Source organism: Sphaeramia orbicularis, chromosome 11, assembly GCF_902148855.1.
Source record: "Sphaeramia orbicularis chromosome 11, fSphaOr1.1, whole genome shotgun sequence".
NCBI lineage: Eukaryota > Metazoa > Chordata > Actinopteri > Kurtiformes > Apogonidae > Sphaeramia > Sphaeramia orbicularis.
Window position 1 is genome coordinate 16,545,809 of NC_043967.1, and position 144,179 is coordinate 16,689,987.

The window sequence follows — 144,179 nt, forward strand, 5'->3', positions numbered from 1 at the left end:
TTAAAGGGAAGTTTTTCCTCGCCACTGTCACCAATCACAAGTGTTTGCCCCTGAAGGATTCTGTTGGGTCTCTGTAAACTTAATTTGATTCTGATTTGAATTGATAAAGCACTTTGTGACTCTGTCTGTGAAAAGTGCTCTATAAATAAAATTTACTTTACTTACTTTACTTATAAGTGCTAAAGAGCAGAACCCCCTCCCTGAATAAAGAAGGAATGAAAGCGTCTGTCCAGACTTCTAACTGGAAATGTCATTGACTAAATTGAGCTGAAAGTACAACCCCGGAGCCTTGGTGCTTTATTTGACCCATGAAGCTTCTGTGGTCTTTTGTCGTTGCCACTGGTCATCAACAGGCTTGTTAGAGCTGTGGTGTTTGGACGCTCTGGTTGCCTTTGTTCTCCCCCCAACAAGTAATTGAGCAGAAATGGAAGGAGGTAATTAAACTGCACATGCTGAGCTGGAGGTTACAGAGCACAGATGTCAACAGGGCCGGAGGAGCACAAGCTTCTTGAACCCACTGCTTTGTTCAGAAGTGATTTACGTCACACTCGGGTGTGAAATCCCACCTGCAGCATACAGCCGAGGACGGCCAATCATGAGCAAGATCAGCCTGTCAGGTTTTATAAATGAACCTGCAGTGAAATGATATTTAATTGTAGGTTCTTGGTTCCAAACATAGGCTGAACAGGAACTGAAGACTAGTGTCACAGCAGGTTTAACAGGACCCACATCTGTTCTCTCTGCAGACCTGTTCAGTCCAGCTCCTGATTTTGGAGAAGATGTTTACTTTGTAATCACGCAGAGTGTTTTTTGTAATCACCAGGTATTAAATCTGCACAGAGGACAGACAATAGAAGCATTTACCAGTCAGATTTTACTGTCTTTTCATTTTTAGTCATTTATCTAAATGAACAGCCTGAGTGTATGATGCAGCAGTGAGTTTTAACACCTTCTTATTTCAGTTCATATTTCATATACAGTTATGCAGAGGCGTCGCTGTAATCGAGGTCACTAATGTAATGCCCTCAGTATTATGGTTATTATTTAATGGTTTAGCAGACCACAACAACTGAGTTAACAACTAAACACTATATTTAACACGGATTCATTTAAGTCAAAAGAAGGAGAAACTAAAAAATAAAAATGGACTATCTTTGTAGAATTACAACTTGTTTTTTGTAGATGAATAGTAAAAGTAATGAGTAACATGGATTAAAAAAACAACTTTTAAATGATATGTTTAATAAGTGGTGGCTGACATTGGTTCAGGTTAGTTTCATGGGGATAATGAAGCCCTCATTTATTTATTTAATTAATTTATTTAATTAAATAGCCATGCAGTGACTAATTGCTGCTATTGTAGTTGATATAAAGTAGAATAGAATAGAATAGAATAGAATAGATCTTTATTGTCACTGTTACAGGATCAATGAATTTCCATTTCCTGTCCCTGTTTAGCAGCAAACACTTAAAGGAGTGATATTTTGCTTTTTTCAACGGAATTATGCATTTTAAAGCATTTCCCTGTGGTTTACATAAACTGTAAATGCTATGCTTGGGTTTGAATTCTTCATTAATTCAACTCCATAGCTCCATCTTCAACCCTATTTCTGAGTAATGACACCAGAAAGGTTGTTTTGAGCGCTGGCCCTTTAAATGCAAATGAGTCACTTCACATCCCACTCCCACCAGGGTGTTGACTGTGCTGCTCTGTCCTGCTCAACCAACAACTGAACATTTTAGGTAATCGTCTCAAAGTTTGGACACATTTTCAGTTTTTACTACAACCGCTGCTGCTGACAAACAATTATGTCATACTCGGAGAAATGTTTGTCGGAAGTCTTGACCTTATATGTGCAAGTGTCATGACGTAACTGGTTATAAAATGTAACAAATTAAGCAGGAATTAAAACAGGTTGTAGAAATCCACTTGATTTTTGCCAAAATTAAGATAAAGATAGCTCTGCAGCACCTGGAGGGTTCAAATTCAAACTTTTGGAACTATTCGGGTCCAAATACACAAATAAATGAATCAAGGACTAATAAAAGTGGGTTTAGCAGAATATGACCCCTTTAAAGTGCAAAAAGAAATATATGCATCATGTAAGGTTATATACAGGCAGGATAGGATATGTAGAAGAGAGGAGCAACACCACAAAAACAATGCATCAACCATACGGTGTCAGGCTTAGGTTTAGGTTTTGGTGGAGGGCCTGTTGTCTAAATACAAACCATCTCATATAGTTGATCATTTTTGTCCTTTGACCTGCAGTGACCTCATGCCCTCCCTTAATCCACCCGCTGGTTATTGAACTTCATGGGGGATGTGTAGTATACAGGGTGTCTCAAAAAATGTATACACACTTTAAATAATTGTAAAGTAGGTGTTCATTGAAATTCATTTAATTTTCAAAAAGTAATAGAATTTACAAACATCATTTTATTGTTTTGTCACTGCCTGTTCTCAAACTGACGTCCGTTCTGGTCCAGACACTGCTGACAACATGACACGTGTGCATTTATCGTTCCAAGTACCACTCGCAATACTGTACTCTTGGGTCTGGATCGTTTAGAGCATGGACTAATCTTGGAACATAACTTTTCCATTGACAACATTTCATAATGTGATGGATAGATGATTTTGAAATGCCTACCTCACGACTAGCTTGCTGCACAGACTTTCTTTGACTTCGGTGAAACGTTTCCAGTATTCTTTCTTTCATTGTATGGCCTGTCGATGTCCGTGGTCCTCCAGAACGCTTCTCGTGGACGTTCTGAACAGTTCCATCACCTTCAAATTTATCTCTAATTCGAGTGATGGTGACTCACGTTGGTGGTTCTTTTTGAAACTCCATCTTAAATTGTCTTTGCACTTCAACTGCGTTTTCATACTTCCAGTAGCATTTTAGAATGAATTTCCTTTCTTCAGTGTTTAGTCTGACTGCCATCATTAATTCAAATGGGTTTAATCTGCAAAGGAAAAACAAACAATTGAGTTATCAGCTGCTAAGGTGTGTGTACATTTTTTGGGACACCCTGTAGTTAAGGAGGAATTTTCGGAACCCTCTGTGTGCTTGTGTTGAACTACATGTGTCCAGTGTTGTAATCTTTGCCTCTCTCCACTCACCACCAGGCTACATTCATATTTAAGATGTTTTGTCTACAAACTGGTTGTACACTGCAGGGATTTGAGGGAGGGGTGTGTGTATATGTGTGTGTTTGGAGGCGGTTGATGCTGGATTGTGATGTTCTGCCTGCTCCTCTCTGGGGAGCTGTGCTGTCACTTCACCTCAGCAGACGGTCTGGCTCAGCACCTGCTCCTCACACCGGGGGGAGGGATAAGGGCGGGGAGGGAGGAGGCCGCTAGTGATAGTGAAGGAAACATGGGGGGAGGGGGGGCTGCGAGAGGAGAGCGAGGGTGGCCTTTTGTGTGGTGATGGGGGGAAGGAGTGTCTCTGAATGTGTGAGGACAGACCTGACTGTACCAGACTGCTGATCCATGGAGTGTTGTGCTGAACACACCAGAGCCCAGACAAAAGCACACAAACTGGCTTAGACATGGCAATTACAACGATGCTGCTGTAACCGTGGAGACGCGTTTCATATCTCTGTGCACCGATGTGCTACTTGGCTTTTACTTTGCTATTCTTTTGTGCTGACTGAGCGTCCATGCAGCAAGTACTCTGAATTTTAGCATTTGTGTCATGGGTTGATTCAAGTGCATTTTCTCAAGTATTCTCAGCATCTGAAGTCCAAGTTTTTGCTTCACTTTGGATCGAAGCTAAAAGTTTAAGAGTAAATATAGAGTATGCAAATTATGTTGTCCTTCTTTTAATGATTTCACCAGCTTCATCATACTCTATTGGTGGTAAATAACTATCAAGAATCAAAAAATAGTATCGTCAACTGATTAGATTCTTAGTTTGATAGGAAAAGCCGTTAGCCAGTTCATTATCATCATTGCAGGAAAAAAATAATACATTTTTGACTATTAGACAACATGTAAGAGTGGAATTGAACATCTAATCCAAGGTAATGAAAACTGTAATGAATAAATCAGTAAATCTGAAACTCAAACTAATCATTAAAAATGTAGCCCATCCTGGTGTGATTTTTAGCATTTTTATAACCCTGTAAAGCATCCTATCAAGGCAGATTTATCACTCAAATTTGATCACATCTTTAGATCTATCGCCTACTGTAATTTTCCAGCTTTGCATCAGACTAAATTAGGTTTTTCTAGTTTTAATGCTCAGATAAGGTAATTAAACCTTTGCATCAGATTTGTACTTTTTTTCCAGAACAAAAGCCCAAAGCATCATAGTTTTTGTTTCTGTGCGTTGCTGTTTTATATAATATTGAACTATTTTCGGCATATTTCTCTTTTTCCCTCTTGCATCTGGTTTATTTTGTTGTAAGGTATAAAAACCCCTCTTGGCTGTTTTCTCTCAGTTCTGTTTACTTCATGACTTGATTTTAATTCATTGTTGGTGATGCTACAGCTGATCATACAGTTGAACCTTGTTTCATATGGGTCTATACTAGGTTGTATTATATAACAATAGTGTCCTAACGTGTGGAAGGAATCATCTCTGTGCTCCACACCAGCCATTATAAAATAATAATTTGTCACGAAATCAGCCAAACGCTATCTGAATGTGATGAATTCATTCATTAATCTTCATGAATTCATTCAAATGACTTGCCCATGGACGCTCTCCCTCCTCACTCACACACTGTGCCCAGTAGTTGAGTGAAAATGGATGCGTTGATTTTTATGGTACAGGGACTTTTGTATCCTTGGTTACTGATGGTGGAGCTCTGCCATGAACAGCAGCTTTCAGAGCTGTGATTGGTGCACACTGCTCCTGTCACTGCTCCCATTGGCTGCTTCCACAAATACACTTGCCTCATTACATACAAAGCCCCCCCCCTCTCCTGCACAAAGGAGGGGGAGCAGAGGGCTGTGCAACAGGGAAAGTAAACCCACTGCGCTGCCTTACAGGCTTAATGTTCTAACCGCCAGGAATATTGTTTTCATGCAGATATGTGGGACTTTTTCTTGTGTTACTTAAAATACTCCATGGTTGACCAGAATAGTAGGGTGTTTCAGATTTAATGGTCATTTATTGGTGCAGTTAGGTGAACTACTGCTGGATACCACAACAGAAAGCAGGACAGAATTTCTTCAAGATGAGTTGGCTGTTGAATTCAGCTTTCATGCAGTCTGGTACATGTTCATATTGGCTCCCACATATAATTATTGTAGGTAATTCATTTATCAAGACAGGGGTAGTTGTTTTTTGTTTACCTGCTTTACTAGTTTCAGCTACTTCCTGCAAAATGTGAACCATTGTATCGTACATCTTGTAGAGATGAGTAAACCTGTAAACCAACTGGTGTCCGTCATCGATGAAGACTACAGGAAGTAGCTGAAACTAGTAAAGCAGGTAAACAAAACACAACTACCCCTGTCTTGATAAATGAATTACCTACAATAGCTTTCATTCAGTTTTCATTCTCCAGTAGATTCATGCAAAGGGCAGTTCACAGTTAAATTTACCATAACACATTCTGTGGACAGTGATATTAGCAACATTAACCCATAAAGACCCAGCACTACTTTTGTGGCAGTCCCCAAATTAATTTTTCTCTATTTTTAACCTTTCTTTACTGATTTATCACCAATGTTTTAAATAATATTATGCTCTGTGTTTTGCTTTTTTGGGTGTAAATAATGTATTTTCCTATATTTAATTCACAGATCCTGTAAATGTTGATGAAAACTCAGAGTAAAGTCAACATTAATTATATCAAATCAGAAAAAAATTATGAAAAAGTGACTTTTTCAGCAAAGATATTCCTAACTGAATGTAAAAACAAGCAACTCCATCCAATGTGATCTAACTCCATGGGTTTTACTGGTGAATCAATGTTGCAGAAGATGACAGTGTTTCCACGGTAACTACAGCGCCTCTGAATGTGCGAAAATGGGTCATATCTGATGACCATGAAAAGATGACAACCTGCATTTGACACCAATTATTTACATGGATTGATAGAATTAGTGGATCGACAGGTATTAAACAGTTTGTATCTGTAGATGGTTTGTGTTGCCGGGGCCGGTTTGGGTCTTTATGGATTAAATTTATTAAGGGAAATTGAAAATTGTTGGAAAGAATTAAAGAAAATGAAAGCAGGAGTTTGGGGGAAAATGAAAGAGTAGATTCTCAAAGCTTAAAATAATCAGCAACCAAATCACTGTTAATGCTGTCTTCTGTGAAAAACATGCAACCATGGAGGCTATTTTAGTAATATTTTACATGAAGTATTAACAGCTCCTTAAATGTTGACATCAAAGTTATGATAAATCCATCTGAGGATATTAAAAAAATGCAATGCCATTAGAACTGAGTTATCCACATATCACCTACAGGAGGTCTGATGGACCAGGTGAACATGTTAAAGGTCATAATGTATGGATGTGGATAAGTTCTGCTGCTGCTTCATGCATTGGACTGAAATTTAAAGGGACAGACTGTCAGTATATTCAAACAGTTTATGATAAACTGAATGCTTTTTTATTGTGGTCAGAACTGCTGTTGCTTCTACTTTATTTTTGTCTTTTGTTGGCACACCACTTTCCCAGTCCAACCTCTGTCACATCCTTATCCTTCCATCAGGTCTGAAGTCTTATTAATAGAGTCATAATTTCAAGATGAGCCACCAGTGCACATATTAGAGGGCCCACATAAAACAAATGAGACCAGAATGCTGGTAGTATTTACAGAGAAGTTGGAAACTAGGCCTAAATGACTCTGATTTCATGGCATTAGTCGTTTTACTTCAGTGCAGGAACTTCATGGCCAAAAAAAAAAAAAAAAATGCACCACTGATTTACATTTTTAATCTCACAAAAAGTGCTAATGCAATGAAATCAATGTTGTTGCTAAGATCTGACATGTCCAAGAATTTTATACAAAACAATGTCACATCCCTCCACTATGTATTATAAGGAAAATATTGCATATTTTGTGTGTGTGTGTGTGTGTGTGTGTGTGGTTTTTTTGTATTCAAACTAGCATTTAAAAGTGTTAAAATCCTGAAAATTATTGAATATTGGGCAGTTTTGAGCAGAGCTGAAGTGGTTTAAGAGATTCATACAGAAAAAAGCAGAAACAATGTTGATCTATGAGAATTTTATAGCAGTTTTTTTAGATATACATTTTGTGGCATGATCAATCAATCAAATTTTTATATGGTGCCAAATCACAATAAAAGGTATCTCATGACACTTCACATATAGAGCTGGTCTAAACCAGACTCTGAAGCCAATTTATAGAAACCCAATAGAATCCTCCAGGAGCAAACACTTGGTGACAGTGGAAGGAAAAGCTTTCCTTTTAACAGGCAGAAACCTGGAGCAGACTCTGACTCCTGCAGGATGGATGTCTGCCTTGACCAGCTGAGGTTAGAGAGAGAGGAGAAAGGAAGAGAAAGAGAGAGAGAGACATTGGGGAAAGTAGGGGGGAAGTAGGGGGAGACACATGGATGCACAGCAGACTGAACTAGGACTGTTAAAAAGTAGAACAGCTGGTGTTAGTAGAATTACCAATGGAAGAAATGTCCATAACTGTTAATACTACTACTACAAATACAAGTACTAACAGTGGATATACTACTACTACAAATACAAGTATTAACAGTGGATGTACTACTACTACAAATACAAGTACTAACAGTGGATATACTACTACTACAAATACAAGTATTAACAGTGGATATACTACTACTACAAATACAAGTATTAACAGTGGATATACTACTACTACAAATACAAGTATTAACAGTGGATATACTACTACTACAAATACAAGTATTATCAGTGGATGTACTACTACTACAAATACAAATATTAACAGTGGATATACTACTACTACAAATACAAGTATTAACAGTGGATGCACTACTACTACAAATACAAGTATTAACAGTGGATGCACTACTACTACAAATACAAGTATTAACAGTGGGTATACTACTACTACAAATACAAGTATTAACAGTGGATGTACTACTACTACAAATACAAGTATTATCAGTGGATGTACTACTACTACAAATACAAGTATTAACAGTGGATGTAATACTACTACAAATACAAGTACTAACAGTGGATATACTACTACTACAAATACAAGTACTAACAGAGGATATACTACTACTGTAACTGTTAGTACAAATAGCAGTAACATCTAATGATGGTTCCCTGAGGATGCAAAATTTTCAGTCAAGCTACATCTTTTTTTTTTTTTTCCCAAACGCTACATCTTAATTTGTTGGTAAGTTAGTAAGTTGCAAAAAAATTTCTTGGAAACTGCCGTGCACCTATTGTTTGTTATTGTTTATCTATAGATAGATATTTTTAAATATCCTTTGCCTTTTTATACTATTGTTCAGAGGTGGGTAATCTCAGGTTCATCAAGTCAAAGTCCTGTCATGTATTTGTTCCAACCTGTTCACTGAACCAGCCCATTTTAATGAGCGCTACTCCTCATCCAGGCAGATGGATAATTAGTGGACTCACCTGTGTTTAGTGAACAGGTAGAACCAATACATGGTTATACATACACTTATAATATTATTATATTATTATAATATATATTATATAATACATACACTTTGACTTGATGAACCTGGGATTACCCACCTCTGCTATTGTTATTGTTTCATCTTGTTCTGGAAGAAAAGACAAGTTTTTGTCATTTTCAGACATGTCTTTTTTTGCCTATTCATATAATCATTGAATCGAATTGAAGAAAACTGATACATGAATTAATTACAAAAATAATCGATAGCTGCAGCCCTTGCCATGATGATCAGCAAAACAACAAAAAAAGAAAAAATATACAAAAGTTGCTCAAGGGTTAAATTAACCCATAAAGACCCAAATATACTCCAGTGACCAAAAGTGTCTACTCATCTAAAATGTTTAAGAACTTTAGAGCCATTAATCCTATCAATCCATGTAAATAATTGGTGTAAAATGTAGTTTGTCATCTTTTCATGGTCATCAGATATGACCCAATTGGACGTTCAGAGGCTCCGTAGTGAACGTGGAAACACTGTCATCTTCTACAACATTGATTCAACAGTAACACCCATGGAGTTGGATCAATGATAGTGGATGGAGACACTTGGTTTATGTTCAGTTAATGATATATTTTACTGAAAAAGTCCCTTTTTTCCAAGTTTTCTCTGCTTTTGGTATGATAATCCTCAAATGTATTCTCAGCATGATGATTAAAATACAAGATCAGTAAAATAAATATAGAAAAATATCTGATTTTCACTGAAGAAAATGCAAAACGGAGAGTATAATATTATGATAAATGGTGAGAAATCTACAGTGGCCCAGAGGTGCAACAGCCCAAAAAATTATCCACTATAAGGAAAAAAGAGAACAGCCCAAAAAATTATCCACTATAACAAGTGGATTTTTTTTTTTTTTTTTTTTTTTTTGCCGTTTTTGGGGGCTGTTCTCTTTTTTTTTTTTATAGTGGGTATTTTTTGGGCTGTTCCCTCTCTTTTTTTTTTTCTTATAGTGGATAATTTTTTGGGTTGTTCTCTTTTTTTCTTATAGTGGATAATTTTTTGGGCTGTTCTCTTTTTTTTTTTTTAATAATGGATACACTTTCAAAAATAGAGGTACGAGATCACAACGTTTATGTACCTATAAGTAAATTTTTTTAGAATGTTCTCTCAAAAGTACAATATTGGTCTTTAGGAGGCCAGAATTGCGCCTTTAGAATAAAAAAGGGTCCAAAGTTACGTAAAGTACAAATTTGTACTATAAGGTACCCTGCAGCATTAAAAAATGTGTGTAGACCATGAGAATAGGCTATAGGCTAGGAGAACTGAACAGTAGGCCTAATTATAATTAAAATATTAGGCTTAGCACATTATTTATTATGTATCATACTGTAATTACTCTATATTATATTTAAGAATAATTTGTGTTTTGATTTAATAGCCCAATTAGCTCAATGGTAATAGCCTAATAATTTATTTAGCTTATTAGAACCTCTGATTATTGCCATAATCTCTGTTTTATCCAGTTTTCATTCACACCTCCACGTCTTGATGTCGTAGCTTGCCTATGCTTTTTTTTTTTGTTTTTTTTTCTCAATTAGGCCACTAGTTCAAACTTTAAACATCATGGCATTATAAACTACTGTAGGCTATATGAGAGTTTTCTTTCTATGTAAAGTACTTAGGGTACAAAAATGGACCATTTTGAAAGGGTACAGAAATGTCTCTCAAAAAAGTACACCCCCAGAGACAAGCATTTGTACCCTTTTAAGTACAAGCTGGTACCTCTATTTTTGAGAGTGTACTTCTTTGGGGTGTTATCTTATTTTTCCTATATGGATAATTTTTCAGGTTGTTCTCTTTTTTTCTTATAGTGGATAATTTTTGGGGCTGTTCTCGCTCTCTTTTTTTTTTTGTAATAGTGGATAATTTTTCGGGTTGTTCTTTTTTTTTTATTTATTTATTTTTTTAGGTTTTTTAGGTTTAAGTTAGTTTATTTCAGACACAGACATAATACAAAACATATGAAACAAAAATAAAAAATAATAATAATAATAATAAACAATACACAAATAAAAAAATCAAACAATAGAAAAATAATAATAGTAATGATAAACAATTCGCAAAAAATCAAATAATAGAAAAAAAAAAAAAAAAGAACAACTGTTGTGCCTGAAAGGGAGTAGGAAGAAGCCACTGCTTATCCAGTCCTACCCCCTAATTCTAGTCCTCAGACTGTTAGTGCTAAATCACTTGATATACAACATAAGACTGTGATTATCTACATACACTTTTTCTCATAGAGGATAATTTTTGGGGCTGTTCTCTCTCTCTCTCTCTCTCTCTCTCTCTCTCTCTCTTTTTTTTTTTATAGTGGATAATTTTTGGGGCTGTTCTCTCTCTCTCTTCTTTTTTTTTTTTAATAGTGGATAATTTTTCCTGTTGTTCTCTTTTTTTCTCATAGTGGGTAATTTTTGGGGCTGTTCTCTCTCTCTTCTTTTTTTTTTTTAAATAGTGGATAATTTTTCCGGTTGTTCTCTTTTTTTTCTCATAGTGAATAATTTTTGGGGCTGTTCTCTCTCTTTTTTCTTTATTTTTTAAGAGTGGATAATTTTTTTGGGCTGTTGCACCTCTGGGCCACCCCATAAATCACTTAAGAAAGGTTAAATAGAGAGAAATATTGATTCAGAAACTAACACAAAAGTAACACTGGGCCTTTATGGGTTAATCTTCAGATGACATTCATGTATTTCAGTGTTCACTCTAAAAACGTGAATTAACCCAGTATTTAAGAGGAATTGGAGACTTCATTCTTTTCCCCATTGATTCCCCCAGTGTAAGGCAGGAAGGCGCTGCCTGTCAGACAACACCCAGGGCTGATCAGCGCCTTTCAGCGGCTGCTCCTGGTTCCTAAACACATTGTTAAAAGCCGCTTGATAACGCACATGAATTACCACTTTGTTTATCTGATGCTTGAAAGGAATAGTTACCGGCGGGCATCTGCGTTCACACGGATTTTTTTCTTCTGCTGGATTATCTAAAGAGAAGCGGGTGAGTGTGTTTTTTTCTTAATCATCCCACGGTGCCGCTGACAGGAATTTGTTGACATTTTTTCACATTCAGCGCCATTTGCAGATGGTTCACAGGTACACCTACCGCCCCTTTTATTGTTTCCACTCTTTAACGCATCCTGTTTTTGCTCAGAAATCCAGAGAAACCCATAAATCCTCATATTTAAATCCATAAATGAAATAGAGGCAGGACCCGTTATAATAATAATAATAATAATAATAATAATAAAGTGATGGAGGATTCTAATGTGTGATGCTCATTGTAAACAACGGCACTTGTGTTTTTGTTATTGCATTTCCATTTTTACACCAACGATCCGCAGTGTTTTTTTTTTTTTTTTTTTTGTGAAGTGACTGGTGTGTTAGTCATGATCATTACCTTTGCGCTCCCATCATGCGTAGGTTCGAGCAGATTCTGTCTTTATTTACTCGGTATCATCTGTTATTTAATCTGAGAATCAGCATGGAGACTTGTGCTGTGGTTCAAAAACAACCACCAAGCCTGTTCTTTACGGTGGAGTTTCTACTGAAATAACCCACAAACTTGAAGGCAGGTACAACAGAAGAAGAGGCTGTAAATGCTCTAACATTTACACACATCTCAAAGATCAGAAACCTCACTGATAACACCTAAATTTCTCATTTTTTATTCATATTTTTATATTCATGTTTAATTTTCATTGACCCCTTCCTGTATTTATAAGACTGCACTGTACAATCATGTCCTCTAATTTGATTTCTAGTCTTTTTTCTTGTACCTTATGGCCATAAAGCTCATAGATAATACCTGTTTGTACTCCCAGGCTACTGTTTGCTGAGAAATGATGATAAATACAATGATAACGGATCATTTCTTGTATTATTTTTGCTTCATAATTGCTTGGAAAATGTAACTTTTTGGAATACATGATGACCAAGCTCAGATATTCAGGAAAAAAAAAACAATAACTACTAAGAAATACTAAAAAGATAGGACAAACAGAATAAAATAAATGCATGTTTCATCATATTGTACTGTTCAGAGTGCTATGGAAGTCATGTGTGCGTCACTATAAACATTATATGAACAGTGTATGCACAGACAAGACAGTTTACATGCTGAGTACTAACTCTTACCTTCACGGTGGAGGCTCAAAGTTCACTAATGTCGGCTCAGTCACTTTACAAACTCTTCTGTTCTGGCCTTTATTAGAATCTCAAACAGCAAAAACTCATGATCAGGGTCTTGTTTCTGTAAGCCAGTGGTTCTCCCCTTTGGAGGATGAAAAATCTCCAGGTCCCCCTCAACCCCAACAACATTGTAACAGTGGTGCAATTATAACTGTTATTGAAAGAAACATCAATATCATAACAATACTTTTTGCTTTTCCTTCAATAATGTGTTGTGTAAATTAAAAAATAACTTAGATTTTTGCTTGAACAATGCAAATAAACTCAACAAGACTACTCCCTGAGACAATATTTTTCTAAATAAAAATAGGAAATGTTCAATTGTCTTTCAACTATGACAATAAATTTACTTTTTTAGAACAACAAACACATTTTGGTAACAAAGATGAACATTTTAACATTATCAGTGGCTGCAATGACCCCATTTACATTGCTCATTACAAGCATCTTTGAGTGTCCAAAAAGCGCTATAAAAGTGTGATGTATCATTATTATTATTATTATTATTATTATTATTATTATTATTATTATTATTATTATTATTGCACATCTCCGAGCATTAAATTGCAAACTGTACAAACTGTGTAAAAACAGAAACATTGCACATTTTTCTTTTCCAATCCTTGTCCATTCTCCAAAGCTAAACTCTTTGTCTAGTCTAGTGACAGATCACCATGGCAGTAGATTTGTTTGTTGTACGTCCCTAAAATGAGTCCAGGGTGCTTCAATGTTAAAACATTAGTTCCACTTGCTACATGCTGTAACCTGAAGAAGAAAAAAAAAAAACAGGAATGATCCCATGCCCCCCCCACCCCCTCCCCAGGGGGCCCGCCCCACAGTTTGAGAAACACTGCTGTAAACAGTGGTTACTCTAATAGTTTTTATTGCGTTTGCATTATTTATTGATTTTAATTGCAGGCTTTATGGTTGTATGTTTTTATGGATTATTAGTGCAATAATGTTGTGTAACAGATGTATAATATGGAACCTGTGCAATATCTGTCCATGTACACGTTCTCCACCTATGAGGCACTGGTTATGTTATGTATTTATTAGCTTGTGTTTTAATATGTGTATTATTGGATGCAGCGTACACTATTCTCAAGGAAAATTACCCCAAGGGGAAAAGTATAGTACAGTATATCACATCAAATCGTATTTGTATTGTATTGTATGTATTCCGTTACATTTTGAGCATAGTCAGTGGTAGACTTTAGAGCAGTCGACATGTAAGAAATTAACTTTTATAACATCTATGGAGTTTTTCATGAGACATGAAATATAGATTGTGTGACAACATAAACATGTCTATCATTTCATATAGTGATCTATTATTTATAGTGTAGTTTCATCTATCACACTCTTTATGGCAGTATTTTTTGTTATTTCAATGGTGCTTTGCATGAACCAACCCTTTGTGTCGATGTGTATTGTATTGTATCGTATCATATTGTATCATAATGTATAGTATCATGTTGTATATGTATCCCAGTAAATTTGGACCATAGTGAGCAGTAGATTTTTGAGCGGTCAACCTGCAAGTAATGAACTTTTAAAACAATGTCAAATATATTTTTTAATATCATGATAAAATATCCTAACTAGAAAAGCACTTGGAGAGCGCAGACCTTCGCCAAGGCAGATCCCCCCCCACCCCCACCACCAAAATTTTATCATTTGTTCCTTGTGCCAGTATCAACACTTCCTGAAAATTTCATCCAAATCTGTCCATAACTTTTTGAGTTATCTTGCTAACAGACAAACAAACAGACAGACAGACAGACAGACAAACCCAGATGAAAACATAACCTCACTTGGCGGAGGTAACAAGTGGAACTGTAAGCAGTGTGACAGATTATGACAGTTGGAACTTACCTCTGAAAATGAATACCTGCAGAAAATACATTGTCACTCCCTGCCAGTGGCCTCAATAGAATTATAGTCTTAACAGGATGAAAATGGCACATTCAAGGACACACGGTCAGCACGCACAATGGTAAAAAAAAAAGAAAAGGTTTCCCCTGATTTAAATAGACTATATAATGTGTAGTTAATACACTGAGAACATGATCAAATCTAACGGAAGCATCACTAAAAAGTTGTATCATCTTTGTTTGAATGATAAAGATCTAAATATATAATTTCAGCCATTTGTTATAAATATGTGGCTCTATTTTTGTGTGTGTGTGTGTGTGTGTGTGTGTGGGGGGGGGGGGGGGGGGGGGGGGGGGGGGGTCAGTAAATCTTAAGTATAGAAGTGTCACTGTGTAACAGGACTGATCTGGGACTGACTGTGAGATGAGTAGTCTATATAAAAACTGAGATGTGTTTTATTTTTACTATTTGTGCTGTTTGTTTGCCATACAGGTCTTCGACACCTGGCAGCTTGTATCAAAGTGAAAGCTGATGATGAAATGTGGTGTTTACAATTTATAAACTGTGCCAAATTACACATGAATGAATATAAACAGTGAATATAGGCTGGCCAGTTTCAGACACTGTACTGTGTTACATGAAATCAGTCTTTAATACTAATTTGTTGTGTTCATTTGGGTTGGACAGTGTCTGTGAACTGTGTTCATAGCTTGTGGGTGCAATACTCATAGTAATAACTTTCATAATAATTACCTACAGCTATAAATGCAGTAAAATAATGTGTCTTTCTAATGTATAATTTTAACCAGTATTGAAGTAAATTACTGAAGTCCACTGGAAAACACAGGGTCATGGTTGCATTACTCAGCGTTAAATAGTGATGTCCCGATCTGGATTTTTTTGCTTCCGATCTGATTTTTTTAGGATTAGTTTTCCCAAAACCGATCTGATACCGATCCGATATCAACTTAATTTAAATTTGGAGTCATTATTTTTAGGTTATGCTACTATTTTACTTGAGATCACAACTGGGCTGAATGTGGAACCTGAACTTAAACATGTATGACACTTTTGACTCAATAACTTTAGTATAATTTTTGCACTTTCCAAATTTGTACTCTGGGACAAATTAGAACCTTTGGCAGTCCGGTTTTGGCCCGCATGTTTACCATTGCTGTAGCCGGTCTATGGATAGGTCCATCCAGGTATTTTATGGGGGTGTGTTCTGCGCTGTACATTAGTGATGTGCACATCAGCAGGTTACTCGGGGGTCGGGTTGGGTCAAAAGAATGTCAGTTTATTTGCAGGGTGGGTTGGGTTGGGTAGGGTCAAATAATTCCACACAAGCCCTGCGCGTTGAAAAAAATCAGACTAAAGTGAAAGTGAAACCTATAGACATTTTACTAGTTCTTCTAAACCTTCCAGTGTTGTGCAGGTAATTTTCCTTTCCCCTACCTTTGGAAATAATTTTTTAATAATTTTTTAATAATTTAAGGGAGCAGGACGTGTGCTTACCCCCCACCAGATCGGCCAGAAAATGCCAGATTGGCAGCCGATACCGATCTGTACATCAGATCGGGACATCCCTAGTGTTAAATACACTATTACTCTAATCAGTCCTTCTGATCCTCCTGTTTTCCTACATCTGGTGCTTGTCAGTGACTCAGTGTTACTTTCCATTTGGTAAAATCTTGCTTGACATGTATCTGTGTTCCTGAAGTTAGAGTGAAAGTAATCTGATGTGACACAGTGCCGACTGCAGGTGCTGCTGGACTACACTGGAGTGGACTAAAAAGCAGCACAGACTGTAGAGCAGTGTTTTTCAACCTTGGGGTCACCTGGAATTCGTATGGGGTTGCCTGAAATTTCTAGTAATTGATTTAAAAAAAAAAAACAACTAAGAAAAAATATTTTTTCATGATTCAGTATATACTTCATTACAATCAAAACACCACACATTTTTCCTAATAAGAATCCAGTTCAAATAAAATGCAGGATATAATATCTGAGAGGGCATATCTTGATTGACCCAATCATGTGACTGCGATCATGTGACTACATTTCAAACTGCCTGGACAGAGTTGGAGTCAGAAAACCGGACCGAACAGAGAATGGAAAGATTTCTTCACCTGCCTAGCCTCGCTAAGACATCTCCAAGAAAAAAATGTTTCAGTTTTGAATGTCTGGGGTTGGCAGAAATTCATGATGTTAAAATGGGGTCGCAGGCGAAAAAAGTTTGGGAACCACTGCTTTAGAGCTCCATAGTTGTCAGGGGCAGTTGTTCATTGTACATATCTGCTGATGATGAAAACACTGCTGTGTATTTTAAATACTGGTCTGTTTTCCTGCTGTGTGTGGATATAAAAAGCTGAGGTTTAACCATATTCAGCATCTGTAGTTGTCTGGTTGTCTATGCAATGAAGCTTCAGGTTGTGTCATTTTGCTCAGGAACAAGGAAGTCATGATTTTATTACTGCACATTATTTTTTCTGTAAGCAGGATGGTGAGGAAGCTTTAGTTCATGAAACGTGGCAGAATGATAGGCCATGTGTCGAGGAGCAGATCTAGAAAACAGGAGCAGGATCTTTTTTATATGAAGTTTGGCTATATAAGACTTAGACTACGTTCAGACAGCAGGTCTTAATGCAGATTTTTTGCTGAAATCAGATTTTTTTGTGTGCTCGTTCATATTACACATTAAATGCGACTTCTATCAGTTTTGAGTATGAACTGAATTTGACCCTGAAGTGACCCGCATGTGCAAAAGAGGTCCTGAAGTAATACGTGACCACGCAGGCACGCACTGTGTTTACAGAAGTAAATATGGAGGCATTTCGTCTCAGTGCAGAATAGTGAAGTTTGCATAAAGGTTGGATAAATGCAACCTGGCTGTTCATTGCAAAATATCAGATACGTGTCAGATTTAGGACCACATATGAAAGTGGCCTGGGTCAGATTTGAAAAAATTGGATTTGTGGTGTTCAAACTGTCTTTAACAAATTGGATGCAGGTCACATATGGGCAAAAAAATCAGATTTGGGCCACATTTGTCTGCAGTCTGAACATAGCCTTAGAAACTAAACACCTCATCACTGCCACATACTGAAACTAGAGATGGATGAAAATATTATGCATTTTAATTCATTTGAATGGGAATTGTCAAGTCACACAGTGTAGATGCTGGTGTAGAAAAAATGAGGGGTTGCCCAGCAAATTGGTGGAGTCTTGTAACATTAATGCTGTACTGGTTTCATGATTTGATTTGATTAAGGTTTACCTTTTAAAGATTCTTGACTCATTCAGCACATAATGCATCTTTAGTACAAAAACAAAACATTTTTCTGCTGTACATTATTACAATTGGAGGTACAAATAATCTCTAACCCAATGTGATATCATGACATGCGTAAATATACATGCCACTTTTAATTGTCCCAATTGGTGTGTTATCTGCACACATTACAAGCTTTCCGTGTGTGTGTTCACGCCATGTCAAATACCACTCACTGAAGGTTAGGGTTAGGGTTATGTGAACCGGAGATCTTTGCGTAAATTGACACACGATCAAATGGTGTTGAATAACACGTGAAAGGATGAAAATGCATACATTTTGAAGTGGCGTGACATACAATGCAATCTCATGATTTCATCAGTGTCCCCTAACCTTCCTATTATGGCCTTACAATTCTAGTAAAGGAATATATAAAATACATAAGGATAAGGAACAGCAGTTTAACTCTATGGTAATGGACGTGTTGAAGAAGGAAATAGGCAACAGCTGTATTGTTTTATGCTGTTCTGTTCTCTATGGTATGTTATAACTTTAAGCTCTTTTTCAGCACCTTAGTTGCTGACCTGTTCTTTTTATGGACTGTGTATATTAGTCATGCAAAATTGGGGTAGGACATTATAAGCTCAGCTCCTTCCTACTCCATTTTCCTACTCGATACTCCATAATGTGTTGTTGAGGAGCCGCAAAGAGGTACAGTCGTGGAAAGAATTATTAGACCACCCTTGTTTTCTTCAATTTCTTGTTCATTTTAATGCCTGATACAACTAAAGGTACATTTGTTTGGACAAATATAAAGATAACAACAAAAATAGTTCATAAGAGTTTAATTTCGGAGCTGATATCTAGCCATTTTCCATGTTTTCTTGATAATAACCAAAATCACTTGAGTTCTTACATCAATAGCTATGGCAATGTACTGACAAAAACAGTGCCATGTTTTCTTTCCTGTCTGTTTTAGTCACATGACACACAGAGGAGTTAGTACTGGACTGCATAACCATTGTTTTGGATGACTTTTGATGGTCTAATATTTTTTTCTGCGACTGTAGTTGTAGATTGTGTGACCTTTTTTTGCTAGCTTGTTGCCTTTGATATTCTGGAGTATTCTGTTTGAATTTGTGGTTTCTCTTTGCCTTTTTTTCACCTTTATGTTTTGTTCCTACTTATGTTCAAAATAAAGTTTATCAGTATTATCATATTACGTCGATGCAGCTTTGATTCTAGAAATTCCCTCACCTCTAATTTTCACCCCATATGCTAAAACAAATAAGGATGTGGAAATGTTCGTAAGTCACAGAAGCTGTTATAAACATCTTTGCCGTGTTTTGGCACCTTAAAATTCACACGTCTGTCTCTGTAACTGTACTTCCTGGGTTATGTTACATCTCGCTGCTACCCAAAGCCAGAGCTGAGATGTTGTATTTCATGCGGTCTTGATTTCTGATATATACAGCAACATAACACAAATAGTGTACACTCCTAAATTCACTTTGCTGTAAGTAGTGCTTTTCTCTTATTGTACCATTTTGAGTTGATAAATCCATTATACTCAAGTCTGAACTGGGAAAGGTGTTATGTCATCTGCTGGTTTGCATTTTCATGAATAGCGGCTTGTTGGAAAAAATGACTTTGAAAACTTTGGCCACAGTTTATTGTCTCCAACACCAGAACAGTTGTTAAATTGGCACATTTTACCTGAAGCTTGGAGAGTGAGGTGAAAGAGTGTTAAGAGTGAGGTGAAAATCACTGTATGTCTGGTCGTGTTGAAGCTGCAGAGACATCTTCAGCAGCTCTGAATAGATCATTGAACGAGTACGTTACAATGATGTCAGCTGTGTGAAATTCAGGTGTGTATCCTGTCTATTTATGTATATTCACAGACTGATAGTCCAGCGGTTTTACAAAAGCTTTGAGTTTCTGGGCTTGCAAAATTATGTTTGAAATCGGCAAACGTCATACATCTGTCAGCCATAACATCATGTCCACTGACAGAAATGGTAATAATATTGATTATTTCATTAGAATGGGACCTTTCATTGGGTTGGATATATTAGGCAGCAAGTGAATATTTAGTCCTTGAAGCTGATGTAGGGAAGCAGCAAAAGGAACTGACTTTGACCAGGTCCATATTGTAACGGTGATGACTGAGTCAGAGTGTCTCCACAACTGCAGGTCTTGTTGGGTGTTTCTGGTCTGCAATAGTTAGTACTGACCAAAAATGGACTAAGGAAGGACATCCCAATCTCAAGACTATTGATCATCTGTGGGAGGTGTTGGACAAATAAATCAGATCCATGGAGGTCTACCTCTCTGCTTCCAGGACTTCAGGGATCTGCTGCTAACGTCTTGGTCCAGATACCACAGCACACCTTCAGAGGTCTGCTGGAATCTAGGCCTGGAGTCAGAACTTTTTTTGTGGAAAAAGGGGAACCTTCACAATTTTAGACAGGTGTAATAATGTTCTGCTCCATAGATGCTCAATTGGTTGAGATCTCATTGTTCCTTAGATACTATTGGTAGGTACTAACCACTTTACACTGGGAATGAATAACATGATCTGGAGATGCTCTGACCCAGTGATCTGGCCATCATTGTTTCTCCCTGCTCAGATCCATACTCTTGCCAATTTTGCTGTTTCTAATATTTCAAACAGAATAAAAAAAAACTTATCTGTTGCCACTGACTGTAATACAATATATTTCCCTTCAAATAGCTATGCAGGCTAACTTAGGCAACTGAAAATACACCTCTGCTAAGTAACTAGTTTTATTATGAACACTGCCAAGTACTTTAACCTAAATGCTAAATGTTATTAAATACAATAACGGTATTCAAACAACTATTCATAACTTATAATACATTAATTAGCATGCTAGCTAGCCTAATTTAGGAGGATAGCTGTATTAATGTGAACAGTAGCTAATGGAGGTAAGTAAACTTCATTATGCCATTTACAAAATAACCACCAGTATATTTATTAGATGGTAAATAATAGTGACTGAGATTATCATGGGCCCTGGTAAGTATTTCTACAGAGAAGTGCAAGGTTTTTGTGGGGGCATTTTTTTTGTTTTGAGACTTTTTTTGTATAGATATAAAAAAAGCTAAATCTAGCTTCTAGTGGCTTCAGCGTCTAGTCTTGGTGACTGGCCAGGTGGATGAAGAGAGATAAAAACATGTCTGAGGTCATTTAGAGCAGTGGAACCAATAGACAGTTGCAAGCACTGACAAATACATTATTACACTGTAAAATGTACCAATTAGTGTCTATTCTAAATTGAAATATGATCCATCCAAATGCCACTTGATGGGTGATGTTCATAAAAAATATGATTTTGTCCTTGTGCCACTTCTCCTTCGTGTCTTTGACTCTCTTGGCTCATTTGCCTCTTCATCGGTCTCTATATTTATCTCTCGCCTCCTAATTTATTTCGCACTTCTATGCTGTTAGTTCCCACTTGATGTCTTTTCATGTCTCCAGACTGCTGGCAAAACATGGGCTGAAATGTCTGTGTTTTTAATATTATGTTTAAAGAAAAGACATTAAAAGGTAACTGTCATTTCAGCTGACATTTTTTTTTTAGAAAATGTGAGTCAAAGAGAAGAATAGTGGACTATTTTCAGAATCCGATTTTTCTCCTGCATATTTGTGGCAGCAGGATGGTGTATGTGGGGTTGAGTCTGAAACTGTGTGTGTGTTCAGTGAAGAACGTGTCACCCGCTGTAACAGTGTGCCACAGTCATGTGCTTTTAATAGTTTTTGGACAACAATGGAGCTCTGCGTCATAGGGAACACAAATATGTCCACAGCACTACTACTGTTCAGTGTTCGATTGAGTCTCTGCATGAGACCATATTAAAATTTTACATATGTGTGTGGGGTTTTTCATGAGTTATGAGATATACATCGTGTGACAACACAAACGTCTATCATTTCATATAGTGATCTATTTTTTTTTTTTTTTTTTTACAGCATAGTGTCACAAATCAGGCTCTTTAAGGCAGTGTTTTTGTTATTTTGATGTTGCTTTACATGAACCAACCCTTTGCGTGGATAATGGTCTTGACACTGAATTTTAGAGTCATAGAAAGGCAAAGCTCTGCTCTTTCCAGTGTAGATCAAGAGACCTAACTTGGAAAAAGCATGAACATTGGCCAGTGGCAAGTGACAGTTTTTATTATTACATTTAAGTTGTGCTATCATTTAGTACATGATGTTCGTCTCTCTGTGAAATTTTTTTTTTACAGCTTAAGAAAGTTAAAGTTTGTGTTGTAGTTGGTAAAGTAACATCTAGTTTTGTGAAATGGCTCAGTGGACTTCATCTCTCATCTCATATAATACACATCACCACAGGGCTGGGCGATATGGAAAAAAATCAAATCACAGTAATTTTTTTCATATCAGATGATTTCGATATGTATCACGATATAAATCAAATCACTATTTTTGCCAAGCTTGGATTTTCCGTTACTCATAAGTTAGTTGTGAAGACATCAGAACATTATTTTTGATTTAAATATGATTTATTTTCTGTCAGAGGTTGAACATGACAGATGTACTGAAGAACGTTCTACAACTGTTTCAGATAAATAAAACAGGTCCATATATTTAAAACTAAACTAAACGTCTGACCAGCAGGCAAAAGCTTTCAAGTTTTAAAAGAGAACCCAAACAAAACAGACTATCTTCACGAGACAGTGCTGGGGTATATATGTGGGGTTGTGTTCCATAACTGCCATTACTGGTGTAAACCAAAAATGAAACTTAACATGCTCTGAATGTCTGACTTCCAGCTTCTATGCTACACCCTACTTTTCAGTAACCTGGTCGCCCAAGTTCTCTGTCACATTTTCTCCCAAGGGAGAACACTCATTACCTCCCACTGCAGCCCAAACATTAGCATGTGTGCTGCAGCTGCAGCTGCAGCTGCTCTTACGCCTGTGCTGTGTGTGTCAACCTAACTTGCCGTGGCTCTAGCGTGATTGGTTTGGTGCGACACTACTTAATTATGATTGGCTGTTCTTACATCTGTCAAAACATGGACAAATGAATTCTATCGAGATTGTATCGAGCATTTCTCATATTTCTATCAAGGAAAAGTTATATCACGATATATATCATTATCGTTTTATCGCCCAGCCCTATGTCACCAATACCAAAATGGCTGTTACCGACGTATATTTGACCTTGTTCTTTGATAAGGATGTGAATAAGTATTAAAAGTCACCCTAAAAATCACTACAAGTCTGTCTGATCTGATCATGGAATGAGTCTCTAGTTTCGGGTGTGTAATTTTTTGTATTTATGTATTTTCACAGTCTCATTCTTTAACAGTTTTAGAACAAACCACTACTTTCTTGACTTGCAAAATTATCTTTTAAATTGATAAACATCATATGTGTAAATGGTGGCATAATTTAAAGGGGATCACAAAGTTACTTGTGTCTTGTCTTTGACTGTAATGTAACTTTTGCATGCATGGGACACAACCAGAAGGGGCAGGACTTCACCTCCAAACAGGAATAGTTTGTATGCATGTTCTCAACAAAAAACAAAATAATGATTTTATTCTATTCTAAACAATTTGTTTGACTTTCAGTATGGAGGAATAAAACATGCCCCTGTAGTTATGTGAAGTTTATCGTGAAATCTGTGTTGCGCTGGGAGATGGTTGTTTTATTTGTTTATTGTCAGAATCATTTTAACATAAAACCAAACAATGGATTAGCCGATAGAAGCTTCCTTCATAAAAAAACAAATCAGGATCAAGACAAAATCCATAATCATCACTTTATAATGTGACCTTTATCTCTGCTCTTCTCTGGTTCTTTCAGTGAGTTTTAGAAGTAGATAAATAATACTTGCACTGTTGGATTTGCTTAGCTTTAGCTTAGCGGTGCAAAGTTTATCATATTGGTATTTTGTTTTATGAAATTATTAATGACATGTCCCGGTCTTGACTCTTAGCTTGTTCTTGATATTTTACCATTTAAGTGCTTGTTGTTTGAGTTGTGTTCTACAAATTGATTTTGTTGAGCTTTTTGCTGATGTTCCTCTGGTTATGTGGATTTACAGAACATGTATATTGTTACAAGCATCATGTAGCATTACTATGACATTACAGCCAGAATTGTGCATACGAGTTTACATGTGTGTATATATATATATATATATATATATATATATATATATATGTATAGATATATAGATATATATATATATACACTAGCGACATTGTACCTGTGGTGCCATTGTACGGTAGCATGATAAGTAGAACTTGTCTGCCACCACTATCCATTTATAAACTACCATTTAATCATGTATTGTGCAGGTAATAATTTGAGGCGACATGTGAGGCATTAAGGGAAGAGCATGTATTTGTTTGGCCTGTCAAGCATGATTAAATTCATACAGCGGTAGTGAACTGTAGCCTTCACATTATAGCATCGTCTGCTAGCAGTAGAAATTTCATGAACGGCAGCATAACCACTTCCAAAAATGGAGTATGGCGGCAGGGATGAAGAATTCAAAGTAGAGAAAGGCTAAAATCCCCCATCATACCTCACAACATTTGAATACGGACATAAAATTGTGCCTAGTAGATGGTCAGGTAATGTTTCTATTCATTTGGTGAGTTTGGTGGCGATTGGGCCTGTGAAGGCTGAGGAAAATCCGTACAAACGCCCTCCTGTGCTGCAACATCGATCGATCGGACACAGAACGTACATTATATAGTAGGATACCTGTTATTAAGGACAGGGAATACCTGGTCAGAGAGAACAGGTAAACTCAACACAGAAAGACGTTGCTCTGACTGAGAATGGAACCACAGACCTTCTTACTGGAAGGTATAAGCGCTAACCACTATGCTACCATGTCCCCCTGCTAATGCTAGTTGCTAGTGTTAAATACTTGTGCTGCTGTAGAGGAACAAAAGAGAGGAACTGACGATCTCGAGAGGGTGTGTTTCAACTTTGACTTTCATCATAGAAATCGGTTTATTGTGGCTGTCATCATGGATGTGGACTATGGAGACAGTCAGTACCTCAGTAATGGTGTTACCTGGCTCACCAGTTTTCCTCAGTCTGCACAGTATATAGTCGCTTTTCCATTGACCCTCAAATTGCGCAAATATAACTTGAGCATAAAAATTTACCTCATGGAAAAATGACAATTTCGCCAAAAGTCTCATTTTTCGATTAAAAGTTTTTGCACTGGCAAGAGGTGGTTTTTCGGGTGTAGTGCAAATGGTATATCATGCAAAACTGCAATGGAAAGACCTTTGTTTGCAACTAGTGAGGTGAATTAAAAAAACTGATGTTGACGTACATTACAACAAGCGAAGAAGAGGAAGAAACATGTCGCAGTATGTGTGGACACACCAGGAAACCCCATCATTTTTTAATTTAGTACGAGATAGAGGGGTGATATATAATAATAATGAATATATCTGTAAATCAATACCATATTTACGTTGGTCACCATGTTTATGGAATGACTTCTTGTGTCAGCTCATGATAATAAATAAACAAATCATTGCGTTTGTGATTTAGTGGAAAAACTGACATTACGCACTTCTGTTTTTTCAAAATTTAGTAAATATCGGTAAAGTTTTGCGTAGATGTCCAATGGAAAAGTGACTTATGACTGCATGTGTCCTTCAACTCTAAGTTCAGATGAACAAAAAAAAAAAACTTTCCCCAAGAAAACTGTTTAATTACTAGATATAAAATGGAAGAAACATCAAGAAGTTTTCTTACAGACAGTTCTATTGTAGCTGTGAATGAGAACAGACATGGAGTTAGCCAAGGCATCTCACACTGGAAGACCATTTTCATCAGAAAAAGAAAAAAGATTTAACACCCAGCCACTTTTAAGGCTCACTTATGCAGGCTTTACATACGTAAATAGGTACATCTGTTTCTATAGCTGTCATGTGTCCCTGCCTTAATACTTCCCAAGTGTCCATTGCGTTGGAATGAGCGTTTCTCAATCAATCCACCAGAGGGCGCCGCTCTTAATTAACATACTGGCCGAATACCACGAAGAAGAGTAAAGTTTTTTGAGCAGAAGAAGAAAGTCAATAGTAAACATGGCAATGACAGAGGAGGTTTTACTAATGTGGATACTAATGTTAATATTGAGAAGGGTAGTTGTCATAAATGTGTCGGTAGTTTTTCACTAACTCACACAGTCGCTCTTTGAAAATTTCCACTATTTCTTGAAATTATTCTCTTCAAATCTCAACACTGTCTCCACAGTTCCTGGTGGTACTGCTCCATATTCTCTGTCTGGGTACGCATCTGCAAGCTCCCGGAAAACGGACAGAATTACAAATCTAATGTACGCAGAGGATGGACAGAATGCTCCGTCCATGTCCGTTTACGTCTTTAACGTAGAGCATACATGAGCCCTTAAACATTATCTATTGTGAGATTATGTCCATTCAGGGTGTATTTTAAGATCTAGGTGCTATTTATGCTTGTATTCTGAGGATGAATCATGTTAAAAATTATTCTCTGCTTATTGCACTCTTCTAATTTCTATTTTAAAGGGTCAGAAGGACACTGCTTTTATGAGTTTGAAGGTTTCTTGACATTTTGATTTTCTTTTTAGCCTTTCCCCTGAGTATTTAAATATATACTTAGCTTATTTAAGTAGCCTACATTTTTCAGTATGCGTGCACCATCTCAGAGCTGTGTGTTCTCTTGGTATTGATCGCTTCCATTATTGTCAGCGATGAGAGTGACATCTTCATCCCTAAGGCTCAATTAGCAGCGTGACCCCTTGGTGCCCTTTACCAACACAGATGTCTATGTCTGTGTTAGTCTATATTAGTGCTATGTGTACATTTTTACTGTAATTGTATTTTGTATCAAAGATTCCCCCGCCTTTATTTCATCTGGGTCAGACCGGCTCCCAGTTTCTGGGTCGTCCCTAGAGTTTGTGCCAGCGATAGCAGCGCCGCATGGATCAGAGGCGAGGGTGTGGGAGAAAGGGAGGGAGGGGCGTCCAGCGGTGACTGATAAACATCCAGCTTCCTCTCTGGCCTTCACATCAGCACACAGCAGATTTAATCCCACACGGGGACCGATTAATTTTAAAGCCGCTTTCAGTCCTTAAGCTCACTTTCAGCACACTGACACAACCTACCGCGCGGTCATAAATGCACATGTGCTTAAGTGTGTTTTTAATTTTCACAAATGCATTTCAGTATTACCCTTTGAACCAAACCTCCAAACTTTCTAAATCCATGCAGAATTTTTTTTAGAAATGTAAAATATTGTTGACCTAAATCACATCTGATAGCTCGTCGATCAGATTACTACGTTACTTGAGTGTAGGAGCCTTTACAGATGTACAGATGGATAAGATAAATAAAACGTAATGCGAAGCTCAACAACATAATAAAGTAGACTTGGAGTTTTGTGGTATTTGATCATGTCACATGCTTTTATAGCAGCTGGTGGTGTACATCTGTGTTTCTGACCTCGGCGTAAAGACCACAAAACATATTTGACCTTTATGGCATCTGGCGTGGCCACTGAAGCAGAGGTGCAACAGTACCTGAGGAGAATAATCCAAGAAGATAGAAATGTGTGCTTGCTTGCTGGATATTTTTTTGCTGTTATTTATTTATTTTTCAGAGGCTGAAGCCTGAATAAAACACCCTTCTCTGACAACTGACTGAAACCAGTAAATCCCAGGAAACCGTGAAAAACAAATAACAAGAAAAGAAATCACAAACACAATTATATTAATTGTTTGTTTATTTATTTATTTTGAATATTGCATTAAAATCAAACAACAAAGAGTTATATGAAAGAAAATCAAACATTTGAAAAGGAGCGGGATGAAGTCTAATGTATAATCTCCCACCCCTTACCCCATCCTTCACCTACCTTGAATTCCTAAGTCAGATTCCTTAAGTAACTCAAAATCCTCTAAATTCTGACTATACACAAGACACAGAATTGTTGTACATATCAAGGATAGACTGTCCATTTTTGCATTTCGCATTAAAATAAACTCCTTTTTTTTTCATTCTTTGTTTATTTGGAAAAGCAAATTCTACAAAACTTCCCTTAGGGGTACAATTCAATATCCACACGTCAAATTTGAAAGAAGATGCTAATCCAAAATTTTTAGTCAAATATAGAACAAATAAAATAAAGAAAGAAAAGTGGGCTGGAGGAGAGGGCTTACACCACTACTTCATCAACAAGATAAAACACATTAAGGTGTGTATGTTTACATTAACCTAAACAGAAATGTATATCATATAAATGTTTTCCCATCACCGATGTATTCAATTCACATCCATTACACATTTAACATAGTTTGTCTATTTTGACCAAATAGTGAAAAAAGATTCCCTTTGACCCTTAAAATAAAATGTCACCTCCTCCAGGATGAAGATGTAAACTCTGTCCTTTTCATAGCAGTAATAGTGCACATATCCAAAACAAAACTAAACTCTGTACATTTCATGACAATAATACACATATCAAAAACAAAATTGTTAATTTAACTCTTAATCACCTAATAAGAAAAATGATGGGTATAACAAGAATATTTCCTCATTAAAATATCTTAAATCCACCAGGTTCCTGTTACATATTTTGTTGTCCAAGAAATTACGTGATATCATAGTTTATTCAATATCAGTGTCATTTGTCGATGTCATGATTATCCCTATTGGAGGAAATATGGTAAACATTCCATTTAACATCATCGCTCACATTATATGTGATTATTTCATGATGCTGAATATTACTCCATTACCCTTGCCTCAGTCAGGTCAGATTTTTATCAGCCATAGTAGTGAAATTAATTTTTTTAACCCATAAAGACCCAGCAATACTTTTGTGTCAGTTCCCAAACTAAACTTTCTCTATATCTAACCTTTCTTAATTGATTTATCACTATTTATTATAATATTATCCTCTGTATTTAGCATTTTATCAGTATGAATAATTTATTTTCCTATATTTAATTCACTGATCATGTAGATGTTCATAAAAGCTCAGATTAAAATTGAGGGTTATGATATCAAAAACAGAGAAAACTGCAGAAAAAGTGTCTTTTTCAGTAAACTATATCATCAACTGAACATAAACCAAGCATTTTGATTCACTGTCATTGATCCAACTCCATGTGTTTTACTGGTGAATTAATGTTGTAGAAGATGACGGTGTTTCCACGGCAACTACGGAGCCTCTGAATGTCCAAATGGGTCATATCTGATGACCATGAAAAGATGACACACTGCATTTTACACCAGTTATTTACATGTATTTATAGGATTAGTGGATCAACAGATATGTAACATTTAGATCAGTAGATGCTTTTGGTCGGTGATGGATGTTTGGGTCTTTATGGGTTAAGGTCCTGCCCTATGTAGGACTGAACCTGCCAAATTGAAAAATATATACAGAAATATAAGAATGGCTTGATAAATTCATTTCCATACCATTTATTTTTCTATTTTGTTCTTATTTATATTTTTCCTTATTTAATTTTTATCCCTGCATTTATTTCCATGTTGCTTTCTATTTACATTTTCTTCAGTATTCCCCCTTTAGCATTTTCTTCCTCTATTTATTTCTGTGTCGCCTATTTATTTCTCCATACTGCTCTGCTTCACATAAACTAGTCTTTCCTTATTGTTTTCATTCAGAGGCCCATATTGGTAAAATGACATGCTGTAAACCATTCTTCACCTCTGGCATTGTTATATCTGAGCAAGATTGTTGTCTCTCCAGGCAAGGAGAAAGGTTTTTTATGGCCGCTGTATGAGTACATGAAGTTTGTGTTGAAGTCTGATTTATATTCAGAGCCTATCATTTATAGAAGTTCATTACTAATCTAATGGAAATGTCTCTTATCTACACTAAGATACTACTTTTTATGAAGAGGACACATTCTTTATTGCTTCTTTTCAGCTCCTCTACAGTGGTAACATTGTACAACATGAGCTACTGTGGGCTTGGAAGTAGGATCACCTCGGAAGGCAAAAATAACTCGCTGCTAGCACAGACAAATGTTCCATATTGAACTTTTAATAGGTGTTAATGAAATGTCTTTATACCTGGGCGCCTTTCGCTGGTGTTTAGAGAACGTGTCTACTTTGTAATGGATGGCTAATGGCTAAAAACTGCAAATATATCCTAAGTTATTTTGTTGTAGAAACTGGAGATGTTATCTGATATTTATTAAATATCAGCCAAGATTTCACATCATTTTATTATATAATTATTTAATGAGGCACGAAAACAGGGAAAAGTCATGAATTAAAGACACTAATGATCATCATATTTAAAAAAAATAACACAAATCTGTGTGAGAATTAATATTTATTTTTATTTATGAACTCATTTTTAATTATTTTTCCAATGTAAGTTTTGACTCCCTGATCCTGCTGTTTGTGTTATGTATGTTTAACCATGTTTATTGTAAAATAAGAAAAATACAGTTTAAAAAAATAATACAAATCATATTGGTGCTAGGCATTGAGTTTTTGTTTTTTTTTAATAATATATTTAGATGCTGTAAACGGATTCCCCTGCCAGTTTGACTCACCAGACATCTTAGAATAACAGCAATGATGTCGACATGGAAGTTACAAGTTCTGAACTTAGATTCTGTTTGTCCTTTGTCTCATCTTACTTATCAAATCCTACGAAACTGAAACTAAAACCGACACATTTTGATGAATGAATGCATAATTTTGCCTTTCTCAGGTGATCTTTTTCTTCTTCGGTTACACAGACATGATCATGTATCAGAGAATTGTCTTGTAATGTATCAAGTATCGCAGAATTGCTTGTGATAACATTTTTAACATGGTCAGTGTATTATGATCGTAAAGAAAAGGCATGTTCACAAGCTAATTAGTTAAATGGTAAGCATGGTCAACATTTTTGGCATGTGCTTTCTTTGTGGAGTTTGCATGTTCTCGCTGAGTCTGAGTGGTTTCCCTCCAAGTACTTCTGCTTCCCCCCACCCTCCATTAAATAGGTTTACTGGTCAATCTAGATCAGCCATACGTGTGAATGTTTGTTTGTCTATACGCCACCTGCCGGGATAGGCTCCCCTCACAAACCTCATGAGGAAAATGAAAGAATGGATTAATTTTTTTGTGACTAATTATCTGCAGGGATGGGAGGAGATTTAAGTTCTACTTCATAGAGATTTGGAACTAATGTTTATGTCACTGTTTCTGCATCATCACTATAGTTTCTGTGTGGAAGAATGAAAAGACTGAAGCAGATGTCAGCAGTAAATTGAAGTATGACATTATTGTACTCAACTGGACATTGGTGTTTTTATTTTAAATTGTTATTAAAGTTTGTACAAGAAATAAGTTGAGTAATGTGTGTAAAAAGTGAAATTGTGTATTTGTGGTTCATGCCGTCCTTGTATGGTCAGTTTTTGTTTCTGTTATATTTTAGGTTTGGTTGGAGGGTACATGTTAATGGTGATGTCGCAACTAACGGATTAATTGACTTAAATTGACTTGATAAATGGACTTATACTACTATCACTATACTCTACCACTACTACTACTACTACTACTACTACTACTACTACTAATAATAATAACAATAATAATGCATTTGTTTCACCAGCGACCAAAAGCATCTGTTGATATAAACTGTTTAGTAACTGTTGATCCACTAATCCTATCAATCCATGTAAATTGGTGTAAAATGTAGCTTGTCATTTTTTTCATGGTCATCAAATATGACCCATTTGGACGTTCACAGGCTCCATAGTGAACATGGAAACACCGTCATCTTCTACAGCATTGATTCACCAGTAAAACCCACGGAGTTGGATCAGTGACAGTGGATGGAGACACTTGGTTTATGTTCATTTAATGATATATTTTTACCAAAAAAGTAATTTTTTTCTGTTTTGATATAATAACCTTTTATGAACATCATCAGTGAATTAAACATAGGAAAGCAGATGATTTTCACTGAAAAAAGTACAAAATGCAGAGGATAATATAATAAATGGTGATAAATCACTTAAGAAAAGTTAAATAGACAGAAAAATTCATTTGGGAACTGGCCAAATATCACACTGGGTCTTTATGGGTTAATATACTCAACAGACAAAAAGTGATTGATTCCTCGTATCATATCATGAGTTTCTTTGCAATTCCCACCCCTTAAGAAATGTTAGAAATGAGAATAAACATTATACATTTTGTCCAGCTCAATGTGAAATCACAAAGTCACTATAGAGGATGTTACTAAACCTAATAAACTAAACAATGTCTCATCTGTTCTGTCTAATTATAACTAATTGCTGTAACCCATCAGAGATAAAAGTAACACTGCTGGTGGAATAATGACCATTTTTTAAAATTTTCCTGTAAACAGCTCTTTTGACTGATGAACACAGCGTCAGCCACCGAGGAGCAGATGTAGTTCCATCTGCACTGAAAACCTGCAGACTCCAGTGTTTTTGGTGACACCTGGTACAAAGTGCTGCCTTACACCACATGCTGACTGAACACGAACCTGGTTGTTTGTATGAAAAGTCAGTGTCTGGTGGTGACTCCGGTGTGTACACCTGGATCTGCCGAGCCCACGCTCTTTCGCGCTCGCTCTGCCCCGTCAGCACTTGTGCGGCTGTGCCAGCATCCACTCAGCACTGCAGGCTGCCAGCAGCTCCTCAAACTTCATGGGGTGGCAAGCTGTGATTTCTGTCCACCCTCAATCTGCCAGTAGACCCGGAGGTGTGGCGCAAGACGGCGCAGACATTTCAGGTTACACTTAGACGCACTGTAGGCTGCTGATGATCTGAACATGAAGAAAATACAGTTTTAGTTAGCTGCTCTTCCTCTTTTAAAGCAGGGTTTTTTTTTATGTCTGAAGTAAACAAAAAAAGATCCGTATACCTCAAAGACCAGTTGAGTAGAGGTTGGTTGCCAGTTTTAAAAGGCTGAAGAAGTGTCATCATTGTGACTCAGTAGACTTACAACAGTGTTTTTCAACCTTGGGGTCGCCTGGAATTCAAATGGGGACGCCTGAAATTTCTAGTAACTGATAAAAAAAACCCAACAACTTACTAATAAAAAATATATGGTGAGTTGAGAGAGACAATCCCAATACATAAAGGACAAACCGTGAAGCTGAAACTGAAGCACTGTGGTTCTGTTTATCTTTCAAATGTTCATTGTGGTTGGTTTCAGATGCTGCACCTCTTTCATAATTCATAGTTTGAGTTATTGTTTATTCAGTATTAATCGTCAGCCTTATAAATCCAAGCTGGACTGACTGTACATATCATGACCAAGGAAAATCAAATTCTCACTTTGTGCAGTAATCTACACCTGACTTTTCTGCCTCCGTCCATAATAATATACATTATATAGACTAAATGTCATCTAAAATTAACATTTATTTGCAACGTTGTATAGCAAACTATGACATGATCAAAAACAAATTAATTTTAGCAAAAAAATGTCTGTTTTGAATGCCAGAAATTTGTGATATTAAAATGGGGTCACGAGGCAGAAAAGGATGGGAACCACAGACTTACAATCTGTGATATTTCTCACATCTGCGACTGAATGTCTTCTGCATCGTATTACACATTTCACTGTTGCCATATCTGCTGCTGTTTTGTTCTATTTTGAACTTCCTCACCTCATAACCGGTACTATATTGTACTACCACTACTGTTTTAAATAGGTTTGATTTATATCTTTTATATTCTATTATAGTCTATAGTTTATCTTTCTTTTTTTACCACTTACTTATTCTTATTCTATTTTTACCTGTTGTTTTTTTTAATTGCATGACATTTAATAACAAGTTGAGACAGACACAGTATCTCAATTCTCTGTAGGTCCTGTCCATCTACTGAACTGACAGTGAAAAAAAAAAATAAATCTTTGACTCTTTTTGAATCTTTGAACCAAGGACCTGACCTCTAAAGTGAAGACATTTCTGCTGGTCCTCACCTTCTGATGGCCCATCAAAGGCAGGCTGAGTTGAGGTCAGAATTAGGTTAAGGTTTGAAGGTTAGATAAGGTTAGGTCTTATGTGGGGATGATTTGAGTATTACTTCACCTCACCCTGACTGAGGTGAAGTAATACTATCCTAGATACATAGTGCATGACTGAACAGGAGCAGGAAGGAGCTGAGATGCAGGAATATAGAAAGAATATAGAACAAGGGTTGGATTGGGTTATTTGTTCTTGCTTTACCACCTAAAAGAATATGTTTCAACCAACCAAACTCTCCTGACAAAACAAAAATTCTGCAGCCTGTGTTGTTTTAATGCATTTAATACATTATATCAGATTCAACAACTCAACCATTCACAGTTGAAGCCCTGTGAGTCCAATGTTTCTAAGTAGAGAACTAAAATGGCTTCAGGTCTTTGTTGGAAAATGAGGCTGATTGTCTCTGTATAAAGAGAAACTGAAGATTGGCTTTTATTTTAGAAATAAATCCTGTTTCACATTCTCTGCAAAGAAAAAACTTGTCAAAGATATTTAAGTGGAGATGGGACTATTCTTCAACTGTAGGCACCAAATTCGCCAGTTAAAAACTTCTCAATTTCTCAGAACTGTGCAGATACACACACACACACCCACACACACACACACACACACACACACACACACACACACACACACACACACACACACACACACACAGATGCTCTGAGACCTTTCAGTATTATGACATAGATACTGTACAGACATACACCTACCTCCACTTTAAGGAGAGTCGATTCAGTGGATTATGCGTCTTCTCCACTGTGTTCTCTATGATTTAGTGGGTTGGAGTCGGACATCATTTACTATTCTTAGACAAAAACATTGGTATATGTTCATCTATAAAATTCTTCTGGGTAAACTCCCAGAATACCTCAGCACCTTCTTTCTGTTAGCTCGCAAAGTTACCTTCTATGTACAGTCGCGGAAAAAAATTATTAGACGATCAAAAGTCATCAAAAACAATGGTTATGCAATCAAGTACCAACTCCTGTGTGTACCATGTGACTAAAACAGGCATTAAAGAAAATACGGAATGCCTAAAAGCACTGTGTTTGTCAGTACAATGCCATAGATATTGATGTAAGAACTGAAGGGGATTTGGGTTATTATCAAGAAAATGAAATGAAAATGAAACTCTTATGAGCTATTTTTGTTGTTATCATTATATTTGTCCAAACAAATGTACCTTTAGTTGTACCTGGCATTAAAATGAACAAGTAACTGAAGAAAACAAGGGTGAGCTATAATTTTTTCTGCCACTGTATCTCCAAGTGGTTGCTCTTGATCAGAGGTGTCAAACTCTGGTCCTGGAGGGCCAGCATCCTGCATGTTTTAGATATTTCCCTCTTCCATCACACCTGGAAGCCATTACATCATTGTCAGGCTTCTGTAGAGCATGATGATGAGCTGATCATTAATTAACCCAGGTGTGCTGGAAGAGGGAAATATCTAAAACATGCAGGATACTGGCCCTTGAGGACCGGAGTTTAACACCCCTGCTCTTGATTGTTCCTCGAGTTCTGACAGACGTCTCCTACCATGCACCACGGTCATGAAATAAGCTTAAAAAAACTCTTGAACTACAAACATTCGTCTCTGTTAATGATTTTAAAAGTATCATGGAGGTATGCAATGAGGGAGGAATGATACTGTTTTTCTTGAGAGTCCATTATGGTTGAATAATTGTTCTGTTTTATTGTTCACTGTGTATCATGTATGTGTTTTATATAGTTTTGACTTTGTATGGCTGCTACCTTGGCCAGGTCTCCCTTGCAAAAGAGATTTCTAATCGCAATGGGACTTCCTGGTCAAATAAAGGTAAATAAAATAAAATAAAAAGATCCGTATTTGACACTTGACCTTTGGATTATACGTCTGTGGTTCCTCCATATGTTATCATGGTAGTCCTTGTTCAGCGTAGTTTCACATCTCTCTTACTTCAGTGTTAACATTCTGTAACCTGTAGGGGTGTTAGAAAATATCGTTTCTGCAATATATCACGATATTTCATTTCACAATACTGTATCAATATTAAAAAGTACTGTATCGATATTTTTAGGTATTTATTCAAATGCAGATATGGCGGAGATTCATTTTTGTTTTTTGTTTTTCTTTATTGTTTATATCTTATTTATATTTAACACTGTCTTATTAAATAATGGTTATTTGAAGCATCCTAAAAGCACTTTTTACTGTCTGAGAGGCAGATGTTAGTTCCTTTGGTGGGATTACACAAAAATAATGTTATGATGTTAGTTATGAACTAATAGAATATGAACATTTGACCAGGATCTTAATATGTAATGTCTGTAAAACATAATTTAAGTTTTAACATAGGAAAATTTTGTGATATAGCTTTAGACGTTGTTGTTTATCAAATAAAAAATGTGTTTAGTGTTTTTGCATATTTCTGGTGTAATTCAGTTCTTCCAGGAAATAATCATTAAAAAAAAAAAGAAACAAACAAAAAATTGCCTTATTAACAGTATCATGATATATCGTGATATATTGTATCATGATCCTAGTATTCTAATTTGTATCATATCGCCAGATTCTTGCCAATGCACACCCCTTGTAACCTGCATCTACAGGCTGTATTCGAGGGTCTTCTCTACCGTTAGGAGTGGTACTTATAGGCTGAACTCCTTGTATTCTTTGTCAGTCTACTGCAGAGCTGTTTGTAACTCTGTTTTGGTTCTGACCCTTTTGTAAAAGCTTTAATCAAACTGAGCTCAGGGTTTCACATGCTTTATTCAGATTCCCACCACGTTCTGAAGGCCAGGTCGGCCACTCACTTCAGATTTGACTCTACCACAGCGTGAGAAGGCTGCTTCTAAAACAGGAAGCAGCACGAACAGTTTTTATGTTTTTGTCAATTTTTATGTTTATTATGACTAGAATTTATGTGCATCCTGGCATATAATTCAGTTTACAGCTCAAAAATTTGTTCAGTGTTCATTTTTAAGGTGAGGTTCAGGGGTAAAGGAATGCATTAAAGGCCATTTGGCAGAATCGAATATGTATTTTAACAGGATGAAATGGCAGTTCAGTAGGCAGTTTAATTACAGGACCAGTAAAAGGCAGATTGATAAAGCGGTGTCACAGGTCATGGGCCTGATGTCCGTGACATCATCCCATATGTTATGGATAGAGGTTGTTAACCTTGGATTTGACTTGTTCTTACGATGCAGGGTTTTAATTTGTTCTGCCTAAAATAAAGCTCCACAAGGATTTAGGGAGATGTAAGTGCAGAGATGCAATATTTTATAATTATGTTTTCATTAGTGTATAACTGCCTGAAAATAGGTGTTGTTTTTTGTAACATACAGCCCGAGGGCCAAAACTAGCCCACCGAACAGTCCAATCCAGCTCGTGGGATGAATATGTGAAATGCAAAAATTACACTGAATATTAACAATCATTTTAGTTCAGGAGCCACATTAAGCCCAATTTGATCTCCTGTGGGTCAGACCAGTAAAATAATATCACAATAACCTATAAATAATGTCAACTCCAATTCTTCTTTTTGTTTTAGTGTAAAAAATAAAGGCAAATTAAATGAAAATCTATCCTTTCACAAAAATGTGAAAAACCTGAACAGATATGAACAACATGAAATGTCTTAAGAGAAGTAGGCTAAGTGTAATTTTACCAATATTCTGCTTGTCACTAAATGTTTTTTGTCTTTGTAGATCCACTGTGATCTGTGAGTTGTAATGCACATGTGATATTGTTAAAATTGCACTTATTTTTCTTAAACAAATTTCATTTTTTGTGGTTGTTTGTAGATGTAAACATTTTTATCATGTAATTTTACTGTTTTCAATGTAACACATAGAGAAAAGTATGTAGTTGACATAATTTATAGGTTATTGTGTGATTATTTCACTGGTCCGGCCCACTTCAGATCTTATTGGGAGGATGTGGCCCTTGAACTAAAATGAGCTGGACACCCCTGTCTTAGAATGATCAATGTATTTCTACAGAGGGATCAAGTCATTTCCATCGAGCTATGTTTCTACAGTATCTCCAAATGGGTGTCCTCTTTTTTTTCTGCTTTTCAGTGGGTGTCATCCAGTTTTCAGGTGCATGACTGTCACTATGTTTGAATGCAGACCAGCAAAATTAATATTCCCTTAAATATAAAACAAGGGCCTTTTGTGCTTTTTGTGGCCGCTGTACAGGATGATGCAACATTATTATCATGAAATCTGAAATGAACTATGATGTGTCTCTGAATGCAGTGTTTCTATATCAGGTAAAATAAATAATTGTTAAAACTTGTAATGAAACATCAGGGTCATCTGTTGAATGGGTTGGTTTAGTATTGTTTTGACAACAGCATTATCCCCTACACTGTGGTGCAAGACTAAAACTGTTTAACATGTTCCAAAATCCTCCAAAAATGATCCCAAGCTGTAGCAGTAAGGTGGTACTAACTGTTTTTGTAGATGAGGTATTTTTTTGAAAAAGAAAATCTTTTGTTGCAGAATTTGTTGATGAGGTTTTGGAGTTTGAGAAGGCAAAATATTATGTCTGGGACCAAAGAGTAAGAGTTTTGACGTCTGCAAATGTCTTATAACCCATGAAGAAGAATCACTGAATCAATTAGTAAAAAACTCAAGCATTGTTATTAATTTAAGAAAATGAATCTTCAGCCGCTTTGTGAATAAAGTGATCATTTCTCTTTGCTGGAAGTCGTATAACGAGCTTATTATTGTACCTATTTTCATCCTGTGACATAGTTGTTGTTACCGCAGCAACAACACGTCTGACTGTTGTGTTGTTTCAGCTGCCAGCTGATGAGGCTCGTGCAGCCGCCCACTTTTGCGGCTGTAAAGAAGTGGCAGTGTGCAGGCGGAATGTAAATGTGAGCAGACAGCTCTCATATGGCCACAATAGCCACGAGCCAAGTCCTGTTACTAGACTGAGGAAAGACGGCGAGCAGAGTTAGTGATCTGACAGGCAGACAAGATAGCAGGCATGTGAGAATCAGCCATCCCCAGAGTTTAGCACCATTAGCACCAACTGACAGTGAGACAGTACTATCTAACCCCCGTGGAACTATATATAGACAGAGATACTGTAAAACAGTCAAAACAAACCTGCTGTGTAAGTAGTGACCTACAGCTCAGGACGACTGGAGGATTTTTCATTCGCAGGATTTTTAAATTCATGGTCGTGGCTTTTCTTTGTGCATTAGATCATTGCATAACAGGGTTAACATTAGTTATGTGTCGCATCATCTTTTCTTAACCTCGCAGCATTGAGCACCAACCAGGGGTTACTCCATGGTAATGAATCATCTCTGTGACGGGTGGGGTTGTAGAAATTCTGCCGCCGCTTCTGCTGCGCTATTATTAGGAGCTTTTTACAAAGATGAAAATCTATTTTTGCATGCCTTTTAAGTCAGGGAAAAAAGTTCCACATACACTGTACTGTGATATTATTAGGGTTAGAGACAGCTGTTGTGTCTCTGAACAGGATTTTTGTCTGTATTGTTACTGAAGTTACTGTATTTTTCATCTTTTAGTGACCCAGAATACTGAGACATAGACTGCAGAAATTGATAATGATGTGTTATTAGGAAGGATAAATGGTTTACTGAGTTTTCTTATGAACACGTGTACACAAGAGTAACCATGATAACAGCAAGGTAACAGGTATTTTCTCTCATAAGTAATCATAATTTCCAATATATTTCTAACTGGGTAAATTATAAAAGATGATATCTCGTACGTACATTTTCATTTCATTACAATTACATGATTTTTCTTTAGAAATCATGCTTCCTTTCTTGGTGAATAAATTGTGTTTACTGTATAATAATGTATACAGCCTTGCAAGTGTTTTTTTTTGTTTTTGATGATATTGTACATGCACAGTGTATAGTTTAATTTAATAAAATAGTTTTTGATATTGTGTCTCGAAGTCATGTAGAAAGGAGAAAAAAACATTCAAACTGAATTGTTAGTTTCTCTGAAAAGAATCCAGATTTAATTTAGCTATATCACGCGGCCCTAGCTCAATCTGTCCATGTGTTAAAGTTGACATTAGGAAATTAAATGTGTTAGTGTCCCTTATAATCAGGATCACTGTTCTAATCTGTGCTGTTGCTCTGTGGTCTTTTATTTAATTTCCAAGTGAAATAAATAAAATTATACAGACGTTTTTCACTTTGTCTATCTGGCGTCGACATACATGGATATATAATGATATCTTACTTGATTCAGGATATTTATAGGGTTGATTTTTGACTACACGTTTTGCTCGATTTCCCCAGCTGTTGCCATGACAACAGACGAGGCCGAGAGTCACCAGAAAAAGCCAAAGCAGCAGGAAGAGGCGGGCCAGGATGCCAGGCCGCCGTCACCGGAGGAGGAGCAGCTAAGGCCTCGTAACCGCAACTCTGCCGGCCGCGGCCTCTCTCGCCTCTTTTCCTCCTTCCTGAAGAGGCGTTCGCAGTGTGAGAGCGACGCGGGAGGGAAGGAGGGGAAGGAGGAGGAGGAAGAAGCTAAAGCCCCCATCGCTGACCCTGAGCCAGAGCTGAGGACAGAAGGAGAGGTCGCCCTGGATCAGCACTCGGTCAGCAGTGCTGAGGGTCAGGTCAGGCTGGGAAAAGATGTGTACAGAACTGTCTACAGTACACAGTCAGGGAAAAAATTATTAGACCATCCAAAGTCATCAAAAACAATGGTTATGCAATCAAGTACTAACTCTTGTGTGTATCATGTGACTAAAACAGACAGAAAAGAAAACATGGAATGCCTAAAAGCACTGTTTTTGTCAGTACAATGCCATAGATATGCAAGAACTGAAGTGATATGGTTATTATCAAAAAAACATGGAAAATGTCTAGATATCAGCTCTGAAATTAAACTCTTATGAGCTATTTTTGTTGTTATCATTCTATTTGTCCAAAAAAATGTACCTTTAGTTTTACCAGGCATTAAAATGACCAAGAAATTGAAGAAAACAAGGGATGGTCTAATAATTTATTCCCTGACTGTATGTCCTCTTTTAAAAATGTGTGGACGGATTAAGATCAACCCTTCTCGTACAGGAACTGTACAGGAGGCCTGGATCAGGTCTTCATTTTAATGTTGCGCAATCATTTAGTCACTGGCAGAAGGCTGTTAGAAATCAAAAAGCTCTTGCTGTGTGGCATTTGGATTGATAAGATACAGGTTTTACATTTAGTCTAATACTGAAAAAGTGTGGAATGACCCTGTGATATTTACTGCTATGATATAAAGAAAAGTCATGAAATATCCTGACGTTACTCAGGAAACTCACTGACATGCATTGTTTTTAGTCATCACAAAAAGATTTTAGTATGATTATAACAAAATTTTTATAATGAGTTTCTGACATTCACAACTGTAACTTTACACATATAAAACATACTAAACCAAATTTAAGATATATTAATCCGTATGGGTGAGTGAACAAAAGAATAAAACAGTTCTCATGATTCTTTGGCAGGTGGGCTTTGCTGCAAAACCATGTTGCTTTATTCACATTTGTAGACCGTGTGGAATATTGGGTCTAAAAATAACTCCAGAGAGGCAATCACATGTGTAGTCTGGGATGCATATTGATGCTTTTGCGTGCAGTCTGAGTATTATCTGCACCTTCAATAAAAAATGATTGGAGTCTGTACAGGCAGTGAGGCTGGTGCACTGTGTAGTCACATGACTGTACAGTGTGTAGACGATGTGGATGGATGCCAACAAGCCAAAAATGTAATATTTTTATAAGAGTTATCTGGCTGTTTTATTCAGATGAATAAATTAAATAAAATATAAATATACTGAACAACAAAAGAAACGCAAGTTTTGGTCGTTAATTTAGGCAAGAGTTCAGCTGTCCTGTTGAGTTGTCAACTGAGATACACATTACAATAAGTGAGTTGTAACCATTGGAGCGTGTGTTTGCAGGCAAACACGACCACGAGTGGTGTTGAGCACGTGTACAAAGTATCGGAGGTGCGGTACGTTTTGAGTGATATGGTAGTGGGAGCAACAAACGGGAGTGGCAATTCCCTTTGTTTATCCGGGGGCTATAAAAAGAAATGGTAAGATTCAAAAGTTACTGCATTACCACGATGCCTCGCCTTAACGATAATCTGAGAGAACGCACCATTGGTATGCTTGATGCTGGTTTAACGGCTCGCAACATTGCCAGACGTCTGCAAGTGCACGAGTCCACCATCAGTAGGCTGAGGACTCGATTCTGTGACACAGGGACCACTCGGGACAGACCAAGATCCGGAAGACCACGTGTGACCACCCGTAATCAGGATCGCCATATTCGCTTGGCCCATCTCCGTGACCATCAACTCAGTGCTACAAGGACAGCAAGAGAGACCCACTGTAAATTTCACAGCTGGATATAAATATCTCATATGAAACCAATATTCATAATAAAACTCCCATATAAACCAATACCGAAACATACTTGCGTTTCTTTTGTTGTTCAGTATATATTCCCGTTTGTATTGTGCAAAACTATCATGGTGGGCTGATTGTATTGCAGTAGAGACAAGCCTACTTCAAGGGGGATAAATGATTGTACACATATCTATATATAAATACTCTGAAGTTCAGTGTGTTATTGGAGGACCTAACAAGACTTTATTAGTTTTGTGAAATGTTTCCAAATGTTTATTGTTATGTGGAAAGTCAAGGTCAATGAAGTTACCATATTTGGTTCCTTACCCATAAGTGGGAAAAAAATAAATAAATAAAATTCAAGAAGTAAATATAAAAAGGTGTAAGGTGAAAGGAACATGTATTTTAGAACTGTTGCTGTCATTTGTAATGTATATGGAAATTACCAAAAATAGTCACTTGCCCGATCAAGGGTTAAAGGTATTGTAAATGCACATAGATGCCTCCAGAGGTAACATTGACTGTTTTTAGACTAAATATGGGCCACAGGCAGATGTTTCAGGATGGTTATCATAAACCTGCATTGTAATGGAGGTGTCTTTTCCAGGTGGTCCAGGTAGAGAAGAAGGACGCTGAGGAGGAGGAGGGTGGAAACAACAAAGACAACGATCAGGAAAAAGGACAGGAGGCTGAGCTGGAGAAGGAGGAGGATAAAGAGAAGGAGAGGGAGGAGGAGAAGGAGAAGGAGCCCGGACCCGAAGGAGGCACCACAGGAGACAAGGACGAGAAGGCGGCAGAGGAGGAGGTTAAAACTCCCAGAGCTCCACGCCGACCCAAGACCATGGAGATCAAAGTGACCCTGCTGGACGACACTCTGTACGAGTGTGAGCTGGAGGTAAGACACACAGCAGCCACTCACACTGACTCAGAAACAGTCTGACCACATCAAAATAAATGTTCATTTATGCATATATGACCAAAAAAATACAGCTCTGAAAAATGAATGAATAATGGATTTAACAGCGTAGATGTAAAAATAGAATTAAGACCAAAAAAGTGAAATCATACCATTTTGGTTCATTTAAATAACAGATTTAAAAATAAAAATATCAGACTCTTCTATACGTATGTTACACTTTAACACACGCATAGACTGAAACCAGGAAAGAAAAAATGACAAGTGCTATATTTAGGAATACAGTAATCATTTCACATTCATTTCGTTTTAATTTTCATTTTGTATGTTGAGCTGCAATGAAAAATTATTCTAATCTTCCTGTCTATGATGCTCATGAAAGTGAAAAATGAAAGTCTAAAGATATGCAAATGTTTTAAGATTATAAATAGGAGTTGTCAGTGAAAAGCCTACATTTTATTGTGGGAAGAATGATATTTAATACCTATGCAGTATTATTTGCCCACTTAATTATCTCAACAGTACTTAAGATTGCACACTCTTTTTGCATCATCTGTACTAAATATTAAACATTCCAAGTAAAACATCTCAGCAGTACCTCGATGAGTTTAGTCAATATTCTCAAATTACGCTCCATGTATTCAGACTTTTCTGTTGTGCCTAATACATGGTCCTGTGACCCATGGGGTTGAATCAGTCATGTGTTTAATGTGTTATGTTATTGGGAGGTGAATCTTTTGGTTTTCTTATGGCAACAGAAATTAGGGCCCCATAATGTAAACTATTAACCATGTAAAGCCTGAACCTTTAAAGCAAAGACATTAACCCTGTTTTTTTTTTTTTTTTTTTTCAAATATCAATTTCCATAAATGAGTTTCAATTTTGTATCATATTTGATACATCGGGTCTCAGTGCTCAAATATTATTATTTTTGAACAAACAAAAACATAATAAAACACAAACATGTCTAACAAATTGGTAATTCCTTTTCAAAATTGGCAAAGTTCTGCCTCCTTCCTCATTAATGATAATCTTGTAGTGTCACTGGGAAGGCCTCTGGTGAACTAATTCCTCCCCCCTGGTGGATTATCTGTGTATTGCATGTATCTAATTGTATGCATCAGGTTTTTCAAGAAAAAACAATATCACACGGATCTTGTAGAGGGCTTCAAAACTCATGCATGAAATATGATCTGTTTGGCGTCATAGGGTTAAACATGAAAATGAAGACCTGTTTTAGTATTAGGAGGAGGTTAAAGCTTATATATGGAAGATTTGCTCGTATACTAGAGTGAAGTTTGTGTTGAGTATGTTTTTGCCATTTTTGAATATTAGCTAACTCCATTTCTAACTTAACTACTGTTCAAGCACAAATATCCAACAGACACAAGACACTGATTTCTATGTAAAGAACTCTTTACATACACAGAAAAATTCTTATCTTCACTAACAAGCTGTTCATTGTTTTCTGCTCCTCTACAGCAGCAGCAGTGTGCAAAACTAAATATTATTGACTTAGGAGTGCAGTCAGCTTGCATCAAAAGTTGAGCAGCTCCCAACACAACATAGACTCCCAAAACAAACCTCATGTATTTAGATAAGCACATGCAAATCTTCCATGTCGATCGTTTAAAGGAGTGATATTTTGCTTTTTTAAATTGTATTATGCATTTTAAAACATTTCCCTGTGGTCTACATAAACTGTAAATGCTATGCTTGGGTCTGAATTCTTCATTAATTCAACTCCACAGGTCCATCTTTAACCCTATTTCTGAGTAATGATACCAGAAAGGTCATTTTGAGCGCTGGCCCTTTAAATGCACATGAGTCACTTCACTTCACCAATAGATGATGGCGGCGTGCAATAGTGCAACGGCTTCTCAGCTACTGACTGTCATGCTTAAAAACGTTGCTAACAGACTAAATAGCAGAGTATTTTACTATAGGATTCATTTTTATAGGATTTTTACAATGTACATTGCTGGTCCTGAGTGCTGATTTCATTTCGTGTATATACTGCATGTAATGACAGTAAAGTGAACCTTGAACCTTGAACCTTGAACGCCTCACCCCCTCCAGGTTGTTGGCTGTGCTGCTCTGTCCCTTTCAACCAGCAACTGAACATTTGAGGTAATCGGCTTGAAATTTGGACATATTTGCAGTATGGACTACAACTCCTGCTGCTGACAAACAATTATGGCGTACTCTGAGAAATGTTCGTCGGGAGTCTTGACCTTATATGTGCACATGTTGTGATGTAACTAGGTATAAAATGTAACAAATTAATCAGGAATTAAAAAAGGTTGTAGAAATCCACTCAATTTTTCCCAAAATGAATATAAAGATACAGTAGCTTTGCAGCACCTGGAGGGTTCAAATTCAAACTTTTGGAACTATTAGGGTCCAAATATACAAATAAATGAACCAAAGACTAATAAAAGTGGGCTTACCAAAATGTGACCCCTTTAAGGTTAGAGCAGAGGTTATAGGTGATGGACGTCCTCAGGGAATTAATATGAGTCTATGTAGTTCCCCCTAAACAAATCTAAACCTGATGTGTGTGTGTGTTTGCATGTGCATCTCAGAAACACGCTAAAGGTCAGGACCTGTTTGACAAAGTGTGTGATCACCTCAACCTGCTGGAGAAGGATTATTATGGTCTGGCCATCTGGGAGACTCCCACCATGAAGGTGAGCAGGATTTCATCTGTCATTTTACATTTAACGGCCCCATTATGTTTAGGAAGACCAGAATTGATGTTGTGGGTGCATTACCCTAAAGGTGATGAAGACATGATTTCTGTATATTGAATTCCATGTAAAAAAGGCTTCTTTTTTGATCAGGTCTGGATGGACCTGACGAAGGAGATCCGCCGACAGGTTCAAGGGGCCAACTATAATTTCACCTTTAATGTGAAGTTCTATCCACCAGACCCAGCCCAGCTTTCTGAAGACATAACAAGGTACTGCATAAGAAATAATACACGGTATGACTGGAAGAGGTGGAGCGTCAAAGGGAGTTCAGTTTATTTCACTTTATTTTTATTATCTTGCTATACTTTGAGCTATATTCAGTTATTGAAGAGTAGGTTCCTCACTGTAATTATATTCTGTTTTTATCAAAGGTAAAGAGAACCAAGAAAGATCACGTTATATTATACACATCATCATATAATTAAGTATTCATTCTTAAACTTGATAATACAATGAAAAGAAAATGGTAACTCAAAGTCTACTTAATGATTCTTTAACCAATAAAGACCCAGTGCTACTTTTGTGGCAGTTCCCAAATTAATATTTCTCTTTATTTAAACTTTCTTAAGTGATTTATCACCATTTATTATAAAAGTATCCTCTGTATTTTGCATTTTTTTTCAACAAAAATCAGGTTTTTCCCCACATTTAATGTACTGATCATGTAGATATTCATAAAAGTTCAGATTAAAATTGATTGTTGTATCAGAAATAGACAAAACTGAAGAAAAAGTGAAATTCTTAACAAAATATATCATTAACTGAACGTAAAACAAGTGTATCCATCCACTGTCATTGATCAAACTTCATGGGTTTTACTGATGAATCAATGTTATAGAAGATGACGGTGTTTCCACGGTAACTACAGAACCTCTGAACATCCAAATGGGTCATATCTGATGACCATGAAAAGATGACAAACTGCATTTTACACCAATTATTTACATATATTGATATAATTAGTGGATCAACAAGTATTAAACATTTTAGATCAGTAGCTGTTTGGGTCTTAATGGGTTAAATTGATTTTTACCACATTAAATTCTTTAAGAGCATATTCAGTAAATATAGTCCATACTTACTGTAGGCTAGATGATGACAGTGAGTACAGTTTCTGACATCTGGACAGCAACACATACTCGAACGCTTGGAAACACTAAGTACAGTGTTTTTCAACCTTGAGGTCGGGATCCCACGTGGGGTCGCCTGAAATTCAAATGGGGTTGCCTGAAATTTTTAGTAATTAATTAAAAAAAAACAACAACTTACTAATAAAAAATATATGGTGAGTTGACAGAGACAATCCCAATACATAAAAGACAAACTGTGAAGCTGAAACTGAAGCACTGTGGTACTGTTTATCTTTCAAATGTTCATTGTGGTCAGTTTCAGATGCTGCAGCTCTTTCATAATTCATAGTTTGAGTTCTTGTTTGTTCAGTATTAATTGTCAGCCTTGTAAATCACAGCTGGACTGACTGTACATATTCAGACCAAGGAAAATAAAATTCTCGCTTTGTGCAGTAATCTACACCTGGCTTTACAGTCTCTGTCCATAATAATATACATTATATAGACTAAATGTCATCTAAAATTAACATTTATTTGCAACATACTATAGCAAACTATTACATGATCAAAAACAAATTCATTTTAGCAAAACAAAAAGTCTCCGTTTTGAATGTCTGGGGTCACCAGAAATTTGTGATGTTAAAATGGGGTCACGAGGCCAAAAAGGTTGGGAACCACTGAGTTAGTGTCTGCATCCCAAATGTCCTTTAACTGAGAGCCGTACAGCTCATATAACCTCAGCTTGTGTGTTGCAGGTACTACCTTTGTCTCCAGCTGCGTAAAGACATCCTGCACGGTCGTCTTCCGTGCTCCTTCGTCACCCTGGCCCTGCTGGGCTCTTACGCCCTGCAGTCCGAGTTGGGCGAGTATGACCCAGAGGTGCACCCCAGCGACTACGCCAAGAACATGAAGCTGGCCCAGGGTCAGACCAAGGAGCTGGAGGACAAGATGATGGAGCTGCACCGCACGTACAGGTTAGAACACAGAAAGGAGGTCGGCAGGACAGTGAAAGGAGTCGCAGCTTCATTTACACATTTGTTTTTGAGCATTTTTAGACCTAGATTCAGTTTATGAATTTGTAAAGCTGGTGCATGTTGCTTCTTGGTTCTGTTTGTTTTCACTAAATATAATACAATAAATAAAACAGCAACTATAGAAAACACAGTGGGAAGTTTAAAGTATAATAAAATTTTAAAAGTACACAAAAAATAGTACACATCCACTCGTATTGCACTCCTGTTTGTGCTTTTCTACAAATACAAGACTTTGTTTACCATTACAAAATAAAAGCCTTCTAGTATCCCCATGGCTAGAGATCAGTCATTCTTTCAGAGCTTTTATTGTGAAAATACTGTCTTGTGTGGAAAAAGTACACACACGTGCAGTGACTGAAAATCCAAGGTGAAAAATCCAAGCAAATCCAAAATGTAGTTCAGCTCAAACTACAGATTTCATCCAGTAATTGGATCAGACCAAGTTCAGATCACATTCCCATCACACATGAACTCCCCCCCCCCAAAAAAAAAAAAAAAAAAAGATGAGTGAAAACAACATTTCGGGTGCTGTACTTTCAATTATTGATCTCTCATTGCTGTAAAATTGTATATCTTCTGCCGTTTGGATCCTACACATTTATTGCACTGCTTTAATGTAAAGATATAATGATTTGATTAGTTTATTCACAAAAGTGTAACAAGAAGCACTAGTTAATGAATGGAAACAGTAATGGTTTATGGTGTTACCAAAGGCAGGGCGACAGTGTGGAATAGAGATGGGACTATTTTTGTTCTGGTGGAATTATTGACTTTCTGGTTTGTTTTCGTATTGTCAACAGCCTAAAATCAGATGCAGACTCCATTATATCACAGCATCTGAACGGTTACAGTAACAATGTCTCTGATGTTGTGGCAGGGCGATGAGTCCGGCTCAGGCAGACCTGATGTTCCTGGAGAATGCCAAGAAACTGTCCATGTATGGAGTGGACCTCCACCAGGCCAAGGTGTGTTAGTTCTTTTATAGTTAATTAAGTAAGCTTCAAAAAAGGACTTACATTAGCCCATAAAGACCCAGTGCTACTTTTGTGGCAGTTCCCAAATGAATTTTTCTCCCTATTTAACCTTTCTTAAATGATTTATTGCAATATTATTGTCGGTATTTTTCATTTTTCAGTGTATTTTTCGTGTATTTTCCTATATTCAATTCACTGATCATGTATATGTTCATGATAGCTCAGAGTAAATTCAAAGATTATTATATCGAAAGCAGAGAAACCTGAAGAAAATGTGACTTTTTCAACAAAATATATCATTAACTGAACACAAAAACATGTGTCCGTCCACTGTCATTGATCAAACTTCATGGGTTTTACTGGTGAATTAATGTTGTAGAAGATGCTGGTGTTTTCCACGTTCATTACAGAGCATCTGAACGTCCAAAAGGGTCATATCTGATGACCATGAAAAAATGACAAGCTGCATTTTACACCAATTACAGTTGCGGAAAAAATGATTAAACCACCCTTGTTTTCTTCAATCTCTTGTTCATTTTAATGCCTTGTACAACTAAAGGTGCATTTGTTTGGACAAATATAATGATAACAACAAAAATAGCTCATAATAGTTTAATTTCAGAGCTGATATCTAGACATTTTCCATGTTTTCCTGATAATAACCAACTGACAAAAACAGTGCTTTTAGGCATTGCATGTTTTCTTTTCTGTCTGTTTTAGTCACATGATACACACAGGATTTAGTACTTGATTGCATAACCATTGTTTTTGTGATGACTTTTGATTGTCTCATAATTTTTTTCCGCCACTGTATTTACATGTATTGATAATATTAGTGGATCAGCAGGTATTGAACTGTTTAGATCAGTAGATAATTTGGTTGCCAGTGGCTGTTTGGGTCTTTATGGGTTAAGATATCGTTATAATGCAAGTGCAGTTTTTTAATCTTAGTATTGTTCATAGATTGAATAAAATATCAAGTCAGTGATAAACATGATTGAGCCTTGTAATACAGATGAACTGCACAGATAGAAGACACAATATGTTCTGCTGCTTTGTTGTTTGTTATGTTTCATGTCAAGCATCATATAAGCGTGCCTGCTTGGCTTAAACGGCATGGAAGCATGTGACTCGTTTGGTTTTACAGCAGAAATCAGGTCAATCTGTTTGCATCAGAAAAAGGATTTAAACCAAATACAGAAGATGGGACATTTAGAGGAGGATGCTGCCCCTCTGTGGAGGATGGAGGGCAGTACAAAGGAGATGCAGTTAGACTACAACAGTAGCCAAGACACATACCAGCACTAGTACATGTACTGTACTACTGAACATTAAAATACAAAGTCTGTTGATTATTTTCCCCCTCAAAAGTCAAATACATCCTTACATAAAAGCCAGTGTCTCCTCTCTTTCAGTCAATATAAGTATATGAAATCACCACCTTTATTCTTCAAAAGTACATTTATACAGGATAGGATGAATTTCAGGTGAGTGGCTTCAATAACACTTAAATTCTGATGTTAGTTACACTTATCAGCTCCATATCTTAAAACCAGTCTATCTTTAGTTTTCCCAGTAAGAGCACCAAATACCAAATATATGTTTCATAGATAGATAGATAAATAGATAGATATAGTTGAGGAAAAAATTATTAGACCATCAAAAGTCATCAAAAACAATGGTTATGCAATCAAATACTATCTCCTGTGTGTATCATGTGACTAAAACAGACAGAAAAGAAAACATGGAATGCCTAAAAGCACTGTTTTTGTCAGTACAATGCCATAGCTATTGATGTAAGAACTTAAGTGATTTTGCTTATTATCAGGAAAACACAGAAAATGGATAGATATCAGATTTAAAATTAAACTCTTATGAGCTATTTTTATTGTTAGCATTATATTTGTTTCATAAAATGTACCTTTAATTGTACCAGGCATTAAAATGAAGAAGAAATTGAAGAAAACAAGGGTGGTCTAATAATTTTCCCCCGTAGATAGATAGATAGATAGATAGATAGATAGATAGATAGATAGATAGATAGATAGATAGATAGATAGATAGATAGACTTTATTGACCCCAATCTGGGAAATTTAAGGCATATTGTGTAAACAAACCAAAACTAATTTTTGTATGTAAATAACAGTTTAGTTCAGTGGATTAAGAATAAAGAAAAGAGAAATATATAGTTTTGATGTTCACACTGATTAACTCTTTTTTTTTTTTTTTTTTTTTTTTACAATATTCTATTTTCAGTTTTTTATATGCAATGTGTACGAGCAAAATATACCAACAATATAAAGACATAACAATAATAAGCATGGCAAGAAGGATAACCTTCTTGCCAAAAAAAAAAAAGAATACAAGGGAAAAATAGTCAGTGCACAAGGTCAATACAGATAACTATATTAAGTATTTGGTGTAAGAGGTGTATCAATGTGGTCTAAGTATGGCTGCCAAATTTTCAGAAAGGTGTTATATTGTTTTCTGAGACAGTAAGTGAATTTTTTTCCCACACATTTTTTCACACTGATTAATTCTACCTAATCTAATGGAAGTACAATTTAAATTATGACTGGACATGACTGCACTTACATTCTTCTAAATTTAGGATAAAATCATTTACTTCAGCACAAAAAGGCAGCCAGACCAAACATTCTGCTGTCATGATGCAGGACAAGACAAATTTTAAAAAAAGAATACAATCATATAATCAGGATAATTTCATGCTCTCTCTTTCAAAAGTCTGACTAACATTAAAAAAAATAATTAAAAGTAAATGAAATGAACTGAATATGTGTGTGTTTCCATCAGGACTTGGATGGCGTGGACATTATGTTGGGAGTTTGCTCCAGTGGTCTGATGGTTTACAAAGATAAACTGAGGATCAACCGTTTTCCGTGGCCCAAAGTCCTGAAGGTCTCATACAAACGCAGCAGCTTCTTCATCAAAATAAGACCATCTGAGGTACAGAGCGCTTCGACCCCCTGTTGCTCTTCATTTTGCAGCTGAATTTACGCTGGCGTTAAATTAGTTTTACACTTTGTGCCTTGTTTCCCCACAGGTTGAACAATATGAAAGTGCAATCGGCTTCAAACTACCCAATTACAAGGCAGCCAAGAAGCTGTGGAAAGTGTGTGTGGAGCATCATACCTTCTTCAGGTAACGAACGGCATCCTTTGGTCTGAAGGAACTGTGGATATCATCTAAAAGTGCTGGTTTTGTCTGATCCATAGTCAGAGTAGATGGTCACTGTGTGTTCTTTGTGTGTAGGCTGACCTCCACTGAGATGGCCACCACTCCCAGGAAGTTCCTGGCGCTCGGCTCTAAGTTTCGCTACAGTGGTCGGACTCAGGCTCAGACCAGGCAGGCCAGTTCTCTGATCGACAGACCTGCCCCTCTGTTCCAGCGCTCGTCCAGCAAGAGGAACTCACGAAGCCTGGATGGAGGTAAGCTGTGACCCCTCACACGGTACATAGTCTGTTTATTGAGCTTGGTTCAGACCCCTGTTGACACACTGAGTACTCCTTTAGCGTCATGTTTTGATGAGCAGTGTAGGCCAATTGAAGTCACTAGTTGCTTTTCCATTGGACATCTGTGCAAAACTTTATAAATATTTACTAAATGCTGAAAAAACAGAAGTGCGTAATGTCGGTTTTTCCATTAAATCACAAATGCGATGATTTGTTGATTTATTATCACGAGATGACAAGAGAAGTCATTCCATAAACATGGTGAGGAATGTAAATATGGTGTTGATTTACAAATATATTTATTATTATTATATATTACCCCTCTATCTCATACTAAATTAAAAAAAGTTTTTCGGTCTGTCCACACATACTGCGACATGTATCTTCTTCTTCGCTTATTGTAACGTCAATCAATCAATCAAACAAATTTATTTATATAGCGCCAAATCATAACAAAAGTTATCTCATGACACTTTACATATTGAGTTGGTCGAAACCAGACTCTAACGTCCGTCAACCTCTGTTTTTTTAATTCACCTAACTCTAGTTGCGAAAAAAGGTCTTTCCGTTGCAGTTTTGCGTGATTTACCATTTGCGCTATGCTCGAAAAACCACCTCTTGCCAGCACAAACACTTTTAATCGAAAAATGAGACTTTTGGTGAAATTGTCATTTTTCCATTCTGTAAATTTTTATGTGCAAGTTATATTTGCGCAATTTGAGGGTCAATGGAAAAGTGACTATAGTAACTCCTAGATGTGAAGATTTAACATAGCCCAGATCTAAGACAGTTGTTGGGTCTGACCCATCTATATTATATCTACAGGGTGTCCCATAAGTCTCCATACATAGGAAAAATAAACGTTTCTTGACATAAACCATTTTTATTTATATAATATGCTCTATATGACTGCCATTTTGTCGGGAACACATTTCAATGCGTGTCCTCCACTGCTGAAGAACTATAAAGAAGAAATATAAAGAAATACATGTTAGAACCATATGTATTATGTCTCCTATGTATGGAGACTTATGGGACACCCTGTATATTATAAAAGGAAACTGGACTGTTTGTGTGTGTGTGCGCACGCGTGCGTGTGTGCGTGTGTGCGTGCGTGCGTGTGTGTGTCATGGGCATATCACAAAATCCAGAAAGAGCTGACTGCTGCAGTTTGGTTAAGGAAGAGCCTAGCAGAAACGACAAGTTGAAAGGACCAATATTTTGGGAGATATTAGTCATTTTGGAATACAACAACCTTACAATCACATTGCTATGGCCGTGACGGTTGATGACAAGCACAGTACCACGCTGCATGACGGGAAATGAAGTTAAAAACAGGAACAACGCAGCACACAGCTTCAGTTCCTAGATATCAGTGTTAATATATTAATTGTCATTTAAATTTTAAAAAGTGATTTACCAAACAATTTTTATGTCAGTACTTATAAAATATAGACTAACATCTTTCCCCAAAGGTCAGCTCTCCCCAGCATAAAAACTAGGTAGTTTTATGCTGGTATTTTTTATTTTGTTTTATTTTGTTTTATTTTATTTTATTTTATTTTATTTTTCTATTCTATAGCATCAGTCAACATCAGGTGTCAAACATCATCAGGTTCAGGACAACATCAAGATACATCATTTCATTTGGTTCATTTAATGTTACAGTTTTACACTTGTTTAGTTTGAGAAGAGACACATTTACCAGAGAGGGTTTAAAAACTGCACTAAAAATACCATGTTTTACCAAACCTTTAGTGAGTTTATTTATTTGTTTTTTAATTTTCCTTTTTAGAAAGCTCTATGTAGATGCTTATACTACCAACTGCATTTTTTTGTTTACATCTAAACGTTCCAATGCACCGTAGAACAATTTATTGGCTAAAATGAAGAACTTAGGATGAATTAGTTCTGCAGAGTATTAAGGCTTGAACACATTCACTATGAAACCTCTGAATGTGCAAACAGGACACACCTTTTACCACTGGTAAGGTGAGAAACTCCATTTTACCTGATTTAAAAAAAAAAAGATTATAGAAAGGATAAATGGTTGAAAAGTTATTGATCATTTTTGAGAAAAAGCCATTTTCGCCACTGATGATGTTCTTGGTCTTGAAGGGTTAAATAGGCAAAAACCTTAGGAGGATTTGGTCTAGACTGAAATTTGAGGAAACCAGGGCCCATGTCCAACAAAAGGTAAAACTAGTCTTTTTTTATATTTTAGCCTTTCCTCCAACCTTTGTTTTAGAACTCCAACTTTACCCTTTTTTCTATCCTGACCAAGTTATTTTTGTGCCTGAGTCTATTGGATTATCCCGCTCATCAAAAATATCTCTATGATGTGAAAATATAAGGACTCTGGAGTGAGAATATGTTGTCAGTCAAATAATCAGAGCTAAAATCCAAAAGAATTTGTAGCTCAGCTGAATTAGTGAAAGCAAATGTTATGTTTTCCACACATACTCCAAACACAGAACCCATAAGCACATTAAATAAAATTAAATAAGAAAGTTTTGAAGCTAAATAATGCAAACATAAGAGCATTTCTAGTCTCGCTTTAACAATGCACATTACTGCATATGTTGGATTCTTTAGAGAAACGATTGTCTTGACAAATGAATGCTGAACATATGCAAATGGAATTAAACTTTAAAACAGCATGGTAGGAGATCACGCTGCTAAATTATGTTGCAGAAGAAGCCAGAAGACAAGCATGACAGAATGTTTTGGCCAAACAGCACATCCGCAGTGATTTAGCTGCTGTTCACCATTAACAATGTACTCACCTCCTCAAATGAGAACACAGCTGAGTTCTGCCCAGAATCTGAAGTTCATCTAAAGTTCAGGTGAACTGAGACACTGGAGCAGGAGGATGGTGAAGGCTGGAACACTCACAGGAGGAATAGGAATAAAGCCAGGTAGCTCAAAACTGGGCTGGAGGAAGTGGGAGGCTTGTCAGTTCTCGTATCCATAGCGTGAAGCTGGAGGGCTCGCCAGCTGGGGTGTGGGCCCACTTGGACCATGGCTTAGGGCCAGGTACCAGACTGGATGTTGTGAGCTGGAGAGCAGATTAATGGCGAGCAGGCCTGAGGCTACGCAGCTGAGGAGAATAATGTCAGGTAGTGAGTGAGCTGGGTGTTAGCAGCCAAAGAAGGAAACCACACAGAAGACTTCTGAAAACCACTGATATAAGGTTCAAACAGGTGCTTGAAATCCTTGAAAATGCTTGAATTTCAATGTGATTTCAAGGTCTGGAAAGTGCTTGAATTTTAGTTTAAGTGCTTGAAAGTGCTTGCAATTATAACTCTGTGATTGATTGATTGATGGATTGATGGATTGATTGATTGATTATATTAACTGAAGCCAAAGCTACTTACAGAGAGATGATATGTTTTGAAAACTAAAATTTTATGTTAAAATAGAAAATTAGCAGGTGCTCTCAGGTTGACTCTAATCTTAATCTTCAGCTCGGTGCAAGTGTGTCTGAAGAGTGCTAAGTATCTTCCCTTTTTTTGGATAAAACTTGATGGTCTTTAATTTATAGACTTTTTGCTATTATGAAACATAATTTTAGATGTTTATAGCATGATATAATGAACATTATTGTGATAAAATGTGAAAAAAATAATCATCATGAGTAGATGTATTCCTGTAGATATGTATTTTACCCCAGTGATAAGGTGCTATGCTGGAAAAAATTTGAAAATGACCCTTTAAAGTGCTTGACATTGAAAAATGGGTATGAACCCTGTGATATAAGGGATGGGTGTATTTCGTTCATTTTAACCCTTTAAGCGCCAAAGTTGCAATATTGCAACAAGCAGCATAACTGAAAGAAACAGAAAGCTTTTTGAAATCTTGATATCAAAATTGAGTATAAAACAAAACTCCAGTGCCTAAGGAGTTTATATCATACCGTAAAAGTCCACAATCATTTAACCCAGTGATTCTCAACTGGTGGGTTGTGATCCAAAAGTACACCCATTTTCAGTGGGTCCCTGGCCTTTATCTGGGAAAAAAATTATGTTAAGAAACCAACCCTGTGCTTTATTTTTTATGGAGCTGAACGCCGTCCATTCACACTCCCCAACAGTAGGTGGCGGTAATGTGCTGTAATGCTAATTAACACCAGACATTTCACATAAAAGAAGACCCAAAAGTTTCTATTCTCACCATAGTGAAACTCAGGTATGACACTGACTACACCAGATTTGGTTTTATCTACATTGAGGACAAAAAAAGCAGTGTGTTTAATGCATGAATAAGTGACTGAATGCACTTTTATTGTTTAACGGAGTAAGCATTTTTGGTTTTAGTTAAATGTACCTAATTTATTGTTAAAGGTAATATTTCCATATCTATCATCACCACCTGCTGGTCAGTTTGGTTTATCATTAAACTTGTCTTCTGTGTTTTCATACTGTGATATTCTGTATTATCTCACATTCAGCAACTTTTTATTACATAAATGAAAGATGTTTAACTGTTATCGATTTGCGTCAAATCATTGAGGGGTGATAGTGGGTCCTGAAACCAGACCAGTTGAGAACCACTAATTTAGGCTGGATCCCATTTCACCCCTTGGTCCTCCCGCTTACCCCTACCCCTCCGTTTTGCATGTAAACATGAAGGGGTAGTGTTGTCCTGATTCTCAATTAGTCGGAGGGGAAGGGCTAAGGCGGAGGGCCGTATAGCCCTCGAAACGGAGATTTTCCAAGACCATACTACGAACAAAGGGGTAGGAGAAATTTCCCATAATTCTGTTCGACTCATTGGCAAGATGAAGGTAAACAGTCAAAAAGTGCAGCAGTGTGATGAAAGGAACACACAAATTTACGTATTTTCTTCGTAAACAACTTAATCATTTGATCGACCGTTAATGCCATTTCAGTGGATTATAGATCACATTTCTGCAGTTTATAGTTGATAGCTGTAAAAAGATGACCAAAGCCCACGGAACAGAAACAGTTATAGCCGCTGACGGTATGAGGAATACTTTCAGAAACAGAGTTGTCTCATCTGTTAATAGCGGCATCGATGACCGCTGATGATGTAACAGGTCTCGAAGGGTTGTCCCATTTCATAGGGGAATGTTTCAACCCCTACCCCTTGCAACTCCGTTCAAGGGGTAGTGCCAAGTGCAAGGGCCAAGGGGGAGGGGTAAGCGGGAGGGCTAAAGGGTGAATTGGGATTGGGCCTTAACCTATAGTACATGCATTTGACTGCTTTTCTGTTTTTACTTTTGTTCTCCATTGTTTCATGCTGTTACTTTGTATTTCTGCTGTTTTGTCTCACGTTGCCGTTTGAGGGAGCACGTTATATAACTTTATATGCTTTTACCATACAACATCTGTTTTTGTAAGTTGTGCTGACAACACAGAGCAGCCAGTAGCGGATTAATCTAAAGCACACAGAATGCCTTCAGCAGCCTCCCTCTGTGTTAATGACCCATCTGTCTCCCTCTTGGCTTGTGACATTCTTGCTTTCTGCCTGTTTCTCTTTGTTCCTACATTTATTTTCGCAGATTTTCCACATCCAGGTCCATACAGTGGACATGATATCTTTACCACAAGGTTTCTGTAGAAAAACATTAATCATTGGTCTATCTCATACCAGTATAATGCGTTAAGCTAACACAAAGAAGATGTGTATTGCTATAAGTAAATTGTTGCATATTTACATATTTAGGCTTAGATGTATTTGCAATAACGGTACAGCTAAAACAGAATATTTCTGCATTTGTTTGGACACAAACCAAAGTAATTCTGTGAATGTGTTACTCTTAATATGTGTATTTTTCATTCTCGTTCCCTGCATAGTCTCAACATTTGTAAATCTTTTAAAAACCTGGAAATGATGTCAGTATTTTATCATCATAGAATAGCTTTTAAAGTCAGTTTATTGAGAGTTGTTGACACTGACAATTTGACAGTGCTTTTTCATCTTGGAAGATAAATGAAACACTGCAGCTTCTTATATACACTGAGATCACTCAAGTGTGTCACAAAGTGATAAATCTTCTTCCCCCGAGGCTCTCTATCACCGTCTGCTCTCTTATGACATCGTTGCCACTGAACGCAGCTGCTGGCTCTCCCACAGACTCCCGGTCTGTCACCATGAGGAACACTTGAACCAGGACAGGGGTTCAGTCCTGGAGGTGTAGCAGGAGGGCAATGAGGCCTGAAGTTACAGGAAGTGTGTGTAATGAGCCTCGGCCTATTTCAGACAAAGTGCCGGTCGGTTTGTGTAACAATGTCTGGAACTGAGTGGGTTGTTTCTGACATTTTGTGCAGTTTTATAGACTCAATTCAGCTGTTCCTAAATGATATAGGAAAAAAAGTATGTGAAAACTGGCTCTGAAAGGTTAGTTTTTGTTGCTGCAGTGTAGGTGGTGTCAGTGCTGCTTGCTAAATGTCCAAACCTCAGTTATGTTTTTTTAGTCTAGTACAAGGAATGTTTGATGGGTACTGTTAATGTTCAGTATTTTGTACAGTACTGTGCAAAAGTCTTAGACCACCTTTAGTTTTGTTGTTTTTGCAGGGCTGAAATGGGCATACATGCACACACACATATATATATATATATATATATATATATATATATATATATATATATATATGTGTGTGTTTGCATGCATATATCTATGTTATAAAAGCCAAGTGGCCTTTGCGTGTGTGCATGTATGTGTGTCTCAGGATTCACACAAAATCCGTACAGAGCTGACTGCGGCAGTTTGTCATACTTATGTATTTTTGGTCAAGGAACAGACAAGTGAAAATGGCAAGTTGATAGGACCAATATTTTGGGAGATATTAGTAATTTTAGAATACAATAGCCTTACAATCATGTTGCTATGACCAGGGTGTGATTTGTCAAAAAAACAGAGGGGAAGATGTTTTTTTTTGTGTTGTTGGAGGGGGCAGCAGTTGTATACATGGGGTTGTGGTCCAGAATGTCACTAACGCTGGCGAGAAATGAAAGTGAAACGTTACATACTTTCAACATCCGACTCCCGGGTTCTGTTCCTCTATGATATAGCGAATCTTACAAAAAATTTTCATAACTTCTAACCTGTATCCACTGGACACAAATGCTGGGCCCCATGAATTTGTCACATTTACACCCCCCCTTTGCTGCGCCCCAGGGTATGGGAATGTTTGCGAATTCTGAGACTGCCGACAGTTCTGTTCAGGTGAACGTTAGTGCCAGTAATGTAGGATAAAGGTGGAAGAAAACTCAGTCACAACCTGCCTGTAATTTCAAATGCTTGGTTGTCCCCCCCCCCCCCCCCGAGGATGAAATTCATTGAGCAGAAGTAGGGATGTAAATACCAGAGGGGAGGTTGACCCCGCCCCCCCCCATCCCCTCCAACAAATTGTGCCCTGGCTATCCCCAGAACGCTTTGGCATTGACTGCTGGACAATGGGCTCTATGCACAGCCCCACTACTTCCTGAACTTCAGGTGGCTCCTTTATTTCCTGTCTTTCATTATTGGATACACTGATTAATCCAGGTGTGTCTGCTACTTCTTGTTGTGACTACTGATTAATTAGACACACCTGGATTCATCAGTGTTACCAGTAATGAAAACCAGGACACAAAGGACCCACCTGAAGTTCAGGAAGTAGTGGGGCTGTGCATAGAGTCCATGGCGGTACATGAATACACAACAGTATGGGTCAATGCGCTTGTACAACAATAAGAGTATATAGGAAATATGTGCCTTAAAGTGAATTAAATGGGTTCTAAAGTTTAAAGTCGATATTCATTGTGACCTCTGACCCCATGACAAGAAGCAGCACAAACAGTTCCATCTAACATGTGTTGAATGAAACCTGGTATAAAACATCAGAAAATCAACGCAAGGGTTAACCCATTGTAGGACACTCATAGAAATACTCTGCAATTCAAAATTTCAACTTTACTGTGTTATTAGATGACGTAACAAGACTTTATTACTGTTGTGAAATCTTTCTTTTTTTTTTATTACGTAGAAAATCAAGGTTAATAAAGTTAGTATATTTGGTTTGTTACCAATAAATGGCAAAAAAAAATCCAAGAGGAAAACGTGTAAACTGAAAGGACCATGTATTTTAGAACATCACTTTTAGAACATTAGACCAACATAAGTGCTGAACCAGATCCCTGTCCACATCCACATTCTCCCTTTGAACATCATTCCTTACATTAGTACCATTACTTCATGGTACCTAACAAAGCAGGTACACTCACTGTTCATACGGAGGTGGACCTTACAGACCCTGTAGACCACATTGGACCTGAGATTGTTGGCCCACTGTCCTCACTGGAACTGTTGCTGTCACTGTCTTGTAATGCATGTGGAAATGACCAAAAATAGTCACTTGCCCAATAAAGGATTAAAGACATGTTAAATGCAAAGGGAGGTCACACTAAATGCTACCACTTTGGTTTCTAGAAGCTGTACATACTTCCATATATCCAGATTCGATATTAATACAGAGACTGAGAAATGTATATGTGTGATCAATAGAACTTCACTAAACCAACACACCTAATGTTGGACCACGACTCTTGTACAGGACTATATATGGTGGACTGTGACTTTAACCCACTCCAGTGAGTCCTTTGTGTAACTCTACTGTCATCATTTAGATGCAATGATTCTATTTTGTCTGTGCTTTTTTTTTTTTTTTTTTTTTTTACCTTATTGAATACTCGGTGTTCTGCTTTCAGACATGCATACTGTATGTCTACAGAAGACAAGAAGACTTTGAAAAGACATTAGAAAGACAAAAGGATATGTTTTTCTGACATGGGACATTTGGCAAAGACTGGTGATCTTACAGAGTCACTACTGCAGTCTGATTTCTTTCCATTAATTATTGTTTTTTATGTTGTTTTTTAGTGGTTTGTTTATTTGTTCTTTTTTTCTTTGGTTTCTGTGTGAGTTTAAGCTGTTAGATGGAGTTCAGTTCATACAACACTGGAGCGTTGCAGGTTTCAGCTCCTCTCATGACTCCTGTTACTTTTCAGAAGCGTTTTTTTATTTTGTCATTTTTAAAGTGGACAACTTAATATAAAACTATGAATCTTTAAGACAACAGTGAGTGACTTTATGCCTCTTTTTTCATTCATACAGTTTATCACATCTTGCTCTTATTGTGATCATAACAGAGAATCCATAGATCCTTAAATCCTCCTGCACTCAAAAGTCACAGACATAATAAATTATATTGCTAGATTTGCTTTGGATATCTTTGTAAAGTATTTGTTAAATTTTTAATTAGTGTTGATCATTTTATTATAGCAGAGATGGGAATGAGTGGAGTCACCAACAGTTATTCATGGGTGGAGGGGTTCAGATATGAGCTTTAGCAGCTGGAGCATCAGTAGCAGAAATATTAGTACTGTGAACTGCTATTTTTGTGAATTTAAGGTCTTTAATTTGATCAAAGATGCCTTGAAAAATGTCTTTAAAAGTCATAAATTTGACTTCCTTGTGGCTCCAAAATGACAACATAGCACAGACTTCTTAAAGATGGGCACTTTAATTTGGCTCATCAAGCACCGTGAAAACTACAAGAAATAAAATACAATAGATTTAGGCACTTAACTGACTCATAGGCGACATACAAAGTGAAGAGCAAAATTCTATCCTACCTTGTGACCACCTGTCACTTCAGAGATCTTAGGTGAACAGTCTTTCAGTTTTGTACTTTCTAAATAAACATATCTTGATTCGAACAATGTCCATTACAAATGTACACAGTGTTACAAGAACAATTTTACAAAATACTTAGTGCGGTGACCTACTTATCCCAGTTACTGTAGATGTGGCTCGTTTAAAGGCTTTTAGCATGTCTGGACTAAACAGGGCTCAGCCACTTGTACTCTCACCAAGCCTTGCGATACTTGTGATATAATCGAAATAAAATGTTTTATATCAAGTCCAATATAACAAACAATGCATCTTATGCATGACATGAAACATATTTTCCACAACGTAAATTGTAATAACATTTCAACAAAATATCTTGATACAAAAATTCTGTGATATACTCTGAGACAAAAGACAGAGTCACTGGATTCTGAAATCAGAAGATTTTACTTGCAAGGAGTCAAGTACATACAGTGAGAAGCAGCAGTTGACTGACTAACAACAGGAAGTTTATGATCTTATAAAAGAACATGAATTTTACAATCATTGGACCAAGTGTACAAATATTAGACGATGATCAAGTTCACCATTGGCTTAGGGATTCAAAACACGGTGATGCATGGGTTCAGGGACCGCGTTTGTACTTTTCCTCCACCTGCCCCATGGCCTGATCTCCTCAAGGGCAGCAGCCCGCTCTGGACCCAAACTGGATGGACAACAAGTACGCTTTGGTCCCAAACTAGAACAAAACAAGCAGATAGCAAAGAAATGGTAGACATATCCTGGGTGGATATGTTCGGGCATTCTTGCAAAATGTCATCATAATCCATCCATGACTCGTGCTCTGGACACCTGGTATTTACAGGATACAGTCTTATAGCCTAATTTTTCTAACATCTCAACTCTTAAAACAAAATATTAATTTGCTTTCTGCTTAAACCATTTCAGTGACACTTACATTCCTCAATAATGCAGATGCCCTCTATGAGATGTTCACCCTGTTATACTTGGACTAGATGTTTTCTAAAATAAATAAATAAACTGCCTCAACATTGGCATTTTTGTAAATAGAGGAAGTCAATTGTTCATAAATAGACTGTGATCTGTTGTATTTGAACCCATGCTAGTGCACTTCCCAGATGACTGCTGCATTAAACAGTTTCCTCCTGTGGGAGTTCAATCCCACACAGTCCTGCTCTCACATTTACAGTAGGCTAACACACTGTCAGCTTGAAATAACTTTGTGCTGTAGTGGAGGATGCTCTTGGCCTTTTAAGTCCCATGTAGAACATTTGCTACTGATTCAAGTAGTACGGCTGTTCCATTAACCGCTCAGGTTCCTTTTACTGTTCATGTGGTTTGACTGCTCGCTCATATGTTTCATGTTTAATTCAGGGTGCAGAAGCGAGCTGATACGGAAAAGGAGGCTGCGCATATGTATGTATATATGTCTATAGTGTACATCAGCAGCAGACCAGGCTGATGCTATTTAAAGCGGACCACATAGTAGGGTGCAGCTCCTGGTCAGATGCTCAGTGTGGGGTTCTGCTCATCACTGTGGCATGTTGCAGATGCTGCAGTAACAACGACTTATAGCAGGTTAAGAGGAGCTGGCCACTTGACAACAGAGGTAACAGGAGAGAACATTATTCAGCCCCATTTCTCAGCCCTAAACAACAGTGGCTGATGAAGCTTTTACTGTTCGGAGGAAAAATCTGTTGGAAAAACATCTCAGGGCGGACAGTTCAATAAATGTAGCAAGAAAGACATTTAAGCTGTACACATATTTATGTTTATATTGTATGTATATCTATAGGCGCTTTTCCATTGACCCTCAAATTGCACAAATATAACTTGTGCATAAAATTTACCTAATGGAAAAACAACAATTTCGATTTCGATTACAAGTTTTTGCACTGGCAAGAGGTGGTTTTTCTGGCGTAGTGCAAAAGGTATATCATGCAAAACCACAATGGAAAGACCTTTTTTCGCAACTAGAGTCAAGTGAATAAGAAAAACTGATGTTGACATACGTTACAACAAGCGAAGAAGAAACATGTTGTATGTGTGGACACACCAGGAAACCCAATCATTTTTTAATTTAGTATGAGGTAGAGGGGTAATGTATAATAGTAATGAATATATCTGTAAATCAACATCATATTTACATTCGTCGTCATGTTTATGGAATGACTTCTCATGTCATCTCGCGATAATAAATGAACAAATCATAGCATTTGTGATTTAATGGAAAAACCGACATTACGCACTTCTGTTTTTTCGACATTTAGCAAATATCGGTAAAGTTTTGTGCATATGTCCAAAGGAAAAGTGACTTATATCTGTATCTATATATATTTATTTTACTTATCATATTGATAATATTTGTCTAGTACATATTATACAAATTGCTGTTGTTATTGTTTTAGTTTTAATATGTAAATTTAGGAGTATGTGTATATAGTCTTGTGTGTGTGTGTCTATACATATATATATATATATATATATATATATATATATAAAATGTCTTTCCTGCTACTTTTTCTTATGCTTACATGGAACAACTGTAACACACAACAGTTTCTTCTGGGATTGATAAACTGTTCTGATTCTGGTAAAATGATTTCGAACAGTCTCGATTAATAAATATTTTAAATCTATTTTCCACTCTCTGTCCACCACAGCCATGGCATCCACTCCTGACAACAGGTCAACTCGTCCTGTCAGCGCCCCTGTCATGTCCCCTGTGTCTCCTGGGGAGGTGACCCCTTCGCCCCTTCTACGCAGCCTGCATCGCGCTGACCACCACGATGGCCCTACACCCAAGGGTCGGCGCTCTGACAGGAAGGCGGAGTTAAAGGCAGAGAGTCGGCCGGCTGATTCCACCAAAGGCCACAGCCCCAGACCAGAGTCCACTCCAGAAATCAAGGTGGGTTTGAACAGAATCTGCACATTTCATCATAGAAGGGATATTGACACAACTTCCTCTTTGGAGTGTGTCTTATTGTACTGTGTGTTAATAAACAGGAAGAGATGTGTTGTATTTACCGTAAATGATATATCACGTTTACCATAAAAGTTCTTATTATGTGGCTTTGCTCAGTTGATTCTCTTTAATGACAGTATTCTACGCTGTGTTATGTCTGTATAACACACCATTAATATGGGTTAAGCTCTGATCGTAGGCTTGGGACATTATTATTAAATCAATAAAATGGTTATTTGTTGTCAGATGATTGAATTATTTAGTAAGTGGGTACATAGTTGGATAAAGTACAGCAAGCTGATCATTATAGGAGAGTCCTCCATCACTGTCATTATATTCACTATAATGGCCGCCTTGTTGTACATTGTCCCGTATTCATTTCTCTTTACAGTAGAAGTCGTAAGAAACAGCCCACAAGTCATAAATGTAATGAGAAGGAAATAATGAGATTAAATAATAAAGTTAGTACCTTAAGGGTAGGGTTGGATAATGTGGGCAAAACCATTATCCTTAGAAGTATAATTATCACAGTTAATGTTAAGAATGTCATCGTTTTATGTTTGAGTTTAAAGGCTGATTCTAAGTTCTAAATGAAAGAAACCATGAGATGGTTCTTGATGGTCAGAACATGAAGAGAACAAAACAAAATTAAAACCCTTTAGAAATCTAAAGGTAGAACATTCAAAACAATTATAATGGTCAAATCTTTTTCGGTATTTTAGTCATGTTGTCTTTTACACAATGTTAAATAAACCTTTAAGCCAAAAATGTTATATCATGATTTAAAATTACACAACAATCACAGTTGCTGATCTCTGATATTTATCATTATTCTTTTATCACCCAGTCCAACTTGAAAGGCAAGGTTATAGTTTCCTAATTGTCAGGTTTCTATCTTTAATGATCTTTTTTTATTTTTTAGCTTGAACTTTCTACCTCTTAAGATGGTAAAGACATACAAAGTAAAAACAAACCATCCTATATATACAATTTTAAGTGTAGCCACTGTTAAGAGTTTATACATAGACATTGCAGGGTGCTTGCGCAGGTCTTGAAAGTGCTAAAAAGTATGGAACGTTGTTTTCCAGACCTTGAAAAGTCTGAAATTTTGTGTGAAAGTCTTAATAAAGTATGGAAAAAGTTTATCTCACTTCTAAGTCGAATTTTAGAGTATGCTCAAAGGCACATAATCTTGCAAGATAAGAAATACACGAGGAAAGCATATAAAAAACTAGATATAATTTGGCTAACACGTCACTACTGGAAAGATTGTACTGAAACTTGTTTGTGTGATTTCTATGCACTTTTGTGATTTTCATATGTTTTAAAATGTTTCTGTCAGTAAAACATAATTTACTGCAATTATGCATTCACTCATTCATACATTTATTAAAGGGGTCATATTTTGCTAAACCCACTTTTATTAGTCTTTGATGCATTTATTTGTGTATTTGGGGACAATGCACTGGAAAAATTAAAATCTTACCAAGTGTATTTTTTCGTATTTTTAGTCAAAATATCTCATCACACTTAAAATAAGACATAATCGCCTAAAGAGTAACTTTTCAGTGATATATAAGAACTTATTTTTAGACAATAGGTCTTGAAAGTCTTATTTAAGGAAACCTTACCAAGATAATTTTCACTTGTTCCATTTCCAGATTTTTTTTTTTTTTTGCTTAATTCAAGCGAAAAAAACTGCCGATGGAACAAGTGAAAATTACCTTGGTAAGATTTCTTGAAATAAGATTTTCAAGATCTATTGTCTAAAAATAAGTTCTTATATATCACTGAAAATTACTCTTTAGGTGATTATGTCTTATTTGAAGTGTGATGAGATATTTTGACTAGAAATGAGAAAAATCCACTTGGTAAGATTTTGATTTTTGCGGTGTAGTATTTACAGTTTATATAGACCACAGGGAAATGTTTTAAAATACATAATTCCATTTAAAAAAAAGCAAAATATCACTCCTTTAAAATGAACTTTTTTACTACACATAACAGGTACAATCTCAACCAAAAAAGTAGGCACGCAAGTATAAACATACATAAGGTCAAGGTCTTGGGGAAACAATTGCAGGTTTGAAAAAGTCTGGAATTTTTATGTGGATAAAGAGCAAGCACCCTGTATTGGACATGTTAGTGGAGGATGTTGTTGGCGGTTGTTCTGTGAGTGGATCCTGATGTGTGAGCTGTGTCTGTGCCATCAGACAGTGGCCAGGAGAGAGCGGAGGCATTCCCCCTCCGTCACTGCCGCCAACGGAGAAAGAGAGAGAAAGAGCCAGGTTTGTTTGCTTGACATGAGTCTTGCTGCATGATCACACTGAAGCAGTGTTGATGTGTGGAAAGATGTGGAGGATGAAATACTTCAACCATGTGTACTTGAATACACATGATGCAATATGAAAAAACCTACAGGTAGCAGTACAGGAATAAGTACATATGGCAGAATGGAGGCAGAAAACAGCATGCACCGATTCTCTGAATACACACTGTTGTCCTTAATGTTTGAACCAAATATTTTTACCTCTGCTCATGACATGATTTTGACAATGTGTTTATTCTTGATAGATAAAGTGTAACTGGGACTCAAAGGTCAAAGGTGATTACTGATGTGTGTAAAGAATGAGCAACAGTGTGTATGGAGACGTGTACTATGTTTTAACTGTGTACAAACTGTGATAAATGCATGAAGAAAACAACAAAAGTGGATGTCTGACACATACTGCAAATTTTGATAAATGTTAAAAGTACTGGCTTTGCTCACGTTACAACCAAAGGAAAAAAAAACAATACTCTTCTTAGTTTCAATCAGACTTACAGTCGTGGAAAAAAATTATTACACCACCCTTGTTTTCTTCAGTTTCTTGTTCATTTTAATGCCTGGTACAACTAAAGGTACATTTGTTTGGACAAATATAATGATAACAACAAAAATAGCTCATAGTAGTTTAATTTCAGAGCTGATATCTAGCCATTTTTCATGTTTTTTTGATAATAACCAAAATCACTTCAGTTCTTACATCAATATCTATGGCACTGTACTGACAAAAACAGTGCTTTTAGACATTCCATGATTTTTTTTCTGTCTGTTTTAGTCACATGATACACACAGGAGTTAGTACTTGATTGCATAACCATTGTTTTTGATGACTTTTGATGGTCTAATAATTTTTTCCGTGACTGCATTTTATCAAGTAAAAAGATGCAAGATAAACTTTTGCCTTTTTTTCTTAATTTGTGGTCAACTCCACACTTCTGTCATGTTTTCCTTAAATAATGTCCATTTTACGCATCTACTTTTGGCAATTTTATAAACAGTCATGTTGAATTCACTGCTACTGTTGTTGATATTTTACTGTTACACATGTTTTGAATATGACCTCATGATAAATAATATATACATTTATTGTAGGGATTATCCTGAAGTCAGAGGTGGGAAGTAACAAAGTATAAGTACTTCGTTATTGTACTTATGTAGAATTTTTAGGTATTTGTACTTTACTTGAGTATTTATTTTTCTGACAACTTTTTATTTTTACTCCCTACATTTTTGCATAAATATCTGTACTTTATACTCCTTACATTCTCAGAATAGGCTTGTTACGTTTTCAAACTAAACGGATGTGACAGTACGTAAAATATGTCACTTTAGAAGGAAAATCAGTGTGGAGGAGAGAAGGACCACAGGCTGTGACCAGGGTCAGTACCAGAGTCCTGCACGAGCTCACTTCTTATTATTTAATTCTAATAATTTTTTTTTTACCCGTCCTCGCATGTTTTTGCAAATTACCCATCAGGGACCCGACCCGGTGCAGGACTCTGATCCGTACCATTCACTGTAGGATTAGAAAATGGAAACTTTTATGATTTTGTCTGGTTAAATGAGTATTGTTTCATTCATGGCAAAAAAAAAAATGCAGTTTTACTTTTTACTTTTGTACTTTATTACAATTGAGAAGTTGTACTTTTTTTTTACTTTTACTTTAGTAAAGGAGTTGAATCAGTATTTCGACTTTTATGTGAGTATTTTTTCACACAAGTAGCTGTACTTCTACTTAAGTACAGAATGTAAGTACTTTTCCCACCTCTGCCTGAAGTTGATCTATGTAGAAATAAATGTTTGTGAAGGAAATCAAAGACGCTAGATACAGTCAGTGTGGCTTTCACATTGATTAGATTAGATTAGATTAGATTAGATTAGATTAGATTAGATTAGATTAGAGTTGATCAAATTTGACCCATTCAGTATAGTACAATCTTATGCACAAAAAAACTCCCATTTTCTGAAATGATTTTGATTATTTATATAGAATTCAACTTTGCAAAATTTCCAGTTACAGTTTTATCACCTACAGATTTCTCACTTTTCAAATCTTCTGGCCCTTTTTCTTGGTGATAAAAGGAAGATTGGAAAAACTGGAATCAACTGTTAACAAAAAACACAGTGTAGAGCTAATCATCATTTTCTAATCAAATGAAGTATTATGTAAGACAGTGAAACGAATCAACAGTGTGGTGAGAATCACACTTATGGAGTTAGTGATATGAAAAATGTGCCATCCTTCCCACCTCTTATGAGCCGTGATCACTATTTAAGTACTGGACTTTATTCGAGAATGTACATTATGGTTTAAAGTTGAGGCCGTGTAACTGCTTATGAAGGTGTGATGTTGCTGATAAAATCCTACAATAACTGTGTGTTTCCTCTGGTTTGGGGAGCAGCACTCCCCTCAGGACAAAACAAAGACGGAGATGGTGCGAGTGAGGAAGGTTAGCATGGTCTTCATCAGTGTTCTGCTGACTCACCATCCTCATCCCTGCATCACTTTTACATCAGTTCCTCAATTTCCTTTTCTATCTTTTTATTCCCCAGTCGCTTGCTGGATGCTTTTGATGGGATTGTTTTATCATCTTTGGCTCCGTGTGTTTCTTGTACATTCAGTACAAACTGCTGCAGTCGGATTAAGTTTCTGTTGTGCAAGTTATTATTTGGACTCGTTCATTCACTGCAGCTGCTTGATGAGTGTGTATAACATTTGGTTTCTCTTTCTCCAGATGTAAACAGGCTGGTATTTTAATTTCCAAAATAATATACAGACAGCTTTCTTACAGAAGCTATTGTCCTAGGAATGTACTTTATATATTGTATTATTGGCAATCTGTTGAATTGAACAAAAATACTATTGTATGTTTCTCTAAATTTGATCAAGTCACAGTGATTTACGTTCTGATCATATACTATATTTTTTATATATCAGTAGTTTATCCCTATTTATCTTAATATTATTAGTATCTTAATTTATTTGTGGCTTAGTTGTAACAATTAATTAACAAAGCAACATTTTCATCAGTCATACTAACAGAAGATTTTGTGAATTTGCTGATAATTTTCCTGCAGGAGTTGATGCTGTCTAGATTATAGTATTTTCTTTAAGTTTCCTTGAGTTTTACATCCTGTATGATGATTAAATATATATAATTTCAAATAGTAGTGGACTGCAGGTCAACTGACAGTGTAATGTTAGAGACCCAATTTTAGAAAGATAGTTTGTAGCTGGAAAAAAAGGATAATTAATTCAAAAAAATGAATAATCTTTGGCTTTACTTCAAATTTGATAATTGTAGAAATAAGCATCTAAGTCAAAATAGCACATACATACATAAATAAATTAATATAATACAAATGAAATAATAAAAGAAACACAAGGACTGTTACAGATAATGGTAACTATAGAACCATATTTTAGGTATTGACCCATCTCACATCACACATTCCTTATGTAAATGAATAAATCTGGATTACTGAATGTCAAACTCAAAATCAAATCAATAACGCAATGGATGAGTGTCAAAAGAATGGTAAAAATCTTGCTCATTTTTTTAAGCTGTTTGTTTATTTATTTGTTTGTTTGTTTGTTTCGAATATTACATTAAAACCAAACAACAAAATTTATATAAAAAGAAATTCAAGCATTTGAAAAGGATCAGGATGAAGTTTAATTTTTAATCTCCCGCCCCCGTACCCCATCCTTCTAACTACCCTAATTTCCTGTGTGAAATCCCAAAAGTAACTGAAAAATCCTACACATAACAGACTAAATTCTGTCTATGCACAAAACACAAAATTGCTATACGTATCAGGGATAGAAGATAGCTGTGACTTCAAAATGAGTATTTCCACTACGTAGCCTCGTATCTGTTACAGTATTCATCACCGATAATAATAATGGTGCTTTATAAACTGAACTAATACCTGTAAATGTATGCAAAAATGGAAAAATGTGGAACAGTTTAGAAAAACAAAACAAAACAAAAGACACCCAAAATATTTCAATAACAGCCAAAGACAACTAGCTGGAGCGTTTCCCCATTAGGTCTGGGTGGATGTTTAGTTAGTTTGGATGCTAACTTTGACGGTTTTTGGTTGGAAAACTGTGACCCACTGTACTTTCTGGTTTTATTATTTTTTTATTTTATTGGTTATTATTGATGCTTAGCTGGTGATATAAACAACCATATGCTAAATGTCTGTAAAGTGGTTATTTATGTCACCTGTTTGTATTAATCAGGCTCTACAAGACCATGCAAACACACAGCTTACAGTCAGTTGACCACAGGCCTGGGTTGACTGCTTCTAACAGGGTTCCTACACAAGTACAGTAAGCATGGGATTTGATTTTATAAATTTACAGGGCTGGAAAAGTATGGAAAATGGAAACAAATGTATGGAAAAATATTCATGTTTCCAAGACTGTTAATACTGTTCTATTTTCTAAAACATAAAATTATGAATATCTAAAAAAAAAGAAATGGATCAATCTGTTTGGTTTTTTTTTGTTGGTTTTTTTTGTTTTGTTTGTTTAAGGTGCAGCTAAAATGCTAGTGTGAAGGCACATACAGTAGGCTACACATCCCAGAAAACATTTGGGCAGATTGACAAGTTGAATTCTCATTTCTAGTCAAAATGTCTCATCACACTTAAAATAAGACATAATCACCTAAAGAGTAAATTTTTAGTGAGATACAAGAACTTAATTTTAGACAATAGATCTTGAAAATCTTATTTCAAGAAATTTTACCAAGATAACTTACACTTTTTCCATTGGCAGATTTTTTTGCTGAATTGAATATTTCTTTTGCTTAATTCAAGCAAGGATTTCTTGAAATAAGATTTTCAAGATCTGTTGCCCAGCCTTCTGCTCTTATCCTCTTCTAACCTATTTTAAGCCCCGCCCAGGTGTTGTCAAGTTTCACTGCTGCTTTGACGGACAGGTGATGTCCACACACTGTTCATGAGCGAGCTATTCAACATGCCTTGTATGATCGTTGGCAGAACTCATAATGGGCAGGTGGAAATTCTCTGACAACTGGCTCATAAATCCCAAATATCCTCCTGAGACCCAGCAGTGCATTTTTGTACTCTATAGTGGACAAGAGTTTCACAGCTTTACTTAAAATAAATAAATAAATTTAAATCGAAATGGGAATCTGAATTGAATATTACTCTGTCTGAAAGTGAGTGGCATTCTATGTGCAAAACACAGCTAACATCCACCAGCTCTAAAGGTTGGCGAGAATTTGGTTGGAAAAATCTCATTCGCTTCTTTATTACACCAAATATTAAAAGCAAACAACTGGGAAAACAGCAGCAATGCTGGAGAGGATGTGGACACATAAATGCCAACCACTCGCATATCTTTTGGACATGTGTAAAAACGCAAATGTTTTGGAACCATGTTGTTCAGACAATGGAGAATATTTTAAATTATAAAATTCCAATGGACCCCCAGACTATCTACCTTGGTCTAATACCTGATGACATAATTAAAAGAGAAGACACTTATTTAAAATTTTAATTCTTGCCTGCAAAAAGGTAGTCACAAGGAACTGGTTAAAAATTGACCCTCTTCAACCACAACAATGGCTGGACATTATAGAGGAAATATATTCCATGGAAAAATTAACATTTCAACTGAGGATTAAGATAGGAACTTTTAAGCAAAGATGGGAGAAATGGATCATATTCAAGGACAGAAATTCTTGATATCAGATTGAGTATGGAAAAGCAGTCAAATGTATAAGGAACAACATCCCCCTTGTTGTATTGTGTGTTTCCCCCTTTGTTTTTGTTTTTTTTAATTAATTAATTAATTTTTTATTTAGTGTTGTTACTGCACTGTAAAAGTGATTTAAAACATTAAAATAAAGAGTATAAATAAATAAATAAATAAATAAAAATGTCCACTGAAAAGTACATTATATTAAAAAATGTATTTGAAAAAACGGTTGAATCATGCTGTTTTCAATTAAGGCAATTATTTAATGTAAAATGGTGAAAATGTTTACTTACTGGCTCTCAGGGGGATATAAATACTGGTTGGCTGGTTGGAATTTTTTTTTTACCAATGCATCTGGAAATTAGGGTCTGGAAAAAGTATGGAATTTTGAAATTTCAAATGTGTAGGAACCCTGTTGTAAGTGATTGCATCTTTGAGCAGAGCAATGTAGATGTTGCTCAATGGTTTCAGCGCCACGTCAGTCCTCCATGCTTACTGCAGAATCCGGCGGATAAGCAGACCCACTCTGCTCTTCCTCCTGTTCAGTCCACTGCACTGCAGCACCAGCACCAGGCTTAGCTCGGCATGTGCCTTTCCTGCACTTCCATTCACACACTGACTGCGTATCTGCTTTTCATGCACATGGCTGGTGTGTATATGTGTGTGTATGTGTGAGTGAGGGTAACTGCAGATGCATCTGTTGCCTGTTACTCACTGAACTGGGCACATTGGATATTGCAACCACGTTCTGTGTTCCTGCAACCCCCCACAAGCTCTTTAATTTACTGTGATTTATTCCATCGCCATGGTCAGTGACACTCATTGGATTCCACTGCAAATCAGATATTAAGATGTTGGGATGAAATAATGCATTAATTCCAATCCGCTGTTCCCCTTTTTCCTCATTTCCCACAGAAAAGAGCTAAGAAACTTGAGGGTGAAACTATTTATATCAGACATAGCAATTTAATGTTGGAGGTTTGTATCTTCAGTCTTCAGATATCTGTTTGCTGTCATGTTTCTCTGCCTGCATGGACGTTCATTTTCTCTTCACTTTGACATGTTTTTCTTCATTTCTTGCTTGTTTGTAGCTTAACCCTAAAGGCTTGGCATGCACTATTTTCCTGTCTGACTCACATGCAAGTAGCTTCATTTTTCTTTTGATATAGTTTTTGTCTGTTTTTCTTTTCATTTCATTAAACGTTATATGACTAGGAGTAGATTTTTGTTCATAATGGTAAAAGTTTAAACTGACTCTGCAGCTTCTGGACCGGAAACAAACACAGACACAAGCTCTGACATAATTGGCTCAGCTCCTAAATGTGTCTAAGCCAGAGTTTCAGTAAAAAAAAAAACACCGAAAGAAATGCATTTGCTGGCTGACTGACAGAGAACCATTAGATAGCTAATTGGCTACTGGATTTTAACACACCGAGCATCTGTCAGGTTAAATGCTGAATGGTGATGTTCATCTTCTTTAACACAGCATTTTTTCTCAGTAGTTTTAATTCATACGGCAATATGTACAAAACATCCAGACATACTGTAGCTATTGTCACACAGACTGCAGTGTTAATGCTGGTCTGACAAACTCCAAACAATATGAGGGCTGTTCAATAAGTTCATGGCCTCACCCAGAAATACTGGTTGTTATAATACAGGATGTTACATTCTTTCGTGATGGGATAGTGATGCTTGAACATCGATGGACTAAGTGCATTGCTGTAAATGGAGATTATGTTGAAAAATAAAATATAAATTATCAGTCTGTGTTATTCTGTTGTGGGTGAGGCCATGAACTTATTGAATGGCCCTCGTAAACCATCTCTACAGAGCAGGTTGAAGCCACCTGAGACTTTATCAGCTGTGTTGTCGTCATCTAAAACATCTTTAGATGACGCCTCAGAGCAAAAAACGTCTCATTTCCCCTCAGATCAGATATTTTCCTTCTACCTTTACATCTTTATTGGAAGGAGCTGAGATGTCTGGAAAAGATGCAAGTGAGGAATACAATAAAGCGAACCCCCATGTACTACAGTCCTGTTTGGTTGTCAGTTTTGGCATTTCTAAAAAAAAAAACAACTAAAAACTGCCAGAGAATGTATTTTTGAATTAAATTAAACCCTGACCCTATGACGACAATCACATCTCTGAATAGAATGTCTTGAATCATGATTGTGACTCAGTTTTATGTTCCTGGAGAGCAGCTACAAAGTTGTTTCAGTATCCAGACGGCTATTTTGTCATAATGTCTGCAGAGCAAATTAGAGAGAATAATGCACCAGTCTGTCAGTGAGTGACGTCACCGACAGACTGCTGCTCCGGTTTCATTGTCTCACCACCTTCTGCTCATCTCGTACCTACTGATGAACCACATTCTCTTTTCCTGATTCATGATCAATAACGTCACATAACACATGGACTTCACTCCCTCACTGTGCTGTGTTTACTGTCTGTGTGTGAATCTGAACTTCTACTGACCTGGTTAAATCCCATTGCTGTATGACACTCTCTTGTCATGTTTATATGATCTCAGTAAAGAGGGATGACATGAGGTTACATCAGCTTGGAAACACTCATATTGGCGAGTTATTTTTCAAAGCTGCAACGTCAATATTGGTAATATTCCTGCCAAATCACCATGCGGCTATAAGAGCAGTGACAGACCCATAGAGAATTGTTGTTACTCCTTTTAGCTCATAGTTTTTCTTTTATAGCACATCTTCACCTCATGTCATTCCCTCTCAGTGTGTGTCCTCTGTGTTTTTTAAAGCCTCTGGAAATTTGGCATGAAATAGGAAATATAATGTAGAAGTCCATTGTCTCACTAAACTACAAAAATACACACCTGTTACTGTTGTTTCCCAAACTGTGCCGTACTCCACAATGCACTGACTGACATATCATTAGCTTGTAATTTTTTAGCTACACCAACACTAGGGCTGAATGTGTTGGCAAAATCCCAAAGTTAGAAAAACGTTAATATACCATAAAAATATGCAAATAAGTCTATGATGTCAGTGCAGAAGTATTTTTAAGTGTAGCCTAATACAACCAATGGCCACAAGGCGCTGGTTTCAGAAAGGCTCCTCTTGACTTAAAGTGAGTGAGTTTCTGAAAATACTTGTTTTTGCGAGTCATTTTGGTTTCATTTGTTATATTTTGACACTCAAAAAAGTTTACTTGTGTTCCATCAATGCCCTATTGATAAGATTTTCCTGTTGTTATGGCCCACCATGATGCTTTGTTTAATTTGCTTCGTCTTTTATTCCTGATACAGTATTTTATTTTTTATTCGACTGTCTTCTCTATGTAGCACTTCGAGATTCTACTGAATGAAAAATTCTTTATAGATGCAATTTTTAAATTATTATTATTATTATTATTATTATTATTATTATTATTATTATTATTATTATTATTATTATTATTATTATTATTTTATAGCTTTGTTCTCTGCCATATTGAGTTTTTTTTTTTTTTTGACAGGTGGGTTAGATTTGCTCACCCGTCGAGTCTCATTTCTTCTGTTTATTGAAAAGCTTGAATATAACTGTGGACAGTAAATTACTTTTACTAGACCATCAAATGAATAGGTTACACAAATGTTACATTAAAGTAACTTCTATTGTAACAGTAGTTAGCTTTAGCATTAGCTCACCTATCACCCATCACACTGAATGTTGTCATTTCTTTGTCTAAAAAGCTAAGATGACAAAACAAAAATGCAACCCCGGACTTTAAAACAGTAATTTAAAGACCAAAGGGAGATTTATGGTTACGTGTAATGTATCACTTAAGTCTTTAAAACCTGACGTGTCATTGCTGACACACCCTGCACTGTATGCAGTTTGGATGGCTGTAACTCTTTCACTGTTTGTGCAATTATGAAAAATTCCAACGGCTTCTGAAACTTGAAATGTTGCACTTTATAGGATTTATTGGGTCATTACTGTAATTTCACTTATGCCTGTACTAGAAGCTGGAGAAGAAGCCAATTTAGCAGAATTACAACATGCAGTAAATTTTAAATGATTGCTAGATTTTGAAAGATCTGGGGAAAAAAATGGGCAAATGAACGTACTCATAGCATATTTTCTAACCTTTTAGTTTGTCAAAATAAAAAAAAAGTCCAGGTTGACCATTTTAGGCTTGGGGTTTAAAGGGTTAACTGTATATAATGTTGGCACCTTCCTCTATAAATCTCTGTTTTTGTAGACAGAAGATGAATATCTAGTCAGTTAGCACCTAGTATCTAAGCTTAAATTAAATTAAATTGTAAAATGTAAAATTTAATTTTATGATTACTTCACAAAATTAATTATGCAACGTCTCAAACCTTATATCTTAGAGTTCACGAAACATTCCAGATTGGAATCAATTTCCACGTCAGAGGGACATTGTGTATTAAGGTTTCCAGAGGCTTTAAAAGGTCGAGGATTCAACCTACTCCTACTTTGGAACATGTAGCAGAAGCAAATACAGGAGTGTGCTTTTGGAAAAGCATCACATTTTTCCATATGCAGATGGAAATATCATGTTACCTCCCAAGTAAGAAATCGTTTGCGTATGGAAAAATGTTATGTTGTTCTGAAAACCTGTCTTTCCAAATGTAATTATTCACTGTCTTTCCTTATATTTTCACTTTCCTGTCCATAATCTAACTAAGGTGTTTCTTTTAAAGGACCTGGACAAGACCCAGACTGAGATCATGCGTCATCATACTAGCATCAGTGAGCTGAAGAGGAGTTTCATGGAGTCGGTACCGGAGCCTCGGCCTAGCGAGTGGGACAAGCGTCTTTCCACAAACTCGCCTTTCCGCACAGCGAGTATCAACGGGCAGTTACAACCAGCGGTGAGTTCAGCAGCATGGGTACAAAACACGCTGCAGCGGTATATGGTTGTTTTTGAGATGACATAAGATCTTTCACACTGTCACTTCATACATGGTATTCAGTCTAAAAATAGCAAGATGTGAAAAGGTATATTTTTCACATAATGCAGCTGTGCTGGCAGCTTTTCCTGTCCCATTGTTTGTGCTAAGCTAGACTAAACACACCTTGGCTGCACAGATATATAACTCACCCTCCTCATGTGTCAGATGTCAAACAAAACCCCGCATTCACTTTTTCAATAGTGTAAAATGACACTGAACCACAGTCTCTTGTCTGAGTAATCAATAAAGAGCTGTCCACACCAAGAACAATAACTGTAAATATAAAGATTAAAATCATCCACAGTACAACTGACAACCAATCTAAACAGACCGTCTTCACAGCAGACACAGTTTGGCTTGTTAAATAAGCAAAGCACAGGTGTGAAAAACATTAACAATGGTTCTGTTCCATTCAGTGAGACCGTTCCAGTGAACCAGTGCTGGGGCATCAATAAGGGGGGGTAAACATGACAAATTCATGGGGCCCAGTATTTTTGGGGGCCCATAGAGCAGTGGAGGGGGCCCAATGGACATAGATATTTATTTATTTAGTTATTTAGTTAGTCAGTCAGAACATGCAAAGAAACAAAATAAAACAAAATGAAACAAATTAAGACAAAAACAAAATAACATTTAAATGAACACAATCTGTTTTAGAGTACATGCAACTCTGAATTTTGCATGTTCGAAAAGGAGTAGGAAGAAGTATAAATTTATTTAATCCTACCCCTCAAGTGCTTTTACACCTTTATCACTAACTTAATACAACAATCAAACAATGCATTTTTCCTAATTTTAGCATTCAACCACAACAAATACATAATGCAGTAACTGAATTACACACAACAATATGATCATGGCAGTACAGTCATATAATCAGACTCAACAATTCAAAAATTTTCTTCAATAATTACAACATATTTATCAATACAACATTATCCCTAAACAAAGAGCCCTTATTGTCATATTTAAATACTGTACTTCTCAAGAATCAATTCTTTATATCTTTTTTTTTTTTAAACTGAATTATATTTGATATTTGTTGTAATATTTACAGATATAAGTTGTGAAAATTTCGTGTAAGATCCACTGTATAAGAGAGGTGTAGAAGTCGGGAGGCGAACATTGAAAGTTAAGTTACAGTTAAGTTTCGTTTCATGGTATCATAAGTGACGTTAAATTATGGACCACACCCCCAGGTACCCCCCCCCCCCAACCCCCCCCCCCCCAGTCTGATAGATTGAGAAGACAGTCAATTTCTGTGGGGTCCACTATGATTATGCTTTCATGGGGCCCATAATTGGTAGCAGTGCCCCCGAATCAATGCATTTTCTGCTTTAACACTCCAAAATATCTGTTGTGAAAAAAGTCTATACATCCAAATTTACACAGCTTCACAATACATCCCATTATCTCTGCATGCCAGCTGGTTTAGCTTTTATTTAGCTAATAAGCTTATAAGAATTAGAATAAAAACAATAGCATAAATGTGTTGAAAAGTAGCTGTAGCAGTGTGTCTTTCAGCAACACATAAGAGAGGTGCTGTTTATTTTAATATTTATACTGTTGTTGTTCATTTTGCACGTTCTTGTATGGAACAAATCTGCCTCCATAGATTCTAAGATCACCCACATCCACACAGGTGGACCACATGGCATGTACACAGTGTTTCTGTTGATTCCTGTGGATACTTACATTGTCATCAGAATGCTTCTTGCTTTTGGTGTGGACTGCCCTTAAGGAGCTGGAGTCAGGATGTGGTTAAAACTGGAAGGTTGAGGAAGAACAGCTATCCTGGCTCTATGTAAAGTTCGAAAAATAACCTACCACTACCTGCAAAGCCTGAAGAATTTATGCAGACAAACACATGAAACAAACACAGATGAGACGATGACAATTTTAGCTTTTTTTATACAAAATCTTTGGTTCATGTTTAGACTGTTAAAACCTTAAAAGCCAAAGTTAATCACTAAGCTACTGAGGTGTTGGCAGGAGTATTTTCCTACTATGACAGAGCCAGACTCGCTGTTTGTTGAAGAATATCTTGTATATATACATCACACACAGCCCCTTTCAAGTCTGGGCCACAACACTTCAGATCATTTACGTGATGATGGACATTTGTGCAGATATGACCACACACTTGGACCCATACACTCTACAAACACATGTTCCCACCATGGTTTCCAACCTGAGGTCCTGGCCCCCCTCATAGGCCTATTTATTTCTACACATTTCTATCCGATACATAAAATTAAAATGTACTAATTGAACAAACTATAATTTTCTTCACTCTGTAGTTAGTCTCTGATGTGTTCATAATAATAACCAAGGATGAGCAGGTTGAGTAAATGAAATGAACTCTAAATTAAGTCAATTTTAAGTGAAATATGGATGATAAATGTCTGAAATATGTATGGGAGTTGCACGGATGAAAAGGTTGGGAACCGTTGCTTTAAATGCAGTCTAGCATGCATCCAGGAGACAATACGTACACATTTCCGTACATATACACATCGTTCCTTGACTGTTGTTTATGACGGATATGGCAGACGTCCACATTTTACTGCATCATTTGAACTGCACACTGATTTTCCACTTGGTGGTGCTGTTGGCTTTTTCCATGTCATTTCATTGCTTCAGCATGACTGTATCTGCAGTCACAGAGGGACGTGACACATTAGGTATTTCTGTTATATTTGCTAAAGTGAAGGTGGTGTGTATGTGTGTGTGTGTGTGTGTGTGTGTGTGTATGTGCAGGGGAGGATGTCCACAGCTGCTGCATACAGAGTAGTTGGTGGCTTGTCTGAGGTAAAGGTACTCTAATCTGGTACTTTGTGGCACAGGCTGCAGCAGGTCAACACTGTCCAGCATTTCTTTATGAGCAGTATAAAGAATGGCACCTGGAGGCTCTGGCCATGGCCCACTGGCAGGAATCGGTTCTCCGACTTACATGAACTGCGCTCGGCTGCAATGTTAAAGGTTTCGTGTGCTTCATACTAACTGGTTTGTAAACACCCCGAGTTCTGACGTCTGTGGAAAGATGTGAAGGAGGGGGTTTCAGGAAATGGATTCGACTATCCAACAAGCATTTCGTTTGAAGCATACCGACGCCTTTATAGGTGCCCTGTCCTAGAGTCCATCCACTTTAACCCTAACCTCACCCCTTACCACTGGCTTCGCTCTATGAATGGCCTCTGCAAGCTTCGTCATCCTGCTTTAATCTGCCAATGAGTCGCATGGCCGAGTTTATCCTGATACACGCATGACTCTTCTGCCTGATATTAGCAGTGAAAGAGAGAAAAAAAAAAACAGGATAACAAACTAAACCAATGATAAATAGCCAGAAAACTGACCCCCTCCTCTTCATCTGTTTTACCCTCCAATCCTCATAATCCTCATCCCTGTATTTATCCCTCATTGGACGTCTTTATGTGTTTTTCTGTGTCTCTGTCTTGTGCTGTGCTTCTGTCCTCATCATTTCCTCTTCACCTTTAAAGTCCAGCCCTGTTTTCCCCCTCAAATCTCCACCAACTCCCTCTTCTTCTCCACGTCCTCCACCATCCTTTCCTTCGCTACCAGACAATGACACTGAAGGTCAGAGAGGATCTCGTTCCTCCTGGCCACCGGAGTGTCCTTCTTCCTCTCAGCCCTCCTCCATCCATGACTTGAAGACACAATTTCTCTCCCAGACATAGTCCTGCACAATAATCACATCTACTTTTTATACTCAAGATTCCAGCCATAACAGCACTTTTCTGCTGAAAGCCTGAGGCACAATTCTGGTAATTTCACATTATTGCTGAATGCTAGGAATTATGATAACACATAAGATGAAAAAATAGAAAAAAAAAATCTTCATTGCATCACCATCCACAGGTTAAAAAAATACCCAGATTCTTCCTGAGCTGTGAGATTTTTGCAGACTAAAACACAGATCTTGCCTCGTGTGCAGTATAACATCCTGAAAAATTAGTTCATAAATTTTGCTCGGAAAGTCAAGATAATTGGCAAAGTAAACCAGTGCAAATGTCATTATGCTTTATCTACCCTTCGATAGGCATTTTTTCCCCCAGTGTTTCTTCCTTCCTCTTGGCACTGCCGAAATGGTTTGCACTAGTTAGTATTTTAGCTGCCAAAGGATGCCTTTGCCAGTTCTCACCGTGAAACAGACTATTAATCAGTTCACTCCTCCTCATCCTCCTCTGCTCGGTCAGAGATGCAGCCCGACCACCCCACTGTCCTTCCCCACGAAGAACTACAGCATCCATCAGCAGCTGTGTGTCAGCATCTCCTCTTGGTTTAATGATTAAACAACAGTTAATAAGCTGTAATTTAGGTCAGCATCAAGTAGTAATGGGCTAAACAGCAGGTACTTAGCTTGCAGTCAAAGCCATTTAATGGTCAAAAGACAAGATAAAGATGTGAGTAGAGGTGTCAGAAAAGGCTCATGTTGTTACAAGACTGTACTACTTGCAAAACAGATTATATGTCTTTAAAACAAGTCTATTACACTGTTTCATAACCAAAACCAACAGATTAAAAAAAATGAGGCTTTAGGCTACGTTCAGACAGCAGGTCTTAATGCACAATTCACATTTTTTTGATGAAATCCGATTTTTTTTGTGTGCTCGTTCATATTACACATTAAATGCGACTTCTATCAGTTTTGAGTATGAACTGAATGCGACCCTGAAGTGACCCGCATGTGCAAAAGAGGTCCTGATGTAATATGTGACCACACAGGTACGCACTGTGTTTACGGAAGTATGTATGTTTTTCCCACCGCTTCTCTGCCTGGGACGCAAAATTGTGATGTTTGTCGCATTTCAATGACGTAAAGTTCGGATAAATGCGACCTGGCCATTCAGACTGAAGTCGCATTGCAAAATATTGGATACATATCAGCTTTAGGACCACATATGAAAGTGGCCTGGGACAGATTTGAAAAAATTGGATTTGTGCTGTTCAGACTGTCTTTAATAGATCGGATAAAGGTCAAATATGAGCAAAAAAGTCAGATTTGGGCCACATTGACCTGCAGTCTGAACGTAGCCTTAACAGGCAGGATGTCCCACTACTTTTGACCAGTAGTTTTAACATATTTCTTCCAATATTAACCCGCACACACTAACAGTCAGCGCCCAAAAGCATCTACTGATCTAAAATATTTAATAACTTTTTAACCTCTAATCCTATCAATACTTTTAAACAATTCAGGTAAAATGCAGTTTCGCAGTTTTTGTGCAGCATCAAATGTGACTCATTTGGATGTTTACAGGCTCCATTGTGAGCATGGAAACACTGTGATTTTCTGCTATGTCGATTGACCAATGAAACAACTCTTGAGTTCAGTTAATGATATATTTTTCTGAAAAACTAATTTTTGTTTCAGTTTTCTCTGTTTTGATATAAAGAAACCTTTGAATTTGTTCTAAACTTTTATACTCGTCTACTCAATGAGTAAAGTGAATGCAAGAAATTACCTGATTTTCACTGAAAAAAAGGAAAACAATAAGGATGATATTATAATAAATGCTGAAAAATCACTTAGGAAACATTAAATATAGAGGGAAAATTCATTTGGTAGTTGCCAAAAAGATAGTTGTGTTTCTTTGAGGGTTAAATGTCATACAACAATCCTCTCAATGTTCATATAACCCCTAGACCCAAATATCCCCAATATCACCAAAATCATTTACTGATATAAAAAGGTGAATCCCTGTTGATCCATTAATCCTCTCAATCCATGTAAATAATTGGTGTAAAAAAAACAGTTTGTCATCTTTTCATGGTCATCAGATATGACCCATTTGGACGTTCAGAGGCTTCGTAGTGAATGTAGAAACAGCGTCATCTTCTACAACATTGATTCACCAGTAAAACCCATGGAGTTGGATCAATGACAGTGGATGGACACACTTTGTTTATGTTCAGTTAATGATAGATTTGACTGAAAAAGTCAGTTTTTCTGAAGTTTTCTCTGTTTTTAGGATAAATAACCCTCAAATGTATTCTTAGCAGGATGATTAAAATACTTGATCAGTAAATTGAATATAGGAAAATACCTGATTTTCACTGAAAAAATGCAAAATGGAGAGGATAATATTATTATAAATGGAGATAAATCACTTAAGAAAAGTTAAAGAAAAAATTATTTCGGAACAGTCACAAAAGTAGCACTGGGTCTTTATGGATTACCCTTATCCAGATAATAAGTAGCGGTCTGTTTTGTTAGGTAACATGGATTCATCTACTGTAAAAAGTGGAATTCATATTCACTGAAGGAAATATCTTTTTTTCTTTTGTTTCACTCTCATCCTGTCTTTTCTATTGTGATTAATAATCATGCATAAAAAGGGTTGTGTTGTGTCCTGTGCCACCGTAAAATCTAAGACTTTTAGATTTTCAGATGAAATGAATAGGCCAGAAGACCCATGAAAAGACAAGTGTATGTAGATTTAATCCCTCAGTAAGCCTGTGATCACTGTGATTGGTCTCCTACAACTGCAGTTCATTGCAGATGAAGCCATCTGTAGCCATTGCGCGTATCCTGCAGTGCCTTGCAGCTGTTGCATACATTATGATTTTTCATTTTGTGCAGAAATAATGTATTATTTTACACCTGATTCTGTCATTGAAATTATATCAAAGTACACTATCCTACCTGTTAGCTGCAAAGAACAGCTCAAAGCTAAAAAAAAACAAAAAAACAAAAAACAAAACAACCCAAAACGCTATTAACAAAAAGCAGAGAAAATCACTGCTGACATGCTGCAGGATCATCTCTTCAGTGGTAAAATGCAACAGGAACACATTGTACACGAATACAACAAATGCTTGGTTTATACGCGGCAGTACAAATCAAAAGCATGACACATTAGCTTTGAATACATGTTTATAGTGGCAGTGGGACGTGCTGTACAAAAATACAGATCAATTCAACTGGAAAAAACAAGTTACAGTTAAACACATTTTATAAATCAGGATTTTTACAGATTATTACAATTTGAGCCTTGTATATTAAAAATGATTGCTTCTTATACTCACATTACTGGTGATAAAATGTAATCAAACAGCCAAGTTTGAATTGAAAATAAAATAAAATTAGCATTAATGAAATTATTACCTAAACTATATAAAGGTCCAAAGTACAGACTGACACTGTAGTTTTAATTCTGATTAACTACATTTAGACCATATTTACCATAACTGTGCAATAGATACAGTCGGCAACGATGTCACAGCCGGGGGCGGGGAAATCTGAGGGGGAAAACAGTCCTTCCCCCTAGTCCGCTATAATGTAAAAATGCAGAATTTCAACTTGTTTTGCTAACGCTAACAAGTTATCATGACATACTTTGAGTCACTATGGCCTTCTGACAAGGTTTGATATATTAAAAAATGAAATACACTAGGGTTGGAGTGTTGTCCATACGTTTCAAAAGATTTGGAAATGATCAGACTCAGTGGTCTGAAGTATCATTTCCAGACATCTTCTACCGCTTAATGGAGTCACCTGGTAAGGGACAATATCACTTTTGCTAAAAATATGATGAATTAACCAACATAATTTCAGTACCTGACATTAAATAGACAAATTAATGTTAATTAATGTTATTGTTGGTCCAATATGATGTGAGGTTCTTTTAGCTTTGCACACAATACAAAATGTACTTCAGAGGGCTATATTTGATTTTTTGCTTGGAATACATTTCAAAGCCAGCACTTATTTTTTACATATACCGTACTCAGTAAAGAACTTTATTCAGTACATTTACTTTTACCAGACTTTTGTACACAAGTATCTGTACTTCTACTTCAGAACTGAATGTGTACTTTTGTACGAAATCTACACAAATCACAAATGTAGTACAAAGTTCACTAACATTTGAACAGTTAATCTAATATTCCTGATACTCCTGCCATAGTCTACGATTGTTTGGAAATGGTTAACATTACATTAAACTGACCTGAAGCACACAGCAACTCTTAGGTTTTATGGGTAATGGCAGAGACCGGTTTGTTTTCCCCCTCAAAACACAGTAATGTCTCATCAGAGAGCGAACTTTAATTGATTGCCATTCCAACATTTATTTCAATATAAAGTAGCTCCTTGTTTTGGATAATCCCTTATGGTCTAAATGAATTTAAAAGTAAAAATGTGGGTCATTTAGTAACACTAACCTGTCAAGTCATCTCTAAAATGTCCCGTCAGAGAGATTTCGAATACTGTGTTTGACCCATAACCAGATGTGACGTTTGTGGGTGTTCCCGTTGTTGCCGACTGTATCTGTAATAAATGTATTTATTTATTAGCAGCAGAGGTTAGAGCAGTATTTAAACCTTAGGTAACCCACACACACACACACACACACACACACACACACACACACACACACACACACACACACACACACACACACACACAACTTAACCTAAGCCCATTTAAAGGTTAATTAAAAGTAGACCTACCTAACCCTTAATGAGGGTCAAAAAGGTAGGGTGAGATACTAGTGTAATTTACTATATTAAGATATCCCATATACACCTTAGACATTTACTTTACAAGCTGTAGGGACCCTTCCCATGCTGGAATCCCCCCACCCTTTACTTTCCCTGCAACCTCACCTTCGTTCATCCCCTCTTCTCTTTATCTTCCAACGTCCTTCTCCTGTCAGTTGACCATATCCCACTTGTCTGTTCATTGTTATCTGTCTCTCTTGGTCTGCTGCTGCTGCTGAGCACAGCGAGGGAGGCGGGCTCTGTTCGGACATAAGGTAAGATCATATAGTTTGTCCCCAGCGCCAGGGGGGCCGCCCCTGCCCAGACACGACGACCTGCTGGAGGAAGATGAAGATGAAGAGGACAGTGATGTTGAATGGGTTGATGATAATGAGGAGGAGGAGGAGGAGGAGGGAGAGGCTCATGGCCACAGCCTAAAGGTGTCCATCAATGTGCCAGAGGATGGGAGGGGCTTGGCCCACCCATGTGAGCTAACCCCAGTCAGGCTCCAGCACACCCGGATGTCCTTCTTTCTGTCGGGGCTCCTGGTGATGGCTCTGACTGTGCTGTGGCTGGCCTTCATTTAAATGAACAAAGAAACACAAAGATTCCTGAACCTTTATTCCTGCAAAGTGTCCTCCGCCTCTATAGACTGATCATTCAAGCGCTGTGTTGCCCCTCTACCTCGAATCTGCTGTGCAAGCGCATTCATTTCTTTTTCTTTCTGCCAAGCACTCGGTTCAGCCTCAAAGATTTGCAAGATTCACAAACGCTTCTTCAGGTAACAAGATTTGCAGGGGTTGCTGGAGATTAAAGCCAACGAAGAGCAGGACAGATCCTAAAACTCTGCTGCTTTGACACCTGAGACCAGCTCCACTGTGTGGATGTTAGTTCTGAAGGGAGCGTTAATGCTTGGATACTCCTTAACCCATAAAGACCCAAACAGCCACCGGCAACCAAAAGCATCTACTGATCTAAAGTGTTTAATACCTGTTGATCCATTAATCCTATCAATACATGTAAATAATCGGTGAAAAATACAGTTTGTCGTTTTTTCATGGTCATCAGATATGACCCATTTGGATGTTCAGAGGCTCCATAGTAAACATGGAAACACTTTCATCTTCTAAAACATTAATTCACCAGTAAAACCCATGGAGTTGGATCAATGACAGTGGATGGAGGCACTTTACATTTTAAAGACATATTTTGATGAAAAAGTCTGTTTTTCTTCAGTTTTCTCTGTTTTTGATATAATAACCCGCAGCTTTTATGAACATCTACATGATCAGTGAATTGAATATAGGCAAAAATATGATTTACACTGAAAACATGCAAAATACAGAAGATAATATTATAATAAATGGTGGTAAATCACTTAAAAAAGGTTAAATAGAGAGAAAAATTCATTAGGAAACTGCCATAAAAGTAGCACTGGGTCTTTATGGGTTAAGGTAGTAGACTAGTTAGCAAGGCCTGCTAACATTAGTGGCTTACGTGGGAGTAAACATGTCCTTGTACAAAGACATTAATGGAGTGAGAAAATTGATTATGTGCATAATGAATTATACCCCAGTGTAAATGAAGCAAGCTTGTTTTTTTATTGCTTGGGGAACAAACTATTGCATTTTTGCATTTTAAGAGAATGAATGTGCTATTTCCTATGCCTATTGCTAGCTCACCAGCTCGCAAAACGCTTTAAACAACCAGATACCAGTTAATTTCAGATGCATTTACACAGTTTTTAGATGAAATATCTATTAAATTGGATCAGAAGTGTTAAGAGTGTATGCGTAGCTTAGCAGAGTACTTTTTGTGATAACTTTGGACCAAGTATCAGCAGACAATCAGGCCAAGTGCAAGTAAAGAATCTGCCCATGAAGATAACAAAATACTCAGGAACGCATAATTTTATACATTTTTCAGTACATCTAGTAGAACAAATATCAATTCTGCCTTCATTAATAATTGAAACCCTACTCCATGAATATTTTAAACAAAACAAGAATATGAAGCTGGCATGATGACACACAAATGGTACGGCAAGATAGATATAGATGAAGAAAACATGAAAGGAAAATGTACTCCTCTATTTCAATCGTTAAAGGAAGCACATCCAGTATTGAGGTGAAGAACAATGGACAGAAAAGACCTTTTACACCTCAGAGGGTTTGGAAAGGGATTTATGAGACAAACAGAAGGATATTTTAAATCCACTAAGAAACAATTGGATACAGGATAGAGAAAATTGATAGGTAGTAAAGTACTCATTTTATGACAAGTAATATTTGATATGAATGCAAAGTACAGTACATCATTTTGGAGTTTTAACCCAGTACTGTCCTGCTCATATCTTTCAAGGCCTTAAACTGAAGCGGTTGCACTTCTTCAAACATGCTATACCTGTTTACATGACATAACCAGTGGTCATCAGAAAATGCTGTCTTTTGTTGTACTGCTATTTAAGGTGTTTTGTTTGGTTTTTGAGCTATAATATGCAACTTTTCCTTCCAACCAAGGACGAGTTTCATTAAATTGGCTGGTGAACTTCGACATGCAAAAGGTCTTTACAACATGATACGTGGTCGAGTCGTTAATCATTCTCTTTGGTATGTTTTTTGTTACACAATACGGATGCTGTAGCTTGTCTTATGGCAATTAGCCACTGCCCAGCTCATGGCTGTGCAGGTCCATATGGTACTCCCACAGTGACGGAGCATGTAAGGTCTGTTATATTTAGACAAGCACTGGACCAGACACACATGGAGCCCTCTTGTTTTTGTTATTGATAGGTGATTATATATCAATCCATCCTCTGTGTGTTGAGATGTTTCATCAGATAGCAGATAGATACTTGATTTACTGTCAGCTCTAGAGGTCACCAACGCCATTATGACTCATACCCTGCGGACTGTGATTATCTGTATCAGTTCCATCAATGTCAATCCGAATAGTCCAATAAAAATGAATTCTGTCAATCTTTGGGTGAAGATAAATAAATGGGACTGATCCCTTGGGGGGGTGGGGGTGGGGTTCTGGATATCTGTACACTGTGGACCAACCAAACTATCAGTTTGAATTGGATTTGTCAAAGTGAGAGCCAGAAAACAAATCTGTATTATCTCAACACTAGTTTAAAATATTACCCGTAAAGCTCCAACTAACTCTCATTACAATAACACCTGTCTTTGCTCTGTTTTCTCTAAACTACCTGCTGTCGGAGCTCTGGTTATTTTGATCTTAAATGACAGAGATTTTGTAGCATTGTTGTTTCGTTGCTGCCAATAGCTACACGTCTTAGCCTAAACATATGTTGCTATATCCTAAATCGAATTCAAAGTGAAAAGTTGCATATTTAGCTATGTGCTGTGTTCAGGCACACCGCCTTCTAAAAACCAGAAAATGGAATATTGATTAGAGAGCATTTGTTGGAGATTTATTGTGGTCCATTGGTTAATGCTGGAAGTATGTTAATGCTGTGAGCATGGTCCACTTAGATCCAACTGAGACTTTCCTTTTCTTCCCCCATTAGATCTGCATATTATGCTGCTGTTTGACTTAAAATAACTAAATTCTATCTATTAAATGGCTTTGTTTTTGCTTGAAATACCACCTTCTCAGTGCTGTATGTGTTGAATTATGCATATTTCACTATATATATATATATATCCAACGTGTGCTTAATTTTCTGTCACTGTAATCATTTAGATGCTTGTATATGTATAGGTGGTAATCAGTCCCTTCATTTTAACATCTACAGTAACAACATATTCTAACTCTGGGAAAGTGTAATGTTTGCCCTTTGAAATATGTGTGGGACTTACATTATAAGAAGCTCAAATGTGTCTTTACTACTTTTACAACAATGCTGATTAACGAAATATATCCATAAAATACTGTGCATGCTTAGTACATGTATTTGATGTATTGATGAGCGTGTGCATGTATGTATGACCTGCTACTGGATCAATTTCCTTGGGTTTTTGGATGACTTACATATGATGATTTTCACTGTGATATTAGAATGACTACAATGGAGGGTTTTTTTCTTTATTAATGGACTTATTCAGACACATACTGTCCATTAGTGTCAAGATTCAACTTTATTGGCATATTGTGAGTTTCTTAGTATTCATTATAACACTCCAGTAGGTGTAAGTTGTGTTATAGGTAATATAATGATAATAAATGCATCAAACTGGGCATGTGTACAGTTGAATATTTTAATACCGTCATTGCAATCTTCTGGCTGTGAAAGTTATTTCTTTTCTTGCATGGCTTTGATGAAGATTGCTTCCTAAATTCCATATACAGGTTGTTCATTATGCTCTTGTTTATTTAAGTGAGGTGAAAGTGAAAGGCAAAAATGCGATCTGCGTTGCTTTTTAATTGGCATTCACACATTTGCCGGCTTTTGCAAAGCACCTGGCCACCTGTCAGCTGCATCAGATATGCTCATCAGCCGTAATGTTAGACCTGGCTTTTGCATGCATAGCGCTCACAGAATTGCATTGAATTGTTGTTGAGTTGACTGTTTCTGTGCAGCAGTGCTGTGGGTTGCACCCTGAATGTGTGTTGCTACTGAGCATGCCCACACTGAGCTGATAGTTCTGTTTAGTTATCCATATCCGGGTTATATTATTGTTCTTTCAATTACCCTTGCTGCTCACTGAGGACTCTGGTCATGGTTCTGTACTGATGCAACACTTTATATTTACTCTTCATGGCTTTGCTTTTTTCTACAGGCTGATGTATCTGTTGTTAACATCACTGGTTTTGTATTTAATCACCACAGAAACATGAGATAACCACGCTACACTTTGCTCATCCCAAACAAAATTGCAGTTTACTAACCACAGCATCTTGCATGTTTGTTTAAGCCAAGTATCTTACTTCATATTCCCTAAGGAGTATGGAGTATGCAGTTTCTGAGGATGACTGCTGATATTTGGACTCAAGTCAATGTCAACACACCCCTCCCTTCTGTGTATCCCTAATTTTAGTCCATCCTATCCTGTGCATGAGTAGCTCCCTGGTGCTAAATGACTGGATGTCAGTCTTAAATAGTGTAGTTTGGATCATTCTGTGGAGTATGAACGTATTTAACCTATATTTAGCTCAAAATATACAACAAAAACAGCACCTGTGGTAAGAATAGCAAATATGCAAACATGACCTGATGGTGCTATTAAACATCTATGAAACTATCACTACACCTATGAATCATCATATTATATTTTGCAGGATTTTACTGATTTAATTAATTTTTTAAAAAATTTTATTTTACTTGTGTTTACTCCCAAGGCTCCTAGATGGCAGTGTTGTTATCTATCTTTGTGCACAGAACATTTAGTCAGACGATTGTAAAGAGAAATTTGTCAAATTTGTGTCTTACTTCACCTTTAAATCAAGACACATAGACATCATAAACATATGATGGTCACCTCAGCATAGCTCAGAAATAGAAGCTTACATAGATGCAGATGTATATGGGTGCTTCTATGAAACTGGGTACATTTTGGTACCAGGCACTGGTATCTGGCAGCTTTTTAAACCCAATTATAAAAGAGAAATTTAGATATATTTCCCCCTAGGATGTACCTAATGATGACCACAGGTAAACGCAAAAAAAATTATACTCTTGCTCTGAGCCACCCCAGAATTAATGAATTTTTAATAAAATATTGGTGCCAAAAATAGGACCAAAATTGGGACAGGAAAATCTACCTAGGTGTCAGTACATTTTAGCTGTAACACATGGCTTGAAATGGTCTTAAATGCCACTATAAATAAAGAGACTGTGTTAAATTTGACGATCCTAGTGGTTTTTCTAATCCAGACATGTGGGTTTTTCATGAATTGGCAGTCTCATTCCAGGTTTTGTATGTAACCCATCGTGTCCACTTATATGCAGAACTTGTCCATTTAAATGCATGTAAATTGCGATTGATTTTGCTAACAGCGGCCATTTTTGTGAAACACTCTGCCTCACATAAGTAGTTCAATTCCCAAAATGCACCTGTGAGAGAATAAAGAAATATTAAAAAAAAAATAAAATAGTAGCGTGTAATTTTCATGTCCTTTTGACCGTGTTACATGCAGATTTTTGTATTAAATATAATGTAAAATAATATAAAAATGTGTTTTATCTGAAAAAAAGTTACTCTTTTATCTCAGTATGTATTTTTAAAATAGACCCAAAGTGCTTCCAAACTTGCTTCATAACATTAATCTACATCTGGTTTGAATTTTTAGCCCCCATGTCCTGTTTTTAGGGACCAGTTTCATAGAAGCACCCATATGCTTAGTTTAATATATTATTCTTTGTAGTTTGGGCCAGTAACAACATTTTAGTCCTTAGAAAATTACACTGGATAGATCTTGAGGGTTAGATTCCTAATTTTGATGTTTTTCTCTGTCTAATGAAACGTGAACCGTTGAGATCATAAACATCACAGGAGATTTGCACTAATGAAAAGAGCTTAGCTTGGTCATGATCCCTGTGCAGTTAACAGTCCAGTCCAGTGCCGTTTGGGATAACAGCTAATGTGGGTCACAGTAATGTCTCCTGATGGAGGCTTCAAAGGTTTTGCTGACTTTGTGTTTGCTTCCTTCAGTCTCCAGTGCTGAAGACCCAGACAATCACCATCGCAGATGTCACAAACTCCCTGAGAGGAACCGTGGCCTACAAAGACATCCCCATGGTTCACACCGAGACTAAGACTATCACCTATGAGTCAGCCCAGGTAACAGGCATTCTGGGATCAGAGGAATGACATTTTCAATATCAGGTGTCAGAAGGTTACTGTAGAAGGGAGATGTGTTATGAGTTTCGTTGTTTTCTGACATGAAAGTAATGTTAAAATGGAAGTATTTGTAGTATATACCTGTCTTCTGCTGTTATTTTACTTATTATTATTTATCATCCGTTACTATCTCTACAGTAGCATGTAAACATATAACCCCTGCAATTCCTGTTTACATTACACTGTCTGCACTGGATATACAGTCATGGAAAAAATATTAGACCATCAAAAGTCATTAAAAACAATGGTTATGCAATCAAGTACTAACTCCTGTGTGTATCATGTGACTAAAACAGAAAAGAAAACATGGAATGCCTAAAAGCACTGTTTTTGTCAGTACAATGCCATATATATTGATGTAAGAACTGAAATGATTTTGGTTATTATCAAAAAAAAACATGGAAAATGGATAGATATCAGCTCTGAAATTAAACTCTTTTGAGATATTTTTGTTGTTATCATTATATTTGTCCAAACAAATGTACCTTCAGTTGTACAAGGCATTAAAATGAACAAGAAATTGAAGAAAACAAGGGCTGGTCTAATAATTTTGTCTGTGAATGTACTGTGTATATATTGTTTATTTTTCTACTTAGATCTTTTTTAATAAGTGCCCTGTTTTTATACGTACTGTTTTTTAAGTCATGCTACTCACATGTGCCTTAAATTGCCCCCTGGGTACTAACAAAGTTGTCTGAATCTGAATCTGAATAAATGTGGTCAGAGCTGATCAATGATTGGTCTCGGAAAGCTCAGGCTCCAGCAAAGATAGTTAATCATGATTTCCTAAATAAGTGAGCGCAGCTCCAGTTTATAATAATTTGGGGCAATGTAATGAAGCTATTCATTTCACTTCCTTTTTATCCATGGATGTAGATCGTTTCGTAAGAGGCAGTTTAGACTGGGGTTGCTTTGTTTTTTGATATGTCATATAACTCTTTATAGCCATTTACAGACAGTGACACCTAATATGTAGTGATATTTAGTTTCAGAGTTCTTTTAGCTTGTCATTCTAGACAAACTACATTAGAGCTGCAGAGATTTTTTATAGGATTTTACAACCATTACTGATTTTCAAGTGTTTTTAACAAAACTAAGAAATGCTTTTGATTAGTACTACCATTATCATTTTTTTATGTATGCGCACAGACATCTGTAACCCACCTCAACCCTCAACTCATCCACATGTTCTAGTTATTCTACTCTAAAACAAATTAATACACTGCAAAAATCCAAATCTTACCAAGTGTGTTTTTTTAATTTCTAGTCAAAATATCTCATCACATTTTAAATAAGACATAATCACCTAAAGAGTAACTTGTGAGATATAAGAACTTGAAAATCTTATTTAAGGAAATCTTACCAAGATAATTTTCACTTGTTCCATTCGCAGATTTTTTTGCTTGAATGAAGCAAAAAAAAAAAAAAAATCTTGAATTAAGCAAAAAAATCTGCCGATGGAACAAGTGAAAATTATCTTGGTAAGATTTCCTTACATAAGATTGTCAAGATCTATTGTCTAAAAATAAGTTCTTATATCTCACTTACAAGTTACTCTTTAGGTGATTATGTCTTATTTTAAGTGTGATGAGATATTTTGACTAGAAATGACAAAAATACACTTGGTAAGATTTTGATTTTTGCAGTGTAACTGTCCTTTTCAGTTCTAACACAGTAAAACACGTATGATAATTTATGTTATAAATTTTACTGCATTGCCCTTGTTCCATTTGTTGTTAGATTCAGACTTTTATACTTTATTTACTGCACTGTCCAGTTTAATCGTGTATGTTTTAATGGATTTCTTTGATGCTCTTGTTTAACACTGAAAAGGTGTCTCTCCCACAGCCGGTGGACAGCCTGGCAGAGAGGGACTCAGGAGTGCTACTGAGTGCCCAGACCATCACCTCCGAGACCATCAGCACCACCACCACCACCCAGATCACCAAGGTCTGTTTTCTGCCCTAACAGCCACACAGTCAATACAGATCAATACAGTAATTTACTGCTGTGCTGTGATGGATCAGTGCTTTGAGGATTGACCCTTCAGCATGCAGTATTTAACCTGGTACAGACTGATTAAGATGGAGACTGTAAACAGCCTGCCAATTAATCAAATCACTGTTTCTTCCATGTTCCTCTTTATTTGGGCTAAGGTAGTTCAATTAATTTCTTTGTGGAGGAGGCTTTCCGAACCAGTTCAGTGGTTAGTTTATACTTAACTCTATAAAAGACCAAACAAAGTCCTGCAGAGGTTTTCTTTTATTGTTGTTTTTGTGAAGAAAGTGGAACGTAGATCTTTTTGTGAGCTGTGTTATTGGTTAATCAAATATTTTTATAGAAATGTATCTGATAATGTAAAATAATCCTTAATTACAGGAAAAACTCTCCAAACTCTTTTTTTATTATTGGTTTATCATTTCATTTTCGGTTCAGTTTATTTAATGTCAGAAGGATGGTCTACTGAATGTCACGACTACATACCTAGTGTCAAAGTGGCTACAGACGCCAGAAGCCAGAATTTTGGGCAGTCTTTAAAAACATTAGCTCATTTTGAACTGGTTTTTGTTTTCTGTAACTGTGGGCAACAATGCTTTGCCTTCCTATTTATAGTACAGTCAGAATGAAAAAGTAGACACCCGTCATCCCTGTTGCTAATTTTTAATGTAGGTATGATCAGTTTATCCAGCCTTCTCAAAACTCAAGTAATACTGATTACTTAACTCTTAAAATCCTAATGTGTCACCGCTGACACACCCTGCACATATGCATTTTGGATGGTTGTAACTCTTTCACTGTTTGAGCAATTGGAAAAATTCCACCGGTTTCTGAACCCTGAGACATTGCGCTTTATAGGTTTCATTGGGTCATTATGATAATTTCACTTATGCCTGTACTCCTGTACTAGAAGCTGGAGAAGAAGCCATTTTACAAGTTTTATAACATACAGTAAATTGTAAATGACTGCTAGATTTTGAAAGTTCTATGTGCTCTGGATAAATAGGCAAAAGGACTCACTCTCAACATATTTTCTAACATTTTTATAATCAAAACAAATGGTGCCAGGCACAACAAACCCCACCCCTTGCATGTATTTTACCCATTATAAGTAAATGGGAAGATTTTTAAAAATCCTAAAAAAAAATTTAATTTTGACCTACTTTTCCCAAAATGTAATGACATCTATTCTGTGTCACTGGCAATCTATAAACCCAACTTGGTATGAATTGAACCAATAGTTTTGTTTCTAAAGTGTTAACAAAGAAACCGAACCAAAAACAATACCCCATGCCTCTCCTGGGGGGGGTAATAAGAAAAAAGTCCAGATGGACCATTTTAGGCTTCATAATAATAATAATAATAATAATGGATCACATTTCTATAGCGCTTTTCAAGGCACCCAAAGCGTCTTCCATTATTGATCCACTATTCATTCACTCTCACATTCACACTCTGGTGGTGGTAAACTACATTTGTATCCACAGCTGCCCTGGGGCAGACTGACGGAAGTGTGGCTGCCAATTTGCGCCAAACAGTCCCTCTGACCACCACCAAACATTCATACACAGTCATACACCAGTGTGAGTGACACTGGAGGCAAGGTGGGTGAAGTGTCTTGCCCAAGGGTACAATGGACTGACTAGGACAGAGCAGGATTCGAACCACCATCCCTTTGGTTATTGGATGACTTGCTCTACCTCCTGAGCCATGGCCACAATGGCTTAGGGTTTAAAGGGTTAACATTTAGTAACTCTTACAACAACTCTTTCACCAATGTACATCAGCTCAGCAATAAAGACCTGCATCGTCTGCATATATAGAGATTCTGCTCCTCAGTGGGTTTAGTTGGTGGCTGCTGGGCCCTAAAAGTTTTTGTTTTTTCTGTCCAGATTGTCACACAACCCCAGAGTTTACAAACTAAAAAAATAAGATCATCAGTGTTTTAGAAGTCTTCATTTTGTGGTGTTAAAAATGGAACAGCAATGTGGATGATAGATTTAAACATAGCAAAAGTTATGCATTAAAAAAAATATGACATATTAGTGTGGACATAGCATAGTCTTATATAGCCAGACCACAGACCTCCACACTTCATCAGTACTGTGCCAGTGCTATAGATAGATCTGGTACAGTCCACTGTCATTCTGGAAGAGAAGTCAAAGTTATCCAAGTAGTTTGGCTGGTTCTGTGACAGCGCATATGCAAAAAGGATATGACATATGGTGGAACGTGTGTATTAAAACCACTAAATCATTACAAAAAAACCCCACACATAAGACGTAAACCTTTGGTAAATCTTGCTCTTTTCAGGGTGTAGTTGTGGCTCGGAGGTTTTGAGGGGGTACATTCAAAGCCATAAGACACAGATAACGGAGAGAAGGAGAATGATAATTCTGCCATTATGTGACAGAAATATTTCCGCGTATTCCTGCAGAGTACCTCCAACGACCATGACTAGACACCGCCTAAAGGTTAAAACATGATTTACATCAGCGACATTCTCAAAGCAGACACTGAGTGGAAGCATCTCACACAGAGCATAAGTATTCTTGAACAAATGACACGTATATACACAAAGAATATGACTGTGCTAATACAGGAGGAGGCTGGGGAGGTTGAACAGGGAGGGGGAGGGGGATGAGTAGAGCATGAACAGAAAAAAGGACGGGTGATTAGATGTGATTCTGTGCCTGGCTAAGTTACTGCAAAGCTATACTTTTGTTCTTTGTCTTAGCTCAGATCAATAGATTGAAAATGAACACAAGGTTATCCCAAAATCAGACTAATACTACAAAGCTTTTATCGCTGATGTTACATTTACTTTCACAACCAGCAGAGGCCTAATGAATATCTCCACAGTTCATACTCTCAGCCGTTTAAGTATATTTTCTCATATAATTTAAAATACCATATTGTTGACAATCAACAGCAGGTATATATATATATTATCATTAAAGTCAAATATAGATATAGATAAAAGGAAAAATAGGTCATGCATGCGTTTTCCAATCTCGACGTTCAATAAGAGTCAGACACAGCTTGTTTCTTCGCTTTGCTTCAGACGGTGAAAGGAGGAATCTCTGAGACTCGCATTGAGAAGAGGATTGTCATCACTGGAGACACTGAAATTGATCATGACAAGGTGAGGAATGAAAGTGATGGATGAAGAGATGTCTTTTTTCCATGCCTCGCCGTGCACATTAAATGAATAAAGCTTGCAGTAATCGCAGGTGGTTTCATTGTGTGTTGGCTCACACAGCACATTGCAACACATTTCTGTTTTCGACGCATGTCTGCCAGAAGATAGAATTATCTGTAGTGTTAATTTGCCTCACAGAGCAGTTGTGTTCATATATCAGGCAAATCAGTTCTGGATGCAAGTCATTTTAATTAAACTCATCAATCGTGTCCTACTTAACAACCTGGGTTGTTGTCCTTCCCGCACTCCTCAGGCTTTGGCTCAGGCCATTAAAGAAGCAAAAGAGCAGCACCCAGATATGTCTGTCACCAAAGTGGTTGTGCACCAGGAAACGGAGATCTCACCAGAGTAAAACAGGCCGATTCATCGGAAGGTGAGTTTCCGTTGTGAATGCCATGTTTACTGTCCGTTGTTTACTTTTTTAGTCATATGTGACCCTGATCTGCTCAGATAAAACAGCACACTGGATGATGTTACTAGTGAATGTAGTTTATTTTTTCTTTTTTAAATAAATTATTCAAGAAAAAAATCTGTACAGTAGGGATTTGCGTCTCCATCAGTGAGGATGATATGGTACAACATTGGTTTTTAATGTCACATTAAAAATAAATACAGAGCAACTACCAATGCAACGTGGTGCGATTCACCCCTATTATATGATCCAACACAATATGATTCAGAAAAAATAGGATCCTGTGAGATTCAAAAGATGCTTTAATTTGATTTTCCCAGTTCTGAATAAGGTATCAAATGAGAAATTAATTTAAAAAGATTAAGGCTGAATCCCAATTCACCCCTTACCCCTACCCCTCTGTTTTTGTGCGTTCACATGAAGGGGTAGGGTTGTCCCAATTCTCGATGAGTCGGAGTGTAAGGGCTAAGGGGGAGGGCTGTTTGACCCTCGAAACTGAGATATTTCAGGACCACACTACAAATGGAGGGGTAGGAGAAATTTCCCATAATTCTGTTCGCATCATTGGCAAGATGGAGGTAAACACAACCAAAAAGAGCAGCAGTGAAGATGAAAGAAACACACAAATGTACGTATTTTCTTCGTAAACAACTTAATCATTTGATCAACCATTTCAATGTGTTATAGATCGCATTTCTGTGGTTTATAGTTGATAGCTGCAAAAAAATGATCAAAGCCCATGGAACAGAGACAGTTACAGCTGCTGACGACATGAGGAATTCTCTCGGAAACAAAGGTGTCGCATCTTTTTATAGCGACATCGATGACTGCTGATGATGTAACAGGTCTCAAAGGGTTGTCTCATTTTGTAGAGGAGTATTTCAATATTTCAATAAGGGGTAGGGCCAAGGGGTGAATTGGGATTGGGCCTAATTCTTACTTGACGCATTTGTTTCTGTAGTACTGCAGCTCAGTGTAACATTTACAGTTTCATTTTGATTTACAAAAAAAATATAATTCTTTTAGTTCTTTCAGAGCTTTACCCACAGAAAAGTATCTGACAAAAGATCAAATAAATCCAGACCTTGACCTCACCTTAGACCACTTCTCCTCCTCCTCCTTCTCTTCTCTAGACCTCTTCTTCTTCTTCTTCCTCTTCTTTTCTTCTTCTTCTTCTTCTCCTCCTCCTCATCCTCCCCCTCCTCCTCCTCCTCCTCCTTCTGTCTCCTTCTGTCTCCAGTTACACAAACCACACCTCAGCCGACTAAAGCTTTGTTTATACTCACACAAGACACGACCACAAAACTTGGCCAGTATTATTCACTGACAGCAGGACGGATCTATCTGCTTGTAGATATTAAATTACTGGTCACAAAGTATTGATTGCATTTTTAAGTAACAAAGGTATTAAGACTTTACTAACAGTTATATATCAATGTATTTGTTTTTCATGGATTCAGAAACAGCAGAAACAATGCATTTCAATTTAATCTCAAGTTCCATCAGATCTGCACTTTTTCACACATGAACTGAATTTCTATGCAGATGCGTCTGTATGAATTAGTGGATTTTACTGCCCCTTTTGCTGTCTGCTCTATAATAAAACACTTATATTAACATCTAAGAATGTATAAATAAAACATGCTGACAAAATGTGACATATCCTTATAGATTATGCTCTCATCAAACCAGCTCTGACATTAATACAGTAATAATTAAATTAATACAAAATGTGTTATACAATGATTTAACATTCAGATGCACCAACAGCATACCCACAAATGCAGCTCCTTTGAACCATATTTTCCAACAGCACCAATAATAAAATACTCCCAGTCCTTAAAAGCTACAAGCAGAGATTTGATTAAATGCTAGTGAGCCCTGGTGTAAGTGTTAATCAAACAACCATTTAACATTTAACATCCCCCAGGAAAATATGAGGTTTAGAGGCTCTGTGGGTTATTTTGCCCTAGTTTTCCCCTTGCAGGCTAATGTGACTGCACTTATAACTCAATGTCCCAACATAGAATGAACATGTTGCGGCTCCCACCTCAGCCTTCTGCTTGTGTTTCCTCCATCTGTGACTGCACTCTACCCTCCAGCATCTCATTTACCTCTCACTTACTGACATGGAAGATGAAGCACCGCAGCTCTGTCCAATAACCTGCAAGAGGCTGGTCTCCTAAAGCTTTACTCTCACAGGAGTACTATTACCTTTGGATTTCATGTAATCTGTAATAATTATGGAGGTCATCTATGATGTTAATCCCATGTGAATTGGCCATATTCCATAATTGGCAAAGTTAACAATCAACATAGATTACCATCCGTAGTTCCATATGTCTGAGATAATATTAACAGTGATTTGCAACATTTATTCTTTCCTCCACGCATCATTTGTGTCTATATCCCGGCAGGCAATTATAAATGACAGTTTTAACAATGTTTTCAGTGCTAATTTAGAAGGTTCAGTCATGCAGAACCCTTCAAAGAAACAGCAAATCATCAAGAGGAATCAAAAGGTGATCAAAGCGGATGATATTTACGGTCGTGTGTGCAGTAATGATCCTATTACTCAACAGTTAACTGTGGTGGTCATGAGCCTAGGCATCAGATCCAGAGACAATGTCAGTAAATATGAGTAAAACATATTTTTCTCATCTTGTGTGAATGCACAGCGTGAAACACAGGCTTATAGGGTAATGTTAAACCACAGGAGATCCACAGACAATACAATTCCTAAGTGAATAGAGCTTAAGACGGATGAATAAAAATGGGCTAAAATGCATTTACAGCCTGTGCGCTGCATAGTAAATTAGTCAGCGGCTTCTGTGTCTTGTTGAAACAGAACAAAACACACACTTGCCCTCTGGTTCTGAGGTTTTTCAATCAAATTCCATGGCCTGATGTATCCCTTTATTTAGAGACAGAGCTCTGATAGATTTAGCTTTATTGGAAGCCTAATGGCAAGATTTCCCTGAAGTGGTTAAACACATTACATTGTTCTAAATGGACCCATAATGCGCCATTGAAGTAATGATAGAAGCCACCACTGTAATTACATGAGCAGCAATTACTGGCTACAGGAAGACCAAACAGAATGATGTAAACCTGGTAATGGTGCTAATCAGGCAACAGAGCAGTACAGAGGTCACCCCTAATGTACACAAGCATCATACAAACTTCATATCCTGTTTAAGTACATAGTTACATGATCCATAGTAACAGTTTGCTCCGATCCTTTCCAACATCATACCTCAGCGTGAGGTATGTTAAGTAACAGTGCCCATGTGGCTTTAATTGTGGCCTTGTTTATGCCATGTTAAAGCAGCCAGGCTGGGAATCTGGTGCTGTTTAGTCGGCTGACAGGCTGGTATGTAAACACAGCGGCCCAGCCTCCCAGTCTGTCTCTGCAAAGAAAGGGGGGAAACTCCACATGGAACAAAAGCTGTTTGCCCTCAGCGCAGTCTGACAGGCCCACGGCAACATCAAAAAGAGCCCAGTGAAAACCAGACCTGGTTCCAAAAGCTTTAATGTAATTTTTGACTCAAGTCGCAACTTTGACAGACAAGTGCTTCAGTTTAGTTTGGCTTTTATCGGTTAAGAATCATCTGCAAAGTTGAACCACATATTCTGGTACTGATGTGTGATGCTTTTTAGTTTATCCCATCTGGATGACTGCAGCTCTCTCTTTTTATGCTGCCAGTAAATTCTGTGAAGCTCTCTCCAACATCTTAACCTCAAGCTCCTTATGCAGTCACAGCGCCCTGATGCCTGATAATACTTTCTTCAGTCTGTGCCTCTCCATCCTTGACCACACTGTTCCTCTCAAACTCAGGCAGAAAAAAAAAACCAACCCTTCTCCACGGCTCAGTGCTCACACACTTGATCACACTTGAGCTCTTGAGAGACAATGCAGAAGAGCTGAACGCATACAGAAGGCAAATAGGTTACGAGTCGCCCTTGACTTCCAAATAAGTCATATGGTGCATGATCAGACTGCAGTTAAAGAGACAAAGTCAGCCTGTTTTTCAGTTTGATAAAAGCACAAATGCCTGAAGTCATATTTAAGGATACTGATTCTGTAGTGAGTGGCTGTGACAGCTCAAATATTGAATCTATTAGTGGAGGAATTCCTGGATTATTCTGCATCGTAGTGGAGAATATTAGGATCATGCTTGTCCTATCTGCACACAAACACACATAGACACACTTTGCAGTACTGACTCATTTTCAGCACATTTCCCTCTCGATCCTCAGAGCCAGCATCAGTATCAGTATCAATTATTTAATGTTTTTCATCCGCTTTAAACATGCAGCCGTACCACCTCAGTTAAAGACCCTTCACCTTGACACGCTCACCCTCAGCAGTGCTAAAATGTCTTTCTTGTACAAGGCCTTAGAGGAAGCTAATACCTCCCAGCTGATTGTTTATATGAGTGCCAACTAAAGCAATAAGCCCCATGAGGCTGTAGTTTATAGTTGAGCTGGTTTATAGAACAGCTAAGGGGGTTTTAGGTCCACCTCGCCTCATGCCTCCCAACAGCCTCTAGTGGTTCTAAAATCATTGTAAATGACCTTGGGTGGCTTTTGGCTTGAGGAGACTTACAACATATGGTACAAGGTTTCATAAAATTAACACAGCAAAAAATAAAATCAAAAAAAGGAAAAGAACTCATACTAGAACACACTTATGACTGCCTACCATGTATCCACAGACTATATCACTCACTGAATAAAGTAAAAAGCTGATTATTTGCGCATATCTCTATCTGTTGTGGTATCTCATAGCCACTTATTTTGACATTTGGTCATATATCTAACACTAATCTGTTTTGTAGTTCTTTATTCTCAAAATTTTGGAGTAATTTTTTTCAGTATTTGGAGGTAGAAATACTACATATATCCTTTTTAGAAACTTCGGATATTAATGATATGAATTGTTGAAGTCGTGTTCCCTGTAAAGCCTGAACCATTAAATCATTGACAGAAAATTCCAGTTCTTTGAAACTGGAGCCTTTATCGGTCCTTCTGAACAGTCAAAAAAAATTTTTTTTAAATATCAATTTCCATGTATGAGTTTCAGTTTTGTATCATATTTGATACATCAGGTCTCAATGCTCAAATATTATTTTTGAACAAACAAAAACATAATATAACAAACATGTCTAACAAATTGGTAATTCCTTTTCAAAATTGGCAAAGTTCTTCCTCCTTCCTCATTAATGACAGTCTTGTAGTGTCACTGGAAAGGCCTCTGGTGAATGAATTCCTCCCCCCTGGTGTGGGTCATGTAGAGGGCTTCAAAACTCATGTATCAAATATGATACATGTGGCGTTATAGGGTTATGCTAGATCTCCTCTTTCTGAATAACAGAGTGTTTGACTCTGTGCAGGTTTGTTTTAATTGCACAGTGCCAGAGGCGAGGACATTACTGCAAACAGACCCCATAATGTAAAACTTGGTTTCTCAACTTCTCCAGCAATTCAGTTGTCCATTTCTTTCCACCATTTGGCTATGATTGATTGATTGATTGTTTATTTTGAATATTAACGTTTAAAACCAATACAACAAGGAAAAACAATATATAAAAGAAAAGAAAACATATTCGAAAAGGAGCAGGATGAAGTTCAACTTATAAACTCCTGCCCTCTTATTATATCTTTTTACTGTTTTTTTATATAGTACCTTTTACAGACAAGAGAAGTCACAAAGTGCTTCACAAAAGACAATAAAATACAATTAGAAAACACAGATAAAATTGCAATCTCAAAAAGGTATGAATTAAAGTAAACATGGTGGTCATATAACAACCGTTAATCTACTGTCATTAAAGCTGACCATAATTCCCATGTCAGCCCCCCAAAGTAACTGAACAAATCTTATACATATCAAATAAACTCTGACTAAGCCTAGACAAAACACAAAAATACTACACATTTCATAACAGCATTACACATCAGAATTAACTCTGTCCATTTCATGACAGTATTATATATCACCCATGTCAGCCCACCCAGCTAAGTGTACAGCAGAATTAGATATTCGCGCGATAAAACTGAGTTAATATGCTCAGGTGTGCACTAATAGTATTTTATGAAAAGTTCACAAATCCAGCCTAGCAAATCATAATGATCAGCATATAACTAGGTCTGGTTTAAAAACTATCCAGACTCCTGACTTTTCAGTTTACAAAATGCAGTCAAAGCTAAACATTGTGGCTGAATCTGTTTGTTTCTAGATAATACTTATTTTACTATCAGTGATAAATGATGATGCATGTCAGTGAAGAGGAATAAAACATTTTGGTCCAGGGGGTTCGAGTTAGTTTCCTGTAAGGCAAAACTGTGGACCAAACTTTTACTGGCAAATTCACTGAGCTTCAGTGTGTTTACATGTGAGTGAAGCCTGATCCCACTGCTGTAACATGTAGCTCTGTACACTGGTGCATCTGAACTGCTCAGGCATGAAAGAACCCAGTCACATTACAACCATAGAATGTAATTTGCAGCATCCACTCCCAATTTAAAGGGGTCTTATTTTGCTAAACCCACTTTTATTAGTCTTTGGTTCATTTATTTGTGTATTTGGACCCTAATAGTTCCAAAAGTTTGAATTTGAACCCTCCAGGTGCTGCAAAGCTATCTTTATATTCATTTTGGCAAAAATCAAGTGGATTTCTACAACCTGTTTTAATTCCTGCTTTTATAGTTACATCTATAACTGGTTGCGTCACATTTGCATATAAGGTCAAGACTTCCGACGAACATTTCTCCGAGTACAACATAATTGTTTGTCAGCAGCAGCGGTTATAGTCCGTACCGAAAATATGTCCAAACTTCATCCCTTAAACATGTTTGGTGATGTATTTCAGATGTATTATTAGTAATAATGTAAGAAAAGAATGATAGATATTTGTTTAAAATACCATTAACAGCCTGTAAAAAGGCTATTACCAAAAAATGGTGCAGATTAGAACCTCCTACAACTAACGACTGGCTACAAATTGTGAATGGAATATTTGAGATGGAGATTCTGACCCATAGATTGAGGACTCAAGAAGAACAGTGTCATGATAAATGGAAGAAATGGAATATTTTCATTTCAACGTCACATTACTAAAAGCAATTATTAGTCACAAAGATTTGTTATGGTCAATGTATCCCAAATGTCCCTTATGTTTGTTTTGTATTGTACAGAAATCAAACCAAAATAAAGTTTAAAAAAAAGAAAAAAGAAAATATGTCCAAACTTCAAGCCGATTACCTAAAATGTTTAGTTGGTTGAACAGGACAGAGCAGCACAGCCAACAACCTGGAGGGGGTGGGGCATGAAGTGGCTCATTTGCATTTAAAGGGCCAGCGCTCAAAACGACCTTTCTGGTGTCATTACTCAGAAATAGGGTTGAAGATGGACCTGTGGAGTTGAATTAATGAAGAATTCAGACCCAAGCATAGCATTTACAGTTTATGTAGACCACAGGGAAATGTTTTAAAATACGTAATACCATTTTAAAAAAGCAAAATATCGTTCCTTTAAGGCTCTGTGGTGTGACAGAATTGCATTATGGGTAACAGCCTTCAATGTCATGTAGGTGTACATCATCTGCCATCATTAACAAAATTCTTCTCGTACTTATAGGTTTATTGTTGTTATTTTATTTTTTTTTAATTTTTTTTTTAATTGTACAGCTTTTTATGTTTTTAATTTATTCTTGTATTTTATTCTTTTATTTAGGTTTTATTTATCCTTCTGTACAGCACTGTTTTCTTTGTACAGTTGTTCTATGTCTTTTAATCTCTTCTTGTATTTTACTCTTTTATTTAGTTTTTTTATTTATTCTTCTGTACAGCACTTTGGTCCACTGTGGTTGTTTTAAAGTGCTTTACAAATCAAGTTGGACTGGATTGTAGCCTTGATGAACGCTGGATAATGAAACCTCAGTGCAGAACATAACACACTTTTCCAAGTGTTTCACCGACTCATCAGGTGCTGTCAGACCTACATCTTGAGACTGACGTTTACCTCTGTTGAGACTCAACGCTTCCTGCACAGATAAAAAAAAATAATAAATCCCTCTAGCAGTTCAAAGAGCATAGCCGGTCTTCTTCTTCTTCAGAGAATTTTAATTTGACACAAGGAAAGGAAATCTCACTGACAGTTTGTTAACAGCTATAAAACAGCAAAGTAAAAAACACGAGGCTAAAGTGTGAAATTGAACTTGCAGGTTGTTTGCAGCAGCAGGTTATTACAACAGGATGTATAGAAGATGTGTCACATTTTGGTAAATGCTGATAAATGATATAAAGTGACATAGGAGTGTAATAATAGAGAAGCTGTAACTTAAAAACAGGTTATTTTAATAGTGATGTTTACCATTGTAGCTCTTTTTTCATGTTTTCAGAGCATGAAACAGTGTTTTTATGATTAATGTAAAAGTATTAAATATATGGCCCCAATACTATTAAATATTTAACAGGATATATGATAACTCTGCCACTTAGATGAGTATTAAAGTAAGAACTCATGGACTAAATTTTAGAATATCAATATGGGGAAGTGCTTTCATCCTCTCTGTGTACTGACATATTTAAAACTGTGTATTTAAACCAAGGTTATTATTGTTAGCGAAAACTAACGAAATGCCAAAAACTAGAACTGAAAAAACATTTTTGTTAACTGAAATAAATAAAAAGTATAATTAAAAGAAAAAATTATAACGAACTGAAACTGTATTGTGTGCTTACAAAACTAACTAAAACGTATAAAAATGATGGATAAAATTCCCTTCGTTTTCATCTTTGTCAATGTCGAATTGATATGAGATTGATTTATTTCCCACTTCACGGTCCATCACTTCTCGTCACTTGTTGTTTAGAGTCGGCTTCTCGTCCCCGCTCTACCTGACAACATGGAGAATAAAGTTGGGAGAAGGTATAGAGTCCTGTATGGGATTTATGTGAATATGACAGTGAGGAAGATAAAAGATATGAAAAAACTAAAACTAGCCATTTAGGAAAAATAAAACAAAAACTAATAAAAACTCGCAAACCTGCTCTAAAAACTAATTAAAACTAATGGAATTGGAGGAAAAAAGGTCAAAACTAAATAAAACTAAACTATACTGAAAAATCCAAAACTATTATAACCTTGATTTAAACACAAGAAAAGAAGAAAAATAAATATTACCTTTCCCGTTTGAACATTCACAGACCTAGATCAGTTTTTCTGGTACCTGACTTATACAACTTAATTTAGTTGTTTTAGAGTATTTCTAAATATAGAAATAATAATCAGACTGATTCAGGAGAAATCAGTATTTCCAATTCACAATTTTTATTTGCTTTGTGTCAGAATGGGTGACTACATGTAAAATAATACCATTGTGAAAATGTGATATTTTTGCTATATGATTTTAACTCCGACAGAACTCATTTTTTATTACTATTATTATTTCTAGTTAAAAATAGATGTTTTTGCATGAATTATTGTCTACATTTGACCTTTCCTAAGCAAGTTCCAGCCATTTATTGACTCAAATGAAGAAATTATGCAAAACCAATTCTGCAAAATTTCATTCACTAGAGAGTTTAAACATCCAGATAAGATTTATGTAGTAGCGTGGAAAAGTTGAGAATGTGTTTTTAGGGTTAAACACCTTTTGTGGTATTGGACTATAGATTTTTGCATTTCTGAGGTGTAAGTGAAGGTGACATTTCATGTGTTGGGTCGATTTGCTCTTCAACAATGAAGGGGGTTTCAGAGTTTAAGAGGTGAATGAAATACCTTTCTTTTTCTGACACAGACAGCAGGAAAACAACAAGAAAAAAAAAACACTGTAGACTTTGTTACTGTACGGCTTCATTTGTCCTTTCTTTATTCTGTGAGTGGCTGTATCCATAGAAAGTGAAAATATAAAAGGTTTGTCATCAATATTGATATGTATCCATCCCCTTTATCCCATTTAAGATTTTTATTACCTCCGCCAAGGAGGTTATGTTTTTGCCAAGGTTTGTTTGTTTGTTTGTCTGTCTGTCTGTCTGTCTGTCTGTCTGTTTGTTTGTTTGTTTGTTTGTTTGTTTGTTTGTTTGTCTGTCCGTTAGTGTGCAACATAACTCAAAAAGTTATGGACAGATTTGGATGAAATTTTCAGGGTTTGTTGGAAATGGGATAAGGAAGAAATGATTAAATTTTGGTGGTGATCGGGGGTGGGGGGGCCCACGGGGGGGGCCACTGATCAGCCTTGGCGGAGGTCTGCGCTCTCCGAGTGCTTCTAGTTCTTTATGTATCAGCCTGATCTATCAATACTAAATGATCTGATTTTCAAGTTCATCATTCTGCTTTTCTTTCTAGTGTTTATCAGTGATCATCAGTCTGATCTTTATAATTCATTGTAACAGGATTCAGTAGATGTTTGTACTGAACGTCCATGTCTGTCTGTGTCTGTTTCCTTCTATGACTGGATCGGTGGCGTCTCCTCGGACCCCTCAGCTGCCCCCACCCTCCCCTCCTCACTTGTGTCTCCATCACACCGTCTTGACCGCAGTGGCCCCTCCCATCACACCCAACTGCACTGCCTTGGACATCAGAGGGAAACAGTTTGTACCGTACGTTGAACTATGAACTTTAACCTCCATGAGTGTGGAGTTTGGCTTAAAGGAGACGGAGTCACCGGGAAATTCCCAAGAACCCTCTCAGTATTCCCCACAATCCCCCTTCTTGTTCCACCTACTGCCAAAAGATCAACGCTGGACTTATGAAAAATTACAAAAAAAGATCTTTTTTAAAGAGAGAAAAAAGGAAAATAAAGTACAGCATTTGTGGATTTATTGTTCTCCAATTTGTCTGGAGATTTTAAGAAAATTTACAAGGGCATTTGGTCTTTTAATCTTGAGATTACTGGTACTTTATTTTTCTACAGTTTTTCTTACCATCAGAATTGGTTATCAATAACTTGGAGGTTGTGTTTTTTTTAACGTTTCCAAAAAGCATTACCAACGGGATTGTGGGTGACTTTTCTTGGGATTGTACACATCGGGACTCAAGGAATCCCTCTCAAATTTTAATGTTTAAATTTAAGTTTGGTGTCATTTCTTCTTGTACAGTAAATATTTTATTTTCCCTCTCAATGTGAAAAAATATTTTTTCAATTTATGTGTAAAAAAGATTCATTTTATCAAACCAGGGGGCAATTATTATTGTTATTATTATTCTTTCTTTTACCTAAGTTAATGTTTTGACTTATTTGTTGAGTGATCTTGACATCTTTTACTTGTTTTCGTTGTTCTCGTCGTTGTTGTAGTGCTTGTGTCACTAGAGCGGGGCAAAATCAGAACTAAGGAGACAGCGGTGAAGCGACTTCTCTTTATTTATTCCCAAATCCGTCTTCTTTTTGTGTGTTTTTTGCATTTCTCTTGTGTATGTAGCCTCATGATTTTGTATGAAGAGCATTCCAGACACCCGATAACACTTGAGCATGGCAGCAGCATCTGTCTTCTTGCATCTGTTTCACGTTTTCACACGTTTTCACACGCTTTCTCCTTTTTTTCCAAATGGACAGTGTGTACTCACCCACAGAGAGGGAAGTTCACATGACAGAAATGCTTCTCAATGACAGGGGTTAATTAGAGTTAAAGCTTTCAAATCTGCCTGACGATGATAATTGCCTCAATAAACTGCAAAAGCTCCTCTTCTTTTCCCTGCAAGCGAGTAATTTGATTAGAACCTCATTAAGGAAGTTCTCAAATGATTGCAGCTGTCAACACATCAACACATTAACAAGGATTTCTGTATAATGGATGTAATTATACCCATTATTTACACCCATTACAACCAGGGGGGTCCAGAGATTCAGTATAAATCTGAAGGGTGAGAGGATAATCACAGGAAAAATAAGTACCTTTTTTGTTATTTAGGAGAATGTGTTCGATAAAGGTTCCTAGTTGTGCTATTGTAGTTCCTTCACTGAAACAGGTTGTCTCAGGATCTGCTTTTACACCGGTGGCATGAGAAAATGACGGCAACAAACTGAAGTGTACACAAAATTATTGTAAAAATAGATTTAAAGTTCTAAAATTAAAAATGTGAATCTACTCTGCAAAATTGTTTGATTTAGTTTCATTTAGTAAATACCTCCGAAACTTAATTTAGGTTTACACAGGCCCTACTGCAGTGAAAAAAATAGTCTTTGTATCAGTATGATTAATTTACATCTCTGAAATTTATAAAATGTATAGAATTGTTCTTCAAAGTACCTCCAAAACACACAGGAAAAAATATCTAGAGAAAGTTGAGGCAGCACAGGTTGCAAAAACAAAATCTGTGTGATTACCTAAACTTGGGCTGCAGGTATGATTCAGTCAGTTACATATAAGTACGAACAGACCGCTTTATGTTTTACATGGAAAAGTATAGTGTAATGAGGAAAATTGTTGAAACCAATGACTGAAAATTAGATATAATGAATCAAATTAATTTTCTTACTTTTATTTTGCACATTATATTGATAGATAATTTTCTATTTAAATGTGTCAACATGAAAATCAATAAATGATTGCAGTATATTAAATTCAATATACCTTTACCTATATATCTTTAATTTACTATTCATTCACTCCACTGTCATTTTCACAGTAACAGGGATCCACATGGAATCAAAAACACGTCAAACATTTAGATTCACTCTACATTTGTAAAACATCAGTTCCATGTGAAATATAACAATATTATTTGCTTTCACAATAAAATATTATGCCTGTTTAATCATAATTGACCTGCTCTGCCACTGTTAGTATATATTTAGGGATCACAAAGTTTAGTTCAGATTTAACAGCTTTGTTGCAGTTGCAGTTCTGCTGTTTGCAGTCATGGAGGACTAACTACTAATGGAAAATATATTCTGTCAAAATGTTGGCTTACTTCATCTTTATTCTATTTGTACATGTCCAGTCCATAATGTGAGATGTGTAGCTTTGGAAGCATTGGGTTTGTTTAGAGGTACCGTAAAGTTTTTTTTTTTATTGCTGTGGCTCATTTAATAATCCATTACATTTGCAATGAGTAATTTGACTATACTCACACAGCAGCCATTTATTTCAGACCTCATGGTGAAGGTGTGAAACTCAAACGTTATCTAAAGAATGTCATACTGCTGTGTTAAAGTCATATAAACACAGAAAATGCAAAAAACAGCAACATTCATTCACTAGACTTCATTAGGTACTGAAAATATGCAGGGATGTTGGACCATATGTCAAATTAAAACACTTTATTTATTATAGCCCGTTAGGTAACGGCTAATGTTAGCATTCAACACTTTAGCTGACGTTAGGTGTTGGAAATATGTCACAATGTTGAAATATTGAAGTATTTTGATGTCTTTTCAACTGACCAAATGCACTTTTTAAAACTTTTCAATGGTAATTTATACTTTTCCTACTGTAGCTCACATGTAATGTTATTGCTAATGTTAGCCAACAAGTGGTGGTATGCTAACGTTAGCTTTTGTGCAATGTTTACATATTGTTTTACTTTAACATATGGTCTGATATCCATTGAAATTTTCTGTTTCAATTGTCTCTACAGTTGCTTCTTAATAGGGAAGCAGTGACTTGATAATTTGTCATTTTCCTGCGTTTTTACAACACAGCAGTATGACATTTTTCTTTTGTTAGCAATATCTTGAGCATTATATCCTGAGCAATTCAGTGTATTACATTTTCCAAATAACTTTTCAGCACTGGTCTTGAAATGTGTTATGAATCATTCCGTAAAGGTTTTAATGTCTTTTTTTTTTTTTAACTATAGCATAAACAGAGACACAATGGACTGTAGGTAGTGAAACCTGTTTCCAAACTAGTGCTTCAGTTCCTCCTGAGAATTAGTCACAGGAAAATCACATAGTTTTGCTTAATATTAACTTTTCAGGAAAATGTCATGGTCATTCTCCCCAGTACACTCTGTCCATTTCAATGATACACACATTAATAACTATAACAGCTGTAGTTTGTTTTGTCACCTTTTCAACATGATGCTTTTTTAGCACATGCTATTCTGTAAAGTCCTCCGAACCTGTTGTTGTTCATTTAGCACGCTCATGTTTTTATGTTCGATACAACCGAGCCAACTTTTCTTTTTCTTAATTGTGAACTTTCACTTTACCATCACATAAACATCATGTAATAAAAAGAGCACCATGCACAGAATAAACGCTAATCCTATTTTAACATGTTCCGTATCTGGTTACTGATTTCACCTCCCATGTTTTTATTGTTTTTCTGTGTTCAATGCATTATAATTGAGTTAATTTATGGAAACATTAATGCAATTACCAAAATTAGCTGCCATCATTAAACAAGATATTATCAATTTTACACTTTTATTATTACTTAGAGAGACTGATTTATCCAGTATTTACAATATACATACATATCCTATCACAACAATGACACAATGAAACTTTTTTTTTTCATTACAGAGAAATTTAGGATATTCACAGGTTAATATTCATTTTCAGTTCTTTACATAAAATTAAACTGAGTGTATTTGAGCCTGATTAATGTGTGAATTTTTTTGTTTGTTTCTTCAGAGAGGGGTGTATTACATTGGAGTTTTAGTGTAAAAACAGTTTTTCTTGATTTCTACTTTACTAAGACTACAAACCTGATGATGTTGCAGTTTTATCTGTATAAGCATTGAGTGATTGGTTACGCTACCAAGTCCATTAATTTTTTTTGACAAGATTCTACTGCGTCATGTTATAGGCAAAAGCATTTGTTGTTTTAACTGATACACATTAATTTATTATGAGCATCTTCTCATAAAGTTTTAACATAAGTTGAATGATGGTGTTTTCAGTGTAGAAGAGCAAACACTGCAAATTAGAGGAGTTCTCATTCATTTAAAGTAATTAAATTATTCAAAACCTATCACTTTTAGCGCTCTCTTATTGGTGAATATTCAGAAGTGGATAAGGGAATGTATGAGCACAGATGGATTTAATAACATCAGACATCCCACTTCTCTTTTTTCTTCCTTTTTTCTTTAATTTTCAGAATCTACCTTCGCTACTATTTTAAAACCATACCACACATGACTCTTTTTACTCACTTTCAACCAGCTTTTCATAGGTGATGTGCCATTCTCTGATTGCAGTCTATCACCTGTGCTAAATCACATGTACAAGTCAAGGTTATTATCGTTAACAAAAACAAACGAAATGACGAAAACTAGAATTGAAAAAACTATAACGAAAGAACTATAAAAGAAAAAACAATAACTTACTGAAACTGAATTGTATGCTTACAAAGCTAACTAAAACATAAAAATTATGGATAAAATTCCCTTCATTTTCATTTTTGACAATGTCAGATTGATATGAGATCGATTTTTTTCACACTTCACGGTCCGTCACTTCTCATCACTTGTCGTTTAGAGTCGACTTCTTGTCCCCACTTTACCTGGCAACATGGATGCTAAAGTTGGGAGAAAGTATAGAGTCCTGTGTGAAATTTCTGTGAATAAGACAGCGAGGAAGACAAAAGATATGAAAAAACTAAAACTAATACTAAGCATTTAGAGAAAAAAAAAAAAAAAGAAAACTAATAATAACTAGCAAATCTGCTCTAAAAACTAACTAAAACTAACTGAATCAGAGGGAAAAAAAAGTCAAGACTAAATAAAACTAAACTCCAAAACTATTATAATCTTGGTACAAGTACATCTTTTTGTTTCAGATTAGTCTAACTTAACTAAAAGTGGCGTCAGAAGGAGGATGGTTTTATAGTCGAGTAGAAGCTGGTTATGAGTCGCAGGCAGACAGAGTCATGGTAGATCTGGACTTCTTGTTGGAAGAAGTCAGACTTACATATCATTGCTGTAAGGCAGAAACCTTATAAGTCCATTTTTGGTCTTTTTTTAATTGTTGTCATAAAACGATTCTACTGATCAGTCTTCATGTTGGCCTGATGGTTTTACAAATCTTTAACCAATGAAAAGTGTTGAAAATGGCTTGTGACTACATCTCTTAGCCCAGTGGTTCCTAACCTTTTTTAGCCCGTGACCCCTGTCACACCGCGGCTAGGAGACCCTAGGGCATGGCATGAATTAGTGGACACCTTCCCTCACTCCCAAGCCACAGAGAAATCCCCAGGACACGGGTTGTGCATTTTAACAAATAAGTGGTTTGTTTACAAAGTATATACAGACAGGTAATGTAAACTCAACAAAACAGCAGCTTGGTCCTCAGGGTGGGCTCAGGCCAAAATAACAAACATAATTTTAATAATTCAGGAAGCGAGGCTGACCTGCAAAAGAAAAGAAACAAAAATACAAAGTCTGACCTCCTTTACTTAAAACATGAGAAAACAAGGCAAAAGAAAACGGCAGCCCACCCCTACTGCTGCAACCAGGAACAAAGGCAGAATGAAGACAGGGTTGGGAGTAGAGGAACAGCGACAATGGACCGGCCCAGCTTCATCATCTTTATAGTCCCTCCTCCGGCTGGCTGGTCCAATCCATGCATGGGATCTGGCTCCGCCCCCGCAAGATATTACCCACTCATGCACAGATAAAAGGACACACCCACAGACTGACACATAGACCCACCTATGGGTTATAACACAAATTTCTGGCGACCTCAGACATGTTTTTGCTAAAATTGGTTTGTTTTTGATCATGTAATAGTTTGCTATACTATGTTGCAAACAAATGTTAATTTTAGACGACATTTAGTCTATATAATGTATATTATTATGGACAGAGGCAGAAAAGCCCGGTGTAGATTGCTGCACAGAGAGAGAATTTGATTTTCCTTGGTCAGGATATGTACAGTCAGTCCAGCTTGGATTTACAAGACTGACAATTAATACTGAACAAACAATAACTCAAACTATGAATTATGAAAGAGCTGCAGCATCTGAAACCGACCACAATGAACATTTGAAAGATAAACAGTACCACAGTGCTTCAGTTTCAGCTTCACAGTTTGTCGTGTCTTCTATGGATTGGGATTGTCTCTCTCAACTCACCATATATTTTTTATTAGCAATTTTGTTTTTTATTTTTATCAGTTACTAGAAATTTCAGGTGGCCCATTTGAATGGCAGGCGACCCCACGTGGGGTCCAGACCCCAAGGTTGAAAAATACTGTCTTAACCCCATTCATTTATTTAGCATGTACATCATTTTTCCAGTTCCCTAAAAAAAATAACCGTTTTGGACATAAGAGGTTTCCGCCCCGACAGCGATGATATGCAGGTTGAGCCAAAACGTTCTGACAGGTAGAATGCACATGCTCTTATACTGGATACTGATCTCAGAACAGGCCATTCCAATCCCTCTTCATGTCAGTGGATGTCTCAAATTTCCTCTGAACATTATTCTGAAGGACAAGACTTTCCTTCTCAGCAGCAGTTGTGTCCAAAAGAAAAAGTGATCTGACTTTGGAGCCAATGTCATCCACAGCCTTGTCAGTGCCAAACAGTAAACACATTTAAGTGGCACCTGGCTCAAGGGATGCAAAGTCAGTGAGTCCATCGAACTTAATGCAATATTTGGAATTTACAGAATAATTAACTCTACTGACTCCAGCCACGTCTTTGTCTTCAAGTTGAGAATGTACACTTTATAGGTCTGGAAGGTTTTGGATTTTTTTTTTTTTTTTTTTTAACTTTTCTAACTCAATATTCACTTCACTCAATCAGATTTAACCATTTAAACTGAATAACACACACTAATCAACAAAAGGAGCAGCTGCAGTGGACAACCCATGTCACAGAAGGTCTTTCGTCCTCACCGTCATCAGTCTGGACATCACCTGAACCTGAAGACAGACTGAACATTCTGTAAATAACTCACTGATCACTTGTTTTAGTTTTCTTTTTTTTTTTTTTTTTTTTTTTTTTTGAGCTGATGGATATAAATTCTCCCTATGACTTAATAATTTCTATCTTTATCTGTATCTCTATTTGTATTTGGTTTTGACTCTGTCCTGGAATGTCTGTGAAAGTGTAACAAAGTCATGTGATACCAGGTCTAATTGAGGTTTACTGTGGAAGACTCACGACCAGCTCTGACTTCCATGCCTAAAACCACAGCGAAGCTCAGTTGAGGAATGATAAAAGGCATCGTCACAGCTAAAATGGGACAGTTACTTATTTATTTATAATAGTGACTTATTTGCATATTAATGTTATCTTTGTCATTTCAGGCAACTTCTTCACGAAAAGCTCTTTTAAGCAATGAAATCACGAGCAACCTGAATCAATTCAGCCCAGTTTTATTTCTATAGCGTCAATATAACATTACAACATTACCTAAAAGCAGCTAACGAAGGAAGAATTAAAAATATGATACAGACACAAAGCAAACAAACCCTCTGAGTGTGAGCACTTGGCAATAGCATTAAGAGAAAACTGTCTCTAACAGAAGACAAAAACAGCACAACCAGGATCACAGTGGGTAATTCTGACCTCATTTATGCTGAAATACTCAAATTAAAGATGCAACTCTGAAGTCCATGTGTGAGACATTTGTTGCTTTTCCATTGACCCTCAAATTGCGCAAATGTAACTTGTGCATAAAAATTTACCCTAATGGAAAAATTACAATTTCGCCAAAAGTCTCATTTTTCAATTAAAAGTTTTTGTGCTGGCAAGAGGTGGTTTTTCAGGTGTAGCGCAAATGGTATATCATGCAAAACTGCAATGGAAAGACCTTTTTTCGCAACTAGAGTCAGCTGAATTTAGAAAAATGGATGTTGATGGAGGTTAGAACAAGCGAAGAAGAAGAACAAACATGTCACGGTATGTGTGGACACACCAGGAAACCCACTCATTTTTTAATTTAGTAGGAGATAGAGGGGTAATATATAATAATAATGAATGTATCTTTAAATCAACACCATATTTACGTTTGTCATCATGTTTATGGAATGACTTCTTGTGTCATCTCACAACAATAAATAAACAAATCCTCGCATTTGTGATTTAATGGAAAAACTGAAATTACGCACTTCTGTTTTTTCGACATTTAGTAAATATCGGTAAAGTTTTGCGCAGATGTCCGATGGAAAAGCAACTACTTTCTGCATTCACCCTTATTTCTTTATTTAAGGATCCCCATTAGTCTCTACCAAAATAGAGACTATTCTTCCTGGCGTCCATTCCCAATATTAAAGTATTACAATTTATACATTTACAAAGCAGACAGACAGAAAAAGACAGAGTTACATTAATTCAGCATTATTTTATTATTGATTACAGATTTCTTAAGGTTTGTTTTGAAAACACCATGATTACCTTCTACTACCTTAACCCAGAAAGACCCAGTGTTACTTTTGTGGCAGGCCCCAAATTAATTTTTCTCTATTTAACCATTCTTAAGTGATTTATGTCCATTTATTGCAATATTATCTTCTTTATTTTTTCATTTTTTCTTTGAAAATCCTACATTCAATTTGCTGAACATTTTAGATGTTCATGGAAACTCAGATTAAAGTTGAGAGTCATTACATCAGAAACACAGAAAACTGAAGTAAAAATGACTCTTTCAGCAAAGATATCAGTAACTGAACATAAAAACAAGTGTCTCCATTTACTGTCATTGATCCAACTCCATGGATTTTACTGGTGAATCAATGTTGTAGAAGATGACAGTGTTTCCACGTTCACTACAGAGCCTCTGAACGTCCAAATGGGTCATATCTGATGACCATGAAAAGATGACAAACTGTACTTTACACCAATTATTTACACATACTGATAGAACCAGTGGATGAATGTGTATTAAACATTTCAGCTCAGCAGATAATTTTGGTCAATGGTGGATGTTTGGGTCTTTATGGGTTAAAATCAGATATGAGCAGAAGATTTCTTGTCAGCTTTAACCTGCCTCGCTACAGTCGTTTCACTCTCTGTATTAACATAGTGTTCTTTCACATTCCTGCTCTGTCTGCAGCACCATGTCCTTTAGTTTAACCCTGACCTGGAATGAATAACATTAAGAGCAGACAGGTCTTATAGGTCTTGTTCAGTACAGAGTGTGCAGAGAAACAATATGATATGCTGTGAATAAATATGAAGCAGACACTATGCAGCTGGTGTTAATTGATCCTGTAACAAGAGCATAAGCACAAAGACAGTGGAAATACATCCCACACTAGTCACTTTTCCATTGACCTTCAAACTGCACAAATACAACTTGCGCATAAAAATTGACTTAATGGAAAAACGACAATTTCGCCTAAACGCTCATTTTTGGATGAAAAAGTTTTGCACTGGCGAGCAGTGGTTTTTCGGGTGTAGCAAAATTGGTATATCATGCAAAAACTGCAATGGAAAGAGCTTTGTCCACAACTAGAGTCACGTGAATTTAAAAAAAAAACAAAAAAAAAAAACAGATGTTACAAGTGACGAAGAGTTTTAAAAGAAACATGTTGTGGTATATGTGGGCACATCAGGAAACCAAATCATTTTTTAATTTAATACGGGATAGAGAGGTAATATATAATAATAACTAGAAGAGCACTATCAACATTTCCTGAAAATTTCATCAAAATCTGTCCGTAACTTTTTGAATTATCTTGCTAACAGACAAACAGACAAACCCTCGTGAAAACATAACCTCCACCGTTCCTTGGTGGAAGTAATGAACATATCTGTAAATCAGTGTGATTTTGTCCTGCCTCATCTCCTGTTATTCTGTCTTAACCTCTGCTTCTGTTGTGAAAGGCTGAGTCTGGTCCTCCAAACTTCCTTCCTCCCTCCTCTGTTCCTCTGATGTGGAGAAAGACAAATGGAAGATGCCAGCACCCACCTGAGCCCCGCCCACCAGCTAATCATATTTAACCACCTCCAGCTGTAGTGTGTTCATGGCTCAGTTTGCTTCGGAATCTTTTGTGCGTGATCATTCTGCTCGTGTCCTGTTGTGAACTCTGATCGCTCAATTTGTGTAAGTATTGTTAAGACTAGTTCTTTGATTGTCTATTCTTGTGAATTAGTTTTGTTCCAGCACCTGAGTGTGTCCACCAGCTGCTGTGAGTTTTGGTTAATTAGTTTTCTTTTTGTTTGTAGGTTGTGCCCACTGGTACACAGTGTGAGCATAGAGTTTTGTTTTGCCCTTTTGGCTTAAGTTATATTAATAGTAAGTGTTTGTAAATTTGTAACTTTAAAAAGAGTGGCCCTCTAGAGAAGAAGTAGCTGTTTTGTTTTGGGTTTTTTTGTTAGGTTTTTGTTTGTCTAGTATAGCTTAACCACAGTGGTGTAGTGGTCCCTGGAGAAGTGGGTATACTCTCAATGTGTTTGTTTCAATTTGAAAGACATTTATTCTGCCTTTCTCGTTCGCATTTCCAATCGCACATCTTTCAACGAGACGTGCAGTGACCTGCCAATCAACTGGGGTGGTACTGGCACCTGAGGTGTTCAGTCAGGTTCCAGAGGTGGTCAGCCTTAGTTAGCAATATTTTCTTCAGCATGACCCGCCCTACTCTGCCTCTGATTGGCTCATTAGGCCTCATGCCTAAAGTTAACCAATCTAATCAGTGAAGGCAGCGAATACTGGCCAATAAGAGACAGAGTAGGGCGGGTCATGGCTTCACCATTCAAGGGGAAAAAAATCAACAATCTGGCTCACAGATACTACTGAATGGTAAGCATCAGGGGGGATTTAGAAGTGGGTGTACTCAATGCTGATGGAAAAATAAGTGTACTCCGTATACCCTGGACTACACCACTGCTTGGCTACCAGGCACTGCTCCTCTTTGTTGGTGTTTTCTTTGGTTAGTTAGAAGTGGTTCTCTTTTTGTTATTGAATATTTCTTTTGGGCTCACCATTAGCTCCAGGTATGATAGCTTTTTTTCAGTTTAATTTGGCAGTGCTTGCTCGGACCTTTCTGTTCTGTGTTTAGTTTTTGAATATTCAAACTGAGTGCTACAAATAAAAGAAAATTGCAGTTTACATCTGCCACCTCCCTGTTTCTTTTGTTACTGCCTTTACTCACTCTAACCCCTAGTGGAGCTGGGTTGTAACAGGCATTTATGTTCATTGCCACGTTTATGGAATGATTTCTCATGTCATCTCGCAATAATAATTAAACAATTGCATTTGTGATTTAATAGAAGAACCAATGACGCGCTTCTGTTTTTTTGACATTAAGTGAATATCTGTAAAGTTTTGCACAGATGTCCAATTGAACAGCCACTACTGTCTCCACCTACATCAAAAATGAAACTATTTTATTTTTGTGTTTCAGGACATAAACTGAGCGGTAAGTGTCTTTACTCAAATACAAGTTCAGATAAATGGCTCTGATTTAAAAACAAGTGCACCTCATATCTTAAACCAATCCAATTTCAAATAAACAGAATAGTCTGTTTTCATATTTTAGTGTCAGAAACAAGACTTAAATCATTTTGAGTCTAACATCTGTCTTTTTGTTCTGCTGTTTTTCTTTTTTCCCCCTCACTCTCAGCCACACCTCCTCATTGCTCTTTGTCACACCTCCTCATCAGTTCATTCCCTCACCTGTGAGCACACCTGGGCTCATTAGATAGATGGTTTATATTCACCTCTCCTTTGTTCTCTGCCAGATTGTCTTCTACCTGTGAGAAACTTTCCAGCGTTATACCTACCTGATTCTTCATGTCTGATCTCGTTCAGCCCTGACCTGCTCTGCTACCTGTCGTCTGATCCCTGCCTGACCCATCTGCCTGGTTCTGCCTTTTCGTCTGTTTCCCTGGTGCTTGACCTGCCCTTTGTCCCAGACCACGTCTCTCTGCCTGCCGCCTGGTTTCGACCTGTTTCCGCCTCAGACCCTGTCTTCTGTCTCAGCCCCTCTGGATTCTACGGACTCCCTGGTTACTGGACTATCTGCCTGTCCCCGATGCCCCCCTTTGCCTTACCCCTGTCGGATTACTGAGACTGAGTTTGTGACTGTGTTTAAAACTCTAACTGAAATATTGAACTCCTGTTGCTTCAGTAAAGGTTTTCAAACTCATACCTTTGTGTCGGTCTGCTTCTGGGTTCCGGTTGTATCTGTTAGTGAGTCCTTATCTCTACCATACAAGTCACTTTACTGTTTTACCTTTTACATGTTTTACACCATTCATTGTTCAGTTTGAAATCAGACTGCATTCATTTAACCCCTTAATGTCGACTGTCGCAAATTTGCATCATAGCCAAATTTGTATCTGTTTAGTCAAATTAACCATCTCCACTTAATTTAACATCTGCTTGAAAGCAAAACACTTTTTTTTTTTTGCTTGTATAAAAACTCAGCCATTAAGGGGTTAAAAAAAGCTTTAAGTCCCAAAATTAGAGACTACACGTGTTTTTATCTTGTTAAATCTTGTCATATCTATTTCCTTTATTTCATCCCTTGCCTATTTTTATTTTTTACAGTTTTCCTGTTTGTTGTGTTTGTGGTTCATAATATACACTAATGGATACACCCAGCAATTGTCTAGAGGTGCTTTTATTATTCCATCCATTTAGGTTGAAATCAGTGATGTTGATGTGTGGGAGATGTAAAAGTTGCAAAGTAAAAGCAATCAATTTCTAAAAGTAAAAAAATCATGGCAAGAAATGCTTCTAGGACTCAGAGTTTGTTTGAGGTGCTCCTTGGAAAAGGGATTCATAAAGTGGATAACAAACTGGAAGAAAACTTCAAGGCACTCTCTTTAAGCATTAAAATGCCTTCATTATCAGAACTTCCTGATGAAGGCTTGAAGCCAAAATGTGTTGAAGTGTTTTTTTTTTAAGGTCTACACATGCACATCCAGTATAAATGAAGGCATTTCAGTGCTTAAAGAGAGTGCCTTGGAGTCTTCTTCCTGTTTGTTAATAATTCCTTTCAAATGTAAATATTTTGAAAATATGAGGTGTGGAAAGTGTAGATTTTTGTTCTGATGTAAGGGGTAAAAACAAAATCAGAAAAAAAATCAGTGTGATATGTTTTCATGCTAATGTGCTCTGTGTGTATTAGGATGGGTGAAATAAGACCGAATTTCCAACCGATAATAAATCAAGTTAAATATAAAAACATGAACCACTTCTTCAGTCAGATGCCTCCAGTGTACCTTCATCACAATACATATCTCTGTTACTAGCAGTTAACACCAACCAAGTTTTTTTTGTCACAGTGACCTAGATCTCAGGACACTAAATTCTAATCCTTTCATCCATGTGCCAAAGTGAATATTTATGCCAAGTTTTGTGTTGTTCTGTTCAACTGTTCCTGAGATATCATGCTTTGAATACAATGACGAAAAGAGATGACACGCACATCCAGTTACTAAAAGGTGTGCAGGATCCCAAAGAAACAGTGGATGAAAGAATCAGATAATGTCTGCACAACCTGTGAGCTCCTCAAAAACAATGTTTATTCACCACAAGTAGTGACGATTCGGGCCACAGCCCTTCATCAGACATGGGACAGATCATGACGCACAGCTGTTTATATAGGGCACTAATTGGAATATCATGTAACAGGTGATGCAAGTCATTTTATGTTATCAGTAACTTTAAAATAAGGATAAGTGTCTTTAAATACATGGTTATTCAAAAAGAATGAACCGATTTCCTTATGCAATATTTTAATAAGGAAAAGCAATAGAAAACTCCAGCCAAGTCACAAGTATTCTACTCATAATCAACTTTTATTTCCTGTCTTACAAGTGTTCAATGTGGCCACCACCTGCAGCACAGGAAACATCAATGCGATAAGAGAATTCCTCCCAGACGAGTATCAGCATATCACGATCCACTGAGTTGATCGCTGTTGTTCAATGTTTAAGGTCATCAAGGCAGCCATTCAAAACTTAGAAAACTCCTCTTTCAAATGGTCACTTGTTGCTTTTCCATTGACCCTCAAATTGTGCAAATATAAGTTGCACATAAAATTTTACCTGATGGAAAAACAACAATTTTGCCAAAAGTCTAATTTTTTGATGAAGTTTTTGCGCTGGCAAGAGGTGGTTTTTCAGGCGTAGCTCAAATGATATATCACGCAAAACTGCAATGGAAAGATCTTGTTTTGCAACTAGAGTCAGGTGAATTAAAAAACTGGATGTTGACGTACGTACGACAAGCTAAGAAGTAGAAGAAACATGTTGTGGTATGAGTGGACACAACAGGAAACCCAATAATTTTATAATTTAGTATGAGATAGAGGGGTAATATATAATAATAATGATGAATATATCTGTAAATCAACACCATATTTACGTTAGTCATCATGTTTATGGAATGACTTCTCATGTCATCTCGTGATAAACAAATCATCACATTTATGATTTAATGGAAAAACCGACATTATGCACTTCTGTTTTTTTTTTTTTTTTTTTTTTTTTTTTTTACATTTGGTAAAGATTGGTAAAGTTTTGCACAGATGTCCAATGGAAAAGCGACTACTGACTCATTCCATGACAATGCTTGGGAAGTGAAGCAATGCATCATGAAATGGGTTCATTTTTTTAAAATAGCCCTGTACGTAATAATTCATACAATTATGATTTTCAAATTTCTTGAAATTAATACAAATACAGTGAGTTCATGCAAATGCATACAAACACAAGGATCAAATTACTCCAAATTCATGCAAGCTCATAAAGACAATGATCAAGCCTCTAAAACAAAGCAAGTTCGTATTGTACTGATCCTTAGGGGATTATTGTTAAGGTATTGTTTAAGTTTGTTTACGGATTACATGTTATGTGTGTGTTAGGGAAGAAGGTGGGTTGTTTTTGGTTCTGATGGTAAGAGTTATGTGTGTACTGTGGACCGTAGGTTAAAAAAAAAAAAGTTACTGTTGGCGTGGGTCGGAACAGTAACCCTGGTGAAAATAACTGTGTTCAGATTGGTGTGGGGAAAAAAGCACTGGAAAGACGTCCTCATCTGCTGCTTTATGATTTGCACCAACGTTACAATATTATTACAATGGTCAAGTTTCTTTAAATTCATACGAGTTCATGTTACTACAGTGTCACAGTGACCTAGATCTCAGGACACTAAAATCTAATCCTTTCATCCTTGTGCCAAAGTGAATATTTATGCCAAGTTTTGTGTTCTGTTCAACTGTTCCTGAGATATTGTGCTTTCAATACAACGGCGAACAAATGCCTGACACTTTCTTATAGCGGTGCACCAGGGACATCTAAAAAATAAAGCACAGGTACCTCAAACCTGCCCTGAAGAACAGCAATAAAGTATTTGAGTTGTTATTGTTTGTATCCTCACTTCCTATCAGTCAGCACTAAAACTTTAATTTTAAACTGAATGTGCCAAGTTAATGTTTTTAACCTTTAACAGCTCCAGGTGTTTTGGCTGAGGGAAGCAGATTATCATGTCCTTATCTGGGCTCTATACTTAACACTGACGTTAAAGTGATATTTACCCTCTCATTTCAGTCTTAGGCAGAACATGAATAGATGCATTATCCAAAATGTTGCACTACTCAATTAAAATAATGAGAGAGATGAAATGGTCTTTCATGAATATTGAAGGCGCTTCTCAGGCTCGCGGCAGATGTTATTACATCAGGGTGACAGTTTGTATTAATTCAATCAGGAGCAGGACTATGAAGTTGTCAGACAACATGGGCGGCTTTCATCGTGCTAATGGAGTTAAATAATGAACAATTAGTTCAGAGTACACTCATGTTTGATCTGATTAGAGGAGAACTGAAAAGCTGCGTGGACATCAACTCGACAGCAGTCATGCGGTAAAATAAAATGTGCAAAAAGGTGAATCCATACTGTTCATAATGCAATAGAGTCCCATGGTGGGTGGGGTAGACTACTGAGGTACTATTGAAAACCAGGAGATAGTCCCTGAGCCTTTTCAATGGCAGCTCACTGCTGTCACAGGTGTCAAACAGTCACGGAAAAAATTATTAGACCACCCTTGTTTTCTTCCATTTCTTGTTCATTTTAATACCTGGTACAACTAAAGGTGCATTTGTTTGGACAGATATAATGATAACAATAAAAATAACTCATAATAGTTTAATTTAACAGCTGATATCTGTCCATTTTTCGTGTTTTCTTTTGAAATATTTTATTTTCAGTTTTTTTATGTAATGTGTACAAACAAAATATACCGATAATATAAAGACATAACAATAATAAGCAAGGCAAGACGGATAACCTTCTTACAAGAAAAAAAAAAGTGAAAAAACAGTCAGTGCACAGGGTCAATACAATACAGATAACTACATTAACTCTTTAAGTGCCAGACAGTTAAGGGGCTAATAAGCCTTAAAAGTGCCACAGAATTTGGCCGTTTTTCAGTATTTCGCGTCGTTTTCACAATATTTGAAGAATCTTGCAGGAAACCGCTCGGTAACATCCGACCGATTGCTGATTAGATCCAAAACGCACCGGACGCAGCCGATTCATTATTGATTGTAATTTGCATAATTTATAATAATAATAATAATAATAATAATAATAATAATAATCTTTATTTATATAGCACTTTTCATACATTAAAAACTGTAGCACAAAGTGCTTTACATATCAGTTTAAAAATCAGTACCGCCCCCCCCACCCACACCCACCCACTCACCCGCACACACACACACACACACACACACACACACACACACACACACACACACACACACACACACACACACACACACACACACACACATATACATGCAAACCCACAAGCTCACACATACTTAAGAAGACTGACTGAGCACGGGTAGACTAGAACAAAAATGTACAAGTAAAAGTAAAACATCAATTTAGGAGGCGCTGTCTCAGGGAGCCATCCGCACCAGGAGGCAGCCGCCGACCCCGGCGACCAGGCACCAGCAACACAGCCCCGCATCCCAACTAGTGGGAGAGGGCCAACTGGGACCCCCACCCACCAGAAAGGAGCGGACCCCAGTGAGAGAAGGCGCCACAGCCCCCGGAGTCCACAGCTGCCCCCCGGCATGGAGGGCTCCCTCTGATGAAACACCGGAGAATAAGAAACATTAAAAAGATATAAAAATATTATTCGGTCGCGTGACCTCAAATTCCCGTCTGCTTGGTCTCAAAAGGGGGACACAGAAAGAACGTCATCAAAATGTGAGAAAGAAATGGGGGTGGATGGTTTGTTTGTACACAAATATAGCGTGTTCTCCAAAGCCGATCTGATCGGCCCGTGGCACTTTACAGGTTGTTTTTGTAAAGCCGATTTAATCGGCCCATGGCACTGAAAGAGTTAAGTACTTGGTGTAAGAGATGTACCAATATGGTCTAGATATGGCTGCCAAATTTTCAAAAAGGTGTTTAGTAAGTGATTTTTTTTTTTTTTCCAGGGGGATGCAACTGTTCATCTCAAAAGTCTACCTGTCAATAAGAAGAGGGCAGTCAGATTTCCATGACACCGCAATATACTTCTTGGCCACACAAAGAGCAATTTCCATAAATTTGAGTTGAGCGTTCTTTAGAGAACCACGAATACTTGTAAAGTTCCCCAGTAAACAAAGTTCAGGGTCCACTGGAACATTAACCCCTGTGATCCTGGTTAAAGTGGAGCAGATATCATACCCAAAAGGGTTAATTTTCATACATAGCCAGGTACAGTGTACAAAGGAACTGACATCAGTGCCACATCTGAAACACATTTCTGAAAGATTAGATTTGAATGAATGTAATTTTTCTGGAGTGAGGTATAATTCATATAAAATATTGTAGTTGATCAGTCTATACCGGGCATTAATAATAGTAGACTAGCTGTTTTGACATAAATTTATCTAAAACTGGTTGTCAGTTGTAACACTAAGGTCTGACTCCCATTTCATTCTAGACTTATGCAAACCTGGCTTTGGGCCCTCATTCAACAACAGGCGACACATTTTAGAGATGAATTTACCTGTGTTCCCTTCATAAAGAAATCTTTCAACATCATTCATGACAGGCAGACTCATTTCAGGACCAAAACTAGCTCTTAGAAAGGATCTTAGTTGGAGATATTCCATGTTTTCTTGATAATAACCAAAATCACTTCAGTTCTTACATCAATAGCTATGGCATTGTACTGGCAAAAACAGTGCTTTTAGGCATTCCATGTTTTCTTTTCTGTCTGTTTTAGTCACATGATACACACAGGAGTTAGTACTTGATTGCGTAACCATTGTTTTTGATGACTTTTGATGGTCTGATAATTTTTTCCATGACTATATGGCCAAAGGGTCCAATCCAGCCTGTGGAATGAATTTGTAAAATGCAACACTTATACTAAAGATATTAAGAATAGGTTTAGTTCAGGGGCCACATACAGACCAATATGACCTCAAGTAAAATACTATCATAATAACCTATAAATATTAACAACTACATTTTTTTCTTGTTTTCATGAAAAATAGTAACATATTTACAAACTATCCTTTCACAAAAAATGTGAATAACCTGAACAAAATATGAACAACCTATAATGTTTAAGGGTGAATTAATGTTTAAGTTTAATTTTAACAATATTCTGCCTGTTTTGATTTTTTTTTTTAGATCCACTGTGATCTGTAAGTTGTAATGTACATGTATAAATATGAAACTTGCAGTTCTTTTTCTGAAGATATTTGAGGCTGTTCATGTTCTTCACATTTTTAAGGAAACTTTTTAGGTATAAACATTTTCATAATGTAATTTTACTTTCTTTTTTACTGTTATTATTTTACTGGGTTGGCCCAATTCAGATCATACAGGGCTGAATGTGGCCTCTGAACTAAAATAAGTTTGACTCCCCTGCACTAAGTGATAATGCTAAGGTGTGTGTGTGTGTGTGTGTGTGTGTGGGGGGGGGGTTAGTGTTAGGATGTGTAAAATGCAGTGATGGAATATCCCTAAGTGCGTTAACCTGTGTATCCAACAAAATCTAAATATCAGAATATTGTCTTACATTTTAATACACCCAGTTGATGGATAGTAAATCACATAGGTACAGGTAAACATAAAAATAAAAAAAAACATTTAATGTCATTATTAGCAACGCAAACGTCACAAAAGTGATCTGCCTTAGATTTCAGGTGATTTTCCATGTCCCTGTGTTGTCCAAACGGTGTGTCCAAAATTCAGAATGTAAAACTTTTGTTTATACGAAACAAGAGTGTAGCTGCTCCTAAACTTTTTCTTTCGGCCAGAGAAGAGAACCACGCTCCCACTGATGGTTGATGAATGGTTGGTTTATTTTTTCATCTCAGACACCAAACCACCGTGAAAAACTGAAATAATATAAATCATAACATATATCAGAATGTTGGTATCAAGAAGCATATTTAACACATTTGACATAAACGTCACATACATATCAATATAAGTAATTAAAAGTAATCCAAACTGTTCATGCCTTTCAACCAGAAGTAAGGAGTAGCTCATCTTAAAGATGTTTTTCTCATAATCTCCAAAGCAGAACTACACTCATTGTCCCCGCTATATAATATCACATGACTAACCAGATGCATCACATGACTATGAAACCTTGAGGTGTACTTTTTCTCCACCAACAGGGGTCATTAATTATGACAATTACAGCAAGCTAATACAATTTTGGGTGCAAAAGTGCAAAACCAACCAAACAAAAATACATGCATATCAAACAGACGCATATTTCAATGACAGCTACAAATAGTCTGAAACCCATAGTTAGTACATGAACCACATGTTTTTTCTGGGTAAATATTATGGTATGTAATCACTGGACTCTCCCCCAGCACAAATATCCCATGATGCAATGCAGCTATGATAAGAAGAACCACATACTGTACAGGCTGCTACAACCCTTTGTGCTACACAGATGCAACTACAGTGAATACTATAAAATATGCCAATGCAATCTGAGGTGTTACACATGATGGTAGAGGTGAGAGTGCTGGGTTCCATGGTTATAGTCACCCTGATCATCTGGGTGAGTGTATCTGACATATATTCTACTGTCTACTGACTCAAAAGATATTGTGTATGTTGTACATAGTAGAGGATTTTAGACTGATCATAGGTGAAGACTGAGACCAGATCAGATGCAGTGCATTACCATGTTTGTCAAATATTTACAAAAGACTAAGATTAATATTCTATGACAGGTGCAAACTAAATACATTTCATTCGATACCACTCAAACCATCTGTAAGATGATGTCGTGAAAAATTTACTGCCGCAGGTGGTAGATATCTTTGGTCCCTTCTGGAATTCTTCCACACTATATTTCAGACACATATCTTTATAGCTCTGTCTAGGTTGTGAAGCTCCATTGAATAAATGTACACAGAGTCAAGGCAAAAGTCGGAGATCGAACAGAATTCGAGCCACATGGAGTGTTTATTCTTACAAAAAATAAACACTGAGTTGACATCTGCAGCAGCGACTGACTTTTCGCCCCTGGAGACCATTTTTATATTGTCAGAAGTAGGTTGGGTTTAGCTACAAACCATACCCATTTTTTATCATATTTTGAACATTAATCTAGTCACGTCAGAAACCCCCTTTTTTTTTTCTTTTAGCTTGTCTCCGATAGGGTATGGTTTTTTTGGTGTCTGTCAGGATTGGTCAGAAAATATACATATGCAACTAATTCACAGTATTAGTTTATCATATATTAATATTAAACTTTTTTCCCTGAAAACGTAAATTATTTCCCAGAAAGTCCAAAATTTCCACTCACATGTACTTCTTTTGTACACATTTGCCGAAACTTTCCATGAGCTCACATGTTTTTTTCTGCACGCCCTGTTTTGTAACTATCCACAATTTCACGTGTTCTTTCGATGGCTTCACGTGTTCGTTCTTTTGTGGGTCTCTCAGGAAAAAAAGTCAGCTACTATGGTACAATCCACACGTTACACTAAGAATAACTTCTGGCATGCAAATGAATACAGGTTAAATACTTTTGAATACAAATTGAATACTTTTGATTAAAATACTGTTTTGTTTTGTTTTGTTTTTTTTGACACCACAGTGATCATTGGGTTAAACACATAGTATGCAGAAGTCTTATGCTGCCTTTATCTTTGTTGTATGTGTAGGGTTGACATATATATTTATTTGTCATTCTCTTTTCTTCAGACACAACAAGAAAATACAGGGAATATGTGCACGGCCTTAAGACACACAAGAAAACTGAATTTAAATGGGTTTTAAATGTGTTGATGTGTTGAATGAAACCTGGTATAAAACATCAGAAAATTACTGCAAGAAATCTCATATTGTCTGAACAGAAGGGTGAAAAATGTCAAATGCAGAAGGAGGTCACACTAAATACGATCATTTTGGTTAATAGAAGAATATAGATTTTTCCCTGAAACTTTAGTTTTTGTTGCTTCACATATTCCCAGATTGGATCTTCATACAGAGACACAGAAATACACATATGTGGTCATTAGTACTCTACTAAACCAACAAGCCTTATGTTGGCCCAGGACTTTAACATAGTACTGTATATATTTTTATTTTCAGTATCTAACTAGAAGGAGCCATAACTGACACTAGTTAATGCTGATGTGAGACATCTTTGTATATTAGCTACATAGCTTCATAATCTGTCTCTTTACTGTTACACAAAAACCAAAAAGGAGCTGCCACCACTGGACCCGTCTCCGCAATCTCTAGGAAAACTTCGATTGTATTTGTGACATCCTTCAATATATGCTACCTAAATTGGGTAGCCTACCTACTGTATATCGGTAGCAAATAGCTGGCAGTCAACTGAAACTGGGCACTGAAACATACAGTGTATAAATAGATGGTTAATATGTATAGCCTCGAAAATGTCAAATTTGAAATGAAAGAAGTTATAAGCTGCATACGAAGCTGGAAGTTTTACATTAATTCTCTGTAATGATGTGTAAAACATCTGACAGACAGTGCATAGGCTGGGTAGTGATATCCATGCAGCTTTGAAATAAAATCCTGAGAAATCCTCTTGGTCAAAGTAGACAGAGTAAATTATGATTGAGACTGACAGGCTGGAAACCTTCAAAAAGTGTTGAAACCAGTCTCAAGACCAGTTTTTAGACCAATCTGGAAAGCTGTGACACTAAATCTTAGCAGTGGAAAATGCACTCTAGAAAAAAAATGCATTGTTGAGGGTATTTCCTGAGAACAAAGTGCTGTGTAAATCTCTGCATCTCATTTTCTGCTCAGGAGATCTCAGATGCTTACATTTGCTTAAGATGCTTTATGCAACTGTGCATAGTAAATCTTACTAGGAGCCAATTTCGTGGCTTTGCCACAGGCATAATAATATCTGTGAGTCAATAATAAGGCTGAGAGATTGAGTGAAAAGCCCATAATGCAGAGTGGATTGATTGCTTTCACGGGGGAATAAAGCACTTCCACTAAATCGGACTTGTTGACTGTGTGACAGCCAGTCGGTTTGATTGTACAGGAATCATTATGTCTGCTGTAGCCATGTGAGCTGAAGTGCTCTTTTACGTCCTCGGCACCCCTTTCTGTGTTTATTTTCTTCGATCAGATGCTAAAGATGACCTGTTTTAATTTCCTGTTGAAAAAGTTTTTTGTGTGTTTATTCACGTTACTTCAAAAAATGTCTTAAAAGCAGAGCTCGTGTGCTCTCCAATCCCCACATTTCTTGTACCATATCAGTAAGTCATGTGATGATAGGTAGAGTATGCATCCATCAGAGCTCTGCTGCTGAGTGGTCTGCATATGGCTTAGAATTCATGTTCGGAGGGGGAAAAATTATTATTTATTAAAGGCAGCTGGTGCACCATATGCGACTCTGTCCAGCCATGAAATCCCAGACCTGAGATGATTATTCATTTCTGGCTTTTTCTTTTCAGCACTGTTACTTTTTCATGCTGTCTCATGATTTCTTCTGTCGACGGGTAGTGTTAAAGTACCTCTCACCCCACTCCATCCTATGATTTGTGAAGTGCTTTTCCTCACTTGCCAGATTACTCATTCATCTATTTGGAATGACTGTCATCAACAAGAACATCTGAGCCAACTACACACCCTAAAAAGTTTAACGAAATGGTAAATTCTTTAATTAACACGGAGGAAATGAAGAAAAGAGTTTCAGAGCTCATGAGAAATACTTAGTTTATATTTTACATTTAATGGACTGTGGCTAAAATTTAAAGAGGGGTTTTGATAAAACTAGTCACACATTTCAGTGTTATCAGGATCCTTCAGTGCCAACACATTTCCAACTGTCTCTCTGTGTCTCTCTGAACTGAAACCCGTAGTTTTTCAAACTCACCAGAACACAAAAAGAAACATATCATCCTTAAGACCACAAAGTACAATCTTCTTGGGTCTAGACTTTCAAACCTGCTTTACATCAACATTTCTACATATGTGTGTTACTGATATGGTGTTTTAACCACTCAGTTGTGATTTCAGGGAACAGAATGAGACTTAGACATGGACAGACTTTATTTTCATTCTGTATAAAACTACTGTATACAGAACAAAATGTCATTGCAATGGCTCAGCACAGAGTAGAGCTGCACAGTTTATCGTTTGACCATCGACATCACCATGTACGTGTGCGCAATAGCCACATCGCAGGTCCAAGGCAATGTAGGAGGCAAATGAACTAAATGTGTTCTCATCTAATTTCAAGGGTATGTGACACACACGGTACGCAGCGATCCACCAATCACAATCACTCTTAATCAGACTGAAGTGGGTCGCTGGTAACAACATTGAAAAATGAGCAACAAACAAGAGAAAATCACCATAAATGAAGACTTGGTGCCGAACAGAAAAGAAGTATCACTTATCTGGAATTATTTTGGCTGCAAGAAGGACGATATTGAAACACATGTTCTGTGTCAACAGTGCCTTCCTCCTGTTGCCACAACGAGATGTAACACAACTAATTTGTTTGACCATTTACATTGGCACCACACAGCTATCATGTACTCCTGTGTATTTTTTAATATTGCAATATATATTGCAGGGTTAAAAAGAATCACAATGTCAGTTTTTTCCAATATCGTGCAGCCCTAGCACAGAGTTATAAATGATATATTGTAGAATATAGATAAATAGATATAAAAGTATATTAAAAGCAGTGGAGTGGAAGAATGGTTCCTATTTAATAAGAATGAATAGGAATATAATAAGAATAAGAAATAATAAGAATATAATAAGAATGTACTTGAAAAGATATGGAAGTACACTAAAGACACGAGACATAATAATATCCAGTATGAGCGGTATATTTTCATTTAGAGTTCAGCAGTCTGATCACCTGGGGACAAAACTGTTACTGAGAAATACCCATATGTGGTCATTAGAACTTTACTAAACCAACAAGCCTTATGTTGGCCCAGGACTTTTTACATAGTACTGTGTATATTTTTATTTTCAGTATCTTACTAGAAGAAGCCATAACTGACACTAGTTAACACTGATGTGAGACATCTTTGTATATTAGCTACATAGCTTCATAGTCTGTCTCTTTACTGTTACACAAAAACCAAAAAAGAGCTGCCACCACTGGACCCGTCTCTGCAATCTCTAGGAAAACTTCGACTGTGTTTGTGACATCCTTCAATATATGTTATCTAAATTAGGTAGCCTACCTACAGTATATAGGTGGCAAATAGCTGGCAGTCAACTGAAACTGGGCACTGAAACATACAGTGTATAAATAGATGGTTAATATGTATAGCCTCGAAAATGTCAAATTTGAAATGAAAGAAGTTATAGGCTGCATACGAAGCAGGAAAGTTCTGTTACAGAACCTGATGGTCCTGAAACAAATTCTGCAGACCCTCTTTCCAGAGGTCAACGGGGGGGGGGGGGGGGGGGGGGGGATCATGCAGCGCTTAGGTCCAGTGTCCTGAACAGAGGGAAGAAAAGTCCCAATGATTTTCTTCACTGCCCTCCCATTCCTCCAGTCAGAGGTACTGCAGCCTCTTCAATGCTTCTGTAGAATGTAGTGGGGATGAGTTGGGGGCAGGTGGGCTCTCCTCATCCTTGTGTGCAGGTGCTGCTGTGCCCTCTCAACCAGTGATGGGGTCTTCACAGACCAGGTGAGGCCATATTTGATGTGAACTGTTCCACATGACTGTTCCCCCATCCACATCATCATCCTCCACCATCATCCAATTTGCTGATAACACACTGTCATAGGACTGAGTCAAGATAACAATCAGTCTACGGGGAGGGGGGCCGGCATCTGCACTGTGACAACAACAACCTGGACCCTCCGTCAGTGTGAAACTCATTGACTTATGCCCCTTGTTTTTAATTTTTTTACCTTTATATATCCTTTATATGTTGTATATATTTCTTCTAGTCTGTGGCATAGATTTGACCTGTATATTTTCAGTTTATGTATATATATATATATATATATATGTATATATATATTTTTTTTTTTTCAGTAAAATTTCATATGATAGTGTTATATATAGTTGTTCTTCTTGCACTTTAATAGACTGCTGCTAAACACAACAGAGCTGCCAACCTAATTTTCATCGTTTCTGTAATAAAAATGTATTGTATTCAATTACGTGGTGCTCTGGACTGCATTCACAGTCGACTTCTTCATAGAACGTAGAGCATGACTGGGCTGCATCTTCCTGAAGTTAAAAATGATCTCTTTGCTTTTTGTAAATGTTCAGGATCAGGTTGTTGTCTCTGCACCAGCCCACCACCTGCTCCACCTCCTCTCTGTTGTGTCATCTGCAAATATGCAGGTGCAGGTCAAAAAATTAGAATATCATGAAAAAGTTCAATATTTTTATCACTCTTTTCAGAAAATGAAACCCAGATATTATATGACTCATTAGACATAGAGTGAAATATATTTTGATGTTTATGGCTTACAGATAATGAAAACCCAAAATTCTGGGAGCATCTCCATAAAGCTTGTCAGAAGAAGGAAGCTTGAAGTGTTCTAAAATGTCCTGGTAGATGGGTGCGTTGACTGTGGACTTCAGAAAACACAGTGGACCAACACCAGCAGGTGCCATGGCAGACCAAATCAACACTGACTGTGGAAAGTCCAAGTCCTCTTTTCAGATGAAAGTCCATTTTGCATGTAATTTGATAATCAAGGTCCCAGAGTCTGGAGGAAGAGTGGAGAGGCACAGAATTCATGTTGTTTGAGGTCCAGTGTGAAGTTTCCACAGTCAGTGTTGATTTGGTCTGCCATGGCATCTGGTGGTGTTGGTCCACTGTGTTTTCTGAAGTCCACAGTCAACACAGCCATCTACCAGGATATTTTAGAGCACTTCATGCTTCCTTCTGCTGAGAAGCTTTATGGAGATGCTGATTTCATTTTCCAGCAGGACTTGGTACCTGCCCACACTGCCAAAGGTACCAAAAGCTGGTTCAATGACCATGGTGTTACTGTGACTGACTGGCCAGAAAACTAACCTGACCTGAACCCCATAAAGAATCTATGGAGTATTGTCCAGAGGAAGATCAGAGACACCAGATCCAACAAATGCAGATGACCTGAAGGACACTATCAAAGCAACCTGGGCTTCCATTCCACCTGAGCAGTGCCACAGGCTGATCACCTCCATGCCACGACCCACTGATGCAGTAATTCATGTAAAAGAAGAACCAACCAAGTCTTGAGTTCATAGAAATGAACATACTTTTCAGAAGCCTGACATTTCTGTTTAAAATATCCTTTTTTAATTGATTTTATGCAATGTTCAAATTTTCTGAGACACAGAATTTTGGGTTTTCATTATCTGTAAGCCATAATCATCAACATTTCCAGAAATAAGGCTTGAAATATTTCACTCTATGTCTAATGAGTCATATAATATATGGGTTTCAATTTCTGAAGTGAGTGACAAAAAATATTGAACTTTCTCATGATATTCTAATTTTTGATGATAACATTATCAAAATATCTAGGCACTAAGAGCACTAGGCCTTGTACAGAAAAAGTCCTAAAAGAAGGGAAAAAATGACTTACAATACACTTATTAATATATAACCAAAACAAAAATCACTCCCTAAACCAAACCAAAGGTGTTTTATGGCGAAACCTAAGAAACTGAAGGATTTTATACTCAAAGTCAAGGAAAGCCATTAATAGTAGCAGATCCTTCAATGATAAACTCCTCTGATATTACCTGTATTATTGGCTTGGAGAAAACTGCAATAGCAACATGTTATTCTGGCAGCTGAAAGACAGGTATGAAAGATGAGTGAACAAAACCATCTAGTCCTAATCCTGAATGGGAATGGCCACTACAGAAATCCACACAGCATTCCTGATGTCTCTTCTCGGGCAGTTTGGCAAAACATTTGCATTAAATCAATATGACTTCAGTGACAGGACTTAATGGAGCTACAATACAAGGTGGCCGGCCCACCAGGAGCAGCCTCGGGTTCAGTGCACTGGCTGAAGACAGTTTGACAAATGACAGGAAAGAAGAAAGATTGGAGATCCAACTGGCAATACTGCAGTCTGGGCCGTTATTGGTCAGTAGAGGTCATAAGGCGTTTTTATGGGTCAGAAACAGATTTGTGGGCAACCTACCAAATGGTAAGGTACAATAAATCAGACAGGAAAAGAGTAGAGCCTCAGATCCAGTTTTAAAGGTCCAGGGGGTAAGATTTAACAGGACTTAAATTACAGAAATAGAGTGTAATTGTCATAATCATTTCCTCAAATAGGCCTTTATAAGACCTTTATTTACCTCAACTGCAGAAGGAACCAGGCCTTTATTTAAAGGAGGCTACTATTAAAGTCACACCTTCATTACCCCACCCCCCGAATTTGGAGGCAAGGGGTATTGTTTTTGGTTGGTTTGTTTGTTTAACACTCTAGCAGCAATACTATTGGTTGAATTCATACCAAATTGGGTTTATAGATTGCCAGTGACCCAGAATAATAGATGTGATTATATTTTGGGAATAGTAGGTCAAAGTAAAAAACATTTTTTTAATTTTTAAAATCTTTTTTTTTTTTTGCCAGTTACTTATAATGGACGAAATTTCAAATTTCTGTAGCAGCAAAACTATTGGTTGAATTCATACCAAATTTGGTTTATAGATTGCCAGTGATCCAGAATAGATGTGGTTACATTATGGGAAAAGTTGGTCATAGGTCAAATTTTTTAAGACTTTTAAAAAATATTTTTTCTTCTCCCATTTACTGCAGCCACAGTAGCAAGAGGCAATGAAGCTGTTTCCCTGTGCTGTTGCCGCTGCGGCCATAATGCAGCTGCGTTTAGGCAGGTATTCAGTTGGTTGAAATCTGAGCACTAGATTTCACTAAATGATCATTGAAAGACCAGAGGAAAACAAGACTTTTTCAGACTAAACTGTTTTCATCATCTGGATACTGCTGTACAAAGTGACCCACTTCAGTACGGCCACTATGTAACTCAAATCAGCTGAACTGAAGTGGATTTGGGGCCTACATCGGCTGCTGAAACCCAAGAGAAGACCTTGGTAATGAATGCAGTCATGTATTTTGCATGCTCCGAGTGTATCATTAGAGGAGACAGCCGTGGTATGTTTTAAATGGTCTTATGGACACTTCTTTCTTAAAACTTAAAAGCTTTGCTGGAGGAAACGTACCTTCCCCTGGGAGAGTGTGGTATTCCTCCCACATCCATACCGTGTGAAACTAGAGGAAAACACCATATAGTTTACTGACAGCCCAACTTCTTGCAGTTTGAATGCACTTGTAGATTTCCCACAGAGGTTTCTTTTGCCTTACCACAAACCACTAAAAGAAAACAGAACAGGGTTAGGGAGAAACTGATGATAAAATATTGATGAGCAAAAACGGTTTCAGCCCAGTAGCACTTGGATGTCTAGATTTCACTTCTTCTTTCGGAATCATCTTATGAGTCTAATTGTCTCAAAATCTGTGGCCCCTCAGCTCTTTCCCTTTCACTGTTGACTGTTTTAAGCAGCGCTGGGCAATATTTTAATGTACAAAATAAATCTTATTAAGCAGCTGCATAGTGTAGAACTACAGCAGAAGGGCTTTGTTTCATCACTGATGATGGTGTGGAAATGAAACTGGTGTAATGGAACCGACACAATGTTGAATCTACTCTTTTGGAAGGAGACAGATCAACGCTATTAGAACTCAAAAGACAACATATTAAGATCAACATAACAAAAACAATAAGTAATTGATGTTCCGGACAGCAGCATGTCAAATTAGTTGTCAAATAAAATAAGGAAGCTGTGTTTTTCCTCAAAGAATAGAGGATGGTCCAGACCAGAACAGCTTTTTGTACTCAATCAGTGAAAGATTATCACAGTAAAGAGAAAGCATTGTTGACTACAGAAGAATAGATTCATTCCAAACAAATGTGTCGCTTTTACACAGACAGTGTCAGTTCATCTCGCCTTGACTTGGATTACTTTGGCCTCCAGCGTGCTGCTTCTCCACTGCAGGGCAATACTATCTCAGTGTGGATTGTTTTCATAGCAGCATAGTATTAACTATTGTGACTTTATCTTCAGCACGACTTCAGCAACAAATGGCACAATAATAGAGAGGAATAAAACTTAGATCCCAAGTTATATTTTCCCAAATAAAACATATTAAGACTTTTTCTGGCTGGAGTATAAATGTTTAGGCTTAAAATCTGTGATCAGTTTATCAAATGACAAATTTGCTCTGATGTATTCAGAGACTTCTGCAAACTTTGCTGGGTTTGCACTGATGTATTGACGGTTCTGGAGCAATCAGTCTGTAGTCGCTTTTCCATTGGACACACGTGCAAAACTTTACCGCTATTTACTAAATGTCAAGAAAACAGAAGTACGTAATGTCGTTTTTTTCTATTAAATCACAAATGCGATGATTTGTTTATTTATTATTGCAAGATAACATGAGAATTCGTTCCATAAACATGGCAGCGAATGTAAATATGGTGTTGATTTACAGATATATTCATTATTATTATATATTACCCCTCTATCTCATACTAAATTAAAAAATGATTCAGTTTCCTGGTGTGTCCACACATACTGTGACATGTTTCTTTTAAAACTCTTCTTCTTCGTTTGCTGTAACGTCTGTCAACATCCGTTTTTTTTTTTAAATCACGTGACTCTAGTTGCGGAAAAAGGTCTTTCCATTGCAGTTTTGTGTGATATACCAATTGCGCTACACCTGAAAAATCACCTCTTGCCAGCGCAAAAACTTTTAATCAAAAAACGAGAGTTTTGGCGAAATTGTCATTTTTCCATTAGGTTAATTTTTATGTGCAAGTTATATTCACGCAATTTGAGGGTCAATGGAAAAGTGACTTGTGACATGCATGATTTTATGGCATGTTTTGTGTGTCCTTTGCTCACTTGGAAACTTGGTGTGGGTGAAACTAGGAATATCTAATGGAACAGAGTGGTTCCTGCATGCAGTGGAAATACAAACAAGTCCTGCCAAGTAGTCAAGAGTATTCTTCAGTAATAGATATACTTGAATATTGTTAGAATTATACAGTTGAAGAACATATAAAAACCTCAGCATTATATAATTAGAATGCAACGTCTTATAATCATGCTTTCTATGTTTTGTGATCGGAATGTATGATATCTGTATTTTGCTCATTTGCTCTAAGTTCTGTGATATATTGACATTAGAAGGTTAGAAGGTTCAGTTGGTAGAATGGGAAAATACAGACAGAGGGTCACAGGTGGGTTAGCTTGGATTTTAGGAAGGTGGAATGTTTATTGTTTTATTAGCCATAAAGAGAAGATGGAAAAGAGGTGAGAATGGAGTGGATGGCTGTGGTGGGGGTGATACGTGAAGAGATTGGCTGAAGTTAGTAGGAGGAAGGCAACACCCCAAGTAAGAGTATAAAGAAGTAGGAAAAAGAGAACTTGGGGCTCTTGAGGAGGGGGGGTCAGAGAGATGGGTCTTTTGCTTTGAGACTTCATGTCTGTTTGTTAGGGAATCTGATTCTCTGTAACCTTGGGAGACCACAGATCTGTGTACGTTTGATTAATGCTCATTAAATGATTGATTCGTTACTGTTCTTAAATCCTGTTTCAGGTCTGTTTTATAGTTAAGGTAATTACCAATGTAACGAACGTGGGGGATAGAGAATTGGAGTCAGATTTTTAAGCAGAATCCCAACAATATACTTGTTTGTTATTTGTCTTTACTTTCTCATACAGCCCATACTGATGAATGAGCACTACATGCAGCAAGTGAAAATTCACCAAAATACCACAGATAACATTAATATATACCAAGTCACAGTACCAGTGGTTAAGGTTTGGTTGTGTTTAGGTACAAAAGCAGCTGACTAGCAGAAGTATCTGCATCTAGGATACTTGTTCATCCAAGCTTTAAAGTCTGGAGCCAGTATCTTAGTTATGAATAGTTCTCTTTGAAAAACTGTGATTTTTCTGCCCTTTACCAGGCTGTAGTTCAAGAAGCACGGCTTTGACTCATCTATTTTTAATAAGTCCAGGCCTAACTCTCAACTGCCTTTTAGCTTAGCCTTAGAAAAGGTAGTTTCTAAGATTTTTTTTTTTTTTTTTAAGTTTTAGTCAGCTTTTAGAGCTGGGAACAATTGTACAATCAAGGGGAAACCCAAGGATTTATTTCTTTTTCACATAAGCACAGGGAACCATGGCATTTCAATCAACCGTCTGAGTACCTGGGTTGTTCTCCCACTGTGCTCATGTGATGTTATTCCTGAGGCTTATTCGTAGGTCTCTGTCTGGTTCAGGTGTGGTGTGCAGCAGGTCTGATGTTAATCTCTGTGTACATGTTGCATATACACACATCAGACAAAACTTCCCACAGCTCCATCTGGTCTAAAAGGCTGCAGCTACACTGTTAACAGGTCTTTACACATGTCATCTAACCCATGCTGTGGCATCCCACCAGGGACAGCTAATCCATTTAGAATTGATTGTAAATCTGTAGTAATCACCATTCTGAACGGACTGGTCTTTTTTTGCTTCCATCTATCCCATTGATTTCCTCTCTTTGCCTGTACTCCAAATCAAATTAAATAGTAAACAGTCACACATAAATCAAATTATGATCATTATAATGTATTTATGATTCTTTTATTAATATTAGTAGCTTTTCTAGCTACAGTTATAATAATACTACATGTTAAATATTTTTTATTTTACTATACATCTGCCATTTTTTTTTCTTGTCTGCTGTAAACAAGCTCATAGGGAATTTCACCTGCTTTTTATGACCCATAATAGATACAAACCAATTTAACATTTAGGTGATGAGATACAGAAAAGCACAAAATATTGCTATGTAGCTACAAAGTCGTGGTGGATAGATGGTTAAAAAAATGTAGTCCAATGGTTTTTCTCTTTATTGGGACATAAAATAGTGCAGCTACTAAGTTTGGAAACACCAAGTCTTGTTTGTTTGTTTATTTATTTATTTTGAATATTGCTATAAAATCAAACAACAAAAGGATTATATTAAAAGAAAGTAAACTATTCGAAAAGTCTTTTAAGAGAAACATGCAAGTTCATTGTCTATATGCATTAGACATGGTAATTTAAAGGTATGGAGATTTATTTTGACAAAAAAAAAAAAAAAAAAAAAAAAAAAAAAAAAAAAAAAATATATATATATATATATATATATATATATATATATATATATATATATATATATATATAAAAATCTTAATATTCATCAAACTGTCACCTTAGAAAATAACAGTAGATTTTGGATGAAATATACGTTGCTGTGTCATGTTCTACTGCACAAATTTCTGTTCAATGACTGAGTGTTACAGGTTGTTGAGACAGGTCAGTGTATAAGACATGGCTACCATTCCATACTTCAACACCAACTTCACCTGCAACAGCACAATGGCTCAGAACATACATCTATGTTCTGTGAAGGTTCAGAGTGAAAACACTCAGCTGGGGTGATATCTATTGTGGAATTCATGCAGTTACCTATCATGCACATCCTATTGAAATATTTTGGGATGAACTGGATTACAAGGTAAGAAGGAAACATTCAGCTACCAAAGAACACCTTTCAGCTGAATATTTGGAGAAAATAACAGTCCAGATGCCAGTTAGAGTGTGCAAAGCTGCTTTGGGAGGATTTTTTTTAATATATATATATATTTTTTTTTATTTAAATGAAAGTGGAGTTCAACTATTTTGTACCAATATCTGTACTTTTGTATATGTGTGTTTGGTCAAAATACACTTTCATGCCATTAATTTTGTTGCATGTTATCAAAAAATATTATGCATGAGGGCCTGTATGTTTGGGGAAGTGGAATCCTGTATCATGAAGCTTTTCATTGTCATATAGGCTAATCAGGATATTTGGTTTGGGCAGACAAATGTCAAGATCAACAGTTTGGGTTACAAGAGTTAACTAGTTTTTATTTTCTGGCAAACGTTATATGCTGTACCACACTGTGACTGCTAAATATGTACGTTACATGTCTGACCTCTTGCTCTTTTTATTCATGAACTGATGCTGTTGCCTTATTATAGTCTGGCAAGACAGGACTGTAGATTTTTCTGGGTGTTTCCATTACACCACTCTAACTGAACCATCTTGATTGGCTCTTGTGGGACTATGTGCCTCAGGCTTCACTGGACGCTCAACACCATTCAGATAAATTAGTCAACATGTTGCCCAGAGCTGTTCTGAAATGAACAGGTACAGGAGGCTTTCTGGAATGCCCACACAGTCATGTGCTGATTATTTCCCATTTTCAGTGAATAAGCCTGTCTGTGGTTTTCATATATCTTTCAGTGAGAGAAATACTTGTGGTTTTAGGGGGAGTTTTGTGTTGGATCTTCTTCATGTATTTCCACCTGCTCAAGCACTTCTGCATTGTCTTTAGCTTTTGTCAAATGCAGGTCTTGTTTTAGTTCCTATTTAGCCATCATAGGACATTTGATGGTCCATGCGTGGGGGGAGGTGATCTGGGTATTTATAACAACCTGGAGGCATTCATCTGGGCTCCAAGGACAAAATATACATGTCTGATGTAAATCATCAAATCTGCCTGGAATGTTTTATGTCAAATCAAAACTGAAAAAAAGTCAAAGTCAGGCACTTTA

General features: G+C 36.8%; 1 protein-coding gene across 7 annotated transcripts; it reads left to right on the forward strand.

The window, feature by feature from the left end:
- The first annotated feature begins 11,486 nt into the window (after nt 1-11,486).
- On the forward strand, nt 11,487-113,417 carry epb41a (erythrocyte membrane protein band 4.1a). 7 transcript variants are annotated; one of them, XM_030146977.1, is made up of 20 exons: nt 11,487-11,643; nt 40,313-40,635; nt 43,030-43,317; nt 45,924-46,028; nt 46,182-46,300; nt 47,917-48,135; nt 49,073-49,160; nt 51,985-52,137; nt 52,235-52,332; nt 52,444-52,619; nt 64,968-65,212; nt 67,483-67,557; nt 69,998-70,045; nt 74,248-74,310; nt 78,017-78,187; nt 93,391-93,519; nt 95,413-95,529; nt 98,642-98,722; nt 99,033-99,152; nt 109,684-113,417. In XM_030146977.1, the coding sequence occupies exons 2-19, from the start codon at nt 40,321-40,323 to the stop codon at nt 99,129-99,131; spliced, it is 2,589 nt and encodes an 862-aa protein (XP_030002837.1). In that variant the 5' UTR covers nt 11,487-11,643; nt 40,313-40,320; the 3' UTR covers nt 99,132-99,152; nt 109,684-113,417. The 7 variants fall into 7 exon arrangements, with proteins under 7 accessions (XP_030002837.1, XP_030002839.1, XP_030002838.1 ...); XM_030146979.1 differs by having other exon boundaries at nt 95,428-95,529; XM_030146978.1 differs by lacking the exon at nt 74,248-74,310 and adding an exon at nt 74,424-74,471.
- The last annotated feature ends 30,762 nt before the right edge of the window (nt 113,418-144,179 follow it).

Excerpts from the sequence above, each read along its gene's own strand:
- epb41a (XM_030146977.1), top strand. The coding sequence starts at position 40,321 with ATGACAACAGACGAGGCCGAGAGTCACCAGAAAAAGCCAAAGCAGCAG. Across the intron at positions 40,636-43,029 it reads TCAGCAGTGCTGAGGGTCAG|GTGGTCCAGGTAGAGAAGAA; the intron begins GTCAGGCTGGGA and ends TGTCTTTTCCAG. Across the intron at positions 74,311-78,016 it reads ATAGCAATTTAATGTTGGAG|GACCTGGACAAGACCCAGAC; the intron begins GTTTGTATCTTC and ends TTTCTTTTAAAG.